Source organism: Diplotaxodon limnothrissa, linkage group LG1 (assembly GCF_057381915.1).
Source record: "Diplotaxodon limnothrissa isolate DT_005_m linkage group LG1, D_limnothrissa_male_GT1.1, whole genome shotgun sequence".
NCBI lineage: Eukaryota > Metazoa > Chordata > Actinopteri > Cichliformes > Cichlidae > Diplotaxodon > Diplotaxodon limnothrissa.
In genome coordinates, this window is record NC_140596.1 from 25,780,986 (window position 1) to 25,922,276 (window position 141,291).

The window sequence follows — 141,291 nt, forward strand, 5'->3', positions numbered from 1 at the left end:
ACTGTCACTCTCTGGATGTTTTCTGTTTTCGGCCCTTTCTCTGTAAACCCTCTTTAAATCATATAAGTCAGGGCCGATTGGCTCGTTACACATTTACATTAAAGGGCAGTTGAAAGGCTGTACCTAATGAAGTGGCCGGTGAGTGTAGTTGTTTTTCTTTCACATAAAACATAAAAGGCCTCAACAGTATCTGTGTGTGTGTGTTTGCTGAAAGACACGCGTGATCCCAGTCACATGTCATGCACTCCTAGAGCAGCGAGAGATAAGTAATGATAAGTTTTGTGCACCCTTCTCTGCTTGACCTTACAATGAGATTAAATTCAGTTTGCAGCAGCAGAGGACACCTTGACCTCTGCGTTTCCACATTAGGCAGAGCTGCCTTGCTAGTGTGTACAGTAAATATTCTTTCTCTCACTCTGATTTTCCAAGCTTCAGAGTGAGCAACATTGATAACTAAAACACTTATTGATGTACCCATAAAGGTGTGTTAATAAACTCCTTCCTTCACAGTGTACATTAGTCTGTACTATGTGGCCTTCTACGTCATCATGACGGGGCTCTTTTCTTTGGCGATCTGGGTCCTCATGTACACCATCAGTCCCTACAAACCTGACTACCAAGATCGACTAACATCACCAGGTTACATAAATCATGAATACATAAATACATAAATAATCACAAAAGATATCTCAGTGCCTCATAAGCATCTGCTTTCCCACTCAGGGGTGATGGTGTGGCCGGACACATACGGAGAGGAAGACGTTGAAATCTCCTACAACACGTCAGAGAAGGCCAGCTGTATGGAAATGGCCAACATCCTTCACGACTTCCTGAAGCGTTAGTGTTCCCATACACGATTTATTCTGCATTATGTAACTTTTAATGTGCACATATGTCAAAGAAAATTAAAAAAAGACACCTGGCTCTGTTTTCACCTCTCTCTTTTAGCCTACAATGACACCAAGCAGCTGGAGTGCAACAACTACAACTGCACCAAGGGGAAGTACTTCATCCAGAAGACCTTCTCTGCCCCCCACCACACCAAGTGGGCTTGCCCCTTCACGCAGAGCATGCTGGGACCCTGCTCTGGAATTGAGGATCCGACTTTTGGCTACAACAGCACCATGCCTTGTGTCGTCATCAAGATGAACAGGGTGCGTTTGGTTTCACTCTGTCAGGATATTTAAGCTAGAAAAGCAATGACATCATATAATAACCAGAACTAAAAGCAAATGTTGTGTTTTGTCTGCAGATTATTGACTTTTTGCCTTCTAATAACACCGCTCGGCCCCCATATGTGAACTGCACCATACTGGTGAGCTGCATGCAGTTACTTTAAAGTAGTAAAGTAGTAGTATAATATCTGAAAAAAGTAGTGGGTATAGGGTGACTCTATACTGTGGAAAAACACTGGATTCAACACATTTTCCACCTTTCACAGCTCTTTCCATCACACGCTTCCTGTCTGTTAATCTCCTGCCTTTTAAACTCATCAGCCACAGTTTAACAAAGATTCACAAAATGAATCAAGATCTTCTTTCAATAAAATAAAACTCTGTTTCTGTTTGGATGTAGGATGGAGAGGACAGTGTGGCAAAAATAGAGTATTTCCCAGACGGTGGAATCATGGATCCCTCCTACTTCCCATACTATGGAAATCTAGCACAGGTAAGACAGCAGATAATGATCTAATATTCAGGAGGCTTCTTCCATGTACAGTAACCTTCATTTGCTTTTAGCACAAATACATAAAAAGGGTGAAACACCAGCCTGATACACAGAAATAATGAAACTGGTCACTCTGTGCTTTCTTAACCTCATTACTTACTTAATTTGATAACATGAGTTGAACTGAAGAACAAAGATGAAACATATTAGTGGAGCATACAGGATGCAGAGCATGGCTATGTGCTGAAAGGCTGCAGAGACCTGGGTTTAATTCAGCCTGGACCAAATTTCCTGCCCATTCTCAACCATTTTGTCCAATAAAGGCTAAATATATGAAAACACTAGAGGCGTTTTATTTTGCTATGGAGATCACACCCTGGGATTTTCATCTATAATGGCCTGGATGAGCCAAATACAAACAAAACTACAGTTATGGTATTTGGCCCTAAAACACAGCCAGACATTTACTCTGGGTGGAACTACTTTGATCTTCAGTGCTTTGACCAGAACTCGCTCTTTAAACGAATGTTTGTGTCTCCCTTTGTTCACATGCACAGAAGTGCTAAAATTAGAAACATCGTGTCTCATTTGCTTTGATCTCTGGATGTCAGATATGGACACCGAATTCACAATCCTCTTTGTTGAGTGCTTGTTCACTGATGATTGTTGGATTGTTGGAGTTTTTTATTTATACTGTTGCAGGTTCTCTACCATTATTTTATCATAAGAGTCTTGAGATGATTCGGTGCCACATCATAAGCACTTTTTTTTCTGTTCAGGTACCCTCGTTCTTATGTTGCACTTGGGTAAGGAACCAACACTCTGCCTCTTCTTCTTTCTTTCTTTCTTTTACAGCCTACTTATGTCAACCCACTGGTGGCCGTTCGGTTCAGCCTGGTCGGAGAGAAGGAAGCCAAGATCCAGTGCAGAGTGGTGTCTGAAAAGATCAGCTACGAAAACATCCACGACCCCTATGAGGGGAAAGTCGTCTTTTACCTCAAAGCAGTGAAATGAACCATGTCAGATAGTCACACAGTACCACTACTCACCTGCTAGTATCATGTATCTGGATCTGTAGGGATACTTATCAAACCGCCTTTAAGCCACTTGTATTCAACTTAAGCAGTCTATAGACCTAAGTTTCCAAGTAATTTATTAATGTTGTTGCAAAATAAATTGTAAGATCTAGAAATCTGAAGGAGCAAAATTCAAGCGTTGTGACCTCCAAATGTGTCCTTAGAAACAGTGGATAAATGTATTTAAGCAACATAATGAAGAGTCTGAATAATAACAAATAAAATGATATGAACAATTATATAGTTTTGACTATGAGAATGAGCAAAATCAGAACGGTCACTTCTGACTAATAAAAATCTGAGTATCAGCTGTAGAGTGTCTGTAACTGGCTGCCGTCTCCTCGAGATAATAGGATGATGACAGTGAGGAGGTTTCTCAGGGATGTGCTGACTGCAGACTTTGTAAGTTATCAGCTTACACGGTGCAAGCATGCTGGTGTGCACACATACAGAGACACAGATGGACACGTGTAGGTGTGTCTCACATTATTATTATTGAGGTTTCCTGAGGTCTCGTAAGCCTGCTGTCGTTTTCGTGGAAAGGATTACTGTGTTTGGTGACGAGTGAATGTTTTAATCACGTGGACAGACACACATGAACGCTTCTATAAACATTCATGTGGAACTAAATATTCCACAGTCATCTGTTAGTGGTATTATAACAAAGTGGAGGCAATAGGGAACAACAGCCACAACAAGGTAGGCCACGTAGAACCACAGCAGGTTCGATGTGGAAGAACTTGACTGGCCTGCACAGAGTCCTGAGCTCAACCCCACACCTGAGCCAGGCCTTCTCATCCAACATCAGTGTCTGACCTCACAAATGGATGAATGGACAAAAATTCCCACACGTTCCTCAATCCTGTGGAAAGCCTTCCCAGGAGAGATGAAGCTGTTAGAGATGTAAATGGTTGACCAACATCATATTAAACCCTACCAGTCTAGAAGGGGATGTCGCTCAAGTGTATATGCGTGTGAAGACATACGAGTGTATGTAATACACTTGTATGTCGTATGTCCTCCACACCATTACACCATCTGGTTTTGTTTTTTCAGATCATTCTCTGTAAACACTAGAGACGGCTGTGTGGGAAAATCCCGGCATCCTGATCTGATGATTGGTTTGAACTTCAGCAGGTGGTCTTAACCATGCGATTGGCTGATTAGAGATTTGCAACTGAACAGGCGTAGCTAACAAAGTTCCTGATTATTGTAGATTTTTTCAGAAATGAACCTCTTAAGCAACTTTTTGCGTCTCTACAACACAACTACAGTTAATTAATTGCCAAGTTTCCCAGTGCAATTACTGGATCAAAGGAGGAAAGCAAACACGAGACCAAATAAATTCTTCGTTGTCATCTTCTTTTTAATAAATAAAATGAATTTAGCAGTTTAGAAATACACAATCATGAATGAAAACAGCACTTCTTTATGACTTGTAGTGTCTGCCATGACCACCAACACACATGTATGTAAACAGAAAAGAAAGAAACAGTATCTGAGAATCATATTAAAATATTCAGTAACCTGGCTGTTGGACACATTTACATTGCACTTTATGGAATATAAGACACTAACAGCACAAGATGAGCAGGAATACACTCCTCAAAGTCTTGTTTTTAGTGCAGAGAAGTGTTGAGCAGGCACATAAGTTTGACATTCAGGGTTAACTAGTGCATTTTGTATTCAAACGTAACGTCAGCGAAGAGTTGTCATTAGTGTCTGATGCATTTCTGCTCCTAAAATCATGTATTTCATTATCTACCTTCTGAGTTTGTTAGTAGTGTGACCTACCACGGTGTTCTGACATTTGCCAAGAAAAAAAAGAGTAACAAACTACAGTCTTCAGAGAGTGCTATTATAGCAAAATTCACAGTAGCACGATGATCAGAATAACCCACTTCTGATTAAATACAGCACACAGAAGGTTTTTACGTCAGTCAGAAGCACAATCTGTCATCTACGATAACCAAGAGCCGAAGAAGACAAAGTGAACAGTAATATAGTCATCTAGAAGAACGACGGAGGTCGTTTTACATAATACAAAAAAAATACTTCCCAAATATTTCACCTATTCATAAGATCACAAAACAATATATGGAGATGTGTTGAACTGTCATGTGATTTCTACATGGAGGAGGCAAATCTAAGGTTCAAATTGCATAAGTGACGGAATGACTGATGAAACAAGTGTCTGAAAATAAGAAGAAAGGCATTTCTGACATCAAAAGCGTCACAGCGTAAAGGATCTCTTATCTGTTGTGCTTCTCCTCAAAACATGTGCTTTCTATCAAAGGTTTTTTGTAAGTAGCAGACACCACCGAGCCTTACAGATGTTTCCAGATTACATGTAAAACTATTTCAGCATGTGATATTAAAATACAGTATAGTTTATCTAGCACATACACTACATGTTACACCAATTTGGACCATACCTAGGATGGAGAAACTGTAATGAAGGCTTTTTTAACAGTCAGAAGCAGGCTTTGATTAAGGACCTCAAGTCACTCTCCTCTAAAGCAGCAGATTGAGTCAGTACAAGAAGAAGAAGAAGAAGAAGAAGAAAAAGAGGGAGATTTGGTCCTGCATAAATAAAACTTCTTGTTATGCCACTGTTATTTCTGCAAAACTCAAACGAGAACCCTTTGGTGCTGAAGTCAGTGTGGTCATGTGACTGGTCTGCGTTCGGTGCGGGGAACCCATCTGTGTGTGGTAACCTTCCAGAGCAGCGGAGCCAGCAGCAGACTGAGAGTGGTGACGCTGAGGACCAGCAGGTACACCTGCACAGAGCCAGAGAGGCAAACCAAATAAAGATCCAATAATCAGATGGCGAAATGTCATTAACACAGACTTTGAATAATGCTAATTTAACACTCTTTTGATTTATTCCACAATGATACCCCAGGGAGAGAGATGGATGTTCTTAAATGCCAAGATATCAGTGACATAGACGGTCGTCCTAGTCACGATTCTTTACGATGCAAAGATTACTGCGTCATTATAGGATTAGCTTAGATCAGAGATAATAGGTCTTTTGGCTAAAAACTAACCAATGCAGTTGGTTCTTCTTTGTAAATAGACAATGGATGATTGACACTACACATGAAGATCTGCCCAGCTACTGTTCAAACCTGTTTTTGGGAGGGGCAGCCAATCAGAAGAAAACTGGCTGAAAGGGAGGGGCGAGTCAGCTACAGCTCAGAATAACATAAAAGTATTGACCTGGAACAGGGTATTATAGGTCTCGTCTAATTCTGCTTTAAACAATCATTAATAAATGATTATTTAAGGCAGAAGACGAAGCAAACAAAAGTCAAATTGAGCACCTACTATATTCTCCTCTGTCTGAATAGTAAAAAAGATGCCAACACTAACATAAGAGGTAATCACTGACCTCTCTGGAGATGATGCCAGCTCGACGCGCACGACTGCCCAGGACAAAGGAGAATTCGCTGACCTGAGCGAGGCCAGCAGAGACGATCCACTGTATGTGCCGAGACCCTGGAGGCAAGATTGCTGACAGCACGAGTACAGCCATCATAAACTGGAAGGAAATAAGGAGTCAAATGAAACAGAAACTGGAGCTAGACAAAGAAAAGCAAAAAACAAAGACAAAACACAGGAGTAGTCTGTACCTTCATAATGACGAGTGTGAGAGTTAGCGCCAGCAGGATGGTGAGTTCATACAGCACAAATGTCGGGAACACGTGGAAACCTGCAGCATCACACAGACACACACTTACCATTCAGTAAAGTCACGGTAAACAACACAAAACTAACGCAACACCAAGGTCAGATCAGTCACATGATCGCGTTCAGGCTAACCGATAGAAGCAAAGAAGATGATGGCAAGGAAGTCTCTGATCGGCTCGATGCATCCCATGACCTCTGCTGTGACCATGTGACCCTGTGAGGACAGCAAAGCTCCAGCCAGGAAACAACCGAGCTCCATGGAAACATCCAGCACCTCAGTTACCTGCAGCATGAGTCAGCAAGAAAAGAACCAGCACAGACACACGACGGGTTAGACAAGAACATGAAATACATAATAAGTGAATAAAGTGAGATCTTTATCTAAAAGAAAAGGTTAAAAACAGACAGCATACTGTCAGCATGAAAAAGACAAAAGCTGCCATCCCCAGCACCAGGATCTCCCTGTTGCCTTTGCTCTCAGTGTGAAGCTTCTTGTAAAAGGGGCCAATCAGGAATGATCTGAAGAGCAAGCAGAGCAGAAGCACAGCAGCCAGCGACACCAGGACCTGGGCCAGGAGATAGAGCACGTGGAGGCTGCCATACAGGAAGCTGCGGTGCACAGAGGGAAGAGTTTACAATGCTGTGTGCGTGTTTACACAGAGCACACATGCAATAACAACAGAAAGACCAACACACCCGTCCAACTCTCCACTTTGTGCCTGGATCAGAGTCGGCATGACAGCGATGAAGAGGCCGAGCTGAACATCTTGCATCACCAACATCCCAAGGAGAACGCTGCTGTAGTCCAGCTCAGCTGCCACACACACACAAACACGTTAATGATCACTGGCTAAGGAAAACACTCCTAGTAATCAATATTGTATAAGCGGATGTAGTGTGATATTAAATTTGCCTACATTAAAATGTGTAAATTACCTAGAGTAATGGCATGGGAAAAGGCCTGTGGATAGGCAAGCTGCTCTTAAATGTAAAATAAATGTGATTTTTCTTCACTGTGAGCAAAAATCATTTACCGCTGCTGTGCTAGCAGAAGTCAACACAGGCATGCAGGTCACAAAATCCTACTCAGCTATATACTATCAGAGGTAAGGGAGGATCTGCTGAATGCTGCTATAACTGGTATCTGAGGTATGCTTAACTTTCTGGAATGTGGCCAGAGGGATAAATATAGATTTTCTCTGTTTTTTATCTTTGAAATGGAAGTAGTGAAGAGGAAAAACCAGCTAGTCACATCTCATAGCAATTAAATGCAACCTGTTCTCTTCACGTAACAGACACACACGGTCTGTTTCCCTCAAACGCTTTAAACAATCTAATGAGAAGACTTTCAAAACACTTGTGTGAAAGTGCATACTTCTAAGGTTTTATTATAGAACATAACCCCTTAGCAGGTCATAAACTAGGTTAGTACAACCGCAAGCAACATCAGCCTCAGGTAAACAACAATACAAAATATTATACCATATCATTATTTATTGAACAAAACTACAGGAAAATGCAGAAGCAGTGTGTGGAAAAACTAAGCACACTTTCCTGCTTTCATAGGAATTAGGAGGTAAGTAGCATTCAGGTACTGCTAATCAGATACATTTAACTGATCATCAGCAAGTGTGATCACCTCTATGAAAGCAGAATTTTTGTCAGTTTGTTGGTCTTGAGCGTTTCTCCTGCTAAAGGTGGTTCTAAAACCTAGAAGTTGTATGAGGTGGATCACCTCATACAGCTTCTGCATTTTGGCTTCATTCTTACAAAATACACAAGGACACTGTGTAATGTATCATGTGTTATTGTTCATCTGATACTGTATTTACCTAATTTTAGGACCTGGTAATAACCAGATGATTGCTTTATTATGTCCTGACACATAAAACACAAACCTTCCTTATCTCCTCTGCTTCCTCCTGCCAGGAAGCGGGACACCAGTGGAGTGCTGGACAAGGACAAACAAGTAGAGATGAAGACAGTCTGGGTGGGTCGAATATGCAGGACTTGTCCCCACAGCAAACCGGCTCCTACCATCAGCAGACTCAAAGAGCAGGAACCCTGAACTGAAATCTTCCATACCTATGCACACATAGACAGGTTGATGACTGGATGATGACTGTCCATAAAGTAAGTAACAGAGGCTTTAAAAACAAATGGTATTAAAACAACTAGACTATGAGCAATAGTGGATTTTACAGAAACATTCTAATACTGATGTGGAATTAAATCTAGATGTATCAGCCAATATTCTTCAGCATGTCCGCTGCTACTTAAACTTTTTCTAAATTATCCCAAGCATAAAAAAAGCTTCTATATTAGCACAAACTGGACAGTAATTACACATTACATTGGCAAACATCAGCTGCTAACATCCAATATATGTCTGCGTAGTTTCTCGGTCATCCAGGTCACTGCTGTTTAAGGAGGTTAGAAAGAAAGCGACCAGACTTCTTTAAGTTTTCTTTTAAAATCATTTCTCTTCTCATCCAAGAGGCTTCTTCACTTCTAAAACCAAAAGGTTGAGAGTCCCAGGTATTTAAACCCTTGTGCGGTCTTCAAAAAACGTAAAGTCCAGTCGCCTTCTTTTCAGCTCTAATAATATACCAATCAGGCTCTAAACCAGGGGTCTCCAACTCCAGTCCTCAAGGGCCGCTGCCCTGAAACTTTTCCATGCGTCCCTGCTGCAACACACCTGAATACGACTAGTAGGTCATTAGAAGGACTCTATAGAACCTGACTGCATGCTGAGGTGGCAACTCAGCCATTTGATTCATGTTCCAGTAGCTCATGAGTGAATGAACATGGTGCAATAAAAGTACATTATTCCTAACACTTACATTTACTTAAACTGACATGAGTAGGGTTAGGGGTTGCCACCTCAGCATGCAGTCAGGTTCTATAGTCTTGCTAATGACCTACTAATCGTATTCAGGTGTGTTGCAGCAGGGTCGCATGGAAAGGTTTCAGGACAGCGGCCCTCGAGGACTGGAGTTGGAGACCCCTGCTCTAAACCAAACATTGAAGGACATAAAAGTATTGTTTTAAAAGTTGCTTTCATACTGATGTTGGTTAATTCGTGTCATGCTGCACCACCGCAATACAACACACAGAACAGTTTGACCATGTCATTGGCATCAGTGCCAGACTTGCCTTTGCATTATTCCAAAAGCAAAATCTTCTTCATTTACCTTTCTGAGGCGCTCAGGTGAGAATTCCAGTCCGACCACAAAGAGAGTGAAAAACACACCCAACTCCCCGAGAGTCTCCACCTGAACCATAGACTGCAACAAGCAAAGCCGAGCACAGATATAAACAACAAGCACAGAAAGTAGAAAAAAAGACTGATTTAAAAAAAATTAATTACAGTCTCGCTCTCACACACCTTGATGCTGTTGAGCCCAGAAGGACCAAGCAGGACCCCGCAGATGATATATCCAAACATGGGAGGAAGACCCGCCAGAGTGCAAATCCAGCCACAGGGCAGAGACAACATCACCACTGAAACCAAGTCCTGCACATACATGTTTAAAAAAAACCGTCAATAGTGACTAAAAACGACTCAAAACAAATTAATACAGAGTATCTGCTTCTTATACACGCGAGGAATGACTGACTTTGATAAAGTGGTGGTCGGCTCTCGGCATTGTTGAGTCTCGCGGTTTAGTCAGAACATACTGGTTGTTCTGCGAGTCAATGAGCATGCTCAGTCCCAGGTCATCCTCCACTTCCTTTTGCCTGGACTTGTTCTTCCTCTTGCTTCCATTCTCTTCGTCGTCTTCCACTCTCAGCACGGCCTCTACATTCACTCCTTTCATCTACACAGCACACAGCACGGAAGGAGCTACAATCACTATCATCTTCAGTTTTTGAGTAACCAAAATATGTGACAGTGACTGTCTGCAGACCTGCTTGTTGTTGTCAAAGGCGTGCTCTTCGATCTCCTCCTCAAGTCGGTCGGCTGCCTTCCTGACATCCTCCAGGATCTCATCCAGGATGGACAGAGTCTTGTTCTGGGCCAAAGCGCTTTTAACAGCTTCCTGCTGATGCTTCTCAGCCGCCACCAGCTCCACGTACTCCTGTTCTTCCTGAAGTGAGATAAGAGGGGCCATGCATATGTTAGGAGAGATGAATGTAGGAAATGTGTATTAAAGATTCAGTCTTAAATTTTGAGGTCTGTAGGATGATCATATCAACAGTCTCCTATATTCACACAGGACTTATTTGATAATAAATTTACATTTTGGATAGTCTTTTTGGGAGTTTCCATTTCTGCTACAGGTCTCTTCCTGTTAAAAGACAGTTTTTTCTTTCCACTGTCACCAAAGAGCTTACTCATAGTGGGTCATCTGATTGTTGGGCTTCTGATATTTCCCTGTCTTTTGAAAAACTGAGATACAAATAATGAAACACAGCTGACTTCACCTTTATGGCTGCCTCCCTGAGGGCCTCCAGCCTTTGTCTGCTGCTCTCCTTCATGTTGACCACATCCTTGTAGTCTCCCTGTAGCGCTCTCTGCAGGCTGTGCAACGCCTGGAACACGAGGTGCTCGCTCTCATTCAGCTCCTTCTGCAAAACCTCCAGAGTGTGAACCTTAATGCAGACAAACAGAAACTTGTCAATCGGTAAAATGTCTCTGGTCATCTTTCACTGAAGCCACCGTGTGCAGTGCAGTTTACAATTCTTCATCGGAGACTGGACATGACAAACAGGACAAAACAGATTGTGATGAAGCAGGTTACAATAGGATGAAGGTGCATTTTATGTGACTCTCGGCACACATCAGAAGAGGCACTTAAACACAATAAAACAACTGAATGCACACTATCCGTATATGCAGAATAAATATGTGCAGAAAGTCACATGTTGAATTTAGATGGATGTCACAGCTCTGGGGAAGAAACTGCCTCTCAGTCTGGTGTTGTGTTTTAGTGAGTTAACCAGAAGGCATTTCATTCAGATCGTTTCAGAGGTAAACTCGAAAAAAAAACTTTGAAGATTTGAAGAAACCACATTAAATTTAAATGTGTTTTCAGCTTGGTCTGGTATAAAAGTCTAAAAGTGGTGCTTAGCTATTTCTCCTGTTAGTTGTTTTAATCAAACCAGTCATCTTATCGCTACATGCACATATCATAGGAAACATGAATTATAAGCATGCACAGTCATTCTGTGCAACAGTCAGAGAGGCAAACAGTTTAGAGACCTAAAGAAGAATTACAGGTTATGCAAAAGTTAAATGTCTCTAACTCTTCAGTGGATAACAATTTGAAAGGAGCTCTTGGCTCCATCAGATTGCTTTTTCTCAGTCTGGTACCTGGAAGTGTTTCTCAGTCTCTGAAAGGCTCCGGTCTTTCCCAACAGCATCGGCAGCAGCCTCCAGCTTCTTGAAAACCACATTTTTCTGACGTAGGAGGCCCACCAGCCGCTTGCAGTTACCAGCCACCCAGCTCTGCCCGTGTGCAGCCCTTTTACTTCGATAGAGCTTGACGGCATGCTGGGCCACCTGGTCTTTGTGGACCACGGCAGATGCCCCTGCCAGGCTGAGGCACAGCAGCCAACATACAGCCTGCATCCAAAGTCCTACTCGCGTCTTCACCAGGGTGTGAGGGGGACTGAAGACGGGTGTGAGGCCTGGATATGGAAAAGGTTTTTTTTAAAAAGTAAAAAAAAAACAAAATAGTATGACAGATTAAGATGGGTTGAGTGTCAATGCAAATATATCTATATATCAGCCAGTCATATGGCAAAAATTCAATGCATTTGTTGACATGGTTGAGACAACCTTCTGGAACTGAAGCTGAGCATCAAAATGGGAAAGAAATGTGATTTAAGTAATCCCCTTAAAACCAAACTACCATCTACCCATCTCCCAATGGCTCCTTCCTGTAGGATAACACACCATCTCACAAAGCGCAAATAATCTCAAACTGGTTTCTTGAACATGACAATGAGTTCACTGCACTCAGATGGCCTCCACAGTCACCAGATCTCAATCCGTAGAGCACCTTTGGGATGTGGTGGAACATATGACTCAGATCATGGAGCCATGTGTGATGCTGTCATGTCAATTTGGACCAAAATCCCTCTCCCATGTTTCCAGCACTTTTTTTTTAATATAAGCCATGAAGAATTAAGGCAGCTCTGAAAGCAAAGTGAGTGTTGTTATGTGAGATACAGTGTGTACTTATGCAACCTGTATATTTACTATTGTTATACCAACAGCCTGTTCAGTCTTTAAGCAGGCTGTGGTGGCAGCTGAACATGAGTTCCGTCTTGCTAGCAGTTCTTATTATTAAGCTTCACCTTAATGTGACTGAATGCTTAACCTGTAAAAAATTCCAGAGCTGCTTCCTCTGCTGCCTTCATCAAATACGCTGCAGTGTATATAGTGAGGGAAAGGATTGTATTTAAAAAAGAAACAACCAAAAAAACAAAACATCCAGGTTGCTTTACATTTAATCTTTATCCACACCAACACTGAATACATTCAACTCACAGCCAAGGCAGTCTGCACTGTTGTGAGCATGAGTCAAGCTGAGAGATGTTTACTTTCCAAACTCCTCCTATGTCCTTCTTCCTTTGGGCTAGGCTGCAGACGCTCTGCCACTGCAGCTAGAAATCAGTAATACCACTGTTCCGTCTTGAGCTGCTGAAATGGACAAGCACACATACGCGCACACACAGGTTCTCAGATTTAAGGCATTACAAACTTGAAAAAAGCCATGTCACCCTCAGAGAATTTAATGTAAACAAAACCAGAAGTGCAGTTTAAACATTTCCCCTACATTTCCTTTCACTTTACAAACGCTTGATCTATGAAAAAAGACCGCGTATACACCATGAAAAACTAACAATGTTAAATGACTATATAACAGGTTATGTATGTTAAAAATAAAACACCAATGCCATTATAAACAGCCTCCATTCTATTATTATTACTGACACAGTAACATTAAAGGTTAATGTTTTATTTGGTTTCGATAGAGTAGATTTTTAAAAATATAATACATTGCTTTGTATGACAAAGTCTTTGTTGTTGTAGTGATGTAAAAAGAAATACTCAAGTAAAATGAAAATGTTCCTTCCCACAGGTGATCTGCACTAAACTTTGGACTCGTACCTAAAACTTGAAGTTTTACCTTGTCAGGATGTGCATAAAAAACACATAAAAAATGGAGCACAGACGTGTCAATGTAAAATAAAACGGGGAGGACATTTAGCTATCTTAATAACACACACCGCCAGGTATGAATGACATACCGAGGAAACAGCACGGACAGCCAGTGAAATCACCCATTTTCTTCACTGTCCCAAACACAGATTACTCGACTTCTATGAGTGGGTATATCAGCAGAAACAGATGAGTAAAGAAATCACTACCTGCGAAATGTGTGTACTGTCCTGGCTCTCAACTCCACGACTGAAGGAGCAGCAGAAGAAGAAGGAAACAATCGTGCTGTTGTGCCGCACTACCACCACCCCTCCTCTCCTGCCACATAGCTGGAGACAGCGTCGGTGCAGGCGTTCACCGGTTTTTACTTGGCCACCAACTTCATGTTTACTCCGACCTCCGGGCCGTCGGTAGCAGTGTCGGTGCAGGCAGACAGGAAGGGGTAACAATACTTTTTTCCCCAGGTAGGTACAAACGCCCAGTCCCTAAAACAGCTGAGTTAGTTCTAGTGTGGCTAAAGTTGAATAAGCTGTTAGGTAAAGCTAAGTTAGCTTCCAAATTGCCCGGAGCTGTCAGACCAGCTCCAGCCAGCTGAGTCCACACACACACTTGTGACACAGCCGTTAACGCTATCTCAACTTTGCTAACATTAGCAAAGAAATGACAGTCGTGTGTGTCGACAGCGGATCCCCTCCCCATTTACACCAGGCGCAACTAAAACTAAACAACCCCTCCTCTGCTTTCAGAACATATTCCTGTCGATAAAAATTAAAGATCCATCTTCAGATTACTTCCGAAACATCTTTATCAGATTTGATATGGGAGTTGTAGTTCTCAGGTGTTTTGCGTTTTCGACTCGACTCTTGCGTCAAGTGCTTTTACGTTATGGTAGCGCTTCTCCGTTTTTTCTTTTATTTTTCGGTTATGACACATTTTCACTGTTGTGTAAAGTCGTATTATTTCGGTGAAGCGAGAAAAAATACCGTTAAATTATCTCCACGCCTAGTTCTATGACCCGTCCCCCTCAACAAGGGTTATACTCACGGTGTAGTATCGCAGTAATAGACGCGGAGTAATAATGAGACTTTTTAGGCGGTGTCAGAGACGTTGCACAATATTTAAGAATAAAACAAGTATTTTACCGAAGCGGGGATTGTATCTTGAATTTCAGCGGTGCTGAACTACATTACCCACGACTCCAATTGCCGTACAGTAGCCCAGTTCTTTTGCGCATGCGTGCCTGGGGGAAAATTGGATCTCAAGTTGGCCAAAACAGCGGGTGATAAAAATGGTAGGTGAGATTAAAAATGAGAAACCGTTAGAGTTGTTTATCCCCGTTTATGAGCTCCTCAGACAGTAACAGCTGTCTCTGACGCTCAGGGGTCACCGCAGTGTGCGGGGTCGGGGTGTCCGCGGCCAAGTGTCGCATCGTCAGAGATGTGTGTGAGGAATGTGAGGGGAGACGGGAGGTCAGTTGTTGATGTTTTTGAGACGGGATGCATGCACTTGCGCCACGTACCTTTGCCTTTATGGGGTAGCTCGTCTGCGATGCTGACCCAGGTGAGGATACCCCGTGAAGGATCCCTCCCCCGTGCCTAGAAGGACCAGGTCGACGAGCTGTGGCCTGCCATAGTGCGTTTGCTGTTTGATCATCGCGTGGGTCAGGTCTGCAAAGACGGGCCACATGATCAAACAGCATATTCGTGGACTAACCGAACCTCGTGGCCGTGCATTTGCAAGTGCTAACATCAGCGCTGTGGCACACCTGGTTTCCAGCCTTTTACTTTTTAATTACATGCAAAGCTTAAAGTAGTGAGAGACAGCACAGCAAGTTTTCTGTGGAGTTTCTAGTGAAAGCCTCAACTTGAAGGGAAGTCTTTGCACTCTAGCGTACTCTAATAGCACTTATCCTGTATGTTTGAATGTTGGTGTGCAGTCTGATGATGCATGGCAGGATTACCAAAGCTGGCGAAGTGGGGGACCTGTCCTCCATTACCCCAGGACTTAGAGGGGTCCAGAATTTGTAATGTTGGTTTGATGAGCATTATTTGAATTTATATGCAGCTTGAAATATTTTAATTACTTGAAAGAAGGGCCTGTGTCTAGGGATGGGTATTGATAAGATTTTCACGATTCTGATTTCATTTTCGATTCTGTTTAACGATTCGATTCTTTATCGATTCTCTTATCGATTCTTATTTTTAAAAAAGGAGAACACTAAGGTCGATTAGCTTAGAACTTTGTTTTATATCTTGTCTTTGAACAAGATAGAAATTTAGGAGTAACATGGCCTTACAAACCCAACAGTGAGATCTTAAGAGGTCCAGCCTACGGCTCTTCAATGGGGTGTCACAGGGTTCCCAGGAAAAAAAAATTGTAAATGTAAAATAATAAAATAAATATTCTCCCATAGCAATAACAAAGTGTAACATAAATTATTCAGTAGCAATTACACAAGAATATCCAGTAATGTCCCTGCCTACAATTAAACACATTCACTTACCAAAGTGAAATCGGGGGCATCTGCTGTGGCAAATAGGTTCAAGCCTTTGACCACAAACTTAGTCACTGCTCGGTGACATTCGTCTATCCTGGCCTGAAAGGAGACGCTATCGGTAGACTGCAGCGAGAACTGCCAGCATCTGAGCCAGCCAGACTCTGTCTCATCATGGTCACCTAAATGCACAGTAATAGCAGGTTTTGTAATAAGGCAGATCGCGCTAACATAATATGCACTGTTAGTTTACCTGCCGCATTAACGGGAGAGGACGTGCAAACGTTACCGCTGCTGCTGGGTTGAGATTCACGAGTCCGGAGCGGAATTAAAAACACAACATTCATTTAAGGTTATCGCGTGTTTTGTGAGCAAATGCTTTTGCATGTTCGCAGTGTTTCCTCCCTTAAATGAAATCTCTACTTTGCAAGTATTGCAAGTTGTCCTGTTGTCATCCGTTCTCATAAAGTATAACCAAACTTTTGAGCATTTGAGCCGCTTAGGCACCGTGTTTCCTGCCAGGTAAGCAACGCTCTGCAACGTGGTGACGTCATTCGGGGCGACTGGAATCGATAAGGGAATTGTTTGCAAAAATTGCAAACAATTCCAAGGAATTGAAACAGTGGGAACCGGTTCTCAACAAGAACCGGGTTTCGATACCCATCCCTACCCGTGTCTATCTTACCTTATCACATTTGATACTCTTTCCTATTTCATTTATATTTTGGCCCCTGCATTCACCTGCATCCCTCCTTACTTTCCAGCACAAGCTGAAGTCATCACAGAAGGACAAAGTTCGGCAGTTTATGTCCTTCACGCAGGCAGGCGAAAGGACAGCTGTGTACTGCCTGGCACAGAATGACTGGAAACTAGAAGTCGCCACAGACAACTACTTCCAGAACCCAGACCTCTACTACAAAGAATCCATGAAAACCTCAGTGGACCGCAAGAAGCTGGAGCAGCTCTACAACAGATACAAAGGCAGGTGTCAGGGATTGAAATCGGAGCGATCCGCTCATCCCGTCGCGCTCATTATTTTCGGCTTTTGTTGTAGATCCCCAGGATGAGAACAAGATAGGCATCGACGGGATCCAGCAATTCTGCGATGACCTGATTCTAGATCCGGCGAGCATGAGTATACTGGTGGTGGCGTGGAAGTTCAGAGCAGCCACGCAGTGCGAGTTCAGCAGGAAGGAGTTCCTGGATGGCATGGCTGAGCTAGGGTGAGCAGTAACTGGCTTTGAAATCTATTTTGTGATTAACTGTACTGCATTTCTGACATATGAGTGTATGTACTGTGCCGTTTGTCTCTGTAAGACGAGTCATACGAGTATTTAAGGTTTCATATTTCAGACTTTACATCATCATCATGTCCTACAGGTGCGACAGCCCTGAAAAGCTTAAGGCCATTCTTCCCAGACTAGAGCAGGAGCTGAAAGACTCAGGAAAGTTCAAAGACTTCTACCAGTTTACCTTCAGTTTTGCCAAGAACCCAGGCCAGAAGGGGTTAGGTAAGAATGACAGTGTGTAGGGAAAACACTGTTTTTAATCAAAAACATGAAGCATCCACCCTTAAACAGATTTTCTGCTTTCTAGACCTGGAGATGGCCGTGGCTTACTGGAATCTAGTTCTCACAGGTCGGTTCAAGTTCCTGGATCTGTGGAACCGCTTCCTGCTGGTGAGTGTGGGATGTTCTGTTGTCTCCCCGTTCTTTTCATTTTTGGATCAGTGGGACATTTGGGTATCTGACATGCATGAATCGATTTCCCTGGCATTTCAAGCATGCTTTGTCCATCTTGTTGACCTATATAAAAGAAATAATCCAATCCCCCACATTGATTTTTGACAGTTTAGAGTTATGTCACCTTTAATTGAGGCTGTTTGTTTGTTGCCTTTGTAATTTAAAAAAAAAAGGTGGGTTTTTTTTAGTTTTTTTTTATGATCACAATGAAACTCCAAACGTTTCCTGTTGCTGTGCTGCATTCAGGAGCATCACAAACGATCGATTCCCAGGGACACATGGAACCTCCTCCTGGACTTTGGCAATATGATTGCAGACGACATGTCAAACTATGATGAGGAAGGTGAGCTAACGAGTCTGGATGAAGATGATCGGTGAACACATTGAAAGCTCATCAGTTGTAACATTAAATACGAATAATTCAGGGTGTTGTCTCTTTGTCTGCCCCTACGCCAGCGCACAAGTGACTTGAAGTACTGTGCAAATGCTTTGAGCCACCAATAATTGCTTTCTTTTGCTTTAAATGAGCCAGATTTTCTAGTAGTTCACATTTCTTAAGCTAAATCTATGATAAAGGCCAACAATAAGTCAGTTTGACAGGTATAAAATTGTATTTTTTCAGCAGCTAAACAGCTCTTAGCAAGAACTGGGTATATCTCAATAGCGTGTGTTGTGAATCTAAAAAAAAAATGAAGGAAAGTTGACAAGTAGCGGGCAAAAGAATTGGCAGGCCGTTAAAAACCATCTACAGCAGAGTCACTTCCTTTAAGGCCACCCTTTTATCTAACTTTCTTATCTCTGATGTCTTGAATCGTGATTTCACTACTTAAATCTTGTTTATTTATATTCCCTCTAACGTATTCCTCTTCTGCTCGCTCTCCTCAGGGGCCTGGCCCGTCCTGATCGACGACTTTGTGGAATTTGCTCGGCCGATTGTGATGGGGACCAAACGCAACGTGACATAATGTTTGTCCCGGCTTCATGCAGCGGATTGAGTTTCGCATTTCTTCCTGTTTTCTTTTCCTGAATGAGGTTTTTGATACAAACGAGCCAAAAATGAGACTACTTCTAATTAAGCCTGACTGCAGCTTTTTCCATTAGGATTGTTCTTCCAACTGCATACGATGCCTCTGAAAGGGAGAGACCCGAACTTTTAAAATGGAAAGCAGGACGGGAATCAGCCAGAAAGAGAACTTTTTTTCTTTTTTTAGTTGTTGTTTGCTGACACAAACAGCAATGTGAAGAGGATGTAAATGCTCAAACTTCTCACCGACAGGTGTAAAACCACACCTGTGGACTCACTAACCAGCAGCCTCGGTACAGTGACAGCCAGAGAGTCGGTTGGAAGTTAAACTCTGCATGTTTTGTGAGCTAGTGTGGAGTGGTGCCATGATGTGTGTGTGTGTGAGTGGGGGTGGTGCTATTAAGGTTATTTTCACGGATGTTGCGAATGTGTTGCTCTCCAAGTTACAGTGAGAGCAGACAGAGGAAGTGAGCTTGAGTGTGTTTGTGTGTGTGTCTGTGCATATTGCCTTATTTACAATACCATCCCACATATCTTTGGTTTTGTTGATATGTAAAAAGCTGGAATAATTCACCTTAAACTCCACATCTTGTGTTCAGAGATCTAGGTAGAGAAGCACGTTTGTTGAGCACCAGCAGAATCACAAAGGCTTTATCGATCTGTTACAGTGGTGTCACTTTCATTTCATCACACAAACCCCACTGAACGTCTGTCTCTGTCACTAACTGCAGGCTTTCTGTGCTGCTCCTGATAGCTCTACCTCCTGCAGAGGCTCAGAGAGGGACGTCTGTGTTCTGAATTAGGAATTACCAAAAAAAAAAAGCATCGTAAAAGGAAATGAAGTTGATGAGATAAACATGTTACTGCTGTTTGGGGCATTCTCAAGTGAGCTGAGGAGCTCGCAGGTGATTGCAGAGAGAAGTGCAGCAGTCAGTTAATGTGCTCGTATTCAGACTGACGCCGGTAGATTTTTGTTGTGACTTCTGTGGCTCGCTCAGGCCTGAAGCTCTTCTAAAGGAGCTTTAGAAGAGCAAAAACAGGTCGTGGCACTTTTTTTTGTTGTTGGTGCAAAAGCAGCATTTGGGATGCTGCAGCATTACACTTGTTGGTTTTATGTCTTGACTTTAGCAGCGATTAAAAGTACGAACACAGAGAGAAGCTGAGGGGCGCCCTGACTCTTTCCTGTCATCCCGGTGAGGATGACTTGTCACCTCTACAAACTGCACTGAAGTACACTTTTTCTGTTGTAGGATTATACGTTTTTATTTAATCAGACGGCACTGTGTGGAGCATCGGAGTTATTCGCGTTTCGTGGCAGTAGGTTTCTCTCACGTGCTAACGTTTTTATAATGAAGTTGTGCATCGCAGCAAGGAGTATTTTAACTGATTGTTTACACGGCTGAAGATTGCTTTTTATAGATTTGGTTGAATTTATTACATAGGACAACATGAACACTGCTCAGGCTGCCATCTAGTGGTGGCAGTGGGCTATAGCATTTCTCACTTTTCTGTAGTTTAATGAAGACTTGAGCCTTTTAACACTTAAGAGATCAGTGCAGCAATGCTTATTATTATTATTATTATCATTATTAATAGGATTAACTGTTTCTCTTTAAGTGTACCTAAAACACTCTACATCCCAGAGTATGGCAGAAGTAGGGGTGCAACAATACACAAAATTCACGGTTCGGTTCGGTTCGATACTTTGGTGTCACGGTTCGATATTTTTTCGATACAAAAAAATGTTCATGCATTTTTAATTTGTCATTTATTAAAATTATAAATATATATTTTAACTCAAAAGTACAGTTTTTAAATTTAACCCTAACCCTTGTGCGTGTTTTTTATTTTGACAGCGAATGCGCACCTGCGGACCACTTATGTGCAGCCCTGGTTATTTAGCTCGTCATATTGCAGCCACAGAAATTCTTTTGTCCATGAAACCATAAAGCTGCACTTTCTTTTTGCCTTATAGTCTGATTTGTCATAACTTCTCCGTTTTGTGGTAAGCTTTTCTTTGGCTGTCACTTCTTCACCCTGACCTGTCTTATTTGGCTCAGCAGAACTAAAATATATATCTGTCTGTGAAGGTTCTCAGTCATCCAGGTCATCGTAGTCAAATATAAATCCTGCTGCTTTTACACACGCACTCACATAAGCTCAGCGATTCTCTGCGCGATCAACCTCTCACATGTTTAAGCTGCGGGAGATTTCACTTGTCATGTTTGCATAGTAAGCTAACGATTAATAAGACGATGTCAGAGGAATTGGTGCACAAATTATCATCACTCACAGATCAGTGCTGTCGCTCTCTATACACAGTTCCCGCGATTGCAAAGTGAAAGCAAAAAAACAAGCGCAAATTCAAACGCGATTTCAATATGTCACATATTGACAGTGGCTCACCGATGCCAATGACATAATTACCCAGCTACATTTCCGAAAGAATGCAAAAGCATTGACATATATTTTTCCTTCCTACAATAGCCTGACGGGCAGGGAAGAGATAGATTTTGGTAGCCCGACTGAAAAAATCGCTAGCGATATTGCGACCCCTGTATCTGATTGAGGAATCACTCATCTTTGGAAAAGAGAGTTTATTACAGAGAAATGTCTCTTTCCAAAATAAAAGCTATACTATCCGCTTCTTCTGGGCTATATTCTCAGCAGCATATTAAACAGCTGTCTAAATGACTCGGCTAAAGTTAGTAGCATGCTTGCTTGTTTTTTTTCTGCTTCCACTTGTCTTTGCACTAGGATGATGTCGGCGTAAATGTGCAGTCATATTCGTTGTGTTCCCACTAGTGCTTTCAGGTTAATCTCGTTGAAATGACGTTAACGCCACAACACGGCAAATCTCCGTTAACGAGCTACCGCCAATCGCCCCGTGCATGGGGCTAGACGGCCAACACGTTAACGAGTGAATCTGCGTTTGACTACTCCGCCTAGGCTGCACTGTCGACCCTAGGCGGAGTAGTCGAACGCAGATTCACTGAGCGCTCAACACAGACAGCATCGTCAGAAGGAAAGTTGATAAAATAAATTACAAATTTTGTATTGTTCGATACATATGCGTACCGAACCGAAAGCACTGTATCGAACGGTTCAATATCGATACGAATATCGTTGCACCCCTAGGCAGAAGGTACCAGAGCTCAGGTCCCCGTCACCCTCTCCTCAGTCAGGGTGAGCTGTGCGGCTTCCTGTATTTGTCAGTTCTGGTTCTGTCATGTGTTGTCACTTCAGTTAAACCATGTGCTGAAATAAAGATAGTAATTCTCTTGCATCTGCAGCTACCTACAGGGGGAAATAACTTGACAACCTGGTTGGAAATGCTCATATTTATGTAAACACAGTCACTCATAAACTGTGGTGGTATGTGTGTGAATGTATCATTTTCTTTCTTTCTTTTTTTTTAAGTTCAAGGTAAATCGGGACTGGATTGTGGGTTCACTTCCAGACTGATTATTGCGTCACAGTGTTTGCCGTTGTAATTAAGTTAGACATCTTGCTTTAATAACAAAGTTTCCGTCCTGTCAGCATCGCCACCGTCAGCCAGGGTGGCTGTTATCTAACACCTGTGGTTCAGGAGTGACAAAACAACTTCCAGTATTTAGTGTTCTGTTACATTCAGTGCATTTTTAGTTGTCGAATGTGCGATCGGCTGTTTCTAGTCGCACGTGGTCATGGTCTTTAAGACAGTGTTATTTTTGCTGGCAAGAAAACAGGTATTTACAGAGTAATGTTTCTGCTGCAAAAGCATACCGAACATTGTTTTCTTGATAAATGTTGTCAATAAAGCATGTTGTTTTTAACAATCTTGTAAAAGGTGGGTTTTTTCACAACTATTTGTAGTTTTTGATTTTAGTTTAGTTTTAATTAACTACAGTTGCCTTGATCCAGTGACCTTTGTATATTTACCCCTCAGAGTTTTCAAACAGCTAGATGGTGATGGGCAAAATGCTTGAGAACTATGAACATTGAAGTTTTATTGAAAAAGGGAAAATGATGTCATTGGTAATGTGCTGGAGAGGAGTCGGAGTGCCCTCTGCTGGACAAACTATCCGATGACCCCACTGTGAAATGATCCCATGCCTCTTTGGTTTACTTTTTTTTTAAAAAGTTCTTTCAGCTCATATTGAACAACACATACCAATTTATAATAATAATAATAATAATAATAATAACCATTTGTGTTATATAAAAGTTGTTTATGTCCAGTTGCACTTAACACAAACCCAGCACAGTGATTTCAGAGATGTTTTTAAAAAAATCAGCAGGAAATGGGAGGGGAGAAAACATCCTCCTGCTGAGGACGAGTTGCCCATCATGTTTGAGTGTATGTAAAATGGCTACTTGTTAACAGTTGCCTCTTATCAACTTGCATTCCTGCTGTATATCATCATGATCATTGTTCTTCTGGTAATGCTTTGTCTAGTGTTACTCTGAGTATAATAATAAGGGCAGCTGATGAATGTAAATAAGGGTTGGGTGTGGCACATTTGTGTAATTTGCAGTCAACCAAGTAGGGATTAAAGAAACTGAGAACAGGTCTCTACCAGTGCACATAACTGAAGCATAGATCAGCTGCTGATGTCAGAGGAGGTGATGAATAAAGATGCTTAAAACACTGAAGGAGGGATTAAAGTGTTGAGCTCTTGAGCTTATATGGTATCAGGGGGTCACTGATGCTCCCCTCTTACTCCTCTCTCATGGGACAGGAGGATTCTCAACAAGGTCCAGCACCAGCTGACAAGCTTGCACTCGAGCCCACAGCACATTAGCATCTTCTCCAGTGTGTCCGGCCCCTGTTACCATTGCACACCAAGCCACCCAGCTTTTCGGCTTTGGTACCGGGGGGATTGCCTTTTTAGGAGACACCTGATCACTCACCACCGCCCAGCTCAATGAAGCTGAGGCTGATAACACGATGCTTTCGTGTTTGCCCGCCCTTAAGAGTTTGTCTGCTAGAAACTAATGAGAAACTACAAGAGAGCTGCGAGGATGGGGAAGGCAGTAGAGCTCTGATGTGTCACGAACAAAGGAAAATGGGAGTTTTGACAAAAACCTCGAGAGCTGGAGAAGCTTTTTGAACTTCTTTAGGATGTTTTGGGGGAAGAAAGTTTGATCTGTTTCTTGTTTTTTGAGGTAGTAAAGTACACCTAAAAGGACCCAGATCAAAAAGCAGCATGGAGAAATTCAAGGCAGCCATGGTTTTAAGTGCTGCAGGAGATGCCTTGGGCTACAGAAAGGGCCGTTGGGAAAGGTGCACCTCGGGAAAGATAATCCAAGAGGAACTGGCCTCTCTGGGGGGACTGGCGGCCCTAAAACTGGATCCTGATAACTGGCCCCTAAGTGATGCTGCGCTGATGCACATGACCACAGCAGAAGCACTTGTAACAGGTACGTTTGGGATTAATGACAATTAGGATTTATGATTGTGATTCTGATCAAGATAAAAACACATATTTTACACCCAACTTCACAGAAAACCAATAATGGTCCGTCTTTTTGTGTTCACGGACGCAACCCTGATTTGATGCAAAAATAGACACGTAGCATCTGGCCTGTTCAGACTGGCTCTAATCTCTCTGTGCTCAGAGGGACCAGAATAGCTGCTTCTATACGGGCAAAGGAAGCTGCTAATCACGTTTTGGCAAATCAAAACTGAGTGACAAAACCTCACATACCCTGATCCATCTCTGCCACAAGTTTCCAGGACAGAAGAGTCCAAAATAGACTACTTTGGAAAAGCCTGTCCTCTGCTCCGCTGTCGGGAACAATAGCAGGCCTGACTCCTCTGTAATCTGCTGGTATCATGTGTGCCTGCAGATGTGGCTCAAAGCCAGTGACAGTGGTCCTGAGAAAGAATGGTGATGACATATTTTGAGATTAGCAAGCTCTATTTAGCAACAATCCAACATGCCTGCACATATGCACTTATGCACACATACACACAGCAGCCAGATAACAGCACATGGAGTGTAATGTATGCTGCGCTTCTCAATGTTTGCCCTGTCACTGGACTTACAGGGACAAAGTAAAAGCAAATGTTACAGCAATTATTACTCATTAAAGTAATTACATTACACAGTCTTCTTTAAAGCAGTGAGTAAAAATTAAATCTGAAAGAAAATAGTTCATATTTTCCCAGCACCTTCTTTCCACACATGCATTGGAGTGGACAGACTTCTTTATGAGTGAAGGTCTGAGTCCTTCATCACAAGTTATGAATCACTGACTAAAAGGTGGTTCTTCTCTGTCCACACGGACACTCTCTAATCCACACACACACATGTACAGTCCACAGATTCTAGCACACTGTCTGCGGGCTCTGCTTGTGGCTCCCAGTTGACCTCATAGTGTGTGGAAGTGACTCCATGCACGCCGCTGCTAATCAGCAGTGTGGCAGGCTGAGGCTAAATTTAGCTCATCAAAGCACCACTCAGCTCATCTTCCACGCCAGGCATGAATGACTTTGACTCGGGGGTTTGTGTGTGTGTGTGTGTGTGTGTTTCCAGATTACTGGTGTCTGGAGGACCTGTACAGAGAGCTGGTGCGTCTCTACGTTGAAGCCGTGGTGTCTCTCCAGGGCCGAGTCCCTGATCCCGCCACAGTGGAGAACTGTGCTCATCTCAAACCTTACAACTTTCTGCTTGCCTGGCACACACCTTTCAATGAAAAAGGTCACTGGAGATTTTAAATATATATATATGTAAATTGTATTTTAGAGTTCATGATCACATACGGTTCACATGCAGTCATCATGGATTTGTAATAATTTCTTGTTCTAATGTTCCAGGTTGGAATGATTGTAAGTTTGAATTTATTTTCTGTAATTCACACAGGGTCAAAAGTATACATACAGGCTCACTTATGTCTTTAAACTTGACAAGGTCTATTAACTTCTTGCTAGTGATCATGGTTGACTGTAACAGGTAGTTTCTCTTTGTGAGAATAAAAAGGATTTATTTGACAGGACTCACTGGATTGACCAATACTCAAAACAATGGGGAACTCCAAGGAACTCAGTGAAGATATTAAAGGGGGGAACTGAAGATTTATACAAGCTGAAAAGGTCTCTTGGAGATATTTCTAAAACAAACTGCAGAATCCAGGATCATCAGTTCAAGCAACTGTATGTAAATACAAGGAACCACCAAGGCTCGAGCCTAGCAGATACAGAAAACTGCTGGAACACCAGCTTCGTCATCCACAGCGAAGCCAGTTTTACATCGCCTGTGATCGAAAGGGTGCAGACCAAGAAAGAAGTGCCTTCTCCAAAACCAACACCTTTAAGCTGGACTAAAATATGCAGCTGTCCACATAGACAAGCTAAATCTCTTCTGGAGAAAAATTTTATTTGACCACAATGACAAGGACAAATGTAAGAACACTGTACCAACTGTCAGGCATGGTGGTGGTAGCATCATGCTCTGGAGCTGTTCCTCCCAGGAATAATAGTACATTGCACAAAGTGGATGAACGAAGGAGAACTACCTCCAAATTCTTCAACTTCACCTAAAATCAACATCTTGCACAGTTAAATGAATTCTGCCAATAAGAGTGGTCAAATATTCAGACACAAATATGCCAGAAGTTTGTTGACGGCTGCCAAAAACTTGTTGAGATGCAACTCGCTAAGGGACACTTAACAAAATATTAGTGGGGGTGTATTTATATATATTTGACCCTGTGTAGATTGAATTTATTTTGGTTTTTGTCCAAACTTGTGCACCCAGTTTTTTTTTTAAAGTTAGTAAACATGCTGTACAATCATTTGACCTTGGACAAAGAACAGTTCAAAGAAATTAAAAGCCTCAAAGTACCATGACATTCATACCCATGATGAGCTTATGTACGTAAACTTCTGACCACAGTGGTTGATACAGTACAGAAACGTGTATCTGGATACATGTCTCCATGTTCAGGGTCTGGGTTCGGTGCAGCTTCCAAGGCCATGTGTGTGGGCATGAGATACTGGCAACCAGAGAGATTAGATAGCTTGGTGGAGGTCAGCATTGAAGCTGGAAGAATGACTCACAACCACCCTACAGGTGACGATGTTAACAGCTTCTAATCCTAAGAAATCTGTCACAGGCAGATAATTAAGCTGCTGTTTGACTGCGTAGTATTTCTATTTTAGCAGCAAGAACACAAATTTATTATGGATGTAACTGGTGAGCCTGAGCTATCAGCAGACTGATCAGGCGAAGTGTCTTGTGATCTCATTTGTGGCTTCAGGCTTTCTAGGTTCCCTGACAACGGCACTATTTGCATCCTACGCCATCCAGGGAAAACCTCTTGTGACATGGGGTCGTGAGCTCTTGAAGGTCATCACACGAGCTGCGGAGTACTGCAGGAAAACCATACGGCACATGGCAGGTTAGGCCGGGCCTGTCTGTGGTATGAAAGAAAAAGCATTTAATATGTGCACAAATGTCTGTGAAAGTTGATGTGTGAATGTGTATTCTAATGCAGAGTATCAGGAAAACTGGTTCTACTTTGAGGCCAAGTGGCAGTTTTACCTTGAAGAGCGAGAGATTGATAAGGAGGGACACAACAAAGCTTTGTTCCCTGATCGCTATGATGCTGAGGAAACAGACAAAGTAAGGCTTTTCTTTCAGAATTTCATGCCAATAGATGATAGTTCCTAACAGGCATGTTGCATGCCCGTTAACTCTGTTTTTCTGTCAGTACAGATGTACAAGCGTTGGAGTTCAGAGGGCCGCGCAGGCCGGAGAGGCCACGATGCCCCCATGATTGCCTATGACGCTCTTCTGGCCGCAGGAAGTGACTGGGCTGAGCTGTGCAAACGAGCCATGTTCCACGGAGGTGTGAGCTACAGCTCTGAGGTCCTTCACAGAGCTATGAAAGTGATATTTAGTGTAACTCATACTCTTTGTAACTTAATTATAGGTGAGAGTGAAGCCACGGGCCTGATTGCGGGATGTCTTTATGGCCTCCTGCACGGCCTGAGCCAGGTTCCCCCAGGTCTGCACCAGGATGTGGACAAAAGAGAACGCCTGGAGGAGCTGGGAGAGGCGCTGTTCAAGGCATCATCTGCAGAGAAATGCATAGACAAGTAATCCTGATATTCACTGGCCTGAACTCTGCTGGCTAGCAGCGACTCTGCACATCACTCTAGTAGTTTTAAGTTGTAGCCTGCTTCCTCCTTACTACTTTTGTCGTGCTATCCTTGGTTTTCCTTGGATCAGTATGTACAGATCTAGTTGCAGATCTGTCATGAATAACCTTTTATTATGGGTCACACTATCCAGCGTACAAAGCTGAGAGGAATGCTTTGTGTGGGATTGTCTGTTATCTGTCAGTCTAATATTCAGTTGATGGTAATGCAACACCTTAAGTGCCATGGAAAAGTATTTGACGCTTCCCCTGTGTGAAAAAGTATTTGGGCCCCTTGTTGAATCATAATTAACCACAGGCATGATTACTGGCAGACCTGTTAAAAAATGACTTAAATAGAACCTGTCCGAGAAAGTGAAGTAGGCTAAAAGATCTCAGAAAGCAACACTAAAGAAACAGCTGAGAGACTTCTATCAGTCTGGAAAGGGTTACAAAGCTTAAAGCTTTAGGATCCCAACGAAACAAGCTTTGAGCCATTATCCGCAAATGGAAAAAACTTGGAACAGTGGCGAACCTTCCCAGAAATGGCCGGCCTACCAAAATTACTCCAAGAGCGCATCAACGAGTCATCCAGGAGGTCACAAGGGAGCAAATATTCTTTTCACAGCACTCTAGTACCTCACATACTAACGACTAATGACATGCCTCAATTATACTGAAATGACAGAGCAGTGGGGGAAAAAAGGTTATTTTATAACCTGCTTTAACATGAACTATGTACTTTTTAGTCCAGATTAAATGTATTTTTAGCGCATGTGAGATGTGGTTGGGATGATTTTAACGTTTTTAAGTCATAGAATATTAATTTTGTGTTCTAATACCGTGATTATTATTGATGCTCTTGTCAGCAGCACATTGTCAAAGCACCTCTACACAGTTAATATTAAAATGACGTGACAATTAAAGTGTAGTTATATCACACGTAAAGTGCCCAGCTCTCTTTGTCGCCTTAATTTGATGCACAGCTTCATAATTCTATCAGACTTCCTTCTTGTTACACAAATCGCCCTCACAGTTTCCTGAACTAATTATCTAATTCATGCTGCTTTGCTACCAGTCTGGACATTTTGCTACGGGGTTAAAATGACTGCTGGAACTCCCATTTACAGCAAAAGTATTGTTTTTTTGTTGTTGGTTTCTTTTGCTTGCTGGTGAAATAAAACATGAAATCAAAGACATGCAGTTCTAAAGCACTTATTCTGGCGATTACTCCCTTAAAGCTAACTCTAATGTCCCCCCTTCTCTGCTGTAACGACTGCGCTTAAACAATAGTGGTGGTTTTACATGTCCTCTATTCTCTGTAGACAAAACTCTCAGAAAACTGCTAACATCCCGGATGCCAGTATGTTGAAGAAGTTGATTAGAGATCCAAAATGCCGTCCGGTGCTCCGTGGGATTCTCGAGAGTCTCCTGCAATACCTGACACAGGATCTGCCCAAGTGGATCACCAGAAATAGAAACTCGGAAAAGCCAGATGTAGATAATATATCACAAAGAAACGCAAGAAACAAACATCGTTCTGAACCAAGAAATGAGTCTTCAGTGAAAATGGCTCAAATTCAGAGAAACTGTGAAATTGTTCACCTGCCTGAACCGGAAAAAATAACCAGAGGGAAAACTGCTGAGACAAGTTCAAACCTCTCGGAAAAGCGCTGGGTGGAGACGCAAAGAAACAAAGGAAATCATACAGCAGGAGACTTAATACCCCGACGCCTTACCACATTCCAGCTGCTCCAGTCCAAATTCATAAGATCCACACCCAAACCTCCCATCACCCATCAGAGGGAGGTGGGAACTCTCCCCTGCAGTAGAGGATTGCTGGGTAACATGAACCGAGACAGCGAGGATGGCACGCAGAAGAGGGAACGAGCCAAAAGACAACGGAAGAAAGAAGGCGGCGTGAAGGATATGGTGGCCAAGTTTGCCATGGCTGAGCAAAAAGAGCAGAAAGTGCTGAATAAACAGCCGGTCAAACCAAGACTCATTGGAAGAGGGATCCTCTTATCTTCCATTATGGAGAAGTTCGAGACCATGGCCACTGTGTGTCAGGGAAGTGATTTAAAGATTTCTCATGAAAGGAGTTCTCAAGGAGTCAAAGTGGCAGTTAATGTAAAAGACAAGGTAGCTTCTCTTGAAAGAGAACAGGAGGGCGTCCAAAGTGTCCACAAACCAAACACAGAGAATCAAATTCTTCTCGGGCCGGAGCCGAAAGAAGATGAAATTAGAAATGTGCAGGATGACAGGAAAGATCGGGCACACTCACACTCGGGTGACAGAAAAGATTTGACGGCAGAGCAAATGGGAGAGAAGAGCTTAGATGATGAGGTTTGCTGCTCATTAAAACATGTGAAGGCTCAAGCTTATGATTTCAGCGTCCAACGGGAAGAATGTGATGATGAAGAACATTGTAGCAACAACAGACTAAAATATGCACATGTAGAGCTGCTCTGTTCAGCTTCTGTGACAGAGTGGTCGTTCCCAGAACCTTACAGGCTCTTGCCTCAGGTAGAGTTTCCACTCAAGTGGCATGTGGTGACAATCAGGACCTGCTCTCCTGTGTGGTCCATGTGTGTAGATTCCTCTTTCGAGCAGTTAGAGCAGGAAATCAGTCCAAATAGTTCAGAATGCCCAAAACAGGACAAGACAGCGAGGATAACAACAGCTAGTCCTGGTGGAGATGTGCAACAGTCTCTCAGTGAATCAGCTGCAGGTGAATCCTCCATTGCTATAACCAAAGGCAATGCAAAACCCAGTATGAAGGAATTTTCTACACACGCACACATCGACACCAATCACAACATAGAAGCAAATCCCCGAAGACCTATGGCAGTTCAAAGCAGGTTGCCCAGGTATGTCATCCCACGTGTTTACAGTTTTGGTTATCAACAAGGTCCCGATCAGAATAATCCCTCCTCTCAATTAGCTCTGCCCCCACAAATCATAAATCCTATCGATCCACTTCCACCAACGCAATCTGATACGTCTTTGGCTGCTCTTAGCACTGCACTAAAGACGCTGGAGAACTTTCAAGACACTAACCCAAGCCTGCGTAATGGCATCAGCCTCCCTACACACAGAAGAGGAACAGCAGCAGAGGGTGAATCACAAGAAAGAGACGGGGAGGTCGAAGAGGAAACAAAAGCAGCAAAACCAGTGGACAGTAAAGGCACAAGTACGATGCAGAGCGTTCGACTTTTAGAAGATGCTGCCAGTAAGGAAACGTTTGAAGACAGTCAGGTCTCTGCTGTAACTTTACCTCAACACAAGAGAGAGGATGCAAAGCAGAGACCGAAGTACACGACAATCAACTACGGGGATCCATCAGTCAAGCAAACATATAAACCCAAAGTTATACGATTTACTGACACCTTCACGTTCTAGACTGATAAATTCATGTTTTCAGTTTGCCCTGACAATACTGACTTACAAATGAACCACCAGGTAACTAGTATTATTCAATTAATATTATAAACAGCAAATTAGCTGCAATCCACAGGCTCATACAAACTAGGAAAAAGTCAAAGTCTAGTGCCGTTGGGTATCTTCTGTCATATTTATGGTATATTACAACATACAATATCCCTCCCAAGAATACTAACATTTTTACTGATAGACCAAATGTGTGTCATGGTTGAGTTGTTGCCATTTAAATCTGTGCGCAGACAAACAACACTGATGTTACACTCATTTGTCTTTAAACTGCTTTTCTTTCTGAAGCTGTGGTCTGACTGAATTTACTGTAAATGTGCTCAATGAAATGTTCAGGAACTGTACAGTACACACTGCTGTTTAAGTTTAACTGTATTCTGTCTACATATTTTACATGCAATACCCCTTTAATGCAATATCCCTTCTATTTGTCCATGAATAAAATGAAACAACACAGTATTATATGTTAGTGAATCTAGGTTGTTCATTTCTTTTTTTCTAAATAAATGCAAAACAGGACAGGAGCAGAACTCTAAAAATCTAAATTTTCCATTTTCATATGTGTGTCATTCAGGTCACCGACAGCAAAATACAGCTGACTGGGTTAATGAAGTTCTTAGAACCTTAATAGTGCATCTTAATAATATTCATTCATTTGTATAGATTGTTGAGTATAACTGAGACAGAGGGAGGCAAAAGTGCTGTCCAAATCTGTTAGCCAGGTAGGTGACATGTTTGTAAAGTTTTGTATTTATATTATTTTAGAAAAATGGGCAAAGTGTTCTTTAACCTCCTAAGACCCAAACTCTTTTATGGCATGCATTTTTAATTTCTCATTGCTATTTGGGCTGATTGGGACCTAAAGAATGTAAAAACAAAGAATTACCAGAATTTGTTTTTGAGAAAAATGAGATCCACATATGAGGAGATTCGTTTCAGATGTTGATAGAACAGTGGCATAATGTCCTCCTAAGTGCATATCAGGCCCTTGTAGAGAGTATTTTGGTCTAGACGTCCCAAAATGTGATGTCCACATATGTGCCAGGTCCTAGGAGGTTAAATACAATTTCAAAATGATTAAAAACTGAAATGTTAAAAATGTCAAAAAGTACTTTCTTTCGTGCATTTTAGCTAAGCAGTAAAAATCATGTGCTCCATCACTGAAGGACATGTGCAAACTCAAATTGTTCTTTATTGTTATTTTTAAGCTGTGTGGTTGTCAAAGGCCCTTTGACATAGACTAACATGGTTTACCTATTTAACTTACCAAGGGCACAAACACATGCCCTCATATGAACGTTTCAGGGTCATCAGAGTCTGTTCTGAAAATGTGGTGGTTTAATCTTGTTCAGTTCATTCTTCCTGTTCCCATGTGAAGACGCTGTTACAAGAACTGAACTGCTGCAAATGCACACTCTATATGGCTAACCATAGAGTAGCCTGTATTTTTATTTAGGTCTACCTTTAAAAAGTATTTGCTTTTGGTTGTTCAGACAAGAAAGAAAAAAGTGTGGTAACTTTGAAGCACTAAGAGTAAGTAGTATATACAGAGATGTGAACAGTCAAACAGGGCCTGGTAGGTCCGGATAGCTTTTTTCACCTTAATAAATGAAATCATCATTTAAAAGCTACATTTTATATTTACTCGGGTTATCTTTTTCTGATATTACAAATGTGCTTGATTGGAAACATTTAAATTTGACAAATACACAAATAATAAAATAATAATAAAAATAATGGGGGCAAATACTTTATCACAGCACTAGACAGGTTGTTGTAGAAAAGATAGAGGCTAACCTGTTCCATTTCCTGTACACCTCAAGGCTTACCCTCAGAGTTACTGGTGATAAAGAGCGTAGCTTCATTGTTACTGTGTTGAGAATAGTTAAAACTACAAATTTGGTGTGTCTTTAATGTAGATCCATTAAATGTCTAATATTAAGACTCAGTCATGCAACACAAACACATACTGATACTTCTGGCTGCTGTTTTGGTTAGGAATTTCTGTCATCATCAGCCTGGGTCAAATTATTATGACTGCTGCTTGTTTGTCGTTGCGTTTGCTGTCCACAGATTCAAAAATAGTCATGACTCAGCGCCTGTTCCTATGACATGACATATTAAAAATAGGTCCAGGTAGAAGAGCTGCATTAAACAGTCACAACAATATTATTGTTGTTTTGAAAGGCCTTCCTGGAAATCAGTTTTTTTTTTTATCAAGGTTACCACAGCCATAAGAAGGAAGAGTGGTTTGATGACATCACAGAGACATAATATGACACTAGCTTGATGTTTATGCTGTTTTTATTTTTCAAGAGATTTCAAACTAGCCTTAAAAAGAGTGAATGTTATTTTAACCACTCATGGTACTTTTTGAACATGAATCTATGCTGAAGGAAGGACGACAAAAACTCAGGTAAACCGATTAATTTGATATACTTTGACACGTATTTACTTTGAGCTTGGCCTTTAATGTTTATTTATAGTTATTTTTGTAGTCCCGAGTCACCAAAACAGCATATATTAATTTAATTTCAGGCATATTTTGTACGACAGAGCGGCCCAACACGTGGCTACGTTCACCTGTGTGACGTGGCCTTGCAGGGAGAGCTGCTTACAATTTATGATGCTTTTACTTGCAGTAGGACACATTGGTACTTTTAAGACACCCTCGTTCCAGTGCACGAGTTCAAACAGTGTTTGGCTTATTATTATTATTTTTTATAAGTAAGTTTTAATTTGCTTATAAGTTTTTTATAAGCAAAAATATAGTGCGTATAGTGGAAAAATAGTAGCATTTTTAACTTTCCAGAAGAAAGGGTGTTTTACTTTTAAAGCAGTTATTATTGTGCGTTTCTATACCTGATGAGCAAAGCCTAACCTGATTTATTTCAAACCTTAGAACAATGCTTACATCTTCTCCTTTTCTTTTTCTACTTCTCTACAGCTCTGCATCGTATTCCCCCAAAGCCTCCTGAATGCAACATAGCTGATAGTTTGTCCCGTGAGAGCTTTGAAACGGGATGTTACGGAATCCCTCGAAAGCAGCATTACGGATTGATTGAAGCGCGTGTCCCGGGACATACGTCACATGTACGAGATCCTCCATGACAACGGGAGTGGAAGTTACCGAGCACCCGAGTGGCTTTTAGAGCGGGGATAGAAAAAAGGGAAACCGCAGTGTTTGCTTGTTAGCTGCACTCTATCGCGCCTGGGACCCGCAGCAACAGGTGCATGTAGATGGCGATAAAACTCGAGAAAAACTCTACTTTTTCACCAAACACGGTCTGACGGATGGGACGACACTAAACAACTTGTTAGTTCGCGCGAAAGACAAGAATGAGTCTCTCCCCAATTCCGGGGAAAAGCAGCTGTGTCTCAGCAGGTTTCCCACCGCTCGCACACATGGGGGAAAAAAGTCAGGCTTGGGGCTAACTTACCCTAACTTTGATTTTCTTGTTAACTGTGAGCTTTTTTTTTCTTTGGAGCAAACAACACGGCGGATACATACAAGGGATATCACCGGAGCAGGACTAGAGGCGGTAATGGAGAAGAGCAAACCGAGCAACGGGAGCCGCTCCCCCGCCGACCGTGGAGCTAAAGACAGGGTGGACAGGTAACGTTGAAAAATGGTTAATAATCACAGAAAGCTTAAAACAAACAAACAAATAAATACGACTTGTTATTATTTTTCTGCTCTCAAAGTTAGTTGAGTTTCGTAAATCACGAAGCAGATATCACTTTGTTTATTTGAGCTGTTAGGTACTTCTGACGGTTACTGTAATAGTAGCTTAAACCTGACTAAAGCTAACATATATAAACAGGAGTCAGGTTATTAGTCAGTGTTAGCATCACAAAGATTTTGTTTTCAGGCCGCCAAAACTGATGTTGACTGTATTTAGTATTTTTATTTAGTATTTTTCCCCACCATGTTCACATATATCAAAAAGTGTCTACTGTGAGTACTGAAGTATTACAGAGTATTGTACGTGTGTAAAAAGCTTAGGATTAAATTACAATTACTTGAAGTTTACTCCACTGAATAACTGCCACGTTACTGAATTCACCCAAACTAATGCAGACCCATAATAAATCCCACCTTCATGAGAATTATAATGTTAATGCTTTGTTAACACTCTTCTACAGGGCTTTGTTAACTTTGACTTCATTGTAGTGGTCATTTGGAGGCTGTACTTTTGGATTTTACTTCGTCCTGTAAACATTATTACTCAAAAGCTACATATTGTACTGATTAATGGCTCCACGTTTTTATATTTGGATTCTACAAGAGTAGTTCTGAATAATTTACCGTAAAAAATAACCCTTACTTATCTTTTGCGCTGCCCTGGTGTCTGATTGGCTGCTCCTTACAAACAGATGGTTTGAATAGCGGTTGAGTGGGGTTTCTTTGCTCATAACCAGAGCAAGGTGCCTGTCATCATAAAGACCCAAGAGTAGAAAAAAAATGTCTGAAACTGAGGCTCTGAGCTTTCACAGACTCACTCCATGTTTACTATAAGCATGCACCACTGTAAGCATATATGTTTATGACAAAATAAGAAGCTGTATAAAGAGTTTACTCTCTAATGGAGAGTAAATTTAGAGCCATCACACTGATAATGAATCAACACCTTTTTACAAAATGTTGCTAACTCCCTATGAGAGGGATTTTTGTCAGCTGTGGTTTACAGTGAATAAGCTTCGTTTCGATGTACAGGTGGTGGTACTGATTGGAAACGCTCTTGAATTTACTAACGTTTATATATATATATATATATACTCCATACTGCACATACAGTTGTTTACTGTATGTGAAGTGGAACTGTGAACACAAACCAGCACGACAAATCAGATGACACATTGGTAACATCAACACTGATACATCCAATGTCTGTGCTTACTGTTGCTTTGGCAATAAGGACACTCTCAGAGGAGAAACTTAACCTTTGCATGAAGATAATTTTAAAGTTTGTGTGTTTATTTTTCACTGTAAAGTAGTTTCTGCAAATCCAGACTCTTGTGTGACGGTGGAGTAGGAGCATTTCTTCTTCAAGGGACGACTTTGCTCTTGGGTTAATCAGATTATTGTGTTACCTAATTCGTAAGGTTGAGCCACCTACAGCCACAACTTCTTCACGTACTGTAGGACCAGATTACAGATGGAGCTATTGGTATTTATAAAACACAACATTAATAAAACAAAGCAATTTTTTGATATCTACTCAGCTTGTCTTGGCTCACGCTCAAAGAATCACAACACAAAGGTACACTTCCTGTTTAAATAAATGTTTTCCAGTTTGTTTGTTTTTTAAGCTTTGATGATGACGAGCCTGAAAACTATTTCGATAACTTGCTTCTTTGAAGTAGTTTGTAACTTTGTCCACTTTTCTCAGAGTGGATCCGTATGGCTTCAAGCGGTCAGAGGACTTTGATTATGAGTCATATGAGGAGCTCATGTCTGAGTATCTAGTTGTGCTCACCCGACGAGCCATCAAGTGGTCCAAACTACTGAAGGGCAAAAGCAAGGTGCAGAAGAATATGAAATGTGAGTATGAAAACAAAACACACTCACACAGTTCATAGTCCATAAATGTGAACTCAACATAAATACTCCCCTCTGTTCCAGTAAAGCGTTACGTACGCAAAGGAATTCCCAATGAGCACCGGGCTCTGATCTGGATGGCAGCCAGTGGGGCTCAAGATCAATTGGAGAGGAACCCAGGGCACTACCAGTCCCTGCTGGGAGCTGAGCACGACCCCAAACTTGTGGAGACCATCAAGACAGGTCAGCCTGTTCAGTTTCTCACTCAGAATATTTCACGTCTTCAGCAATAAGCTAAGGGTACAGCTTATTGCTGAAGATGTGAAATATTCTCCACCATTTAAATTATGATTGGCCAAAATTAATATTAGATTAACTTTTTGACACACAAACTTTAAGTATTTGCAATTAAAAGCTCTGTAAAATTTAGCTTTGTTGTGTCTTTGTCTTCATTTTAATATCTTTATTTATTTGTGAAATAAAAAATGAAATAAACCTCTACAGGCTTTGCGCACCTGGATTTCAGTGTTTTGGTTCTTTATTCCTTCAGGTTCTCCTAAACTCACAAAGCAACTCCTTAACCCTCTATTTCACTAGTACCTACTCAGCTCGACTCTATTCTGTTTCAGTGGTTTTTCATTACAATTGAGTACCACCACCTCAAAGTGCCTGGGGTTGTTAAAGCAACGCATGTGAAAGTCACTCAAATAATTTGCATGCAACACAGACGCAACACAATGGACCACATTGAGCGACTGTGGCTCTGGTGGTAGAGTGAATCGTCTACCAGTCGGTGAATCAATCCCCGACTTTGAGTTCTCAGTTGAGAGGCGCTATAAGAGTGCCGGTCCATTTACTATAATAATACCACCTCCGTGTTTCACCTTAGGGGTGTTTGTAGCCAAGTGGTGAGCAGTGCCTGGAAGAAATGCTTGGATTTCTGGTCATCAGAATGGAAACATTTTTCCATGTTTTCCGAGCCCGTTTCAGAATAAAAGACACAAAGTCCAAATATTCAAGTTAATGTTTAGACTGACACGGTCTCACATTTAAAAGCAGGGTTTCAGTTTCCTGCTCCTTATCTGTTACAGCGTGTATACAAACACTCCACACACAGTGTGATCGGTGTCCTTGTGGTCTCTCGTTTTCAGACTTGAACAGAACATTCCCGGAAAACATCCACTTCCACAAGACGTCAAACCCATGTATGCAGAAAGCTCTGTACAATGTGCTGCTGGCCTATGGACACCACAATCCAGCTGTGGGCTACTGTCAGGTACGGCTCAGCGCCACAGATTCTACCCTGATGTGGATTTTGAATAATATTTAAGGAATGATAATGTAATGAGGTAAAGCAAAAAATCTAGTATTATTATTCTGTGATATTAGTTTGGATTTCAGCAAAGCCACCTTGCGTTGGTCCATCATTTAAGAGTTGTGCTGCGGGGTTAAAATGTACAGTAATGTAAACTGTAAATAAAAACAGCAGTTTTTATCCTTAATGAAGTTACTTTATCATCAACACTTACCAATAATTTGCCTCTGTGTCCAGAAAGAGGCTTTATGTGTCTATGCCAACTGACTGTGGTTATTATTAGCATATGAAAGCCAAATTCCATTCACCAGATCATATGCAACTTGGTTTGCAATTTAAACAAGGGTGTGTTGATGTTACATTTGTTGCCAGGCATAAATAGAATCCATTTATCTTTAATTATACTCAGTGGTTGTTGTTTTTTTTTTCTTAATTCCCATTCAGTCAGTGTACACTTACTGCTCTGTGCCCTAGATGCTTTATTAAAGAGCTCTTCTGTCTGATACAGTGTGCTCAGGCAGGATTACAGGACTCATGTGAAACCTAACTGTGTGTCTTTGGCTTCAGGGGATGAACTTCATCGCTGGGTATCTACTCATCGTCACAAAAGATGAAGAGAAATCCTTCTGGCTGATGGAGGCACTGCTCGGCAGAATTTTACCAGGTGAGTGTTTCTGTGCATTCACTTACTGCCACTCTGAGCCCTGTGCTATGAAGCACGTTCAATATAACCAGTGTGTCTCAATTTAGTATCTAGTACTACATGTGTGCCCTTTAAGAGCTTTAGTCAGTAAGACTGTAAAATATGTGCTGTAAAAACGTTTTGCCCATTTTAAGCCTGTAAAGAAAGCTGAAGCAATAAAATTGCACCTGTGAAACTATATTTACTGATGCTCATCAGGGAAACAGTAGAAGTTACCTTGGCAATATAACGTAGTATAAAGTGAACCAGCTTCAAATTACAGAAACCCCAGGGTTAACCCGGAAGTTATGCGGATAAGTTGAAATCCTGCTTTGTAGTACAGACCCGATCTTGTGACAGGTGTGTATGCGTCCAGGCCCTTTGGGTACCAGTGCTGTAGGCTAAGAATAATCCTATCACGTGGCCTCTGTGTGTGGCTTCAGAGCTGCACTCTTTTCATTTGGATCTTGTAGTCAAACAAGAAATGTTTATTAAATTTACATTTAAGCTCTTCATTCAGGTGTTGTATTGCATATATTGCTTTGTTCTTATCAACGATGTGTGTCTGCGTTGTGGTTACAGACTACTACAGTCCAGCCATGCTGGGTCTGAAGACAGATCAGGAGGTGTTAGGGGAGCTGGTGAAGGTAAAAATCCCGCCAGTATGGCAGATCATGGTGGACCATAACGTCATGTGGACCCTGGTGGTCTCCCGGTGGTTCATCTGTCTCTACATAGACATCTTGCCTGTAGAGGTGAGTGTGTCTGTGATCAGCGTTTCATACTCATGATCCAACTCCTATCAGTACTGCCACAAAACTTTTTTTTTTTTTTTTATTGACATGTAGTTGTAATATCTGAAAAATAGTCAGATTATTTACTAAATACTCGTGCTTCATCACAGCCCTTTTTTTTTTTTTTTTTTTTTTTTTTTTTTTTAGTGGGTTTCGATAAAAATGACAACTTTTGTTTTATTCCTTGTGTTTAATTAATCCAGTGCAGCTAACCCACTTTATACAGCAGTCTTTATTGTTTCTGTCTCCCTCTGTTGACCTTCAGGAGGGTGTGAGCTGCTATGTTTGTTCCCCAGATACAACTGCTGTAGGAGGGTGTAACACTTGCAGAGAAAGTGGAAAATAACAAGTTGGATGTGAAAAATGAAAGGAAAAGAAAATTCTCCCCACTATTTTGCACCTCTCTACATTAAAAAAAGACACTAGAAATACAGAAAATAGTCAAATTTGTATTTGCATTTTTAGCAGCAGTGCTGAGGAAACTACAAAATTATTACAAGTAACTGCTTGTTTTTGTAAATGCATAAATATGTAAAAGCACCACAATTTATGGCAAAGTTACTGTGAGCTTTGTCCAGGTGGGTCAAATCTGCATGCACCAACTTCTCTGAACAAACAGCAGTGGTGAGATGGCCGCTGTGTGAGCACTGCCGCTGTACACGTGCTCTATGCACATGTGTGTGGAGGTGACCTCACATTACATTACACAGCAGGGAAGAAATGGTAAAGGTAAAATAGTTTATAAAATAAATGACTTTTTTAAGCCAATGCTGTTTGTAGTTTCTGTAGTTAATTATACACAAATGGCAAAAGAAGTAATTAAACGGCTTTTGAACCACTATGCAAGTCTGAATGTAGCTGAACTGCCAGCAGAGTCAAACACCTCCTTTTCTCTAGTGTCAGAAATGATACCTGAACAGGAAGAGTTTGGGGGTGATGTGAAGTTTTCCTTCATCCACTGTTACAAACATCTACCATGAAAAATGCTTAAAAATAAAAGTTAAGAGCTTAAAAACACTGGAAAATTTTTTAAGGTAAATTGAAAAGGAGGTGAAAATTGTACTTGCCTTCATTACATCTACTAAAGTTAATAAAGACAGCTGATTCTAATTGAGCAGGAGGCCTGTTTGACCCTGCAAACTACTGCAAAAATGCTGTTAACCTGCATTAATACTTCCCAAGCTCTGTTCAGTAGAACCTTTTACATATGGTTTACTCTTCATGTTGTGCACTACTTTGTTGTTGGGATTCAGTGCTTTGCTGCTGCTTTTCCCAGACTGTTCTGCGGATCTGGGATTGTTTGTTCTACGAGGGCTCGAAAATCCTGTTCCGCGTAGCTCTGACTCTGATCCATCACAACCAGGATCTGATTCAGCAGTCCCAGTCACTGCCAGATGTCTGCCAGAGCTTCAAGCAGATCACACACGGACCATTTGTAGAGGAGTGCCACACATTCATGCAGGTAAAGACCCCTACAACTCTTAAAAATCATCATGAGTCATTTTACGGGATGAAAGATTAGAGATATTACTTTTCCTTTTTAGTAATCCTTTAATCCCCGTTTCTCTTGCCTTTCCTAGAAAATCTTCACTGAACCAGGAAGTCTCTCCATGGCAACCTTGACTAAGCTCCGGGCGACCTGTCGCTCTCGTATCACTGCTGAAGAATCCTGACCTCTCCCTGTTACTTAAATTCAGCACTCATTCCAGCAGATGTTTGCACTTTTTTTATTTTTTATTTAAACTGAGTCACTGTGACTGCTGTACATACTGTGTGTGAAACAAACACGCAGCAGTGTAAATATGTGATTAATATTCTTAGGTCTGTGCTGTATGAAATGGTTGTGTAGTTTGGTAAACATTTCCTTTTGTTTAAACATGAAATTCTGCACTTTAGTCTAGAAAATGAGTCACGGTGAAGAAAATGCTTAGCAGTAAATGTTCAGGTGTGATGAGTTGTACACTATACATAGCTGGAAGAACCTGTCTACTGTATTTCACATTAAAATCCATCAAGAGTATATACAGTGATTGTTCAATTAAATAGAAAGTTGACATTCAATACTGGTACAATGTTGTAATATAGTATGAATAAGTGATTAATCTAAGATGTTGCAGTACAGTAAGTTAAAGGGGTGGATTTCCCCCCCCCCCTCACAATTGTGTTCAGGGGTCTCTTTAACAGTTAAACAGTTTAAGTTCTAGTTTGATTAGAGTTGGTTCAATATGTTCTTGAGTAAAATTGTGGATAATGAAAAGTATCATCATAACGAACCAGTCTGTAATACAACAAAAATCTCTCAGCTGAATATTTAACATACACCTGAGTAACCAGCTTTGAGTTAAAAATAATAATTAAAGCTGCAAGCAGCGTTATGAGGGCCCTCGCACCCCGGCGTGTCGAGCCATGCCCAACTTCGAAAACCAGCACGTCCGATCTCATGTCACATTGATGGAATTCATGCATTCAACCACCAGCTAACATTTAATCTCATTCTACCACGATTATAGTCGTCCCACTAGGTGGCGCTCTAACCATTACTGACAAATGGCATACCAAACATTTCCGACCTCAAGTCTCATCAAATCTGCGACCTTTGGGAGAGATTGGACATTGTGTTTTTGAGTGACAGCAGATTACTGCTCTTTGGCGAGTGATTGAAACTCCACGTGTCGCCATGACCACCCCGTTTCCCGGAACGTAAAAAGCTTCGCAATTTAACATCACAGAGGTCTTTAGATTCGACACACAAGAGATAGCTTCAATCTGACGAAATCCCTTGGAGGAGTTCGTTAAAGTACGGTGCCTGAAAAGAGGGGAAAATGGCACCAAAATTACACATTAATTTTAAAATGGCTGACTTCTTGTTGGATTTGGGATATTGCTCCAAGAGACTTTTTGTACATCTTGATATCTTCCATAAGCTTACAAGGTCTCAGACTCATAGATAAAACACAGAGCAGGGGCTGTGGTTTTGAAATTTTGTAGGGGGCGCTGTGTAGCCATTTTGCGCTATTCAATGAAAATGATCACATAAAAACAAAGCTTTCATCACATTGGAGGTGTGGGCCAAATTTCAAGCCTCTAAACTTTCCAAGCCCCACAAAAGCCACTTCATCTTTCACGGTGAACTGCGCAGCCACCAGGGTGCGCAGTTCACCGTGGTGGCTGCGCCGTTCAGTTTAAAATCTGAACGGCGCAGCCACCAGGGTGCGCCGTTCAGTTTAAAATCTGGTACTAATCCGACTGGATTTCATGGAGTTATACTAATTTGTTTCTTCATGGCGAGACATCAAAGTTCGCCATGCTGCTGAGGTCACACCCTTTTGTGAAAAGTCAGTTTTCACTGTACCCCAAGAACTGCTTATGGCTTTCCTGGCGAAATTTGAGGCTGCAGATGTCACCCATCATTATACTGTACCCCAAAGTGTAAAACATGACATTTCCTGTTCCCACTAGGTGGCACTCTCCCTGATGTCAAATATGGCAGTTGAAATATGTTCAGGGGTGAAGCCTTATATGTGTGGTCTTTGGTCCAGATCGGACAATGACAGAATGAGAGGCAATAAGATTTTCATGGCGAGTCATCAAAATTCGCCGTGGCGCCACGGCCTCGCTGTATCGCGAAAACTCAAAAGCTCCGCAATTTAACATGGCCCAAGTGTGTAGTTGACACTGACCAAAGATGAAGCTTATACGACCAAATCCCAAGGAGGAGTTCGAAAAAGTTCGAGGCATGGAAACGGCGAAATTAGAGCCAAAATGTCACCTTCACGTCTAAATGGCGGACTTCCTGTTGGGATTGCGTCAATGGGCCCACTGACTTTTTGTTCGTCTTGGCATGGTACAGATGTGTGCCATATTTCATACATGTAGCTCAAACGATGTGGTCGTAGGGCTGCATTTAACAAGGCATAGGTGGCGCTCTAGAGCCATTTCCCAGTGCTCATATGTAAAACCATTAAAATACAAAAAAAAAAAATTTTCAGACCTGGCATGTGTGCAAAATTTCATGAGTTTGACCATGTTTAGGCCCTCAAAAGGCCCTTGTTTTGCCTGAATAATAATAAGAAACTGAGCAGATACAATAGGGCCTTCGCACTCTCGGTGCTCGGGCCCTAATAATAATAATAATAATAATAAGCAGCACATCACTCTACAGTAGGAATAGAATTTATTATACAATACAAAAGATCAAACTCAGTACTCCATTAAAAAGAAATTAATTTTTTACATTTTTTTGGGGAGGGGGTGAAAAGCAAGACTGGAAGTCAGCCATGCAGCTGTTAACACGTCTATTGAATACATTCTGATTTTGTTGACCAAGTCTATGTACAGCTTCAGGGGGCACATCATTTACATTAAAGTAGGAATCCACACTTTATTGGCACAACTATCAGACTGCATTTGATTAGCTGCATTAACTGCAGTGCACTGATGGGATAGGCTTTGTTTCATCTGAGGAGGAATATTACTATAGGTGGCAGGGGAGAGGAGAAAAAAAAAAAAACAAAAAAAAAAAAAAAGGAAAAAAAAAAACCCCACACCCACACACACCAAACAAAAAACACTGCAAGCACACAGAGCCTTCTCCTAAGAGTTGCCAGGATTATCTTATGCTCAGGAAGGAGAAAATACACCTGTGAGCATGTTTAGGTAGTTGATGGGATTCCCTCTGCCTCTTCAACTGGAAGATTCTTTATAAATAATTACACAGCTAAAAAGACAAACAGCAGTTCAAGAAAATACAATCAAGCTCCTAGAACACGAAACAAGAGCAGACCATTAATGGTTAACATGCTGCAGCAAATTCAAACTCTCTCAAACTTTGAGTCACCTCACGTTTTGTCAAGATGCATCTAAAGTTAGCAGTTTAATCATAATCTACAGAAAAAGTGAAAAATATTCCGCAGATATGCACACTTCCATTCACTCAGGTTCATGCCCATAGAGTCATCCATCACCGAGTAACACCCTTTGGTTCATCCCTTCACCAATCAGCCTGTATGGTTCAAGTCTAATGAAGGGTTGCTCAGATGGCCTGGTAACCAGCATGGCTCCTCCTCTTGCCTATTAGATAGGCAACAAGGGTGATCAGCACCAGACCAGCCAGAGCTGCTCCAACAATGATGGGGATAATCATCTGGTTCTGGTCCATCTGACACTCCTCAGCTATAGACAAACAGGTAGAGCAGAAGGTTACGCTGTGCAAACAAAATGACAGTTTTTCCTTTAACACCACTGCTATATGGATTTAGCACGTGAATGTTCCAGCTGGTCTGGTAAACTGCATTTCAGACTTATCATTTTAGTACAGGGTAAGGCTTCATTTCATCTCCATCTCTGATTATTCATTCTGAAACAAGTTATGGATGTGTTCAACTGTCACCAGCAGCATCAGATTTCTCTTTTTGAATGCAAACCAATTCAAAAACTTTTTGCATGTAAAGAATATGGCAAAGTTCACCTTTTTGAATCAAGTTACAAAAACAAACTTGTCTCAAAGTTTTTTTAAATTTTGTTGTTTGTTTTTATTTTTTATTTGCAGGGTTGTTCATGGTCATAATAAACAGTTGCTGACCACTATCAGGCTACACAAATGCTCCAGCTGCTAGAAACAAAGGCTTCAGATATCCAATCTCAAAATGTTTGATCCAACTATTAAGTGTGCATCTGCCCTCCACACATCTTCAGCCAGTGTGGAGAATCTCGTTCAGCACAATTTTCACAATGAAAATAGGTAAAAACTGAGGAATGACGTGTAATGTCAGACGAACAACATGCTTAATTCATTCATACCTGTAGCAAACCGGCCACTCTTGACACCGAAGGGCTGGACTTGGAGATCGAATGTGTTGAGAGAAAAGCTCGGTGTCACAAACAGAGTCTGCTCTGCACTGCACATGTAGGAGTAGCCCAGCGTACTGCGCAGGTAGTTCAGACTGTTGTTACTCATGGAAAAGTTAGCTGAGTAGAGAAAGTTAATTTTATTCAGCTTCAAAAAGTCAAGGGGGAAAATAAAAAAAAAAAAAAACTAAATGCATGTTGTTCATAAGAGGTACTTACCACTGTCTGACCAATTTGCAAGCAGTGTTACCCCACTCAGATGGTACTTGTTGGTTGTGGAGTTCTGTGGACCAAAGGAAGAGCTGAGCAGTTTTGTAAAAATAACTAATGTAACATTAACAAAAAAAAAAAAAGGGTTAAAGTTACCAGAGTGAAGTTGAAGGTGAGAATAGTAGATTGCATCTGTGTCAAAACCAGTGTAGCACTGCTGGCTCCACATAATCCCGTTGAGTTTGTCACATTAGGATTGAGGTTTAATACATCCTGGATAGTCTGGCCAAAGAGAAAAACAAAACACAAAACCCAAGATACACTTTGTTTCAAGTTTGTTTTATTTCTATTGACAACTGGTTAAACATTTGCTGTTTTTGGGGAGAATGGCTACGCTTGAAGCTGTAGTTTACCTTATTCTGAGATGTGTAGGAAACATTGAGCTGCAGCCCCATTTTAGCCAGGAGACATATGGTGTCATTGGTGTCCTTCACAGTGTAATTGCCCTGCTGAGGTGTTCCTGGAGGGGTCTGAGTTGGAACTGCTGTTGTACTGACAGTGGTAGGTGAAGGTGTTGTGCTGGTTTGATCTGCAAAACATACGGTCTCTGCGAACAGAGAAATAATACTGTGAACATGAAACCGTTCAAACTTAAAACCACTCAAAAGTAAAAATCTTTAACATCCACCTACCATTTCGACTCAGCTCATTCCCTGGCATGTATGCCTCCAGCCTCATGTCAGTGAAATTAACATTTGCGGTGGCAACTGTAATAACTGTAGGGCTCGCACATTTGTAGGTGGTGTTGACTTTTGCTTCAATCCCAACAGAGGCAGACACCAGAGTGACCACACCTACAACAGAGTAGGTAGAAATCACCACAACAGTACCTTGAATACCATTCTGTTGTTTATACTGACATTTCAGTCCAAGTCCTCCTTCAGTTTTCCCAAACAATCTTGAGGCACTGCTAAAAGTTACAAAGCACTCAAATTTAAAATAATCAGTGTGGCCATCCTCACAACTGTTATAAAAAAAAAAAAAAGCTCATCCAGGCATTCATAAGAGAAGAGCTACAAGTTAGCTAGCTGACATCTGAAGACGATCCCTCTAAACCCCGACTTTGAGGTAAAGGTCACACATTCAAACACGTTTTTTAGTAGATGCACTTAGTGTCATTTTGAAGCACCTATGTCACTTCATTCTCACATTCAAACTTTGGGGTCCAAGTTGCCCACCCACCTGGGGTCACGCATCAGCCTTTTATTGCCGATTAGGAATAACAATTAGATACCTCAGACCTGCACTATGAAGAAGGACCTAACCAAGTGTCAGTCATCCAGGACATTGTCATTTTAAGAACTTGAAAATAAGCATAATTTTTAACATTTCCCACCTTGCAAACTTCTTGAAATGTCTCCCCCCCAAAATAAGAAACCCTCCAGATTTTTTGTTCAACATCAACAACCAAATAAATTCCTAAATGAAATTTATGTGCAACACTGAAATGTCTAGTTATACATGTAGCATCCCATCTTTATGCTACACTATTAAGAACAGAATTCTGACATTTTTTAAAAACCACAAAATATGGTAAATGGCCTGTATTTGTATAGTGCTTTACTAGTCCCCAAGGACCCCAAAGCGCTTTACACAGTCTGTCATCCACCCATTCACACACAGGTAATATATTCAGATCTATCACATTATTCAGGACAATGCATGGTCTCACCGGAGGTGGTCGCATTGGGGAAGACTGAAGTGTCGCTTAGGTTGTACTGCAGAGTCAGGCTAGAAACCTGATACAGGGTTCCATTGGTTGAGAAGTTCAGCCCAAGAGTGTAGCCAGATCCAAATACTGCCACCAGCCTGGCGGAGCTGCCATCTTTGCCACATGTGCTGTTTGCTATATCCACTGTGGTAGAGTTGGGCAGAAAGACCTGCACTGTTCTCTGAGGACACAACAAGTGATACAACAAATAAATAACCAGACACACAGAAATGAAGCGGTAGTAGGTGAGCAAACATCTGTACATACGTTGGCATGGGTAGTGTTGTATATAATGGAGAATGACGCAGACAGATCAGCTTTAATGCAGGTGGTGTTGCTCTCCTTCACCTCAAGAGTAACTGCATCGATACAACCTGGATATGATAGACAATAAGAAAAAGTAATAAACTGTTTAAATCAAAATCATTCAACCATTTAAAACTGCATCTTTAGGCAGAAAAAGGAAGAAAGAAAAAAAGTGGCAACAAGTCTCATCGAGTGATAAATCCAAGTCTGAAATGTTTTGGTTTCACAGACTTTCAGGGGTGTTACAGTCAGTGTCTACATGTTTGCAGGCTTCAATAAGATCCCAGAACCCCATTTTAAAGAAAGGCATAGCTTTAGATATTTACATAGTAATTAGATTACATGCTGAATTGTGCATTGTCATTTACAACACAGAAAACCCACAGTCAAACTGTAAGCACTGATATACTCATTAGCTCAGAATATGATCCAGATGATCCAGTTTAGAGTCTGACCCCTAGGTTTGCTATGATACCAAAATAAACGGATTTATTTAAAACCCACACTTACACCATGTGCATATTCTTTCTCAGTCTTTAACTTGACCTTGTTAGATAAAGGGTAATTAACAGTGATAATCGTACAGCGCAGCCTCTGTTACAAGACGGCATGGCCTACATTTACCTTGTTAAACAAAAGAAAAAAAAACCAAAAAAAAAACAAGTTAACAGAAACCACCACTAGAGGTCTGCAGACTGCTAAAGCCAAGCACGCATGACCACAAACCCAGAAGCATTTCAAAAGACAGCACTCAGTGAATACTGTGCAGAAGGCTTTTTGTGACCGAGGTCCACTTAACAATAATCCTAAAGGCCGATAAACTGATTTTATGACAGCCGTATAATGATCAGAGTCCACCTATGGGATTAACAGCCTGTTGAAAATTCAAAACATCTGTGGGTCATGATATAAAAAGGGAAGACGCACAACATTTATATGACCTGTGTCACTTATCAGCCATGTTGACCTTAGTGACCGTTGCTATGAACTGTTGAGCCAAATTATCTCCTTTGCCTTCATAACAGATGGTCCCATGTATCCTTTGCTAAAGTAATGAAGCAAGCACTATCTGTAGGTTCTCAGTAATCCAGGTCATTTTCTGTGTTTGTGTTGAAGGCAAGCAGACTCCTTTCAGTTGCTTTAAGACCTCTACAGGGTAAACACCGAGAACGCATCAGCTTTTATAATTGATGCTTTCAGCTGAGGTGAAATCTCTTCAGAACCTTTAAAAAAAGAAAAAAAAAAAAAAGTCTGCAGCTACCTTCAACATTAACATTAAGAGAATTCAAACAACTTATGCCTGTCAGACACACCCAGGTCACTTAGCAACCTTCCCAAACAAAATCTGACTCATGCACTTGTTAACTACTGAAATTAAAACTTCAACTAAATGCCCAAATAGCTGCCAAAAGATGTTTGAGGTGGCTACAGAGACCTGAATTTTTTTTTTTTTTTTTAAATAACATTAACTTAGACAAAACCCATCTGACCTAATGTTGCCAATCCAGTTATACAGAAAACTCAGCCTACTTTCACACTGGCAAAACACACGTGGGCTACTAATACCTTCATCCTCTGGAACCTTCTACCCACTGCTACATGTTTCACTGTGTGTCAGATGGTGGCTATAAATTTCAAACACATTGTTATCTACAGTAAACACTTGTATCCAATCCAACAAATCAAATCCTTTAAATATAATGCAATACTAGGGTTCTCCCACTTGCGTCACACTTCCCATAAAGTCAATAGAGAAGCTGATGTGCTCTGGGTTGAGTTTGACTGCTTTATTTAAATTCAGAGAGGGACAGTTTGACTTTATCAAGTTCTGTCTGGCGTTCTCAGAATATGCGGGAACAATAAAATGAGAAATGCCATCAACAGAACAAACATGCTGGTGAGTTAGCAGAAAAAAAAAAAAAAAAGAAGAGGATGATGCCACACTGAAAAAGTTCTGTGCATTTCAGGAATTTATTTGCTAGGGGGCAGATTTAACCAGCCTTTGGCCTCATCCCACTGCAAATTTCATCATTCATTTAATAGTGCACTGACTGCTCTTCCTTCCTCCATTTGATCTGAACATAAAGACCACTGTGCTTCAGCCCTGTTGGTGGTCTTCGTCAATCACACCCACTCCTTTCTTGCTGAAACTTAACCCCATGTCCCCCCTTTGTTGACCCTGCAAACATACTGCAGACTGTTTAGACACTGCAATCCAGTGAGCTGCAGACACTGTGTGCACAGACAGGATGAAGCATATAAAAAAAAAAAAAAAAGTATAAAACACTGACCCTGTTTTGTAATACAGATTCAAAACTGAACCCCCCAGTTAGGTTTTATTTTAAAGCAATGTCAGTAATGTAGTTTTATATTACAGAGTGAGGATGGCAACAACTCGAGCTAAAACTGTGCTGGCCTGTTTCCCTGTGTCAGCAGCAGCCAGGTGCCTGTGTTTGCAACACAAAGCAAGCATGGCAGTCATGTGAAGCTCTCAAATGAAACAATGAGGCTGAGCTGCAGCTCACCAACATTTAAAAAAAAAAAAAAAAAAAAGGAAAGAAAAAGATTACTAAATCTTCAGACTTTTCGGGCAACTGTGGTTTGGTTTCACAAATGACTCAGTGTGAAACTGGAACTTAAATAAAATGCTTTTGGGTACCTACTAACCCAATTTTACACTATAAAAAGAATTAATCAGGAAGCTGTAATCGCACTGAATCAGAGACATTCTACCTTTATGTTACAAAAGACTTCAGGCAGTTATTGGAAACGAAGGCCATTTTGTACTGAAAACTCAAAGTTTGATTTCTTGGTTCCAGTCTTTCGGAAGGGGGGGGGGGGGGGGAAACAAACACCACGACTGATCTGCGTGCATCAAGACTTGACAAACAGACAATAGGAAAATCCATAAGTCTTTGTTAATTGGAAAATATCTAATATTTTTTTGCCACATTAAGCATAAAAACTGTGCTCCGTTTGCAGTCACACCCATAAAAGCCAGGAAAAACCCTGGTATGCACTATTCCATTTACATTATGTAAATGTAGCCTTGATAAAAGAGAAGTAGAAGGCTCTGCTGCACAACTGAGCAAGAGGACAAGTCTCTAGTTTGATAAGCTGCAAATAACACCCATAAAACACCATCCTCAGCCACCCAGCTAAAGGTGTGGTGACTAAAATTTACTCGTTTTGTTTAAATGTTTGACAGTCTTAAAGTTTTGTTTTTCCCCTTTTAAAACCAGCTGAGGTCAAAGAAACAAGTAAAGGCTGATGTTCTAGAAACTCAGTAATCCATACTTTCAGCTTCTTTAATCACTATAGTAGCCAACAGCTGTCCCATCACCCACAGGAGGCTGTTTTTTATCATTTTTAGCCTTTAACAAAGAAAGTGTGCACACAGGAACATCATGCCATGAGGAAAAACTGTTTAAAAAAAATAGTCTTATGTAAATTATCCTCCCGAGTTGTTGATGTTTTAATTACGTTATGAGTTTGACATTTATGGATATTAAATACAATGCAATTTGTAGTCCATGCGAAGGCACCGGCAAGCACTAACAACCTGAACGGCGGGGGGGGGGGGGACCTTAAACCTTTTTGGCTAGAACGGTTAAACGGCCCGGGCCGGTAACGCACCGACAGTTTTTGCACCTGACAACTAAACCTACCGCAGGTTGCTCGCGCTTACACAGTTTGGTCCAACAGTAGCTTCTCAAGAGGGGGAAAAAAAACGAACTCACCTAGGACCACAAACCAGACGACGAGTCCGGCCGTAGCGTGGGACACTTTCATTTTCAAGCAGAGCAAGAAGCACTTTTTCACCCTTGCGGAAAGCACGAACAAGCCCGGAGAGATAAGTGGTGCTGAGCCGCGGCGGCGGCGGCTGCTGCTGCTGTTGCTGTTAACACAGGTGGGTCTACACGGCCACACTTGACTCCGCAGTTGCTCCCGTTCACGTGTGTCTGCTGTGTGAAGGAGGGTAGTCGAGGCTTTTTATTGTCCCTAAACTGCGTCCAGCTGGGGCTAAAGGACCAATTAAACAGAGTCGAGCGTCGGTCACAGGCGTACAGTCTGATTGCGCCTCATCTCATCATGTGAACTGTTAGCCTTTAGAACCCCAGTCACGTGAGACCGCCCCTCCCGCTTCCTCTGTGAACTCGGCTCGGCCATCTCCGCCAAACAACGAAGGCTGCACATTTGCGCTGCTATCCAAGTGGCAACAGCATTTCATTCTGTATACCTGCATGGCAAAATATGATTGTTCTAGCCCCACATTTACTGCCGGGTAGGATTTGTCAGCAGGATGTTAATAGACGCCTAATGAGAAAACTAGGGCGCAATAAAAATGACTTCTCACAGCACTGTCATACGCAGGGCTCATTAATTAAAATGCTACTGGCTGGAGAAATAAAATGATGGGATATTTTGACTTCCGGGTTCTCCTTTTCTGTTCCCAATTCATTAAAGAACATTTTAAACCACTTATGGAATTTTAGATTTTCGTTATACCATCTGTGCGAACTACAGCACAGTGAACTGTATATTTTTTTATATGAGGGTGTAGCACGTGAAAGGCGCCTCCACTCTATGCCGTGCACTCTGCTAAGTGCGTGTTGTGGGCAGTCAGCTGACACCTTCAATTCACGAGGGCATGCAAAACCCTAGAAGGAACTCAGAGGGCCCTGCTACATTTTAGTGTACAGTTCAGCCATCCTTCTTTAACAAGGGACCCACCTTTTTTTCTTTCTTTTTTTTGCCTTAAATGAGACTATAGTATCAGTCAGCCAGCCATTAACCCCTATATTTCTATGAAAAAAGCAATATCAAGGGAATGGTGAAAGGACAGTGCTATTAGTACAGCCTACAAATCCTGAACCAGAATGTATATTTGGCTCTCTTTAAAGCACTTTAGGTCAAATTCTGTTGTTTAAATGTGCTATATAAATTAAATAGACATGACTTTCCCCACAATATGTGCTACCTGTTTATTCTTTGCCTCTCTGAAAGAACTGTGACAGTGGGCTCTCTCTCTGCTGAGGGTTTATGTCATCCAATGTCAATGTCATCCATTGCTAATCTACTCCCTGTTCTCCAAACTGGATCCTTAGGTCCACAGACAGAGGTCTTCTGGTGATTCCACATACCCATCTGAAAACTAAGGAAGGCTGTGCATTCTAAACCTTAGTGCCAAAACTGTGGAACCGCTTATCTCTCTCTCTTTCCACCCATGACTCTACAGCATCCTTAAAGTAAAAAAAAGAAAGAACAAAAAAGCTGAAAACCCATCTATTCTGACAGGGATGTCAGTAATGGTTTTGTGTTGTTTCACTTGATTTAGCTGTGTTCACTTTGTCCTTGTTTTTAATGCCTCTCTGAAGCATTTTGTGGCTGTTTTTTTGCCTTAAAAAGCGCTGTGTAAATAATCTTTACTTACTAGGTCTCAAACGATGCGGAAATCTGAAGTGTACAGTAAAAGGAGTTTCCAGTTTCGCTGAAGTTAGGACGTAGAATTCCCACAGAAGTCTAAACCAAGCTTCAACAGGAGTATTAATCCTATCTTGCTAGTGTCAGTTCAATACCAACACCAGCGTTGGTATCTTTACTATCGATATTTGGATCCGCCCACCCCTACACATCACCACGTGCACACATCACCAACTGAATCATTAAATACCCATTTATTCAGCTTCACTTTCCGCACTCCTACACAGAACACAATCTGGTCTACGAAAACATCAGCACATGACAGTGAACATTTGGACATTTTGGTCAAAACAAATAACAAAGATGCCAAACGTAATACCCGAGCAGCTTGCCTGCATATGTTTTAGCATCTGTGCTCTTTACTCGTCTCATCCTCAACAGCTGTGTCAAGTAACCAGCCAGTCAGGCTTATACTCAGCAGTTTATGCAGCCGTTCATAAGAAAAACATCTAAAACAACAACCAAAAAAAACCAAACAGAACTCATAAAACTCAAGACAAACAACCTATAATAGAAAATAAGTGATATTAGAATGACATGGAGAAAAATAATCCAATCTGAGGGGAAAACAAAACTAAACAAAAACAGAGGAAAGTGCTAGTTATTTTCTGTTGTGTGTTGCATTAGCAGATTTGCAAGTCACATGAATCAACCATCAACAACCTGGGCCACTCCTCCAGCCCAATCTTAGAGTCCCACTAAGGATATTGCAGAATGGGAGCAGCACAGCCAAGTGTCTCTCGTCTCTCTGGAGCTCTGTGTCATCTGGACCTTGTGTCCAGGAGAGTGGACGGAGGGAAAGATGGGCACCAGAGGAGAGTCGGGTGGCTGAGGGGCTGTAGTCCTGTGCTACGGGGCCAGCTGCACGCTTGCTGTGAAAAAAGCATGACGGTGACAGCGGTACCCCTTCAGGCAACATAGTGGTACTGGTTAGGAGTCTCCTTGTCACGTTCCATGTAGTCTCTATCTATGAGCGACTCGATCCGCTTCTTCAGATCACCCGGCTGTGGAGAGTAAGGAGAGTCAGGTGAGCTTTAGGTGCATGGGGAAATAAAATTAATTAGTTAATTTAAAAAAGCCCCAAAACAGGCTTAATCTTGATCACCTTGACAGGGAACTTCAGCTGGTTGTAGAGCTCCGATACCAGCAAGTTGTGACTGAGGGTCTTCCTCATCTTCATGATGCGCACCACTGCTGCATCGATCTGATACTGTCTGTCCTGAAACACACGCTCTGTGGTGCTCACCTGCTCCTCTACCTGTAGGGAAAACAAATAAATAAGTGTGATGAGTAAAAAAAGAACAAAAAACCCCCAACTAGTGAACGAAAAAACCAACCAAAGACCAAGACGTTATTTTTACCGTTTCCTTCATTTGGATCTGGTTGATCTTGATGCGGAACAGTTTATGTTTAAAATCATTGTTGAAGTTGAAACGGTCTCCGTCCTCCACGTCTTTCCCTCGAGGGTTCTTGTTGAGGACGCGTGCCTTTCCGCAGGCCAGAGACTGCAGCGTGCGCTTGAGCTCTCCCTCTTCTGTGAGGGATAAGAGAGCAGCCATGTGATACAGCAGGTACCCCTCCCCAAACAGAACGGTTAAACTGTATAAAGACACGCGTTACCTATGCCAGTGGCAGCCCGAATCTCCTCCATGCTGAACTCTTCTCCCTCATTAAACATGAGCAGTACCAGCGTCTGGAACAAGGAGACCTGCAGTTCCTTCTTACCCTGCAGTACAAAGTAGTCATTTTAAATCCAGGTGCAGTCCAGATGTTTTCTCAGCCCAGTGTATCCACCTTCTCCACGCTCCATTATCTCTTACAAGGCTCTTACCTCTTTAAACTCTGCCTTCAGTACAGCATGGCCCAGTGTGGGCTGCCACTGCAGCTTCCTCCCACTGTGCTTACCCAGATAGAACAGCTTGAACACCTCCTGGAGTTTTACCATCTACCAGAACATAAAAATATTATTTGTATCAACACTGTCTTGGATCGAATCAGCTGATTTGTTTTGTTTCATGCAGTGGTCAAGTGTATTTGTGTGCCAGACCTAAATGCAGAGCTGCTTACCTCTGTGGGCAGGTGCACCTCCATGGGTGTGTATGAAGGCCAGTAGCCCATAGTGAGGATGTTCACAGTAAGTTCTATGTTGCTTGGCTCACTCTGGTTCTGCATATACTGAGTTAAAAAAGAACAATTGTTTTACAATGATGCACTAAAAAAAAAAAAAAAAAAAAAGCATTTTGAGACACAAATAAAGTGGAGTGTGTCTACAAAGCTCAACAATATCTTATTTTTCAGGAGCTTGGGGGAAAACAAGTGACTGGACTTCTCATACGAGAAGCTTCTTCATTTATCTAGTTTTGTTTATGTGCATGAAGACTTCAGGTACCTGTTTGAACTGGATCATGATGTCTTTGGACAGCTCCATGTCTTTAAACATCCCCTCGAGTTTACTGGTAAACGCCGCCCCACATTCTGCAGGAAGTCAAGACCATGAATATTACAGCTGGCTGCTTCTCACACTACCACATTACCACAGACACCCATGAGAGTCTATATTAGCATTAATAACTTCATATTAGAACTTCATTTAGAGCTGCTGCTGCTATATTACTGCAACATAAAGATCCTCTCTGCGGTTAAAGCGGCATCAATCAAATTTCAGAATATACTGCATGCACAGGATAAGGTCAACCAAAAGGCCAGTTTCCTCATCTAACTGCTCTAAAACATCAAGCATATATCTATAAGTGAGGCATGCATGTTGATTAACAGCAACGTGCTGACTGTGAGGTGTGAAACATTTCCCATCTGCCTTAAAAAACAGCTACTCTGCTGACTCAGCATATAAGAGCAACAGACAATTGTTCAGGGTTTCCAGTATAAACAGGATATCTGGATGACGGATTACGGAAATCCAGTTCAAGATTTTTCTGTAGGACTGTCATTGTTTTTAAAATCTAATGAAAATTTAAACTGTCATCAGACAGCTGATGTTGTCACTTTTATTTTTTTTTTAACTGAGTCTGACTGGTCAACAGAACTTGGACTACAAGCGGACTCTCATCTGTTTATAGACTATATAAGATATCGGACTAGAGACTTACCGTGTTTGAGCTTGGACAGCATGGACTTCTCAGCATCAACAGAGGCACTCTTGCCAACCAGCAGGCGTTTGGCCAAGTCCTTCTTATAAAAAGCTTCAAACACATCTTTTCCTGGATGTACAAAACAGATCAAGAGGCGTCAGACGGAAACAAACTTCCTATTCACTAGTAAGACTAACTGGGTGAAAAGCAAACAGTGACATATTCATTAAATATAACTAACCGTGTATGAAGCGGAAGATTATCATTATCTTATCCAGTATTCTCTCCAGCTCCTCCTCCGTAGCCTCCTTGTTCCCAGCTCTTAACTTAGAATCCACATATTTAGCTGCATGGAAAGCACAAAAGCGGTTATCACATGCTGGAACTAATGAAAACCGCATTAAAATGAGCTGTGTAAATTCATTTAAGCGCACAAAGGTAGTGTTTTATACTTCCAAAACTCTTAAAAATCTAAATTACTGAAACAAATTCATCATTAAATGACCTGGCCTACCGATAAGCTCTGCAGGCTTGTTGGGCCTCTTGTTGATGAAAGTTTCAAAAGCCTCCTTCATGGCATTGATGAAGCTCTCATTGCGTGCAAAGCAGCTCTGTGCCACGTTGTCCATCTTGTCTTTGAAGTCCAGCAGGTCTTGTACCATGTCTTTGTCTTTCTCTGGAGTGCATACAATCTCTCCTCCAAAGGACTGAAACCAAATACAGTGTACATACACACGTCTTAGACACAAAAAGACCAGGACACATTTATTTTGACAGTAATGATTTGTGTTGATGTTTACAAATGTGTTGGGTCTTGTGTGTACCTTGATGTAATCCCTCCAGAACTGCAGCAGTGTGGGAAGTCCTCCCTTCACTTTGCTGAAGAGCTGGTAGAGGAGGGTGAGTTCAGTCACACGATTCTCATCCAGCAGAGTGCTCAGACCTGTCACAAACATGCTACACGTGAGTGCTTTTTACATACTGAAAATGTTTAATTACGTACATAAAAACAGGATACAGCTCTACAGGCAGGACAGCTCAACTAAAAAAGTTGCTAAAGGAAAAAAAGAAAGAAAAGAATACTCATGTGTACCAGTTTAACAGAAACCCAGCACTACGTCAGTTTGTGGCTGTTTGCAAAACCTTTCACACTGACATACCCTTTTGCAGTATTGCAGTCATATGTTCTTCTAACAGCTGTTTCTCAACACAGCTAATGAGACGTTTCCTGTTAAACAAAGAAAACAATATAAGACAAACCAATCGTAAACAAAGTTCTCTGCTTGCAAAGCAAAGCTGCTGTTCTTCAGAATATCTGTTACCACACCTATAAAAAGAAAAAACTATATAATAAATAAATATTTTGCCAATTATTCCTTCAGGATCGTCTCCTTGTGAATCCATTCACCACTTCCAGCATGACTGCTGTTTTTTAAAAAAGGCTCTGTGGGAATCCAGTTCGGTCCATATGCAGATGCACTTTTGTGATGCACACTGGATTCCCTCCCCCATCAGCTTAAATTGCAATTTGAAGAGGAGGATGAAGTCAAAAGGAAACAAATTTAGCTGGTGCTCAGTTGTGGTGTTTGTGGGGCTAAAAAAATTCAAGTTATGTGCACCAAATATAATCAGTAAGTCCTGCACAACCCCGTGGACAATGGAAAAATAAGGAGCAAGCACCTCATACGGGCTTGCAGACTGTGGACTGTTTTACTGAAACATGCTGTTTGATGTCTGAGCTGTGGTCAGAGTTCTCATCCACAGTGATGATCCTTTACATAAATGCTTACATCAATTTGCATTTGGTGCAAGTTAGAGCTGCACAGTTAAACTGCAAATGCATAGCTGCACGTGGTCAGAAGGGAACTTCCAGGGTGCGATTGAGACGATCATAAATGAGTAAACCAACCAAAACATGTAGATTTTTTTTATTTAAATAGAATCAAAAGATAGTGTAGTAGTGTCAAAGTTTGTGATGGCAACAGTGCTTGTTGACACTTTAAGGCACCACTGGCCTTCTGACTCAAAACTAAACCTCATTTAGCAGTTTCTATATCACTATATGGTAATGAATGGTTTTTAAATGTTCTTTCTGAACGTTGCATGAGAGCTGTTTTAAATGGCGAGTAGGCAATTTTACCTTCCTTAAGCTCCCGCAACCCTTGAAAAGGATAAGCAGGTATAGCTGATGGTTGGATGTCTCAGCGATATGCATGAATATAATAAAAATCCAAATAAATAAATAAATAAGTAAATAAATAAACATTACTGAGTGCTCTGATCGAGGTAGCTCACGATTCGATCATTTTCCTCCTCCAACCGACGAGCCACGTGGTGCAGGTACTCGGGTACCTGAACACACACAAACACACACTCAGCACTGCTGATGACAATCACATGACACACACACCCACTGGTGGTCTCACTCACGTCTCTCTCCTGCATCAGATGCTGTCCCTCTGCTGCATACAGACGATTGGTCTCAGTCAAAAATCTCTCCTCAAAGGAGTCTTTGTAAACCTAACAAGAGTTGAGAGTCATGATGGAGAAATACTGGCATGCACTCTAAGCGCCCACGTGACGAAGAGGCGATTGTGTACCTGCAGGTCTGACAGCATGCCAAGAAGACTCCTAAGCAGACTCCGGTCCACGGTCTCTCCATTCCGCTCCAGTTCAATCTGCTCCAAAATGCCTTCCACTGTTCGCTTTTGAACAGCACTGTCGCTCACGATGTGGGTGCGAAACAGCTCCAAACCGGTGTCCCTGCAGCGAATACATAACATCAGCTTTCTGAGAACATCTTTACAGACACAGTGACTGGAATTAACTATAATTTTACCAGATAGAAGGGAGTAGAGAGTTCTGCAGCACATAGGTACGATCCAGGAAGAGAAAGATGCTCCGGATCATTATCTACAAAGAATTATTAGATTAACATTCCTACAGTCCACTAAGGTTTGAGCAGAGCAGATTTAAATGGATATCTATCAAACATCACACTCACAGTTTGCCTACAGTGGTCCTGCCAGCAGCGATTCATTCGCTTCAGGAAGGAAAGGTTGTCCAAAGACTCTGTGAGGTCCAAGTTAAAGAAAATCTTTTACTGAGGCATCAAACCCCAGCTCTGAATTATATTACAGTACCTCTAATGAGATATAATGACAAAGCATGTTTATCTAACTTCCTCTTAATACTTAAAAGAACAAACTTCAAAAAGCTGCCCAACCAGTGTTAATAACCAAACTACACATTTAGCATCGCTTGACGTCTGCCAGCAGACCCCAGATATCATTGAAAGAGTAAAGCTACCAATAAGCTCCAAGCAAAATCCACCTTGAGGTCCCAACTGCAGATTTATAAAGAAGGTGGAGCACTGCTTTATCTTATCTGTGTGCAGCCGATCTCAAACAAATTGCTACTCACTATATAAGCAATACCCAACTCTTGTCTGCACACAGATGAACAACATCTGGAAACTAGTGTCCGGTTACAGATTTTCCCCTCATCAAACTTAAGTAATTTAGATATTTATCTCTTATAGTGAGAAACTTGTTATTATCAAGTCAGTGGATATAACATATACTGACAGGATTTCACTCCACAGTTAGCGGAGAATCATTTTGGTTTCTAGTAAAGAAGATATCAGGCAGATCCTACTTGCTTCAACATTTCAGCACATAGCTTGCCTGACATGCCTGTGCACATAAAAAAGGATATTCTCTAAACTGGTGGATCTGGGCCTGCACGTGATCTTCACAGACTTGCCGAAGCTGCTTGTACAGAGTCGGTGAGACTTTATACGAGCACAGGTTCTCCACCGCCTTCAAGTGCAGCACAAACAAAGAGAAAACAGGAGACAATTGTTTTTATATGACAGGACAGACAGGTGATTTGGAGAATAATAACACTTACTTTAACACTATTAGTAAAACATCATGGATTTATGTGAAAATGTGGTGAAAGGCTTTGAGATGCATAACAGTTTAAAAGCAAACAAACACATCAGCAGACGTCCTGTACGTGATGCAACATGCTCAAAACAAATGGCAAGTCTTCACAAGTTTAATTTAATCCTCGGCTGTTCTTCAACTTCAGACTCATTTAATATTCGTGGCTTTATGGTGTTAGAAATGTCGAGACTGCAAAGCATTTGAGCTTGACATGCCCCGTTGTTCCGTACCAACATGTTTTTAAGGCCCAGCAGTGCAACACATTACTCAGGGTGTGAAGAAAATAAGTCTAACTCTAGTTTGGTAATTAAAAAGACAAACAGCAAACCTGATAGAGCTCCTCCAGGTTATACTTGATGGAGGTGCTGTTCTGGATTGCACCCACCGCATCTCGCAGCTTCAGCCACGTGTCCTCGGTGTAGTTCTCTGCTAGTTTTGGCCTATCTGTTTACAAAAACACAACAAGACTCACTTATAGGACTAAAATATGACCATATTAGGATGTGGGCAGCACATCCTAGTATCATTTCCACTTGCAGAGCATTTGTTTATTACAAATGCTCTACAAGTGGAAATGATAAAACCTGAAGAATAAATGTTCAATGACATTTTCAAAGTTTTCTGTCATATGTTGAAGGTAAGGAAAGCAAGTTTTGATACAATAGCTTTACTGTACTTATGAAGCCATCAACACTGGGATGACTGACAATAACCTACAGAGGGAGTACCTCCACACACTTTGGACTCTCAGCTATGTTGGCAAATAAACATTTATCCTGCTGGAAATTGAACAAAGCAAATTTACTGGTCTCTCTGACTCAATCATTTATTGACATTTATTTATTTGCCAATCTTTTTCCACACACGAAATTTCTTTCATTTCTAAAATGTCCAAAGTAAATGGTTAATTGTAAAGTGAAGTGCTGTAACTTCTCAATATTAACATCAACCTTGATTTAAAACAACCTCTTATTTAACCCTGGAGAACCCATGGGATCAAATTTGACCCCATGGGTTCCCTAGAAAAACAATAGGGTCAGCTCTGACCCCATGGGTTCTCCAGGGTTAAGTTTTTTCCCCATTTGTGGTGTGAATTAATAGACTGACAGAACAGCGGTATCTTTCAGACGATCAATTCATTCAATGATTAGTTATGTCAGATATAAAACCTCGTGCTTTTACTTTATACAACAGGTGCTGGGATTTAGGAGTGGCCCAAAACTCCATGGCTGGTGGATTTGGCACAAACAGCTATGCAGCATAATGGAAAATGCATATCAGTCTATCAGGAGCAAGCCCTGGGTAAAGGTGACATGTGAGTGCTTGAGCACGGCAGTAAGGGCAGCAACTTTTTTTTGTTTTGTTTTGTTTGTTTATCTTTTTACAGGCATTATCTGAAAGTAACATCCTCTTACGTGCTATGGTATCTCTGTGTAACTGCTGCTGTTAGGTAACGCATTAGAAGAGGCTCAGTGACAGTACCTTTGAAATTTTTGATCACTAGTTTCTTTGACGTGCCGGTTTTGCCTGAGGCCACAGCGGAGGTCCTGGCCATCCCGTTGGCACTGTGTTCCGTTATAGAGAAGCTGGCCCTCTTGTCCTGTCGGGTGTCCTCTGCCATTATCAGATTAGCGCTTTGGCTTATCGCTGTATGGTTCAAGTGTTTTGCTAACTTACTGACGGGCTGTTTACTCGCCGTCAGCGGGGCAGCCTCTATATTAAGTTACTTGTCTTTGGTTGACAGCACAGGCACTCGCAGCCTATTTAAAATACATTCACGGGGAAAAAAATGACTTAATACGAGGTTAACTAATCCGAAAACATAACTACCTCCTGCTAAGTAAACACACTGCTAGCTAACAGTATGTTATCTGAACCTGCAGCACACTTTAGCAAACACTTCTCGTCTTCTCATCAGCTCTATGGCTTCACAAGCTAGTCCATATCCCCATCGGCTACTTACAGGCCTCCACGAGTTTAACTGTTGTATTTTGCGACAGTACACTAACACATAAACGCGACATCGTTAGCGCTGACATAAAAATCCCAAATTACTGCTGGCTTTCTCTAACATGAAGCTAGCTAGCACAACAAAATGGCTTTTCTCAGACGGTTCAGTTGGACAGGTGCATCTTGGGTGAAAACCGGCCGGGTTGCGTTCAGGAACATATGGTGCATTTTAGTGTCAGAACAAATTGGTCAAATATTTTTGGTTTGAGATACTGTGTAGTTAACTTAAATATCAGTAACAATAAATCAGTTTGCCATCAAAAGGACAACAACTTTTTTTTTTGCATTAGTCATTAAATTAAGAAGCTCTAGTCATAATAAGAACTCTAAGGAGGTAAAATTGAGGCGTTCTCTGGAGAGAAGGGGAATGAAAGTCAGTGGAAGCATGACAGAATGAATGAGAAGGAGATAGGTGTAACAGTGAGGAGCAGACGTAGTGAATCTGGATGAGTTTAAATGCAACAGCACCCCTTACTAATGCTAGTGAGTACACGTTTACTGTTATGGCACGCATTTTCTTGCACACATGCTACTAGGACCAGTTTAGAAACACTTAATCACCTCTGATATTTGTTTGGCTCTTGTCATTGTAACGCACTTGTCAGCTATGAGCATCACCAGAGATAAAGATCTATATTACTTGTTAATGAATGAAATATACTGAAATATTTGTGTTTAGTCTTAATGTCTGTGAAGGCTCTCAGTCACCCATGTCATCGTAGTCTGAGGAGCTTGGAAGTCCAGATGCTTTTCTTTCCAAGCTCCTTAGACTGTTTAGTTTAAATATTTTATATGTGAAGAGGTAAACAAGGAATAGTACTGATGCACCTGCCTCACAATAACACTGCTCCAGGTGGTTTCTTAGCAGTGGCTACTGTTGAAAAACTCGTAACAACGGTGAACGCACCACTATATCACCTGCAGCCAGCAGGGGTTCAATGCAAATGGGCGGCGTTTCATATTGGACAAGCAGGAACTCTCTGGCTGCCATTCAGCTTGTATTATCCGGCTGTCGGTGCGGCAACGACCCCCAGCAGCATGGCAGTGTTGACGTTTAGGTGTGAGTTCATGTCCTGGTTTTCGGAGTACTGAGGCTTTTCTGCGTGTAGTGACTCCGGCCTGCCGTCCCGAGCGCCGCCTGCATTGATAGGTAGGTCTGCTGTCTACGCCAACTGCTCCGGGAGGAACTGGGCAGGGTGTGGACGCACAGAGCATCATGTCAGTGAAGGGGAGATTGACTGGAAAATAGGTTGATTTTCCTTGTGCGGGCACTCCGTGAGGGTTGTAGCCTTGCAGCTTTAACCACACTGGAAATGTAGCCTAGCTTTAAATTAGCTTGCTAGCGTTAGCATAGCAAGAGAACAGTGTTTAGAAGCTAACTTTAGCCGAAAGAGCTCAGCTACGTGGTACTGAAACAACCTATCAGATTTAAAACTGGCCACGGCTTCCTGACATGACTCATATCCTAATGATGACTCTCTCACCTTCACACAGTCACTGTCAACAGTGATTTTCTTTTTCGCTGCTGCCTCTGTGTTTGGGGAGCTAGCTAGTGCTAACACCATTAGCTCGTACTGTTTGAGCATGAGGGTGTGAGGAGATCGATCTCTAATGGGTCAAATATAAATGAGTAAACTATACGATAAAGTGTTACTATAGTAGTGTAACAGGAAACTCAATACAATTGTGCTGTTGATATAAAACCGCATATCTGCTTTGTTAATCTTTTTGTGTCAGAACACATAACCTTTCACGCAACCCAGATCCGAAATCTCATGCCTTTAAATGTAAACACCAGCAATCCTCAGCTGTACTGTCAAGGAGAGACTTTAAAGAAATGTCAATCTCCTTATCTTAAAGAGAAAACGTCTTAAACAGTATCTTCTGCTCTTTATCAGGCTCTCGGTTGTAGGAACAACAGGTAGGCATAGAAGCCCAAACCTTCCTTTTCTTTACCTCCTTCAGCTCATCTGGCAGGGAGGCATTAAAGTGTTGAGATGTAAACCCTCCAGTGTATCCTGGTTCTGCCCTGGGGTCTCCTTCTTGTAGGACATGCCTACAAAACCTCATCTAGAAGATTTTTAGGAGGCATCCTAATTAGATGTCCAGCACCTTAACTGGCTTCTTTTTATACGGAGGAGTGGCTCTACTTCCAGCATTCCTCCTAAACGACCAAGCTCCTCACCCTCTAAGGGAAAGTGCAACCACCCATCAAAGGAAGCTTGTTTCTACCACTTGTATCCGATATCGTTCTTTTAATCACTACCCAGGGCTTATGGATGTGGGAGGGCGTGGGAATCGACCTTTCAAATCGACAGCTTTAAAGCACCTTACATTCACAGACTCACACATCACACATGTAAAAATTCACATACATGTATAGTTTTATGAATAAATTATATGCTGAGTATATCCAGAGACTTAATGATTCCTCACAGGGAAATGTTGTACAGTCCGCTTTCCACATTGATTATTTGAATTTGTCTGCAGCTTTGCTGACGCAAACTTATTTTGTACCTCCTGTAGATGCCTTGGCCAAGATGAGCGTGAAGGCTTTTGAGCTAGTCCCCGCTGTGGAGCGAGATCTCCTAATGGGCGACAAAGCTCGCATCAACATTGAGTGCATTGAATGCTGTGGAAAGCACTTGTACGTGGGCACCAATGACTGCTTCATCCACCACTTTCTGCTGGCTGAGGTCGCCTCCTCTAAAGGGAAGCCGGGTTACTTGGCTCAGAAGTTGCTGCACAAATACCTTGGCCTCAAGAAACCTGTTGCTGAGCTGCGGGCTGCTTCTGCTCTGGAGCGTCTCATAGTGCTCTGTGAAGGGTTAGTGTTCCTCGTTGACATGGTGACGCTGGAAACGGTGCCCTCGGCAGGTGGAGGTGGAGCCAAGATCAGGGGCGTGGCATCATTTTGTGTTAACGAGAACCCGGTGAACGCCGATCCGTTCTGTGTCGAAATGGGCGTGCTATCCTCCAAACGGCGGACAGTCCAGATTTACATGGTGTACGAGGACAGAGTGCAGCTGGTGAAAGAGTTGACAACGCCCGAGCAGCCCTGTGCTGTCAGTCTTGACGGTTACTTCTTGTGCCTGGCTCTTACCACACAGTATATGATCCTGAACTACAACACGGGAGCCTCCCAAGACCTCTTCCCTTACAACAGCGAGGAGAGGACACCCATTGTAAAGAGAATTGGCAGGGAGGAGTTTCTCTTAGCAGCACCTGGTGGTCTGGGTAAGTCAGAACAAAAACAGTCCCTGCAGTGAATACTTGGAGTTTTAAGATGATATCTCAATGGGTGACAAATTAAAAGAAATTCCAACACAAGGGGCCTTAGTAAGAACAGATCAGCTGCGCGAGTGTGTTTTTCTGAGAAGAAATACATTGTGCAGGATGTATTATATTAAATGTTTAGTCTGTTTGAAGCTGCAAAAGTTGTGACTCTGTAGTTTAACAGACTTATTTCAAATCCAGATACAAACTTAGTCTTCATGCAAATTTGATATGAGGTCAAAAAGCACAAATTGCTGTGTTTTGGATTAATGATTGTAAAACAGAATTTTTCTGAATCAAGATTACGGATCCTTTTTTGGATGAAAGAAAGACTAAAGCTTAAAAAAACCCCACTAGTAATATTTGTGATCCTCCTATCATTGTGATTGTTCAGTACACAGTGATTTCACACCTACTGATGTCTTATCTTGAACATAATCTACTCTAGAGCAGGTTTGTCCTGCAGCACAAGTTTCCATAGTAATCTGTTTCTTTTAATTGAACCTTCTTGAATTAAAGGTGAATCTACCAGGATAAATCCAAATCCTGCTTTGTAGTACAGAGGATTGTACATTAAACATTCTCATCTTCATGAAATAGTTTGATAAGGACAACCAGAGGCATTGTCATGTTTGAAGGGTCCACTCCCATTGGCATAGAAATGTTTCATCACAGGATGAAGTTCATCAGCTTTGTGTTGCTTTTAATTTCTCTCTCTAAACCATGTAAAGCACTTTGCTCCCCACAGCATTACACAGTCACCAGCTCCATTCACTGCAGCGCTCCGGGTTCAGCCTTTCTTTTATGTGTCACACATCTGTGTGAAAATACATTTCAGGCATTTTGTGTAGGCTAACATCTCAAAATAAAGAGCGTATTGTTTTGCTCACTATCTCTTAAATGTTGTGATTCTCCAAACTTATTTTTGGGGCTGTTTAAGGGAACATGTGCATTAGGGCTGGGCCATATTATACCGTTCACGGTAATACCGGTATAATGTTAGGCAACGATAGGAAAATGAAATATCGCGATAGAATGGGAGTAAAACGCGCATGCACAGTGCCTTTGTTTTCATACGCGGCCGATTGTTGAGTGAAACAGATGATCCAGAATTGGTTTGTAAAAATGGTGCAACTTCCGTGATGTGGAACTGGTTTGGTGTTTGTCCGTCAGATACACAACAAAGCACATTTTTTTGCAGAACATGCAAGCGGCCGTTGTTATTGTCGTATTTGTCGGACTAAGATGCTCTTAAATCTGGGAGTAATCTGGGTCCTAAACTCCGTATACTTCAGGTCAAACAACACTGCAGCATCACTTAGAGTTAAAAACTGTCTAAATTCTTTCATCTTTAATAAAACGATCAGCATTGCTGCTTTACGAGGTGTAACTATAAAGTTTAACTTCCAGGCATCCATGAAAACAAAAGTTATTACATTTAACGGAGTTAGAAGTTAGCAGGAAGCTAGCGGAAGTTAGCTCGCTAGTTTCGCTAGTTACCTAAGCATGATATTGCATGTTCTGACTGAGAGATTTCTGAAAAAAATCAAACGTACAGCTCTGCTATCACTTGCAACATAAATGAAGACAGGAAACTAAACAGCAGTGACGTTTGTAGGGTTACTGAAGTTGGGCTAGCTGGTATATAATGATGTGCTACGTGATCGCTAGCGACACAGCTATGTTAGCATAACATAAACAGTGAAGCTGGAGGACGAACACTAACACTTTTCCACTTATAAAAGTTAACGTGAAGGTTCTTCATGGTTAGAGACAAATGCAATCGCATGGCAGGATGCTGTAAACGGACCAAACTTCAGTCAGGAGAACAACTGAGATAATCCATCCACAATACGAGGTTAGTCATTAATATACTGCAACAACATGGGAATAGAGCAGCTGCCAGAGAATTCAACATTAAGGAATCAAAGGTACAGAAGTGGAGGAAGCAAGAAGAATGAGTTTAATAAAGTTTGATTTATCTGACTGCTTTGTTTCGCTTAATGTGCCTTATAATCCTGTGCACCTTATGGTCCGAAAAATGCGTACTGCACACTGCAGTTTAATGTTGCAAAGCACCTCTTTTTAACTTCAGTGGATATTATACATGGTTATGCTCAGGACATGTCAGCCCATTTCTAGTGGAAATGCCTTTTGGTTAAACTTTCAGCAAGCAATTTGCATTTGTACTGTTACATTTTTATAAAGCTTTAATGTACATAAAAACCAGCTTCTTGTTTAAGTGAATATAAATGGAAGGTTGTCTTTTTGCGCTAGTAATGTTGTGGAGTTGTATTTTGTCTCGCATCAATTATATCGTCGGTTATATCGTTATCGCAAATTTTCAAATATATATCGTGATAAATATTTTTGGCCATATCGCCCTGCTCTAATGTGCATTTCCTTTTTAAAATTAAAGTACTGTGTGTAATTGGTGGTGTCTGAAGGATCAAATTGTGTTCTGTAACTTTGACAGCATGTGTGCATCTGCTTGTTTATTAATAAGAATCACCTTGGGGTTTTTTATTATTGGTCAGCTGTAAAAAGCTGAGGGGGAATGGTTGTCACTCTGCTGGGAAGGCAGGCAGAGTATTGATCCAATACCGATACCAATGCTCGTATCGATACCTGAATCGGTCCGCCCACCTATACTTAACATGTCCATGTTGATCATTAAAACTGCTTTTCCACATGCCATCTCCAGGAATGTTTGCCAATGCAGAGGGTGTATCTCAGCGAGCTCCGGTCAGGTGGTCAGAGAGCGTGATTGGTGCCGCTGTGTGTTTTCCATACGTGGTGGCGTTGGACGAGAGCTTCATCACCATCCACAGCATGTTGGACCAACAACTTAAACAGACCCTTTCATTCAGGGATGGCCATATTTTGCAAAACTTTGAAGGTATGTTTGCATATTGCTTGTTTCTAATGTCTACCAAAAGGTATCACAAATGGGAATTACTATTTAAGTAAATAGCATTTTAATTTCCTCAAGGATTAGGTTTAACTAACAGGTACTTTTTTGATGCAAAGAGCTCCTGAAAAGTGCGTTTGAAAAACAGGAAAGGATTAATAAGTGATATGGGGATGGAAATAGTTATTGCTTTGGCTGACTGGACTGTGTAACCAAAACTGTTCATCAGAAAGCGTCTGGATGGCGCTGTGCACTCAGGTCTCAACTCTTAATGGGATCTGAAGCACTATCGACCATTTCTTGCTACAGAGGATTTCAGTTCTGTGTTAAAATGAAACTTTTATTCTGCTTGGCTTTAGAATAAAAGCATTGAAGTAATATGAAGTCATCTTTGAGCTTCAAGTGCAAAACGACACTCATATGTGCTTGAAAGTGAACTTGAAGCTCTGAGCTAAAGCTCTCTGAAGCTTTCCGTGCGCTATATATTATCCCTGGTTTGGCTGCAATCATCAGGTGCATGCAAAGCTTTCAATTTATGGAGCTGTTGTGAGGAAAAATCAGTCTGACCCCTCAGTGCTCTGTGTTTGTGTTTTTTGTAGGGAAGGTCATTCTGGCTTCTACTAAGGCCGTGTACGTCTTAGTACCTCTGCCGCTAGAAAGACAGATTCAAGACTTGCTGGCCAATCACAGAGTGGAGGAGGCGCTCATTCTCACAGAGGGAGCGCAGAGAAATATCCCCAAAGACAAGTTCCAGGTAACAACATGTTTAAGAAGATGATATGTTGGCCACACAGTGCACCTGTTGTCACTATTAGAAAATCTTAATATGTTAATTCTGCTTCCTAAACTAATCTTGCTGAGTTTCATTAAAGAGAATATTTTTCACAACTACAAACTCGATTCACTTCTAAATTGTCACTTTCTACTTCTGCAGAATTTGCACAAACGAATCCTCCAGCAGGCCGGATTCATACAGTTTGGCCAGCTTCAGTTTCTGGAAGCGAAAGAACACTTCCGGTAAGTCTGGGTCAGTGCTGGTCAACCCTCAAGTCATCAGACAGTTTTATTGACATTTATGAGAATGCCTGGAATATATTTTATAAAAGAATCATTCTTAATGGCTCCAGTTTTTTCTTTTTTAAATGCGATCAGGTCCATAAGATGGATATATTCTTTTGGAGGGGACACTTGCTTTCTACTTTTGTCTCTGAATACATCTGCAGTGGATTTTAGAGCATGGAATGGAGGTGTGATTTTAAGTGTAGAATTTCAGCTTTAATTGAAAGACTTTAATATTGTAATATCACTTACGAACATACAGCCGGGTTACTCTGTTCCTTGAATGTTAAAGAGCTGTGATTAGTTTAGCAAGAAGTACATGACTCACCCTAAAGTTTATCTCTAATCCTCAAAATCTGCCACATTTTGTACATTTTATCAGACTCTTGTGTTGTCTGTGTCTGCAGTGAGCTCATCTTTTCACTCCACTTTGAAAGTTCTGACAAATGCCAGTTAGAGATGTTGAGTTTTTTATGACCTTACTCTTATTTATTTGATCCTTCAGGAAGGGTCAGCTGGATGTGCGGGAGCTGATATCTCTCTGCCCGTTACTGCTACCAGCTTCCTCTTCATTCACGCGGTGCCACCCTCCTCTCCACGAGTTTGCAGATCTCAATCATCTGGCACAGGGTGACCAGGAGAAAGTGTTGCGATGCAAGAAGTTCCTCATAAGTTATTTAGGAGAGGTAACTGGATTCAGACCTGCACACAGTTTTGTCACTTGTCTTGTGTTAATGGTTTTCATTATCTGTACGCGCAGGTACGAAGCACAGAGGTGGTGAACGGCTGTAGAGAGGATGTGGACACTGCACTGTTAAAGCTGTATGCCGAACAGGACCACGACAGCCTTTTAGACCTCCTGGCTTCAGACAATGCCTGCGTGCTAGCAGACAGTGTCCCATGGCTGGAGAAATATCACAAGTTTGTATACTCTTACGATCTAATCTTTTATGTTAACATGATTAAAAACTCAGAAACTGGTCCAACACAGAGAGACTTTATGATCTCCAAAATGTTGTTAATTATAGCTTCATTGATAAACATGCACAATGACCTAAAAGCTTTGGTTTCTAGTGTGTGTGTGTGTGTGTGTGCGTGCTCGTGTGAGCGCATGGTTTGACTGTTGTATAAATGGTGATTAAAGTAAATTAGTCCGACTTCTTTCATATGAAATCAGGCTTAAAATTCAGTAATTGGCAGCAACAATAACACTTGGGAATGACTGGGAAACAGAACTTTAATTATTACAGCTACAAAATTCACTAGAGGGATGGACTGAGATGGGTCTTCATTGGGTAAATGCTCTTCCTTCCTCCCACACTGTTAATTAACACCCTGGTAAAGCTTTAATACTATGTCCAGTTTAGGAAGGCAATTTAATTGCTTTATACAGAAAATGTAATCCTCCAGGGCGGCTTTGGCTTCATTCAGCTCTTTTCTGTCTTTAAGATATTTTGCGCTGGGGCTGCTCTATCATTATAATGGTCAGGATTCAGCAGCACTTCAGGTATGTTTGCAAATTTATTTTTTTTCTCAGTGATTTATGACTGAAGAATCTGCACTAATACGATGTTTATGAATTGAACCCTTTATGTTTCTGATAGTTGTGGATTCGTGTGGCAGATGGGGAGCTGCAAGACCCTACTAGATCTGATCTTTTTGAGTACATTGTGGACTTTCTCTGCACCTCCTCTAATGTGGACCTTGTATGGAAGTATGCAGACTGGGCCCTACGGAAGGATCCCATCGTAGGTTACCAAAAATGTAACGCTGCTGCAGAATTATTAATACTGGTCTCACTTGGAAGTTTTTGAGTCTTGCTGTCTGTCACTAGCCAATGCTTGCACAATATTTCCTAGTTCTAGTGTTTGAGTGTACTTATTCTGTTGCAGTACATTGTCTTAAAGAGCTTAGAGCTTTGCTCTGCAGACAGTTTGCGTCACTTCCAGTCATTTTGCAAAAGCTAAAGTAGTAACCTAATCTCTTTTCTTGCCCATAGATAGGTGTCCACATCTTCACTAAGAGGCATACCAGTAAAGACCAGCCGGAATTGAACCCTGATGATGTCATCACTTACCTGGGAAAGCACAACCAGGCGCTTCTGCTCTACTTGGAGAACCTGGTGCTGGAGAAAAGGGTGCAGGTACAAAAACACAAGCTGTGATGGCTGATAGACAGTGTTCAGGTCTCAGGCTGCACTCCCACAGAATGTTTAAGTATGAGGAGACGTGAAGGCGTGATATTCAGCTGTAGGTTGTTCATATTTTGGCAGCACAAATGCACAGCCTCTGCAGTTAAGTGAGCAGGGGATTCAGAAAAATTGGAAGTGTAAACATTGCTTTCTGTCACATTTAAGGTTAAATAAAACCAAACCTTTCCTGCAAGGTGGCAAAGGCATCACCAGAAATTGTGCGTCCAGTATAAATGTTCCCTAATTCCGACATGAAAATGCATTTGAACACTTGACTAAATGTGAAAGCATTTTAGTGAAGCAGCTCACGTGAGACATGGTAGCTTCGGTGGTTAGCTCTGTCTCCCCGACTTCCCCTTCTAGTCTTGAGCTGTCAGAATTAAGTTACTTCTAAAGGGTGTGCACATCCTTAATTTGGAGCTTAAGTACAAGTACTTTTATAAATGGTTGGATGAATATTTTCATGAGTTCTTGAAGCCTGAAGTCTATAAATGTTTTCACATCAGCGAACTGCTGCACATGCACACAACTGAACACTTGCTGCTGCTCAGTGAAACCACAGTCTGACCTGTGGGCTGCAGACATGCTTCACTCTTGTAGTTTGGGAATAAGATCCTTAAAGTGATCCTGAAAGTAGGCCCCACGATGCCCCTTTTTCATTTTTCTAGCTAACATTAGATTCTAGAAACTTGCTTACCTATAGTATTGAATCATTGTAAATGGTTATTTTGGACAACTCTCATCGTGGATTTATTTTTAGGTTTCCATCTACAGATGTGCATCTTTAAAAGCTTATTTAATTTGAACTGTTTTCATGTTTGTGGATGCAGAAGGAGAAGTTCCACACACATCTAGCTGTGTTGTACTTGGAGAGGGTGTTATCTTTGATGTCACAGTCTCCAAAAGATGAGGAACAGCTGACCAAAGCTAGGGAAAGGCTTCAAGCCCTGCTCAGGGAGTCCGACCTATACCGTGTACAGTTTCTTTTAGGTGAGAAAAATATCTGTTTGTTTGTCTCTAACAGGAGTTTCTTTTTTCTTGTGGAATTACTTTGTAACGTCTCTTTAAAGATTATGAACAAGATTTAATTGATGCGCTCTAACGAGGTCTTGCTTTTCATTTAATTGTGCGTCTGGTGATCATTTTGGAGATTTTCATGATGTTTGGTGTTCTTGTGCTCTGTTCAGCTAAAATGGAGAACTGTGAAGAACTGCTGCTAGAGCGTGCAACACTACATGGAAAACTAGAGGAGCATGACAAAGCGCTGCACATTCTGGTGCACCAGCTCAGAGACTTCCCGTCCGCCGAGGCCTTCTGCATATGGGCCTCTTCTAGTAGAGATTCGGCGTACCGACAGCAGCTCTTTCACCTGCTGCTGGGGGTGTATTTGGATGGGAGCCCTCCTGGGCAATCGGGAGACAGCGGAGAGCTGGAGATGGCGGCAGTGGATCTCCTAAATCGGCACGGGGAGGTGTTTGACGCGGTCCGTGTCCTGCGAATGCTGCCAGAAGGCTGGTCACTTCAGCTGCTGCGTCCCTTTCTGGGTCGAGCCATCAGGGCCAGCATGCACGCCTGCCGCACGTCCAGGATCGCTTTAGGGCTCGCACACTCTGAAAACCTTCAACTGCTGCATGATAGGGTAAGAAACGCATTATAGTATTAAGCTAGATAAGTATATAAATAACTGCTCTACTCTTACGCTTAACGAAACACTTTCATTTTTAATTTTCTGGTTTCACGATCAAATAAACGGGTAAACAACCATGAAAAGTTTTTAACAAAACACCTTAAAACTCCTTTCCCTGTTATTTTTTTTTTTTTCTCGTCCAGTTGAAAGAGTGTAAGAGACCCGTCTTTGTGTCTGAAAAGAAGGGATGCCACCTGTGCCACAACACCTTCAGCGAGCCCAGCGTGGTGTGTCTGCCCGGTGGAGTGCCTGTCCACACCCACTGTGTTGCCCAGAGAGTAAGAGACTCTCCCACAAAGAGACAGTTGACTAATAGCAGTAAACACACGTGAGACCTAACCCTTTTTAAGAAACCTCATGGCTTGGGATGAGAGGCACCAAACTACAGCAGGATGCGCTGAGATTTTCAATGGCTGAGGACTGTGGGGATGACAAAAGCACAGAGCCCCAGTTCCCCTAGTGGGCTCTGCAGCTGTGGAGTTAACAAGACACACAAAGAAGGCTGGGCGACTGTGTGGGGGACTCGAGCGCCGCAGTTGTACTGCACTTTCAGACTTACAGTTTGATTTCTGTTCCATTCTGTGGCCGTCCTGTCTTTGTTTTTTCTTCTTTTTTTTTTTTTAATCCTAAATTCAAGAAACTGCTTGAACTACAGAACATAATATTTGAATCTCATTGCATATATTTCTGAAGCATGAACAGTCTTACACTTTTGGGTCTAATCGGCTCCATATGGGTATTGTATTAATACTGTTCTAACCTGTCTTAACTCGCACATTACAGAGTTGGGTTGTAATGTGAATACTACAAAGGCTCATCAGTACTGATGGAAAAAGTCTGTTGTTCTTTTTTTGTATGTCTTTGACTCTTTGTTCTGGTCTCAAAGCTGCTTTCCCTCCACCCACAATGATGTTGTATTAGTTGGTAACTGACAAGCAGCAATTTGATCCAAACCCACTAAATGATTGTCATAGCAAGGTTTAAACAAATAAACACCAACCTTTTGTGGAGCAGCAACAACATAAAATGTGAAAATAACAGTGCTTCACTTATGAATAAGTGTAATTGGACATTTATTAGACTATACACATCACATTGACCTTCTACAAGTTGCACAAATGAGATGAATCCTTAATGATGTGACAGTTAATCTTACAGCGTAACTGAAATGAACCTGCATACATTTTGTCTGGTTTCAAGCAACAAATAAATAAAATTTCCATTGCCCCAAGCATGCATGCATGCATACATTTTGTTTGTTTGAACAGGCCACTCATACTGTTAGATATCCTAATGTATGCATGTACGCAATACTGAGCAAAACATTTAAGTTGAAGTATAGGCTATTTGTTTAAAATTTGTGTACAAGATCAATCATGTAGAACAACAGGCCACGAACTACAACTCTCTCCATTGAAAGTGCAAAGTGCACCCGTCTCATTTCTGTGATTCAAAGAGCCTGTAAAATTCTCAGCTTTCTCAGTTTTGGATTTGCATTTAATGCAACAAGTGTTAAAACTGCCCGCAGTGAACGTGATAACAAAGATTGTGAGACTTCATAAAAATGGCAGTGTGTCCAAGAGCAGCAGTAGTATGCAATGACATTTAAGGTGAAACACTTGAGGAAAAAATGAACCGTGCACAAAATAAACTGATGGGTAAGTGGGTGAAAGATCCTGCATGAAGTCAATTAACAGTGTCTGTTCTTCACACACCTGTGACATCGTAACAGGAAAAGTAGTCAAGTTAGTTATGGCATCATAGTCTTTGGTCTATGAGAATGAGGTGGACATGCAAAGACAGGCTCCAAACATAAGTGTAATATTCTTTTGTTATGAAAATATAACAAAGGAATATTACACTTATGTTTGTCTTTGCAAGTTGCCTAAACTGTTTAAATGTTTTAAAGATCACAAACGTCCCACTAATACGTTCTTTTTAAAAAGATCATTATTTCACTGAGGTTTTGTGTATTCATTTGAATCCTTTCAGCAAAACACGCTTCAGAGGAAAATGTGTGTGTGCGGGATGTGTATAAAGATGTTTTCATCGGAAATTAAATTAGGTTTGACTCTCCAGAAATTAATTGTTCCAAACAGATAAAAATAAATAAAACATTTCAATTTCAGAAAGAATCTGGCAAGAATGCAGTGTGATAACTGTAATTTGTCTCTATTAATATGCAGGGGTAAATTACTTTTGGCAGCCTTTTCATATTTCAACACAAGAACTTCATCTCCCTGTGACTGTTTCTAAAGACACCAGAAGATGGCAGTAATGTGTCTGAAACCAGAACGCCAGCTGATACCACAATCTCTACAGTTCAATGTTCTTGGCACATGCTCCAGTTTTGAGTTTCAATAAATTCAGCCTGGTTGTTTTTGCATAAACGGGTTCACAGGCAAACAAATAAAGAGCATCACTCATGTCTTTATGTTGGAAAATTAAAAGAACCACACATTCGTGGAAATCACTTTAAGGTCCTTTACCACGGCTCCACTTACTAATGGGTATGCTTTAAATAACAGGTGGGGTGGCTCTGGAATAAAGTGTGTTTTAAACGTGTTTAATCTCACTTTCAAATTATACAACCTCAGTCTGACAGTCACTATAACTGCATGATTCAAAGATTTTTGGGAAAACAAAAACTTACAGCTGTATCAGACTCGCTGCCACAGTGTGCAGGCTGAGTGAGGAACAATGATTTTTTTTCCTGCATTCATAATGAAACGACCAACTAACTAATGCATGATGCTGCACTGCGCTTGTTCCCCTAAAACATCTTTCTCCTCTAAACGTTTCACAAGTGTGACAAAAAGTGTTTAATCATCGGGCGCTGTCACACCTCAGATCACATGCTGTTGCTTAACAAGTCTTCATAACTCATAGCAGGTGGATGTCATGTTTGTGAAGAGAAGATTTGGGCATGTTCCTAAATATCTTTAGAAGGTGAGGCTTTGAGAAAACAGAGGAATGAAGGAAACCCCAAAGTAAACATGACTGTGTCCGTGTGCTGCCCAGAGAATATACTCAATTTAAATCATTGTTGATCTCCATGTTTTTTAGGGGAAAACTTTCATGAATTCAAAGTTGTCCAATCTACTAAAACCCGTGTCTCTGAATGCTGTGGTGGTGTTGATGTTAGCTACCTGCTGCCTATTTCTACATGTAAAGAACTTTGTGCATTCATGGGCTATATTTCTAACTCGGAAGGCTGAGCTTTGTGGATGCATTGGGTTTCACTCCACAGCTGCTTCTGTCTGACGAATTTAGTCATAGCTCGCTTAAAACTCCTCGCCATGACTTCAAAGAATGATGATAAAAGTATTCAGGAGAGCTGTGTGAAAGCATCCTGTCGTATTTTACATAAATATATATCTATACCTCTGTATATACTGCATTTGTATCCCTTTGCTGCTTCCTCCATCAATGCCCGTGTGGATGGAAAAAGGACCAACCTGGTTTAATAAACATGAAACTGCATCAGCTCACAAGTAATTCCAACGTGCATTTTAGCATGATAAGCAGGATTACTGTTTGTTTCTGTTTTTTTCCTCACTTCTTGGGAATTAAAGTTTTTCTGTGGATTAAAGAGTAATAAAAAGGATTTTTTTTAAAAGCAGCTGTTTTGTTGGATGTCAGTTAACCTCTTGAGTGTGAAGTTAAAGCATACATTTTAGCAGCAAAAACTCATTGCCTTACACTAACTGCTAGCTGTGGTGGCAGTTAGAGTGTAAGGCAATGAGTGGGGTTGGGTATTTGTGTCTATGCGGCTGCAGTTTTGATGATCCTGATCACTGACTGTTTTCAGACGAGACATTCACTGTGCAGAGCAACACGAACCAATTGGAACTGGAAAACAACCAACCAAAGGAAAACTGTGTTTCCATCTTGTTCTCCAGCAAACCCGTCCTACCTCTGGAGATCCTGACGCACTGATCCCGACTTGCTCGTGCTGCCTTACTTAGGGAATTACAGGTCATCCATGCTTTTGTCTTTAAGGCATGGCTGTAATTTAATTAATTTATTTGATTAAGCTGGCTTCATGGATAAATAAAGCTTGGTATCATCTGCATAGCATTGTAAGTTTATGCAGTATCTGTATTAATATGATCTTATCACTCACCAGTCTTCACTGTGCAGGGCATGGTGAAGGAGAGTACACACTTACGAGCCAGAGGCAACACAGTCACCATTGGACTGTTGAGCTGAATAATGCCAATGCCAGTGACATGCCAGGACAGGACTGTGTTCCCAGTTTGAAGCAGAGGATTAGTTAAATTCCTGTGGTAAGACTGTTTGAACATGACACTACCTGTGCACAACCAATATGTTATCCTGACTGAGAGACAGTAACAGTCTATATTTACTTCCTAGCACGGTGGGCTTCTCTCTTAAATATAGTGGCAATTGTTCTCCTCCTGTATAACATCAACCCTCTGCATGTCCACCACTACACCATCACTACACCCATGAATTTTCTTTCTGGTCTTGCTCTTTTCCTCCTGCTTGGTAGTCTTATCTTCAACAAGCTTTGTCCCATATATCCACTAACCCTGCTCTGCACATGTCCAAACAACCTGAGCTGTCTGTCTGATATTCTCATTTCTTATCCATCCTGGTCACTCCCAACAAAAAGCATCTTCAACTCTGCCACCTCCAGCTCAGACTTCTTTTTGCTTGTACTACTCTCTCCGAACCACATGTCATAGCAATTAATCCTTTGCTTTCACTCTTACTCCTTTCTTTCTGTCACAAATCACCCGTTACGCTTGTCTCCACCCCCTCCACCCTGTCCCCACCTCTCTTGTGCTCTATCTGCACTTTGGATGGTTGACCGCAGGTATTTAAACTTCACTCCTTGCAGCTTCCCTATTACACCTGCCTCTCTCATTCACACACATACATTCTGCCTTGATTTTACTGAGTTTCATTGCTCTTGTCTCCAACACCTCAATTTTTCAGGTGGTATATAAATGAGGTTTATTACTATTATTAGTATCATTATTATTGGAAAGTAAAATGTTTTAATTTTTAATGAGGATATTTAAATGACATAGCATAAATGTCACTCTTTGGATTCAATTTCATATTATTGTTTAAAAATGTAATTTCTTCTTCTTCTCATTTGAATACCCCCATATCTCTGTATGAAAACATCTTAGGGTGAAACTGCTCCCCCTGCTGACCGTTCACGGTAACCGTGGAACGACTGTAGCCCACTGGCTGCTCCGCACAACAACACAAACGCCATCTTTAGCTGACAAGCAAAGTAGCGAAGCTGAGAGTTGAGAAGCGAAACTAGGTCAGGCGCTCGGAAAGCCAGCACACTTTTGAAAACCTCATTTCACCAGCTTCCCGGCAGTTTTCGCTAACCTCCCGACACACCGTGCTGTCGTATGGTCCAATGTGTTTGATCGGTCGGCCAGCTCGGACGCAGTTTTCTTGTGTCGGTCCCGGTTGACGTTGAGTGACCGTCTCTAAATAAACAGCCCCACGGAGGAGGTGATAACCAGGTGAGGAGGGTGAAGATAAATAACTACCGTAGACCTGTAAGTGTCTGATCGAGCTGTTTTTAGTCACCGTTTTATGTTAAGTGGGTAGACTTTGCTAAGTAGTTGCCAAGATGTATAGTTGGGCTGAGCTAAGCTAACTCCTGACGGGTGTGTTGTTGCTGTAAATTGCGGTGGCATTAAACGGCGTCCACAGCTTGGCATTTATGCGTGGGAAAAGGCGCTTTTATTAAAAGACAGTATCAGCGAGGAGAAGCTAACTTTGAGGCAGCTTGACCACACGGTGTTGGTGGTTGAAGCAGAGGGAGGCGTGTCCTCTATCTGTACTGTTTTCATTTTCAGGTGGGCAGAAGAAACGCTGAAGGAAACACGTAGGCTGTTCTTGCAGTTAATCATCAGCGTGTGTGAGGCAAAACACGCGGAATGGTCCAGTGCACACAGTAGTCAGGACAGACTTCCAGGAAATAAACACGTTGCTTTCTAACTTGGTGCTCGCGTACCTGTGAGAATCGACCGATACTGGGGGAACGGGAAAGCCGATAGAGGCAGTAAGCTGTTTTAAATTGTTAATGATTAAAGAAACTCGTCACGAGTGTTTTTGTTTAGAAAACCAGTCAACTAGTTAACCAGTATCCATGCAGCCACAGGTTAAAACTAAAGATGTATCTCATTAGAAAACAGAGTACACACACACACACTTTAGTGGACAGCAGAGTAAATATGCTTTTGTGATGTTCTTTGAAGTTTAAAAAAAAAAAATCTTTTCGATTTAGTTTTGGTTTGCTTTTTTTCGTGTCCCTTTTATTCATTAAACATGTTCAGCATTAGTTTTCATTAATTTAGCTGTTAGTTTTATTTTTTCTGGAATTAAGATAACTCTTTATTGTCATTGCGCAGTCATACATAGTAAAATAGTACTATGAAATTGGAAAACCGTTATGTTTTGACTAGAGATGGACCGATCCGATATTACGTATCGGTATCGGTCCGATACTGACCTAAATTACTGGATCGGATATCGGAGAAAAATAAAAAATGTAATCCGATCCATTAAATATCACGAAAGCACCTCACAAAACTTGCAACACGCCGTAACTCACCTCAGAACGTTAGCACGTCGGAGCAGTATGCATCACGTGATAGAGCGGCTGTGGCATGCAGGACCGGTTGGTGGTCTGGATAGCATTTGGAGCTTCGCTAGCAACCCGGCATTTCATCTCCGACAAAGTTATCCCGAGAGAAGTAAAGCAAGTGTGTAAGTCCATCTCTGAATGTTTGTAAAGCATTCCTGCATTAAGCTTAACAAGCGACTGCCTCTTCTTGCTGCTACTTCAATCATGAAACTGCTTAACGATCAGCTGATCGGCTTTTCTGTCGCGAGTCCGTGTCTCTAGTTTGCTTTTGGCCCACTTTGCACCAGAAAGAGGAAACCAGCGGATAAACAACAGCAGCACGTTTAAGCTTGATAAGCTGTTGTTAGAATTTATTTAATATTACTTTCTACTCCAGGATCTTTTTCTATGTAGCTGACGCTGGTAACTGTGCAGGGGCGGATCTAGCAAAGTTTAGCCAGGGGGGCCGATAGGGCATTAACAGGGAAAAGGGGGCACAAAGACATACTTTTCTTTCTTATTCTCATTTAAAATGTCTAGCTTTTAATAAATAATTATCTGACACCCAAAGTTTTAATTTGATGCAAAATGAATAGAAGTCCATTACTGTATATAGTGACTATTAAGTCTAATATATATATATACTGTATATACCCTAGTAAGCTATAGTACTTTTTCCTTTGGGAAGGTACCATCTGTGCAGTCTGCAATTTTGTTGAAGAAAGCTGTTGAATCTATTTAATATTTCTTGAAAAATAATTGATTTCTGTGCATTTTTTTTCACACTGCATCAAATTAAGGTTGATTACGTCGATTAAGCATCATGAGGTGGAGCGTGAGGGGTGGTTCCCTATTTTTTATTTATTTATTTTTGTTGTTGCTGGGAGTTGGAACCCTATTAGTTAGGTTGCTTAATATTTATGCTAAGTACTCTTTAAAATACCAGAATAGGGAGGATGGTGTAGGTTTAAGTTTATTAGATTGATCAGTATTGCTGAACTATGAAATATTTTTTTTTGCATACAGGTATAACAGAATAGCTTTAGTGTAGTTGTTGTTTTAAACTTGAGTATGAACTTATACAAAATGCAGCAAGATATTTAAAAAACAGTTTTGTTGATTAAAAAACACTATATCGGATTCATATCGGTATCGGCAGATATCCAAATTTATGATATCGGTATCGGACATAAAAAAGTGGTATCGTGCCATCTCTAGTTTTGACAAGAATGACAGCTAAATATACTTCCTTTATATATTCCGTGATATAAAAATGCAATATTATTTCTGTTTTCATGCTTTTTTTTTCTAAAGGCCAGTTTTTTATTTTTTGCATCTGCAGCAGTATGCAAACGTTTTGATTATTTAGATTTTATATGTATTTATATATAACTTTGCATTTGTATGTAAACATGTGCAAACATACAGGGAAATACAGTGTAAAACGCAAAATAGTTTGTACAGTTCTAACAAGCTTAAAAATCGATATTTAGTATGACCACCTTTGTTATTCAACACAGCCTGAACAGCTTTCGTGTAATATCTGGATATATTCACGTATATCCACAGACCAGTTCTTGTATCATTTGGGACACTTCAGTCTTTTCTCCACATTTCCCTTCCTTAACAATGGCTTCTTCTCAGCCACCCTTCCTATGAGACCATTGCTGAGCTTCAGTGAACGTTAGAGAAATTTTTTTTTGTCCAGTTTTCTCAAACCTTTTGAGGACACTCTGCACACCATACTGAGATATTAGAAGTTGTTGTCTAATAGTACTTTGGAAGTCACCTTGGTGCAAAAATAAATTTTTTATGGTTAGCAGATGATGCTATCTTAAGCATTTTTCACATATTGAGCTAAATACAGTACATTGGAAACAAATTGTGTCTTTCTTACAGGCTACTAGAAATGAAGTGCCCAAGATACAATGTAAAACTGGTTCTTTGCTAAGTTGTCTGTTATGTGTTGACACAACACTGTTAATTTAGGTGCCTTTTTATGCTTGAATGGTCAGTGTTAGGTCTAAACAAACAAACAAGCAAAAACATTCCTCTTAAAATGGTCAGCTAGAAGGAATAGAACAGAATAGCTCTTTATTATCACTGTGCATGTGCAGCAAGATTATGGGTGCTCCCCACCAACTGTGCAGGAATAAAATATAAATGGTAAACGGCATGAATAAATGGCAAACAAGAGAAATGTTTTCAAAAATAAGAGAAAGGCACATTAAAGTACAATGGACTGAAAATGAATGAATGAAAAAGCAACCAATGTCCAGAAAAGAACTGCAAAAGGCCTTCTTAAAGCCTGGATAACTATTATTCAAACGCACTTAAGAAAATACAAGGAAGTTGAGCTCATTTTAAGCAAAATATAAAGAAACAAGGGGTAACTCAAGAGTTTTGCACAAATAATTATTGAAGAATAATAATAATAATAATAATATATATAGCACTTTTCAAGGCACCCAAAGCGCTTTACAATTCCACTATTCATTCACTCTCGCATTCACACTGGTGGAGGCAAGCTACGGTTGTAGCCACAGCTGCCCTGGGGCAGACTGACAGAAGCGAGGCTGCCATATCGTGCCATCGGCCCCTCTGTAGAACTGTACTGTAGAAACCTTTGTGCTCATATGTTCTAGATAGTCTTGTTTAATCAACTGCTGATTTTTAACTAGCTGAATTCAGTCAAATACACCAAGTTATTGACCTAACCATGGGGGATTGTGATCCTGCTTGGAGTCTAAATTTAGAAAGGAGAAGCACTCCTCCTGGTTTTCATTGATAATCTATAGGCACTGGTAGTTTTGTCATCTGGTCAATTTTTAAATGGGTACATAAGATTCACATATTTATCACAACAGCTATATATGTTGCTGTGAAATGATTTTTGTTTTTGTTTTTACTAGTTCATGACCCAAAATAAGCAAATCTATATATAATTAACCAGATTACCCAATAAAAATATTTGTGGCTTTAGGGTCATGTGTCAGGCTTCCATATATGGGCTGCAAAAATAAAAACAACTGGGATAACATGCACAACGGCGAGCAGAAAAACTCAGCTCATCTGTCTGGATTTTAAACCCTCATCTTTTCACCCAGGATGAAACGAGGTCTCCAAGGGAACGAGCAGGAGGATGGAGGTGGAACCAGCGGTGGGTGTCAGAAGACTCTTAAACGGTCCCGCAAGCAGAGGAGGGAGAAAGATTTGGAGGATGAGGAAGTCCGCTGGGAGTGTCTGCCACAGGAGATCCTGCTCCACGTCTTCCAGTACCTGCCTCTACTGGATAGGGCTTTTGCCTCCCAGGTACCTGTATAATAATAATAAAGCAGCATTTATAGCTGCTCTTAGTTTACAATATGTAGCAGGGGGCAGTATTTATTAGTTGTAAGAACTAGAACAGCACAGTCACATTTTTTCCCCCTCTCATACTCATGTGTAAGCCTCGTTTGTATTGCTTTACTTACACGCTACATTGGCATTATTATACCTAATGGTTGCTGAGTTTATCTGATGGAGGATTATGAGCCTTAAAGGCCATAAGTGGGTGCTTCAGCTTGACTTTGATTGTGATACATGCTGTATTTGTTCATATAATGAGAGAGGTCTTCATTTGGCTAAACTAAGAAGGTAAAGCAGGGTTCTGTTAGTTTGTGGTTATGGGGTCATGTTTCAAAGCACTGCCTCAATTCGAACTGCTGCCAGTTTATCTCTTTTTTAAAGTTGCAGCATTTTGCTGTTAACACGTTAATGGAAGGTTACTCATTCATGAGGGAGATCAACAAAATGTTTTCAGTTTTTCTGCACAAATAAAATGCAGCATGAGCATCTAAGTGGTAAACATAATGGAAAATGCAAAAGCATATAATATTTGAATGTTTGACAGCTTTGCTGTTGCAGACAAAGAACTTCCCCAATCCACTTGTTTGTTAAGCTACAGTACGGCTGTTTCAGTGGACTGAGACCAGATGCATTGGAGTATTATAAAGTCATACTGTTCATGAGCACAATTTAATTTATGTACAAAATTTTAAAAAAGCAATATAAAGTAATCAACTGTCTCACCAGTAGATCTCACCTCAGGGTAGTCTGACTTCATCGTGCTGCAGTTCAGTTCAATTTTTATATCAAATCACAAGAACAGGTCTTTAAAATTATTCAAGACCTCGTATGTAAGGAAAAGGATTTTAAATTTGATTGTGAATTTAACAGGGAGCCAATGAAGAGAAGCCAGTCAGTTTTCTGGTGCTTCGAGGTCTGATTAGAGTCATTTTCCAGCTCAAACCATTTTAATAGAGCAGAACAAGGAACCAGCTGCACACGTTTGAGTTGGATCCTGCAACTTCGAGGTGGGAGATTCTCTCTAAGGCTAAGGCTTTGCAGTTAAAAAAGAAAAGTAGTTAGACACCAAAATTGAGTGATCTCTTTTGGCCACACTTCACCTCTCCACTGTCTCGTGACTTTAAGCCGGGTAGTCTCTCTTCCCCCCCCCCCCCAAAAAGAAAAGAAAAACTAATTAGTCACAATCCTGCAGAGGGCACCCAGCAGCAGAAACGCATAAGAAATATTTTATTTATGTGTTATGTATATATTTACACCCATGAAACAGGCAGTGAGGATTTTGACACTTCTTAATTTCCTTTCACACCCAGTTGGCTAAGGAAGTTGATGCAATGCAGCATGTTTGAAGGTTCTTACGGCTTCACACATGCTTTATTTATACTGTTGGCTCGGAGTCAAGTATTTTTAAAAAAATCATTATTAATATTAAATACTTATTTACCAGTTTACTGTGCCATGTCAAACATATGCTACCTACTGCTACAAAATATTAGTGGTATTTATTTTCCTATTTTTCCAAATAACTTCTGAGCATTATGATTACGTAACTCAGCAGGAGTTTAAACAGTAAGCAAGCAGATGTATAGTGTTGCTGTTTTCCTGTTTCAACAAGTCATATCCTCGACATTTGTGCCAGGGTGACACCTCTAAGATTAATTATTGGTTTCTCTTCTCTGAGTCACATTTTGTCCTCTTGCCTGAGGATGAAAAAAAAGAAGTATTTTTGTCTTCAGCATGAAAAATTGAAAAGTTTGTGTTGTTGCTGCAGGTATGCCGAGGCTGGAACGAGGCCTTTCACATGCCAGAACTGTGGCGATGCTTTGAGTTTGAGTTGAACCAGCCAGCCAGCTCCTACCTGAAGGCCACACACCCAGACCTCATCAAACAGATCATCAAGAGGCATTCGGACCACCTGCAGTATGTCAGCTTCAAGGTACGAAAGAGAGGGGGGCAGTTTGAGGTTACAGCAGTTCAGTGATGAAGCGAAGTGGATTTTTATGTGCTGCCCAACTCACAGTGCCATTTTCTCTGTGTGCTGCCAGGTGGACAGCAGCAGAGAGTCTGCAGAAGCAGCGTGCGACATCCTCTCTCAGCTGGTGAATTGTTCTTTGAAAACTCTGGGGCTCATCTCCACAGCCAGGCCCAGCTTCATGGAGATGCCTAAGGTCAGCCTCAGCAACAGGGTTACATCGTGTGCATTTTCAAGTAAAAGAAAACAGACGTGACACCACAAGGTGGACTTTTGCAGAGCCTTAGAAATGAGGCATGACTGAGAAGATTTGAGAACCACTGAAGCACTCAGACATGAGCGTCTCTGAATTGTAACGCACCGCAGAGATCTGAAAATCCACCGCTTTAGAGCTCCTTTGATTAATGCCTGAAAGGAAGCTGGTCTGATTAAAGTCAAGTGCCTGTGGGAAGGTCTACAAGTTGATATCTCCAAAATCTTGTACTCAGCCCCTGTTTTCTTTGACACTTTATCTCAGAAGACAGATCCCACAGATGCATACAATGTAAAAGAAACTCTGTGGAATTATGGTAATTTGCTGTGCGGCGGTCTTGTTTTGTTTGCAGCTTTTATTTTACAACTACCTGCACAAATGTGCATCGGCTCCTAGACAAAGCTGAAAGTTTCAGTGTGTATGTGTAGTTGAATTAGATGCTTGTTACTAGATCTGTCTGCAGATTTCTTAAATAAAATGTTTGCTTATTGTTTCTCTCTCTTCTCTGTTCAACAGTCCCACTTCATCTCAGCACTGACTGTGGTTTTCGTCAACTCTAAATCCCTGTCCTCCCTGAAGATTGATGACACGCCTGTGGATGACCCGTCTCTTAAAGTCCTGGTGGCCAATAACAGCGACACGCTCAAACTGCTCAAAATGAGCAGCTGCCCTCACGTTTCACCTGCAGGTACTGACAAATGGAACAAATGAGAGAAATTAGGGGCCTTAATGATTAGTAATGACTAATTAGTCATTGTGTAGAATTTGATTGATTGATTGAGAACTGTTATCGCTGAAATTGTAAGGTTTCTCCCTTGTTTCTCAGGGGCTTGGGTGCGATTTATAGACGTGCTGTACAGGTTGCCAGTAAACACTGCATTTATTTTTTGGGCGTGTATTTCCAGGCATCCTGTGTGTGGCTGATCAGTGCCATGGCCTGAGAGAACTGGCTCTCAACTACCATTTGCTGAGCGATGAACTTCTCATCGCCCTCTCCTCGGAGAAGCACGTGCATCTCGAGCACCTCCGCATTGACGTGGTCAGTGAAAATCCCGGCCAACAGTTTCACACCATCAAAAAGAGCAGCTGGGACGCCATGAAGCGTCACTCGCCTAAATTTAATCTGGTCATGTACTTCTACCTCTACGAGGATGAGTTTGGCCCTTTCTTCCGCGACGAAATCCCCGTCACGCATCTGTACTTCGGCCGCTCCGTCAGCAAAGACGTGCTGGGGCGCGTCGGCCTCAACTGCCCGCGTCTGGTCGAGCTGGTGGTGTGCGCCAACGGGCTGCGACCGCTGGACGAGGAGCTGATCCGCATCGCCCAGCGCTGCACGCAGCTGTCTGCCATTGGCTTGGGAGAGTGCGAAGTGTCCTGCAGCGCCTTCGTGGAGTTTGTCAAGATGTGTGGAGACAGACTGACGCAGCTATCCATCATGGAGGAAGTACTGGTTCCAGATCATCGCTATGGGTTGGATGATATCCACTGGGAGGTATCAAAGCATTTGGGTCGCGTCTGGTTCCCAGACATGATGCCTACGTGGTAGAGCTCTGGTAGAAGGCTCATCTTTCAAACATGAAGAAAACTGATTTTATTTTATTAACATGTATTGATTTCAGCTACAAAGTTCTGTATATAACTTTTGTATTTAGGAGTATATTTATAGATTATAATTTACGTAATTTGTAACATTTAGTATGTTGTTTTCTTCAGCCCTTTAATACTGGATAAATATAGTGTTTGAGGAGGGTTTGGGAGTGTCACTTTTCCAGGGGGATTAACAAATATGTCTGGTAACTAATGGCCCGTTTATGCTCGCCGTTTTTGCCCTCACGAACGGTGATGTACGACGAAAGTGACATCACATCCACCGGGCAATCCGCGCCTTTTATTCATCATTCTGGTCAATCCACAAACTTTTGTAGCTTCACACAGGTGTCCGTGCCATTGCTGCAGCAGCTGGTTTGGGAGTGCACTCGTGTCAGAAGTAAACCTCTTGTTTAATTCTATCATTGCAATTGTTTTGCTTCTGGTTTTGACTTTTTCTCCTGTGCCACAGTGAATGTGGATGTTTTACGTCAGTGGTGACACCTATCATTCAGGAAAATCCTGCAGCAAATCCTGCTTTAAATGATGCGCTATTGCGACGTCACAGTTGGCGTGCAGAACCACCGGTCCGGCGAGCATAAATGCACCTAATTAGTTTCATACACACAAGATGCATGTAACAAAGATTCCTTTTTGCCTTGTAAATATAATCCTTTTAATATAAATCAGAAACTTTAAAGCACTGAGCTTAATTTCACTTAAGCGAGTTAACATGCAGATTTTAAAAAGAGATTATCATCACCACACTGAACCCAGTGTCTTTGAAGCCAGGCAGTTTAGTCTTAGAAGGGGATGATCACCATTATAAGCTAATGTATTTTAGTACTCATTCAAAGCCACCCAAATTAATGTTATAGAAGCTTTTCTGATATATTTTTGTTTGTTTCTTTACAGCTGCAGTAATAAGTTGTGACTGTACAAGAATGAGTGATTTTTTAATTCACAGTGAGGCGACAGCTTGTTATAGATTGTGGTTGCTGATCATGTGATACTACAAGGAGGGAGGCAGCGGCACAGACAGTACTTCCTTGTTTTGTCTGCTCCATCCATCACTGTGTCACGACTTCAGTTTTATTTGAATGTGCTTTTGAACCTCATGTTTCTGCCCTGTGTTTGATTTTGGACAGCAAATTGTGGAGGCAGTTTTCTTTGGTCGCTTTGGCCATGATCGCGTTTGTCTTCATATACTGTATAAATATGTGTATATATAAACATATATGTGCGTGCATGCGTAATGTACGATAATTTATTTTCTGCATTGCCTGCACCCACGTTCCTGTAATTGTAAATATAAAATCTGTTATATTTAAAAACAAATGTAAGAGAGAAATTCTAATCATATATCTGTACATTTAATGATTCCTTTCGATGCACTTTTACCCTAATGAAGGTCCCGAGAGTAGCATTAGGGAAGGAAATGGAACAGTTTTGGAGCTAAATGGTCACAGGATTTAGCAGCGGTTCTCCAGTCTAATAACTCTGAGCCACCTTTTGTAGTTAACTTGATTTTACAAGGTTCGTTTCTTACAAACATTGAGATTATAAGATCCTAAAGTGGATTTTTTTTTTTTTTTTTTTTTGTTAACTGACACACAGAAATCATCCTGGGAAACCAAAACCCTCGATACAGCACAGTCACTGATTATGCTTCTATTTCTAACTTGAAGAAATATTAGAGTGATTCAGGAAAATTGTAACTAATTGGGAATCAAATTCAGAATTTCAAAGGTTATTTGATTGATGTGCGCACCGTTGTAACGTTAGGGCTGTGTTGTTCAGCCTGTCGCAGACACAGTGGACTTTCAGAAATGAAGCGGGTGGTTGTAGATGATATTTGAAATCGTGCAGCCCTGCAGACGGGACAGTATGGCAGCTGAATGTTGATGTAGCCGAGTGTTTTCATGAATGTGTAAGCTTGAAATATTTATCTTTCTCTATTGTTTTTCTTGCAGTGGGCTGAAAGCTGATTTAAGTTGGACACCTTTTAGTCTGTCAGTCATTATGTTCCGAGTTTATGAGGTTCATATTTCACCTTATCTGTTTTTTTTTTTGTTTTTTTACTTTTTATTTTTTGGGCAAATGTTAATAGAAGAGCCACTCCTTTATATTGATATTCTACCCTGTAACAGGCCCTGTAACATCTTACTTGCAAGTTTTCTGTTTCTGCGAAGCTGCCACGCCTGGCAGTGGACTTTATCCTTTACTAGCGCACAGTACAGTTTATGGTGTATCTATACAAATGTAAATATGCCGTCTGTTGGTTAATATTAACCACATTTGTGTTGTGCTTGCACATGATTATCGTAGCATCAGAAAATTGGCCGAGTAAGGGCTGCAGTTGTATAGAGAACAACATGTTGTTTATATTTAATCTAAATAAAGCTGCATTGTATTGAGAAGATTTTTGGAGAGTAATGTCTCGTTCTTTTCCCAAAGAGATGAAGCATTCCAGTAAAAATCTTTAAAAAAAAAAAAAAATTGTACTATAAAGACAATGATGTGCTTCGGTTCACATGGATTTAAGTTCTTTGAACTGTTTCAAGATCATATTCAGAGTTCAGTGAGGTATTTGGATAGATATAGACTTTATTAATCCCCATACTGGAGAAATTCACAAGTTACAGCAGCACAAAGCTCAGTAAGAAAAAAAAAAAAAAAAAAAAGGCATTAGAGATATATGAGAACATCCATCCATTCGCTTCCACTTATCCTTATTCAGAGTCGCGGGGGGGCGCTGGAGCCGATCTCAGCTGTCGTAGGGCGAGAGGCAGGCAGACAACCATTCACACCTAGTGGCAATTTGGATTATCCAATTTACCCATCCCCACAAGCTGCATGTCTTTGGTGGGTGGGAGGAAGCCGGAGTACCCGGAGGGAACCCACGCAAACACGGGGAGAACATGCAAACTCCACACAGAAAGACCCCGGCCTGAAGGTGGAATTGAACTCAGGACCTTCTTGCTGTGTGGCAACAGTGCTAACCACTGTGCCATTGTGCTGCCCATATGAGACCAAATGAGGAAGAAAAAGACAGTGTATAAATAAAACAAGCAAAAATAATATGAAAAAGTCCATTTTTATGATGTGCAAATGGTTGCTATGTACAGTAAAATATACTAGAAGACATTTCACTAAGCTGTTGGTTTATGTGTATATTAAATGCATTAGGAGAGATAATACAAGCACACATATCCGAGCAGGTATCTATTCTATACGCCTATTTTAAAGTTAGAAAAAATGTTGCTGTTGTGCTACAAAATCAGAGAGAAATGTGAGTATAGATTTCATAAGATGCTATCATAACTCTCTGAGAGCAATGAAATGCAGTGTTGTTAAGGATACCCTGAGTGTAATGTATTAATTAGGAGCAGACTGTTACTGGATTCTCTTTAATCCATATTTAGCCCTCTTTAAGTCTTTTCTCTCTATCCTTTGTCCTCTATTTGACAGTCTGTGCAAAATATCTTATTTAGAAAGGCTAAAGGTTTATTAAGAAGAGCAGGTTAATCACTCATATCACTAGCTTTAAAAATAAGCTACCACCACAAATAGGCCCACGCTAATGCATATGCTGCAAGTCACCTCGTTTTCATTTTGCTATGCAAGATGCTGAAAAGGTTAAATTACACTTCAAACATCCCTGCGAGGAAACTGGAGAAAAAAGGAATAAAGTGTATTACCAAGCGAGCAAAACTTTATTTATGCAGCAATTACCTCCAAGCCAAGTGCTTTTCAAGCAGCTTTATAAACAGCAGTAAACATGAAGACATAAAAATAGACACGAGCAAGAGAGGACACAATCTAGTAAGAGTTCCATTAAGTGAAATCAGATAAAAGACGTAACCTACGGTGCTGTCTCGTGTTTCAGCCACAGCTAATTAAATTTTTAGGTCTCAGGATTTAAAAGGACAATAAGTGATATTTCTTAAACAGGAAATGCTCTGAGCTCCTGAGCTGTGGACTAAGAGCCGATGAAGTCAGATTATTGGTTCAAGATCCACAGTTTGGGAAGATTAAACTTTCTTTAAAGTTCTTTAAATTACTCACTTCATGTGCAAATATGTGCTTAAGTACATTTCTGAGCATTAACACATGTATAATTATAAACTTTACCCATGTAATTGGTGTTTTTATCTATTTAAATAGTGCCAGTTCACAATATCAGGTGCCCCTGGCGCCTCCAGCATTTTTTCATAGGGATGGCCATATGAGGGCCACTAAAAACATTGGGGCACACTACTGGGGCGGCAAATTTTGGGGGTGCCCCCCTGGTGGCGCCCCTGCCAGTTGCCTCAAACACTTCATATTGTAAAGTAAAGACTCAATATTAAAGATAACCTATAACGAATGGGAGAAAACAAAAATACAATCTTAATTCTAAATTGGAATTGCGATTTTGGCAGCTGTGACAATGACAATGAATGAACTCATGTGTACACTGTGGTCATGAATTGATGGGCATGGCCAGCAATAATCCAACTAAAGAGTTTAAAGTACACCAGGAAAATATCCTCGACACCAACACCAAAATAAGCCAGAACCATTGATCCAAAGTGCGATGGATCTATGCTTTTTTTCTTTTTTACACAATTTTGACCCTACCAACTGAATTTTGCAGCAGAAACTGAGATAAATCAGACCAGGGAATCTGCTATAGAATCTTTTGATGAGCCCATGCGAACTGTAGCTTCAGTGTCCTGTTCTTTTGTGAATTCATTTTGCAAGTGAAATTCATTTTACTAAATTGTCAAAGGAGCTTGCAAAGAAAAGCGTCTGGACTTCTTTAAGTTGCTGAACCTTCACAGACATTTTACTAAATTCGTTTCTTGTATTAATTATTAAACCACACACTTCACGAAAGTAATTTAACAACACCCTCTGTATTTTTAATCCTAAATGAACATTTATTTTCTAAATATGGTTTTATGTACCCATATATGAGAAGCATGCACGGAGCTCTGCAGTAACTTAATACGTCGTGTCTCTATAAACTCAGTCGAGGTTAGGCGGATGCTGCTCTCCGGTCACTCCCACCGTGGGAGGACGGAGTCACTGCCGCCGGATAGTCCCCCTCAGCTGGGAGGGGCAGCAGAGCTCTCTGAAGTTGCTTTACTTGGGGAAACGATCGAGCACGTTAGCTTTATAACAGTTTTCTTTCAAGGTGCTCTACTCTCAAGGATGTTGGGTGTGGCTGGAATGCCTGGCAGGTACGTTTTTGTGTGTGTAGCGTAAACATAAACTCGCGTAGAGGTTAAATAGCCCGTTAGCTTTGGAAGCCAGCAGGCTAACACTAACAGCTTGCCAGCGTAGCCAACCTCTGGGGAGAAGTTAGCTCATCGCTTCTCTATAGTAGATAGGACGCTTTTCAAAACAGTATAATTATCGCAACACAAGTATAATTATCACCACACCCCACATTTTGGTACAAGGCAAACAAAGTGTAGAGATTACTCTGCGGAGTTTGCGGATTTCATTACACATACTTAGCTTAGTTTTTTCTATGCTACACGGTGCCAACGGCTAGCATGCTAAGTTAGTTGTATTCGCTATTTGTATAGCTCCTTTTTCAAAACTCACATAATTTTTTTATCATTCAATCATTCACAGCGCTTTATTGGTATTTACAAAATAAATAAATGTATCTCATGTGCCCTGGATTAATGTCAGAAAGTTGTAATACTGTAATAATTAGGAAAATTGTTAAGCTTATTTATTTGAAATTGTAGAACTATTGACCAAAAGGCTAAAAATAGCTTTTTCCTAAAACAGTAAAACAAACAAACAACAACTATAAAATAGAAATGTATAAACAACAGGAGGGTATACAAACAACCATATATATCTAGACATGTCTTTGATTGATATGGCAGCAGATATAGTGCGTAGATAAGTGACTCGTTTTAGTTATTTACATGTAAATAGTACTGTAAAGGATAATGTTAGAAATTGTGAGATAATTTAGTTGTCACATGTATCAGTAATTATATATACATATCTATGTAGAGTGGTTGTGTGTTTGGGAAGTTGCAGCCAGAGAAACCCCTGACTGTTCTGTGCTGTTACCAAATTAGGTGATGACTTTGCAGTGAGTAATAGTGTTAGTGGGTTCAAATATTATTTCCATTCTCCATGGTGACAGCTGCATGAAGGAAGTTCAGGAGATGATATAGGAGTTATGTGAGAAATGATAAACACTAGTCTAAACTTTCACTGCAGTCATTTGTCAGCCCTGCATGTCAGAGGATGTTGCAGACCTAATGTATGTGTTATTGTTTCATGCAACAGCATTGCTAATGCCCTGGCCAGTGCAGCCTGCGAGCGATGCAAGAGCGGCTTCGCTCCGACTGAGAAGATTGTCAACAGTAATGGAGAGCTTTACCATGAGCAGTGCTTCGTGTGTGCCCAGTGTTTCCAGCAGTTTCCAGAGGGGCTGTTCTACGAGGTAGACATCCTCTAGTAGTCACTGCTCATTTTACACTACATCAGTACAAAGCTCAGTGTGTATAGCTCATAAACATGTGTGGAAATATTTGTCCCCTTTTCTTTTCTTTATATAACGACTTTTTTTTTCTTTAAATTATTATTTGTCTACAGTTTGAAGGGAGGAAATATTGTGAACATGACTTCCAGATGCTCTTTGCTCCCTGTTGTCACCAGTGTGGTGAGTGTTACATGGCTTCAAGTTGGTATTTTATTAGACTTGTGTTCTGTGGTGACAACTGGACTAAATCATGGTGAAAGTCAATCAATCAAACAAACAAACAAACAAAAAAAACCATTTGCACTCAGTGCAACAACAGTAGGAGTGGTTTGTTTTGGCTTTTTGGTACTCTGTGGGGATTTTAATTCATTGTTTCTGGCTTGGTGGCTAACACTAATACTGTGTGGCACAAACTGCTACTTCATTTACTGCTGATGGGAGAAGAGCGAGGGACCATGGGGAAGTAACATAGGCTCAACCAGCGGGAGAGCACCATATAACTGTTAACCTTTTTCACACATAGGAATGAATGATTCAGCCCACCGTAGTTAATGCAAACAAGCGGATTAATGTCAGCTGGACTCCTGAAGCTCAAACGTTATTGCGTTATAACATTTGCATGGCTCATTTTTATTTCCTGATAGTTGTAGGGTTTCCACCAGTGTGTTACAAGCCTGTTGCCTTGCCAGGCCTATGTTGAGCCATCCCTCCAGGGTATGTGAGAATAGCTTCAGCTGTTAAGTTCGCTTAAGGGTGTTACTGGAATGCAGTCCGCATTATCTGTTGTCACACAAAAGAAAAAAAAAACTATAAGAAAACTGTTCTGTCTTTTCAACTGATATCCTTGCACAGAAGTGTATTAATCAATTCAGGCTAAATCATTCATCTCTATGTAAACCGTGCCCTCCTGCAGGAGTATATACATATTCATCTTCATGTTGGAAGTGGGGAATAAATAAAATCCCCCGTGTCTTGACGTGTTTCTTAGGCTCGCAGTGCACTGGTGGAAACCATACTGTTGTATAAACTGTCTGTGTGGTTAATTAAGCATTCATTCATTTATTGCTGTCACTGATGTGCTCATGCTGCACTTTTTTTTTTTTTTTTTTTTTTGGCACATAACGACCCCTGTGGATAATTTTCTGCTCAGATTTCATGCAACAGACCTTTCACATGATGTGTAGCGTCTCCTAAAGCGTTCACTGTTTACTGTGCCTCACTTTCTGTATTGGTCCTTGTTTAGATCAGATCCCAGTGTGTCCACATTGGGCTTTAGGGCTATTTATACTTTTATTTAGAGCTTCCCGCTTGTATTTAGGTCATCCAAGATGCCTTTTAGTGCATCTTGGATCTATCCCATAAGCTTAACTCAAGTGCTTCTCATCCATGTCAAGGGAAACACAGTCTTTGTTAATTTAATTATGCAGAAAATTAAAAGGCATTTAACAGTAGTCTTATTTTAAGTGTCACTAAGAGAACAATATAGAAAATATTGTAGTGTGTTGTTGCAAAACTGTATAATTGTGTTCCTGTACACCAACCAAAAACAACATCATGTAAAATAACATCTAGGCCCAACAAATATTGAAAGTCAATCTTAGGATTGATTCAGGCTGATCTCTCACATATGGTTTCCCTCAGGAGAGTTCATCATTGGTCGTGTCATCAAGGCCATGAACTATAGTTGGCACCCCGACTGCTTCTGCTGTGACATTTGCCAGGCTGTGCTTGCAGATGTGGGCTTTGTCAAGAATGCTGGCAGGTAAGCGTCCCATCTGATTACAGTCATAAGACAGTGACAGCCTGTAAAACAGGTGGTTACACACGTCAAGCTGCTGACTCGATTGCTTTTGCATCCTAACAAAACAGCTATGATGGAGGGTGTCAAAACAGTTATTGAAGCTGCAGCGATCTCTCTTCACATCCCTTCCCCATTTACCTCAGGCACCTGTGCCGGCCGTGCCATAACCGTGAAAAAGCCAGAGGCCTGGGCAAGTACATCTGCCAGAAGTGCCATGCCATCATCGAAGAGCAGCCACTGATCTTTCAGAACGACCCCTATCACCCGGACCACTTCAACTGCACCAACTGCGGGTCAGTCTTCTCACTCCGCACCAGGGTTTTAGTGCAGAAAACCGCCCACACGCTTCAGAATACATTCAAGGTTCATAGAAAGACCGTCTTCATTAGTGTGTTCAGCCTGTGTTCGGCAGCTCATCATGCATTTCATTGTTTCCCTTTGCACAGGAGGGAGCTGACAGCAGATGCCAGGGAGCTGAAAGGAGAGCTCTACTGTTTGCCCTGCCACGATAAGATGGGTGTACCCATCTGCGGTGCCTGCAGGAGACCTATCGAGGGGCGTGTTGTCAATGCCATGGGCAAGCAGTGGCATGTGGAGGTTCGTGAACGAGAACGGGCCTGTTTATGTACACAAAGTTACAGTCATGCAAAAGAAATCAGGGGTAACATGGCTTTGATTAAGCAGCTTGCTCCTTCAAAGAAAAGCCAAAGATTTTAGGAGTTTGCTGCAGGAATCGTGTTGATGTGAGCCTGATTTGATATTTATTTAAAAGAAATGGTGATAGATGATTTTTTTTCCCTCCTTGCAGAGTAGGAGCTTTACAAAAGAGGCCATTAAACACAAAGTAATGACAAAACCATTCATCCATCCATCCATCTTCCTAACTGCTTATTATATGAAAAAAATCATATTAAAGTAATTCAGGCAGAACTTATGTGAGTGTCACAAGTGCTTCTATAAAATTAACATCACAAGTCAGAATACAGGAATGTCTCAAAGACTAATGATAAGTTCATAATAGTGTCTGACGTCATGCTGGCCGCCTTCTCTTTGCTCGCAATACACTGCTCAGCCACTGCATTAAAACCACTGACAGCTGTAGTGAATAACATCAATCATCTCATTACAAGCATTGTTGGAAAACCTTTGCTTCTGGCAAGATTTTCCAACACAACAGCATTGCTGAACAGCTGCATTCTGTCCAGCACGATGGTATCCTGTGCCATACATCACAAACGGATCAGGAACGAATAAAGTCTTCCCCTATTATCCAAACTCCTCACATCCCAGTCTAGTCAAGCGTAAGGGAGAAGCCCGATCCAGAGGTCAGGCGTCCATGACCAGAGTCATTCAAAGATTTTTTCGAGGTGTTTTTAATGCTGTAGCTGTTAAGTTTATGTGCAAAACAGTCTTTCCTCAAAAGCATAATAAAAATCTATAATGACTCTCATATCACGTCATCTTGGTGGCTGTTTATGTACCCCCCTCTGCTAACCCCACAGCTGCATGTGACACTATCCACTCTGCCATAGCTCGGCTACAGACTCAGCACCCGAGTGCCTTTATTGTGATCTCGGGTGACTTCAACCATGTATCACTGGACAATACACTACCAACATTCAAACAATATGTGGACTGTCCCACCAGGGGAGAGAAAACTTTAGACTTACTGTATGCTAACGTCAAGGATGCATACAGCTCCTCCTCCCTCCCCCCACTTGGTAGGTCAGATCATAACCTGATTCACCTCACCCCCCGCTATGTGCCAATTGTGAGGAGGGAACCTGTGACCACCAGGACTGTTAGGAGGTGGTCAGAGGAGGCAATAGCGGAACTACAGGGCTGTTTTGAGGTGACCGACTGGGAAACACTCTGTGAGCCTCACGCCGAGGACATCAATGGGCTTACTGAGTGTATCACAGGCTACATAACTTTCTGCACCGACTCCATTGTTCCAGCTCAGACTGTTCATTGTTACCCAAATAACAAGCCGTGGGTGACTAAGGACATCAAAGCCCTCCTCAACAACAAGAAGAGGGCTTTCAGAGGGGGCAACAAAGAGGAGGTGAGGAAGATCCAGGTGTTACTAAAGGACAAGATCAGAGAGGCTAAGGACAATTACAGGAGGAAGCTGGAGTGGAAACTCCAGCAGAACAGCATGAGAGAGGTGTGGAGGGGCATGAAGACCATCACTGGATTCAGGCCAACCAACAGCAGGGGAGCTGAGGGAGGTGAGAATAGAGCCGACGAGTTGAATCTGTTTTTCAATAGATTCGACACCACAGTGTCTGCTCCCACCCCCACAACCTCACCTGCAGTCAGCCTGGAATCCAGAGCCACACCACTGTGCCAGCCTCTCTCTTCACATGTTGCCTCCTGTGAGATTCCTGACACCCCTCCCCCACCCATCACCTTCACTCAATACCAGGTTGAGATGCAAATGAGGAGACTTCACTCAGGCAAGTCTGCTGGACCAGACGGAGTGAGTCCCCTTGTCCTCAAGACCTGTGCCCCCCAGCTGTGTGGAGTCTTTCATAAACTGTTTATGCTGAGTCTGAGTCTGCAGAGGGTCCCGGTGATGTGGAAGACATCATGCCTCGTCCCTGTACCAAAGACGCCTCGTCCCAGTGGCCCCCAGGATTACAGGCCCGTGGCACTGACCTCCCACATCATGAAGACCCTGGAAAGGCTCATCCTGGACCAGCTGCGACCCATAGTAAGACCACATCTGGATCCCCTTCAGTTCGCTTATCAGCCTCGTCTCGGAACAGAGGACGCCATCATCTACCTGCTCAATCGTGTCTACACCCATCTGGACCTGCCGGCGAGCACTGTGAGGGTCATGTTTTTTGACTTTTCCAGTGCTTTCAACACCATCAGGCCGACCCTCCTGGGTGATAAGTTAGCAGCGATGCAGGTGGATGCTTCTCTGGTGTCCTGGATTGTTGATTACCTGACAGGAAGACCACAATATGTACGTCTCCCACAGTGTGTGTCTGACAAGGTGATTAGCAACACAGGGGCACCACAGGGGACTGTCCTCTCCCCCTTCCTCTTCACCCTCTACACCACAGACTTCAGCCACTGCACAGAGACCTGCCATCTTCAGAAGTTTTCTGATGACTCTGCGGTGGTTGGATGCATCAGCAGGGATGATGAGACAGAGTACCGGGCTGTGGTCGACTCCTTTGTCACGTGGTGTGAGCAGAATCATCTGCAGCTCAACGTGGCAAAGACCAAGGAACTGATCGTGGACTTCAGGAAGACCAGGAAACACTTGACCCCTGTTTCAATCCAGGGGGTCAGTGTTGACATTGTGGAGGACTATAAATACCTTGGAGTACACATTGACAATAAACTGGACAATAAACACCACAGCACTTTACAGGAAGGGCCAGAGTCGTCTCTATTTTTTGAGGCGACTGAGGTCCTTCAACATCTGCCAGAAAATGCTGAGGATTTTCTATGAGTCTGTTGTGGCCAGTGCGATCCTCTATGCTGTTGCATGCTGGGGGAGCAGGCTGAGGGTCGCAGACGCCAACAGACTTAATAAACTGATCCGTAAGGCCAGCAATGTTGTGGGGATGGAGCTGGACTCCCTCAAGGTGGTGTCGGAGAGGCGGATGCTGTCCAAGATAAAGACAATGTTGGATAACACCTCCCACCCACTCCATGACATGTTGGTCAGTCACAGGAGCTCGTTCAGTGAGAGACTGAGATTACCGAAAAGCACCACTGAACGACACAGGAAATCATTCCTGCCTGTGGCCATCTCCCTGTACAACGCATCCACTTAACACACTGTTTGCTGCTACAACTACACATGTTTCTTTTCCAAATATTTATTTATAAGTGACTTATGTATGTATGTATGTATGTGTATATATATGTATATATTGTACTATTCTTAGTTAGCGTATTGTCTGTCTTGTCTTAATGTTGGTTTAAAATGGAGCACTGTAACAAAAAATAATTTCCCCCAGGGATCAATAAAGTATTCTGATTCTGATATTTAGTTACTCTTACTTATGCATAAGAAAATTAAGTTAATTAAATATCCAATTTGGAACCAAAATGCTGTAAGTGAGCTAATTTGGGAGATGTGAGCGCTTTTAAAAAGCTTATTTCTCCGGAGGCAGAGCGCGGCAGATCGAATTGTGTGTTTATCTGTATGGAGACTGCTGAGCTTTGTACTGTTCAAAAAGCTATCAACGGCGTATAGCACTCAATTTAATGCTAAAGATGGTAATTAGCCAAAATTAATTTAGATTCTACCCACTTCAGGAGTTTAGCTGGCAAGTGCCAGGAAAGTAGAAGAATTTTAAAAACACTCCGTGCACACCACCGGCAGTTTCTCCACAACAGTGAGAGATAACCGCATCTTAAAAACAAACGGCGTAAAATAGCGGTAGCGCTCTTCCAGTAACCATTTCTTCTGTGGTCTCTGTATATGGTAGTAAACATACTCTGCTCATGTAATATTCATGTTTCTGACCGTTAGAGAAGTTGGCATGCTTTCTGGGTTTTTTATTTTTTAAGAGGTCTCCTTAACCCTCAGCAGTATTTGCTCTTTTTTGCAGCATTTTGTGTGTGCCAAGTGTGAAAAGCCTTTCCTCGGTCATCGCCATTATGAGAGAAAAGGGCTGGCATACTGTGAGACTCATTATAACCAGGTAAGAAAGAAAAACACAGTTCTGCAAGTACAATCTTGGCTTTGGAGAACACGACAGTGAAGTCTAAAAAAACCAAGAAAACCCCCCCAAACAGCAGCGCTAACCTCTTACTCCAGCAGCACATAAAAGAATTTGTGTTTGCTGGATAAACGCCTAATCTCCTTGTTTCTCTGTTATCAAGCTCTTCGGTGATGTGTGTTATCACTGCAACCGTGTGATTGAAGGCGATGGTGAGTATCAGGGTGATAAAGCTTGTAATCAGTGCAGTGTTTTTTATTTTTTAAGAAGTGCTGCTTGAAGATAGAGGAGCTCCATGTTTAAGATTTGTCCACATTTTTTATTATATTTTACATCTTTATCCCTCCAGTTGTGTCCGCTCTCAACAAGGCCTGGTGTGTCAGCTGTTTCTCATGCTCCACCTGCAACACCAAACTCACTCTCAAGTAAGTTGAAGTGCTCATTTACAGCCAGCTGATTGTCGCCGTCCTCAGTTTTCTCCAACACCTCTGCATCGAGTCCTAACACTTGTCCGCGCGTATTATTCACTTCTCCTCCGACAACTCTTCCCTCTTTTGGCTCTTTTCCTTCTCTTCCAATTTCTTCTCTTACATGCTTCACTTGCTGCGTCTGTGGTAACTCAGAGATAAGTTTGTTGAAATTGACCTGAGGCCAGTGTGCAAGCACTGCTATGACCGCATGCCCGAGGAGCTGAAACGCCGCCTGGCCCGACGTGAGCGCGATGCCAAAGAGCGCAAGAAAAAGTCTGCTGTCTGTCAGTAGAAATCTTATTCTTTACAACTCGCCACTCCATCGATTGGTTGGTGCAATCGCTTACTTACTACTTTTATTTGTGCTGTGCTCGTTGTTCCCCCCCCCGACAGTGTGGCATGTTATCATTTCTTATTTATTTTGCAAAGCCAGTTATTTTGTGTGAGTGGTGTTTGAGCAAAACCTCTAAAGCGTACATGTTTACGCATGAGTTTGGTTCAGCTGATGCTTTAGTAGGACTGCAGTACTTATTCTGTATTAACTGCTGCTTATTTTCACTACAGCCGATGGGTTTTTAAAAGGGGGGAAAAAAAGCAAGGTTCAGATGTTTTGTTGTATCTGGTCAGCAGTGATTTTATATATTTATTTATTTTTAATCCTTTCTCTTTGCAGGAACAAGTTTGTTGAGTTTGACATGAAGCCTGTTTGTAAAAAGTGCTATGAGAAGTTTCCTCTGGAGCTCAAGAAAAGGCTCAAGAAGCTGGCAGAGTCCAAATGAGCTGCTTCAGGCCAAACAACCTGGATGTTTTTGTCTGTGATGTATGTGGTGGTAAAATATCCAGGGGAACTACTGCTTAACAACAAGAGCCTGGCATTTAATCGGTACATAAATATTAGAAACTTAAACCATTGTGGTCGTTACATAAATGTGCTTCATTAATGTGCTTTTTAGCTTTTTCCCTTTTTTTTTTTTTTTTTTTTTTTTTAAATGCAACTGCTCTTTTTTTTTTTTTTTTTTTTTTAAATACATTCCTAAATTAGCCAAAGTGATCATTTTCTTGTAAGGTAGAAAAATACAAGGAACAAAATTTGATCTTTACACTTGTGCCTTTAATATTTGAACATGTAATATGACTATAATGTGGTGCTATGCTTTCCTATATTTGTTTTAACGAGTGTGAGTCATTAGAAGGGGACCATTGTGTTCCTCAGAGTATTGTAACAGTGCCTCTTTTTGGGGGGAAAACAAAATCTTAAATGAGCTGTTATTTTTGGGAGCTAGTAGCAATTTTCATCATTATGTGTTAATGAAACTGCATTGGGACAAACAGCTGCATAGTCTCTGGCACCACCTCTGTACCAGCCCGACAGGCTATTCAGAGAATTATTACATGACTAAAACTGGGCCTTTTGGAGAAATGGGAACAGCAGAGGGTGCTGCTACTACAGAATCCGAGCCTTGTCTTTTAAAGTGTTGTCAGCATGCTCTCTATGCCTTCATTGTGTGTGGCTGTGTAAGGTTGTTCGTACGGTAAATGTTCATCAGATATATTTTTTTCTATAGACAAATTAACATTTTGCGTCTTCCTGTGAAAAACTCTTCAATGGATTTCCAATGAAATGACCCTTCAGCTGAATATTTAACCTGCTTTGTTTAAAATATTTTGCCGTGTCAGCATTTTGCTGGCAACAGCAAATCTTTTTAGAAAAATTAAGTGCCACACAACAAACTGCATTTGTTCAAATGATGAAATACTTTGGGGGGGGAAAAAAAAAAAGTTTACAGTTTATGGCAGCATATATTCAGTGTTTACCATCAGGATGAATGATCAATAAAGTATTTCTGAATACATTATCGTGACTTTTATTTCAAAAACACTCACTGTCCACTTTTTAGGCACACTGGTTTAGCTGATAATTAACACAAATCTAATGGGCCAATCATATGATAACAAGTCAAAGCATTTAGGCATGTAGACATGATCAGAGGACCTGCTGGTTTTCAAACCGATCATCAGAATGGGGAAGAAAGGTGATTTATGTGACACTGAACATGGCATGGTTGTTGGTGCCAGATTGGTCTGGGTAGGGTTAGAAGTGGAAAAAAAAAATGAAAGAAAAGAAAGCATGGATCAAAATGCTCGTATCAAAGTTGCAGTCTGCTGGTGGTGGTGTCCTGTTGTGTAATATTCTGTTTGCACACTTTGGGCCCCTCAGTACCAACTTCACAGCCCTTAAATGCCACTGTCTACCTGAATACTGTTGCTAGCCATGTCGGTCCCTTTATGACCACAGTGCGCCCATCTGATGGCTGCTTCCAGCAGGACGACACACCCTGTCGCAAAGCTCAAATCACATCAGACTGGTGTCTTGAAAATGTTATATGTACTCTACAGTCACCAGATCTCATCAATAGAGCAGGTTTAGGATGTGGTGAAACAGGAGATTAACATCATGGATGTGCAGCCAAAAAAATCTGCATCCACTGCGTTATGCTATCATGTCAATATGGACAGGTGAGTGTATGTACGCCAAACATGTTCATGTTTTTTCAGACGGTGTAAAATTAAAATCCAACTGTCTAAATGTGTTTGGCACCACCATGCATTCAGTTCGCAATTCAAATTGCAAAGCTCCCGGACAGGATGTGACATAAATAAACTAACAAGCGCAAAACAGCATCAAACTTTGATTAGTAGATGAGCTGAGTATATGAGTAAATCACAAGTTACAATGAAAATGGGATGAAAACCAATGTTACTCCCATTCACAAATATTTTGTCACTGATAAAGTTATTAAATAATTAAATAATTAAATGTTCTTGTAATGATCGCAATACATGTAAAATTCACCGCGAGACCTCCGTGAGTGTTCATCCTGATGTTGACGTTAATATCACAAACCTTCAAATGATCCAATAACATTTGAGATGTTTCTTACACCACCAAAGTGAACCTGAATGTGACAATGAATGAAAAGCAATAGAATTACTAAAATCATTTGAATACATTGCCCTGGGACTAGAAATACTCTGAAGTCTGGTGGCAGTTCCTGTGGGACATGGAATATAATTTTAGATGTCAAAGCAAAAACCCTCTGGCGGTGCCAGAGTTGATGGGGTTCACCAACAGCAATAGGATTCATCCTTTGGTAAGAAAAAAAAGAAAAGAAAAGAAGTTCAAATGAGTCCTCTCTTAACATTTCTGATATTCAGTTTATAAAATAGCACAAGTTTCTAAAACTTGTGGCATAGGCACTTTAAACAGATCATTTTCAACATTCACAGATTTCCATGTATAGAATAAATGTTATAATACACAATAAAAAGGGCAATCCAACAAGACAGTAACAATACAAATATGTAAAGGTTTAACTTACATTACAATAAGGTATATAATAGGGGTGCAACGATACACAAAATTCACGGTTCGGTTCGGTTCGATACTTTGGTGTCACGGTTCGATATTTTTTCGATACAAAAAAATGTTCATGCCTTTTTAATTTGTCATTTATTAAAATTATAAATATATATTTTAACTCAAAAGTACAGTTTTTAAATTTAACCCTAACCCTTGTGCGTGTTTTTTATTTTGACAGCGAATGCGCACCTGCGGACCACTTATGTGCAGCCCTGGTTATTTAGCTCGTCATATTGCAGCCACAGAAATTATTTTGTCCATGAAACCATAAAGCTGCACTTTCTTTTTGCCTTATAGTCTGATTTGTCATAACTTCGCCTGCTGCTTTTACACACGCACTCACATAAGCTCAGCGATTCTCTGCGCGATCAACCTCTCACATGTTTAAGCTTGCTGCAGGAGATTTCACTTGTCATGTTTGCATAGTAAGCTAACGATTAATAAGACGATGTCAGAGGAATTGGTGCACAAATTATCATCACTCACAGATCAGTGCTGTCGCTCTCTATACACAGTTTGCACGATTGCAAAGTGAAAGCAAAAAAACAAGCGCAAATTCAAACGCGACTTCAATATGTCACATATTGACAGTGGCTCACCGATGCCAATGACATAATTACCCAGCTACATTTCTGAAAGAATGCAAAAGCATTGACATATATTTTTCCTACAATAGCCCGACGGGCAGGGAAGAGATAGATTTTGGTAGCCCGACTGAAAAAATCGCTAGCTCCGGGACGTCGGGCTAGCGATATTGCAAGCCCTGTATCTGATTGAGGAATCACTCATCTTTGGAAAAGAGAGTTTATTACAGAGAAATGGCTCTTTCCAAAATAAAAGCTATACTATCCGCTTCTTCTGGGCTATATTCTCAGCAGCATAAGGAGAATCATGTGCTAACAGCTGTCTAAATGACTCGGCTAAAGTTAGTAGCATGCTTGTTGTTTTTGTCTTTGCACTAGGATGATGTCGGCGTAAATGTGCAGTCATATTCGTTGTGTTCCCACTAGTGCTTTCAGGTTAATCTCGTTGAAATGACCTTAACGCCACAACACGGCAAATCTCCGTTAACGAGCTACCGCCGATCGCCCCGTGCATGGGGCTAGACGGCCAACACGTTAACGAGCTAACTGCGCTAACACACTAGTTCACACCAATGTAATTGAGCATTGCATGGCACATCCAACATACTGTTTTACTTTAGTCCATGACTCGCTTACCTTCAGGGTCATACGTCACATGAAAACCAAAATAATTCCAAACGCCAGATCTGAATGAGAGTGGGGGAGGTCCATGTTGCTGAGAGCTTAACTTCTGTCTCGCTAGCTTGCCCTGTGCTCTTCCTCCTGACTATGCTGTCTGTGTGGAGCGCTCAGTGGATCTGCGCTCGACAGTGCAGCCTAGGCGGAGTAGTCGAACACAGATTCACTGAGCGCTCAACACAGACAGCATCGTCAGAAGGAAAATTGATAAAATAAATTACAAATGTTGTATTGTTTGATACATATGCGTACCGAACCGAAAGCACTGTATCGAACGGTTCAATATCGATACGAATATCGTTGCACCCCTAGTATATAAATACATTATAATGATTAGTAAAATCTCTTCACAGCTTTCATTATTAGGGCCCGAGCACTGAGAGTGCGAAGGCCCTATTGTATCTGCTCCGTTTCTTATTATTATTATTAGGGCCCGAGCACTGATAGTGCGAAGGCCCTATTGTAATTGCTCTGTTTATTATTATTATTATTATTATTATTATTATTATTATTAGGGCCCGAGCACCGAGAGTGCGAAGGCCCTATTGTATCTGCTCCGTTTCTTATTATTATTATTCACCCCAAACAAGGGCCTTTTTGAGGGCCTAAACATGCTCAAAAACTCATGAAATTTTGCACACATGCCAGGTTTGGTGAAAAATTTTGTATTTTAATGGTTTTACATATGAGCACTGGGAAATGGCTCTAGAGCGCCACCTATGCCTTGTTAAATGCAGCCCTACGACCACACGGTTTGAGCTACATGTATGAAATTTGGCACACATGTGTATCATGTCAAGACGAACAAAAAAGTCTGTGGGCCCATTGACGCAAACCCAACAGGAAGTCCGCCATTTTGGATTGAAGGTGACATTTTGGCTCTGATTTTACCGTTTCCATGCCTTGTACTTTAACGAACTCCTCCTTGGGATTTGGTCCTATAAACTTCAAATTTGGACAGTGTCAACTACACCCTTGTGCCATGTTAAATTGCGGAGCTTTTGAGTTTTCACAATACTATGACGCCGTGGCGCCATGGCGAATTTCGATGACTCGCCATGAAAATCTTATTGCCTCTCATTTTGTCATACATTTTCTGACCTTGACCAAAGTGAACACATATGATAAGGCTCCACCCCTGAACATATTACAACTGCCATATTTGACATCAAGGACAGCGCCACCTAGTGGGAACAGGAAATGTCATGTTTTACACTTTGGGGTACAGTATAGTGATGGGTGACATCTGCAGCCTCAAATTTCTCCAGGAAAGCCTTAAGGAGTTGGTCTTGGGTTACAGTGAAAACTGTGAGTTTTCGCGAAAGGGTGTGACCCCAGCAGCATGGCGAACTTTGATGTCACGCCATGAAGAAACAAATTAGTATAACTCAATGAAATCCAGTCTGATCAGTACCAGACTTTACAGGCATGATGTCAGACCCGCCCTGAACAGATTGATGTGCCCATTGTCGGAAATACGGACAGCGCCACCTAGTGGCAACAGGAAATGTCATGGCTTTAACTTTGTTGTACTGATTTTCACAGGTTGATCGTGGCCACCTCAAAAGCGGTGAATATCACCATCAGTCCCTCGTGATGCTTCAGTGCAAAAATTGTGACTTTAAACTGAACGGCGCACCCTGGTGGCAACGCTGTTCAACATGAAAGATGAAGTGGCTTTTGAGGGTCTTGGCAAGTTTATAGAGGCTTGAAATTTGGCACACACCTCCAAATGGATGAAGGCTTTGTTGGCATGTGATCATTTTCATTGAATAGCGCGAAATTGCTCCACAGCGCCCCTACAAAATTTCAAAACCACAGCCCCTGCTCTGTGTTCTATGTATGATTCTGAAACCTGGTAAGCTTATAGGAGATATCAAGATGTACAAAAAAGTCTCTTGGTGCAATATCCCAAATCCAACAGGAAGTCAGCCATTTTAATATTAATGTGTAATTTTGGCAACATTTTCCCCTCTTTCCAGGCACCGTTCTTTGACGAACTCCTCCAAGGGATTTCATCATATTGAACCAATCTCCAGTGTGTGGAATCTAAAGACCTTTGTGATGTTAAATTGCGAAGCTTTTTACGTTCAAGGAAACGGGGTGGTCATGGCGGCACGTGGAGTTTCAATCACTGGCCAAAAAGCAGTAATATGCTGTCACTCAAAGACACAAAGTCCAATCTCTCCCAAAGGTCGCAGGCGTGATGAGACTCGAGCTCGGAAATGTTTGTTATGCCCTTTGTCTATAATGGTTAGAGCGCCACCTAGTGGGACGACTATACTCATGGTTGAACCAAATGAAATGTTAACTGGTGGTTAAATGCATGAATTCCATCAATGTGACATCAGATCGGACGTGCTGGTTTCAGGTGTTGGGCATGGCTCGACACGCCGGGGGTGCGAGGGCCCTCATAACGCTGCTTGCAGCTTTAATTATTATTATTATTCACCCCAAACAAGGGCCTTTTTGAGGGCCTAAACATGCTCAAAAACTCATGAAATTTTGCACACATGCCAGGTTTGGTGAAAAATTTTGTATTTTAATGGTTTTACATATGAGCACTGGGAAATGGCTCTACAGCGCCACCTATGCCTTGTTAAATGCAGCCCTACGACCACATCGTTTGAGCTACATGTATGAAATTTGGCACACATGTGTATCATGCCAAGACGAACAAAAAAGTCAGTGGGCCCATTGACGCAAACCCAACAGGAAGTCCGCCATTTGGAAGAGAAGGTGACATTTTGGCTCTAATTTTGCCATTTCCATGCCTCGAACTTTAACGAACTCCTCCTTGGGATTTGGTCCTATAAGCTTCAAATTTGGACAGTGTCAACTACACCCTTGTGCCATGTTAAATTGCGGAGCTTTTGAGTTTTCACAATACTATGAGGCCGTGGCGCCATGGCGAATTTTGATGACTCGCCATGAAAATCTTATTGCCTCTCATTCTGTCATACATGTTCCGATCTGGACCAAAGAGCACACATATGATAAGGCTCCACCCCTGAACATATTTCAACTGCCATATTTGACATCAAGGACAGCGCCACCTAGTGGGAACAGGAAATGTCATGTTTTACACTTTGGGGTACAGTATTGTGATGGGTGACATCTGCAGCCTCAAATTTCTCCAGGAAAGCCTTAAGGAGTTGGTCTTGGGTTACAGTGAAAACTGTGACTTTTCACGAAAGGGTGTGACCCCAGCAGCATGGCGAACTTTGATGTCACGCCATGAAGAAACAAATTAGTATAACTCAATGAAATCCAGTCTGATCAGTACCAGACTTTACAGGCATGATGTCAGACCCGCCCTGAACAGATTGATATGCCCATTGTCGGAAATACGGACAGCGCCACCTAGTGGCAACAGGAAATGTCATGGCTTTAACTTTGTTGTACTGATTTTCACAGGTTGATCGTGGCCACCTCAAAAGCGGTGAATATCACCATCAGTCCCTCGTGATGCTTCAGTGCAAAAATTGTGACTTTAAACTGAACGGCGCACCCTGGTGGCAACGCGGTTCATCATGAAAGATGAAGTGGCTTTTGAGGGGCTTGGAAAGTTTATAGAGGCTTGAAATTTGGCACACACCTCCAAATGGATGAAGGCATTGTTGTTATGTAACCATTTTCCTTGAATAGCGCAAAATGGCTCCACAGCGCCCCCTACAATATTTCAAAACATCAGCCCCTGCTCTGTGTTTCATCTATGAGTCTGACACTTGGAAAGCTTGTGTAAGATATCAAGATGTACAAAAAAGTCTCTTGGAGCAATATCCCAAATCCAACAGGAAGTCAGCTATTTTAAAATTAATGTGTAATTTTGATGACATTTTCCCCCCTTTTCAGGCCTCATACTTTGACGAACTCCTCCAAGGGATTTCATCATATTGAAGCATTCTTCAGTGTGTAGAATCTAAAGACCTTTGTGATGTTAAATTGCGAAGCTTTTTACGTTCAGGGAAACGGGGTGGTCATGGCAGCACGTAGAGTTTCAATCACTCGCAAAAAGCAGTAATCTGCTGTCACTAAAAAACACAATGTCCAATCTCTCCCAAAGGTCGCAGGTGTGATGAGACTCGAGCTTGGAAATGTTTGTTATGCTATTTGTCAATAATGGTTAGAGCGCCACCTAGTGGCATGACTATAATCCTGGTTGAATAAGATGAAATGTTAGCTGGTGATTAAAAGCATGAAATCCATCAATGTGACATCACATCGGACGTGCCGGTTTGAGGTGTTGGCAGTGGCTCGACGTGCCGGGGGTGCGAGGGCCCTCATAACGCTGCTTGCAGCTTTAATGTTACTTTTACATTTGCCACCTGACACTGGAGCAGATGACATTGAAATGGTATCTAGGCAACACTACAGTTAGCTTTGCTCAAGTCATCTTCCTCAAATTGACATTACGAGCGTAATTATTCATTTCGGTTACACTAAATTAAATAGTTTAATTTCTAGGTAAGGTCTGACAAGGAATTTACTAAAAAGAGTTCATGTTTAACAGACTGCTCAATTACTATTTAACAAATGTGGTCCTTATTATGGAATAAGGCATGCCTGAATAACCGCAGTGTGGCTGCTTTAGACTGAAATGAAGTCTTTCATGAATGTTAACTCATACATTACTTAAAATTTTATAAGGTGTAAACAAGCTAGGATGATATATTCACTCCTGACTGTTGTATGATTGTTGTAATGCTACAGTCACACTTTAGCACGACTGGGATTATTGTGATGGTGTGCAATGACTTTCCGATCTTGTCTTTGAAATCATTGCTTTGACCACTTGCAGTCAGTCGCTGTCCTCAGAGTGACTTTGGTGCATCAAGTCAGTTTACTCTCAGTCTGCATCAGTTTGTGACTGATTGCTGTCAAGTTGGCAAATACATGCATACAATCTGTGATAAATGGGAGAAAATTGCAGTTCTGTTGCCATCTGCATACACAGAAAGGCACATTCACTTCTTCTATTCAGAGTCCAACCAGATCCTTGTAAATAGAAATATAATTTCATCCACCAACAGTGACGTAGTTGCTCATAGACAGCAATTTAACTGCAAAATGACAACCTATTTTTTTATACAGGGCCATAACTAGAATACAACCAGTTGGCAAGCAGCTGAGTTAAATCCCTTATTGCAAAAAGATCCAATGCAGATGACTTGTGCTTATCAGCTGATGATGAATGTGTTGGCAATCTCTCTGCATTTATATAACAATTATTTGTAAACTTCAACCAGTCTGTTTGAGAGTGATTGCATTCAATCTGAGTCAGTCATTGATTGGAGACAGGTTGCTTCCCATCAGGTGACTTGTGCAATCGCCTTGTGGACAAATGCAGTCCTCCACAGGTTGAGCATGTTGCAACACTGAGCCTCTGGTTGCAGCAGCTACTTGCTATTGGTCATCAAAAGCAAAAAAAGAAAAGAAAGAGCCCAATGACCCAAACCACTGACTTTTCCTTGTTGCTGTTTTTAATCTATTGTGTCTGAGCTACAAGTCAGCGGTTGGTTTCCATAAGCTACTTCGTCCTAAACCTAATGAACTGTATGTATTTAACAAAAAGTTTAGGATAAAGTGATACACTCAAACTATCCAGCTCAGATAGACTACTCATTACAAATAAAGCACAACCGAACGGAAGGCAATTCATTGTGATTAAAGATTAATGGCTCAGCCCGGCACCGAGCAGCAGGTGAAAGTACAGGGCGTGAAGAGTTAAAATCCCACGAGAGCACTGTGGAGAACAGGTCGAACATGTTTGAGGAGAGAGCAAATGAGATCTCGCAGGGAACTGAAGAGGAGTTTAGAAATCACAGCGTTGAGTGACACGGCCATTAACTCAGATTGAGATGTTAAACACAGTGGTACTGTTCAGCTTACTGTAATGGAAAAGCCACAAATAGCCTGCTCAAGAAGAGGTCTGTGGGGGACAGTTAACTGGTTTACAGATGATTTCCTGACAAACTGTAGTAAATAATCTAACCTCTAAACAAAGCAGAGTTCATCAATAAAATCAGAAGCAATCAGATAAGATAATGGGGACATAAAGGGCTTGTTTGTCATTTGGGGAAACACTTATCTTCTTTCTGGCCAGAATCTATAGCAAACCCATGTCTGGGTGCAAAGAATAAGGCGCTGGAGCCAGAAACGTGATTAAGCTGGCACAGGAAACAGACCAGGAGCAACTAAGGGAAAACAGCTAGCTCTGCTAAAAAAAAAATGTAAGGCTCTCAAAGTAACTAATAAACATGAGGCATACTGCTTGTTTGATCTATGCAAAATTGGGAATATGAAAAAGTCATTTGCGGGTTTTATTAGTTCTGTGACAAACAAGTGTTTAGCCTTTATGCTATAACCTGCTAATTACCTGCTAGCTAGCTTCACATAGCATATAGATTTGAAAGCCCTTTCTGGCTTTTTAATTAATTCAGCAGTATAAACATGTTAGAATTATATGTGCACAAAAAAATTCCTGGAGACAGATTGACTCCATGTTACATGTTAACCAGATTGGGATTAGACAGATAATGATGAGAAACCTGAGGGTGGAATTTCGATAACTGGTTTTTAGAGTGAGAAGGTATTGTTGCCATGTTTTTGTACTGTGGTCGCAGATGTGATGGAAACCCCAAGAAGTGCAGTCTGAATGTTGCCCATTCACCAAAAGTCATTTGTAGGAGGTCTTTAAGGTCTTCCACATCGCCGAAGACCAGCGCTGACCCATTGAGGTCATTGCTTTTCACAATGTCGATGTACTTACTGGGGTATCGCATCCTCTCCAGCTAGGAAAAAAAAGAAAATGTGAAACTGAGCAATATTATCCTTCCTGAAATAATTTAATTGATTTATAACACCACACTGCTTGTTTTCAGCAAAAGCCCTTCAGCGTAATTAGCCTACGTTTTAGCATTTCCCTCTATATAGCAATGTTAAATGTTTACAGTCAACCTAAGCAGGAAGGATAGTAAATGGTGCATGCAATTAAATACTCATTACAGTTGGTAATTTAATCACACCAGTGTCATTGCTGTTCATTCTCTCTACATCATATCTGTGCCTTATAAAGTTCTTTCTAATGAAAATACTGCGTGCTGCAGTCAGGATTTTCAGTGTATTTATCACAAAGTGGTAAAAGCAAGCCTTCATTAGAAACGCTTCTGCAAAATGTTTATTTACTGTGCTGCTTTTTTTTATACAGCATCTGAGTAATGGTACAATAAAGTGAGCTATTAGGGGAAGAGCTGCAGGCAGGCAACACAACTCTAATCTTTCAGGTAAAACTCCTTTTACCCTAGCCCAGTGTCGCACCATGTGAAAAACTGAGGTTATATATGACTTGATTAAAAAAAAAGAAAAGGGGTATTTATTGACTGATTCTTCATTATTATCAAACCACAAGTTTGACTGGACTATATAGGAACCAGAACACCGTCCCAGTCCCAGACCATCTAATACTGCCATTTTGGGGAAGTTGCTGGCATCTCATGGATTTGCACAAGATGTCCTTTGGCACGGAAAGATGGGTCTGTCACTCTAAACCCATCACAGATGGATGCTAGGATGCAGATAATCTAATAGAATGACTTCATGTGATGCCCTGAGATGATAAAGCATTGAACCAGTTGTCTGAACAGGTGTGTTTTCTTATGCATTACTGAAAATCAGCTGCTCAAGATGTCACGAGAGGTCAGCCAAGACTGAAATCTTACAGAACATAGCTTTTAAGGAATTTCTTACCTCTTTACATACATCCTCGGTGTTCATATTAATGATCTTTGTGATTGGCAGTGGAGCTAGGTTCCTCATCCAACCAGAATCTTTCAGCCTGGATGTCCCTCTGATGTGAGCCAGCTCATTCTTAATTGAATGATCTAGGTTCACTGTTGCTGCTTCAAATGTCTTCAAGTCTTTTACCTTGAACTGGAAATCTACTTTGAGAAGATTTTCGAACAGCTCAGCATCTCCATCCTGCTCCAGGAAGTCCTCAATCTGTCCACTCATTACATACAGCTCTGCTTGGGACACACTGAAGACTTGCCATAAGGTCTTTGAATCATAATCGCTGGGCCCAGCCTCACCATCAATATCTGCCCTTTGTTGAGCATCTTCCACACACTGGAGGATCCAGCTGAGTCGGCAGGGCCAGTGATTGGCTAGGATCACCCATGCTGCAATGTATTCTGGTTGAGGAAGCTCTAGGTTTAAGGCTTTCATGATTATCACAGTTACTCGAATAGAGTTGATCACTCTTCTCATTGACATGACATCATCTAGCATGTACTTGCTTAGATTCCTGTCATTACTGCTTAGGATGCTTCTGATTAAGTTATCTAGTTCATCTTTTATATCCAGCATTGCTGCTTTTGTATTGATCAGAGGGTACATCTCCTTTGCTTCAGATGTAACCTTCTCTAGAGACGAATTGGAGGAATCGTAGGAATAAGGAATTCCTCTGTGTTTGACTTCAACCGTGGGAGAATCCTCTTGAATTTTTGACTTGCTACTAAGTCTGTAAAGTAAACTGCGCTTTGAATCATTGGACAGTGGTGGGACTGTGAAGGGCAGAGTCACTATGCTGTTCAGCAATGCATATGCTTTGTCCTCTTTGCTCAAGCATCCATCTGCAAAGTTCACTTTCTCTACAAGGACTTCCGGATTTACAGCAAGAATGGAAATAAATGGGCTCTCTTCATCTGAAAGCAAAATGTTCATAGCATCCAGGACTGCAACAATTTTCTTAGGAGAGCAGCGGTCCAGATTAGTGATATTCAGCACGATTCGGATCCTTCTCCTCTCGAACACTTCCATAAACTGGATGAAGCGGGACAAACACCACATTTCCATCCTGACTTCGTTCATGAAGCCCAACTGACCACTGAGCCGCTCATTGTCCATCCCTCTCTTAATGTTCAGTGTCTGGCTGAAGATGAAGTTCTTCCCCATCAGAATGATAAACTTCAGTATGCTCACTGCAGGGACCCCTAATGTGGCAATTGCCAGGCCTTCCAGCACACCCACCTGGCCATTGCTGTCATCCACCTCCTCATCTGGTTTCAGTCCAAATTTGGGAAAGCCAACCGTTAACAGGATAATCAGGATGATAAGTGGTACCACCAGAAGGGAAAGGAGAAAAAGCCACAGTGGGCAGCAGCAAATCTTCTTGGAACTCCAGTGGTTAGGACCATCCTCCACAATCTGAGTTTTTTTTAAAACAAAAACAAAGCAAAATAGAGAAAAACATACATATATACATACATTATTATCATGCTTTTAAACATGGATTCAGAGTTGCCAAATGAGGTTCATGTTCTTACATTTTCTGTACCATGAGGTCTTATTTCTCATTTTGGTTCTGGGTAATATCTCCAGAACTACTGGCTAGATTGATGGAATTTGGTAAAGATATTTAAATGCCTCTATGGATCAGGTCAAAACATTTTTTGTGATTACTTTCATGAGACTCGACAGTTTACAGAACTAGTTACCTGGTCTCAAAAACCAACACACCTTCTGGTTAACATTTTTTCTTGGGAATTCTTTCTACCAGTGTTAAAAACAGACAGCATAGAAAAGTCTGGTTTATAGTTACAGGCTTAACTAAGATATGACTATGTTGAACATGATCTTTATAACATCAGAATAAAAAAGATTGTTGTTATAAACCTCTAGAATTATTGTCAAGCGGATTTTATTGGCACGTTTGTCATTATCGAGATTTATAATGGTTGAAAAAGCAAAATTAAAAAAAGTAAAAAGGATGCGCAAAGCACCCTCCACTAATGTTGTGAGTGTTGACATTGCATAGTTTGCCCAGTAGAGGGCACTCTGGAACTTGACAACACATTTTGGAATGCCACAGATACACTAAGCCAGTGTTTCCCAACCTTTTGGAGCCACGCCACATATTTCACATTAGAAAAATCACACGGCACGAATTGGCTTGGTTTTTCTGCCGTATACCATTTTTGCTTTCTACTGACCACCACTCATGCTAGGGCCTTAATTTGGGTCAGAATTTTCTCCTGGACCCAGGTCAGATTGTCTATTTTCTCTTTTCAAATACTTATCTATTGCTATTGCACACTGCATTGTCTCACTCACAGCATGACTATTATGTAATTTCATCTTCGTCTTCTTCTGTTTTACTGGCAGTTGACAACCCATTTAATTAGAGCAGGAAGTTGTACTGCCCTCTAGTAGAAGAGAATGTAATTGCTCTGCCCGTTACTCACGGAGTACACTTAGAGTACTAATCAGGTGGAACCAGATAAAGGCACACCTGATCATTTGTTGTGGCACATACAGTGGTTGGGAAACATTGTACTAAGCAGATAGTATGAGCAGAGTCGGGTGGAGTGTATGTAAAAAAATAGCTACACATTATGTTATTATATTAGCGAAATCTATATTTTGTGTTTCTGAATGAAAAAAAATATTGGCCAATATATAGGAATATCAGATTTTTAAATCACCAAATATTGGTATCTGTATCGGATCAAATTGTCAGTAGGACCATGTTAGCAGGTTGATGTTAGCATTTTGCAAATAATCTGCCGCTCTCAACAATTAGACAAAAATTTAGCTCTATTGAGACAAACCTTGTTCTTGACTTCCTCTTCTTCATCATGTTGAGCTACACGGTAGAGTAAAAGTTGTAATTTTCCAAAGTTCATTTGCATGGCCTCAATCAGCCGTATAGCTATACCGGCCCAAAGCAGGTCACTACCGGCAAAATGCCAAGCACTGAAATGCACATAAATGAATCTGACGTTTCGTTCCTGCTGGTTCTCCTTTGTCCAGATTGGCCTGTAGAAGAGCAGTCGTCCAATAAGTGCAAAAAAGCCGGTAAATGAAGGCTTAACCGAACGAGGCCTGGATCCTTTTGCATATTCCTGCTCAATCCTTGAAGCCTCTGAATTCATGTACACTGAAAATACACAAAACAAATAGAATACTGACACAGGTATCTGATGGTTGAGTTACATTTAAGAATAATATTAATAAAGGCAGAAATATGGTTATTTGGCACAGAGTTGTGGTCACAGAGTTGAATGTCATGGTAATTTAAGGCTTTTGATAGTTTCTCTGAACTGTTATTTTTCCAGGGTGGAACAAGCACAGCATTCATCTTTAATGATTTTAAAAACAAAAACTGGGTGCACAAGTTTGAATTTATTTAAGATTTTCTCTGATCCACACAAGTATGCATACAGGCTCTGTATATATACAGTCACTTAAATCTTTTAATAAGTGGTGCTCAAGGTTCAGCATTGTTTTAATTTGACAAGGACAAGTCCTATTAGGTTCACACTCGGCTGCAAACAATTCCAGAGCGATCTGGAGGCCATCACCTGATGAAGCCAACAGAACCACATCATCTGCAAAAAGCAGAGAGGAAATTCTGAGACCACCCAAGTGAAAGCCTCCCACCACTTGGCTATGCCTAAAAATTCTGTCCATAAAAATTACGAACAGAATCTGTGACAAAGGGCAGCCCTGGCAGAATCCACCACCCGCTGGGAACGAGTCCGACTTATTGCTGGCTATGCGGACCAAGCTCTTGCAATGGTTGTATATAGATCAAATGGCCTGTAGCAATGGGCCAGACACCCCATACTCCGGAAGCACCTCTCACAGGACACTCCGAGGGACACTGTCGAATGCCTACTCCACAAAATACATGTCTACTGGTCTACTGGTTATTACAAGAAAATATAATATACACAATAATCCATCATATACAGAGTTAATGAATAACACTGTATATCATCTGTCTGCAACATTTTGAAGCTTCATTATTCTACGAGTATTTTATGTTAGTATCAAATCCTTAAAACACCTACGTTTTAAAAAATGCTACTCTAATAAACCTGCTTCATTAAGTCTGCTCGTGTTATTTGTTTACATGTTGAAATGCCTGCATATACAAACTATACTCAACAGGATTATGTCCTCATTTGTGGAATGTTTGATGTCATGTTATCTCTTTTACAACAACAGCTTAAGTGTGGTAAAAAAGCTCAGTCAGTCTGTAAAGTGAGAAAAAGATTGCCTATAGTCAGTTCATATATGAGGAAGCAAGAGCTCTATTTTTTGACTCATTACAAAAACAAAACAGCACGTTTAGCAAATGTTATATTGTTATACACCACGGCGTTATTGCGAAAGCTGCAGTTTTTATAGTCACCATGCTATAGTTCTACACACTGCAATCATGTTCACAGCCATCTGTTGGCACTGCGATAAAGAAACAGATTCAAAACTGTATTTACATGCAAAACACGGAGAATTTAGTCGTGTTTGTCTTCAAAATAAGCATCCTGTCGTTAGCGCCTGGTAGGCTGGGCCAGACAAACCTACCTTGCATTTGTTTGAGGATCATGTTGATTCGATTCTCACATGAAGCGTAGAGTCCCACAGTTAAAGGTGATGAGACTTTTGTAAGTGTCTTGGACAGTGCGTATGCATATATGTCATCTAAAAAATTAAAAAGAAAGAGCATCATGGTTTTCTTATTTTACATCCTCATGCATTTTAAACGTAAAGTCTTATTCAGAGAGTCCCCACAATTCCTACCAAGTAATCCAAAGCTGCTAAACTGTTTGACATACTGCAGAACATCAGTGCAAAGTCAAACTGAAACCGGGGAAACAAGTTCTCCAGTCGGAAGTGAATTTCAGAAAATGGGAAGGAAAAATTGAGCAGCAGTGGACAGGCTGCTATCAACCACTGTAATTTTTAATATGACAAATCTAGGAACAAACCAACCATTTCAAGTTAATTTGACTGGATGAAGGCATGCACATAAAGTAACTGTACCTTTCTCTAATAGAAAATATATTTAATTACTAACTTAGTAAAACACAAGAATGGATTGTTGGTCAAGAAAAGATGCCAAGATAAGCTACAGATAGGAAAAGGGACTACTTAGGAGTCTGTGGTCTAGGTGAAAACAATAATGATGACATTATTAGCCAGTAAAACTGTGAGCTCCCAATGCAATGTAATTAAATTAATAATAAACTATTTGCAATTACAATGGAGAGAATTACCTATAAGGCAAAGTGCAGAAACACTGAAACAGTTGTTCATATCAAACAGATTCAATGCCATGTATGCACATTAAACCAAACACAAATACAAAACAACACCATCGACAACAACAAAAATAAATGGAAAAAATAAATTAAATATCCCATTAAAAAAAAAAAAGCCCAGAGGGCCTTTATATGAGCTGGGCAGAGGGAAAGAACTGAGGATGGAGGCACTTAGCCCGTGGTAAATCACTGCATTAATAAAAATGCACGAAGAGGATGTCTCATTTGTAAAGTGAAACTGAAAATGAACCCCTGCTGAGGGGGTGGAGCTTCAAATATGTTATTATTAAAGAATAAATCACCTTCTGTTGTGTTCTTCATGATGATTGTTTGGTGAGACCAGCTTTCACAGACTATTCGTTCAGCCTGTGAAGAAAAGAAACAGCAGAGATCTCAGTGCAGCGGGGTTTCTTTCTGCTGCCCCATGAACAATGTGGCCCTTATCCACTGTGGCATCTTTTTGGAGAGATGTATGGTCAGGTCCTTAAATATATTGGAAAACAGCTCATGTTTTGTCATTGTGCCTCAATACAAGTGAACAAAATGCGATGTAAAGTGTGAAAATTCAGCTTCAAGAAATTTGGGAGAAAAAAAAAATTAGAAACAAATCAAACAGAAAAACAATTAACCAATCAAAAACTGCATGACAACGAAATGCCCCAAAATAGACCCCTGCCCATCCTTCACTATGAGCACGGGCGTGTCCTCCTTTTTTTAAGATGTTATTTTTGGGACTTTAAGCCCTTATTGGATAGAGAGAGTGTAGATAGAAGCGGAGAGAGAGTGAAAGACATACAGCAAAGGTCTGCAGGTTGGAGTCAAACCCTGGCCTACTGCTTTGCGGCCATACAGCATATGGTTGCCTGCTCACCCACTGAGCCAAACCGGCGCCATGGGCACGTCCTTCTTTCAGGTTAAAAATTAGCCAGTGTTTACTTTACAAAGGCTGGAAACAGAGCCAAGAAAAAGTGCACTAGTCTAGTTCCCTCTCAGACCACTTGAATTACACCATGTGTTTGAGTCATCTCCAAATGCAGTAAAATGGCGTTGCCTACTGAGCTCATTAAAATGGCTGCAGTTTAAAAAAAATTCTGATGGCTGTCGGGATTCCCCCTCAGCATCCTATTACATGGATGTACGATATCAATTTAAAAATCCAAGGTGACATCATCCTCGATTTTGTTTGCAAGATTTTCAGAACACTTGACGTCTGATTTATACTATAGATGCACCTATGGTATCAATTTCAAAATCCTACGTTGCCTCCTTCTCGAGTTATCATATTCACAAACTTGGGTATCCATGCCGCCCTCCACCTGCCCGCCCGTCCAGTTCCATGGCAGGACGACATCAATACCCCATCAGTTTTTTACAGCTGAGGGGTCAAAAAAGTTAATTTTCTGGAATTAAAGCAGGAAGTGTGCGCTTGAATCACATCGTCATTGCTTCACTTCAGATCCTCTTCAGATCTTAAAAAAGAATTTATTTGCTATGACTGCACAGATTAGTTATAAATCATTATTAAGACACTGATAGAAAATCCTTGCGTTGCTTTTCTCTTTGATAATTTATGAGAAGGACTTGAAGTTGAAACGGTCTCCGTCCTCCACGTCTTTCCTCGAGGGTTCTTGTTGAAGAACATCTGCAACACTATTCACTAAAAGTTTCTGAAAATTGACCCCGCCCAACCATAAATATAAACTAATAAAAATAAACTCACAGTTCCCTTTGATACCACATAATCTTATATTTACTACATATAATCTTATAAGATGCACCTGCACTTCCTGGCCAGTTTGGTTCAACTGCTCTCAATGCAAATATCAGTCACACAATTCAATTTAATTCAATGAAAGGATCTGAGCTGCAATACAGCAATTCAGTGAATCTTTTCTTCTTTTCTAAGTGTTGGTCGAAAGGCATTTAAAGGATAATGACACTAATGTAACGCACTTACACGAGACCTCAGGCCATTGTCTTTTAGTCCACAGGAATGTCAGCAGCTTACCTGAGTCATTATTTAGCATTGCTATTATGTTGTTGCTTTCCCTGCCAACAACATATTTTCAGCTTGTGCTCTTGTCTGCACACGTCTAACAGAATCAGATCGACTGTGGAAAACAGAATGGCAGTACTGACTTTGTTTTGCGTTGAAGTAATGTTTAACTTTCATTGTACGATCAGAGTATGTAAACTGCAGCCCTAAAACTTCTAAAATTATGTCTGAAGCTTCCATAAAAGAATGAATGGTATATTATTCTTGGCTACAAGTGTGGTACTAAACAAACAAGCTTACCTGTTCTTTGTTTTAAGTGGTCTGGAGTAAAACAGAATAAGACTGCCAGCAACAGCTTAGTTGTGGTGAACTGTATGTCACTAAGACCTCTGTGCTGTAAAACTTTACAACCCTAATAAGATTAGAAAAAAAAGAACCTGGTAATGAGAGGCCGTCTCTGTAGGCTAGGCAGTTTCCAGGAAATGAGGTCACAAGCAAGATGAAATTATTTCTGAGAAATTAAGGTGTGCATTTCTTCCATTCTTCTTTACTTTGCACCTAACTCATGCTCCCAATCTCCTATCTATTCACAGAATGTGAGTGAAGTGGGTAGTTCCTGAAAGCATTACAAGGTAGAAAATATCCCTATTTTTGCAATTGCTCCTGGCATTAACTGTCCAACTTTTTCGTCTCGTGGAAAAAAATGGAAAAAATGAGTGATTTTATGCTGGAGCCTTGGGTGTGCATGATTCATGAGCTGAATTTCTTGGTATAGAGTCCCTCAGGTTGAGAATGACTGGATTGCTCTGCCCAGCCTGAACTGACATGCAAAGCAGTTGCGATGCCAAAGCAGCAACACCAAAGCTTTTTGCCTGGAGTAGGATTTGTTGTGACATAACTGGTTAGTCAAGCTTTGAAAAACAAGCTAGAAGCTTAATTTCCCTTGGCATATTTCTTTATTTTTTATTTCTTTATTTTATTTTAATTTTTTGCATTGGCCTCTTCATACCATCTGGTGTCGCAGTATACCTTGTGCTACAAGTCCTTCAACAAACTACAGCAAAAGAACTGGGCAGAAAGTCATGTCAAGGTGGCTGCTTTCAGAATTCATTTCTGATATTGCATTTAAAGCATATAAAAAGACAGAAGATTGGAATGAAAAGATTTATCTTTAACTCTCTTTATCTTCAGTAACATACAAATGGCTATAGAAGTTTGCAAGTCTATAGGCCTGTTATTCATTGGAGCGGAGAAGGAGATCAGAAAAGTCAATTTTACCTTCTGTTGCTCATTATATGAAGATTAATGGGCACTTGGGCAATGGACAGACTTTAAAATATAATGTTTGGCCCGTATATATATATATATATATATATATATATATATATATATATATATATATATATATATATATATATGTACATATATATATATATATATATATATATATATGTATATGTATATATATGTATATATATATATATATATATATATATATATATATATATATATATATATATATATATAATGAGTTTTGAAATAAATAAATAAATAAAATATAAAAAGGAAAACACACACACACAAATTACCACCTGTGGAGTTGTTTTGAAGGCGAGATCAAAACCTCTTTTTGTATCAGCAATAAACATGTTTATTTCTGCTATAAAGAGTGTATGTGAACTGACTCACATTGGGAGCCAATCCCAAGTGGTTATTAGAAGAATTGCAGTTTTTTTGCACTTAAGCTTTGGGCTTTATTTTTCATCTCCACAGGCTGCTGCCAGGGTTGGAAAAAGTCATCTTTGCAGAAGCTCTTTAAAGAGCGATACCCATTAGGATCTCAGCGGGCTCCAACACACTCTCATTCCAAAACTGTGAACTCCTCTCCCAGCCATCGTAGGGTGAGAGGTGGGGTATACACCCCCAGAAAGGTCAAGATCACAGATAGAAAGACAGCTACACACTCTCGCAGCCTACACCTATGGGCAATTCAGAATCACGAATTAACCTAACATGCAGTTCTTTGGACTGTAAGAGGAAGGCTGTCTCCAAGAGTTTTTAAGTGGAGCAGGGCGGTGTGCACGGAGGAAATTCAAATTTTGAATCCAAAAGAAATACAGTAAAGTAAAGTGGCGACATAAATATTTAGACCCTTTCCTGAAGTAAAAGTCATAATCCTGGTTAAGTAGCCCAACTTCACTAAAGGTAACTACAGCAAAGTACTCCTTAAGCCAAATGGTCTTTTTCTGAAAAAATATATTACTGGATCATAATCTTACTCATTCAGTGTGTACCACATTTTTTAGCATATACTTTCATACTTTTTTTCTCTCTCCTTTCTTTATTCAAATCAGGCAACAAAATATATATCTCATTTACATTGACATAGTTTTTTTTTCTTTTTTCCCCCCTTCCCTTCCCCTCCCCTCTTTTTCCCCTTCCCTTCCTTCCTCTCCCCATCCTTTTTACATAAAATATAATTATCATTATATAAACAATCATATCTATGTCTATACATACACATTTATTATCCTAAATAAGTATATTCAAAGGAGGGAGAGAGGGGAAAAAAAAACAAAAACAAAAAAACAACATCAACAAACGAACCCCCCCCCCCCAAAAAAAAAAAAAAAAACAAAACAGAAAAAACAAAAAAAAAAACAACACCTGCGTAGACCCACATATATATAATCTTGGGGCAGATATGAGAGGAGGCCAAACCTCTCAGTTTTACTTATTAAAGTAATCTATAAAGGGTTGCCAAATTAGGTAATACTGTTTAACATTATCTCTTAATGAAAATTTAATTTTCTCCAACTGTAAATGATACATTATGTCTCTTAATAAAGCAGAATGAGTTGGGGGGGCTTTATTTTTCCAATTTAGAAGTATAAGGCGTCTTGCAAGCAATGTTATAAAACTCAGAGCATGAATTTGTTTATTATTTAAGTTTTTAACTGTAGCTACACCGAATAGTGCCATTACTGGGTCTGGGGGGAGCTGTTTTTAAAAAATATCAGACAAAGTTTTAAATATTTTAGACCAGTAGGTAGCGATATTAGGACATGTCCAAAACATATGTGACAATGAGGCAGAATTCTGGCCACATCGGTCACATCTTGAATCGGCCCCTGGAAACATCCTTGAAACCTTCAATTTAGACAGATGGAGCCTATGCAAGACCTTAAATTGTAGCAGTCCATGCCTGCAGCAGACAGAAGTGGAGTGAACCAGTTCTTGTGCCTTAGTCCTTTCATACTTTAATGACTTATATAGAGAATCATAAATTAGTAGAAACTGATCTGCCTGTGTTAGGACACCTGTCAGTCAAAGTGGCCAATCCCCTGATCCCAAGTGTCTCTAGAGACCAAAACAATGCTGTAAATGCCTTTATTTAAAAGACAGGAAGTGGATAAAGAGAAAGAAAGAGGGAGAAGACACACAGCAAAGGACATCGGGTCTCAATTGGACCTCAACTGCCCAACCTGTGGGCTAAACCAGCACCCACAAACATGCTTTTTAATGATGCAAAGCTATTTTGGGTTTCCATGGAGACAGACTCCCTTTTGGAGCCAAATGCGGTTTTTGGTACTTCCCTCTGTCGGCTTCACTTTTTAGCCTGAAAGTTGCTACTCTTACCAGGACGGAAGCCAGAAGCTTCTTGCTGTGCGTCGACACTGCTAACCATGACTTCCTGAGCTTCCATCCATCTCCCCTTCAGGGCTGCAGTAGTGTCGCAGCCTATCACGGCTGTCATAGAGCGCAGGCGGGGCACGCTTTTGAAAGGTCACCAGTTGTACTGCTAACACAGAGAGATAGACAACCATTCACACCTACGGCCAACTTAGATGAACCAACTGACCTAACATGCATGCGTTTGGACTGCGGAGGATCTGAAGCAGGAACTTGTTGCTGTGACAATCGATACACCACTGTACCACCCAGTATAAAACTTACAAAACTCAGGTCCATAAAAAAACTGATGATGTCATGGTGAATATGTCCACTTTTAAAAAAACAAACAGTAGGGCCATATAACAGCATCACACACATGCATCTATCCAAGTTTGAGGCTATTTGCTGAAATGAGGTTTAATTAGCATATGTCTGATTAAGATTTAAAGTGCTTGGCTCAAGGGTGACTAATTCTGTCTTTACTCCAAGTACCTTTAATTAACTTGATTGTCATAGATCGTTAGGCTGTGTGTCCCTGTATGTATATGTATATATGTCTGTGTGTGTGTGACAGAGAGACAGTTCTCAGTTATTGCTCGGCTAGAAGTCTTTTGCAAATCAATACTGAATGAACTGGATATTACCTCCCCCGCCACACCCATGGCCTTTCACCACATAAACTTTGCAATTAAGGTTAATGAATTCACCTTCATGATTAATCAAAGATAGGCATCAGACACAGATCAATTATAGCTCAGGACTGCGAAGACTTGGAGTAATTTTCTGCTAAAGTCGAGGGTAAATTAAACTAATATTGTAATGGTTTGGGTTCAGGGGATGACAGTTGTTTTCTGACAGGAGCTTGTTGAAAATTTGCACACTGAAGATCATTTGCATAAGCTGGGATGCATAAACAGGTCGGGTGATGGGAGATTTTTCTTTCAATTTTTTCATTTTCCTCAAACCCTGTTGTGACCGAACATGCCGACAGAGGGTGCTAAAGTATTGTGCAAGAAAGCGGGACAATAATGTTTGATCAGTGGCCCTTCATCTCTCTGCTCTATTTGGTATGTAGGAGCAGACCTGACAGTAAAGAAGGCATTTACTGAGAACAGGGTGCGGTCGAGGGCTTAAAATGTGCTAGAACTTCTCTCTGCTCGGGTGATGATCATTTAATGTAAATCAGGAACTGCAGTGCACAGGACACACACTCTGTCTCTTACAAACACACACACACACACACACACACACACACACACACACACACACACACACACACACACACACACACACACACACGTGCAGAGTAATATGTGTCTGCCTTTATTCCTTATCCATTCTTCCTAAGGGCAGACAAGCTTCAGTATTGACACACAGCCTGACACCAGCTTGGCCCCAGCCCATCTTGCCCAGCCTAATTGGCCTCAAGACCTCTTGTTGGTGTGATCTATTGATCAGTCTCACTGCAGATGCTGCTAAGTCTCAGGGAGAGGACAGAGAAATAGGCAGATATACTGAAAGTAAGCGCTGCCAAATCTGGGCATGATGTCTTAAGCTTCGCCGTTCCCTCTGCAGAGCTGTGCAGCAAGCAAAGATGATAGGGTCTTCACCCTTAGATGCAGGGGTCCAGATTCTTGCCACAAGCTGATTCACACACATTGATTGTCCTTTATTTTTTACCAAGTGGATGATGGCACGAACAAATGGAGGTTTCTGAATGCTGTGACCCCCCCACCCCCAAAAGATCTATAGATACTGTCTGCTTTAACAATCCCACCAGAGACAGATGAAAACTCCTCCACACTCGCAAAATCCACTTTTTTCTTTGAAACCTCTGTGGCAAATATTAGGAGGAGAAGGGGAAAAAAGAGAGGCAGCAATGAGATTGCCACTGAAGAGCCCTTCTGGGGTAGGGGTGAGTGAAATGCCATGCATGCTGATCTTGTATCTATCAGCGCAAACGTCCTATACCTGATTATTTTTGTCTGCACCTTCAGCCTCATTTCTATTCACATTCAGATTCCCGATCACATCATCTCATTCCCATCTATTTCCATTCCCACTTCTCCTGCTCATCGTCTTCCTTCTCAAACAGTGGAGCCATTTCAATGTAAATAGTATCTGTGCTTATCCGCCTCTTAATCCGGCTCCGTCATTCTGTGCAGACTTCCTTCAAATCCCGGAAAAACTCATAAGAGAAACATGCATATGTTTATGAGGCCCTTCCACACAATATGTCCTTCACTACCTCATAAAAGGCAATGCATTCTTCTTCATGTGGAGCACAGATTTCCTATTCTCTGCCGTGTGCGCGCGAGCTACATTCCCATATGGTATTACATTTATGATGCATGACAAGGCTCGCAATTCTCTCCCTCGCCTCTGCAGCACAGTACGACTAACCAGAGCTGTCCAAAAGTCACGCCTGTGACAACGGGGATCATTATACATTTTTCTTTCAGTGCTGCTGCCTCTCTGTATTCTTCTCCATGCCTCCATGAAATCTGTCTTTATCCTGCCGAGTGAGAGTATAGCTACCAGGTGCACACTGAGCCCTTCTCTGAGTGGTGGTGCCTGGAATGAGTGTCCAATCTTTGGACCTTTTCACCATCACGCAAACTTACACGCATGTGTGCACACATTCACGCAACCTGCTGATCCTGCCTCCTGTTTTATTGTCAATATCAGTCGGCTCAGGGGTTGTATGGGTTGACGGCTGTTGACAGGGGCTGGATTGTGGAGGTAAGGATGATGGCAGCTCTTGCGGAGATAGAATAGCTGTATCTTGAGACCTCTTGGAGGGTGTTATTAGGCTGTTATGAAATCTGCTCCCTATCAGACCTTCGGTGAAGCAAGGGGGGGAGGGTATAGCCAGATGCAGAGCAAAATACAAGTGTTGAGTCTCTCTCACTTCCTCCTATAGCATCCTCTTATCTACCCCGCTACCTCCTTCTCTCATGCTGCCTTCTCTTTAGTATGGTGCCACCTGTGCCCTTGTTTTTCAGTCAACACAGCCTGCAGTCTCTCTGCACACTTTCCACAAAGGAATTGTTTCATCATAGAAGGAATGGTACTAATCTTGTTTGATATCTCATGAAAATATACATGTACACCTGAAGGCATGCAGCACGCACTGCATCATGATGCCAGGAACCTGCTGTCAGGTTGCACCAAAGCACCTGACGAGTTACTTGAGCACACAGATCATTCCAGGACATCAGCTGAAGAAATGCTGTATAAACATCAGAAAAACGTCAGTCATTAGTGCACATACACAAAAATGCTAATACGGGTACTGTACACAGCATGGCGGGGAACCTGCACGTGACACTAAACAGATACAATCGTTTGTGCATCAAATAGGAGTTAAAACAAAGCAATACTGGAAAAAAACATCTCTTTTGGGTGTATCCACAGCACTGAGGAGCAGAGGTGACATTTAGGTAATTACGCTTGCCTGTTTTTGTTGGTTCCTTAAATCACAACAATAGTTTTCATAGTAAAACCTTTTGGCTTCTCTCATTATCGTGCCACTGCTGTTGTTTCCTTGCGGTGCTAATTGTGAGGGAGTCTCATTTACGCTGTACAGAAAATGGCACAAAAAAGTGATGCTAACCCAGTAGTGCATTAAACCTCCATTTCGCTGTGATAAAACATTGGCTCCACGGTGGAGTGGTTAAGATAGCCGGTTTGAGATCTGTTTGGAACTCAGCCTCAGTGGGTTACAAGTCAGCGTACTCTCGGTGTTGGTCCCAGGCTTGGATTCATGTGAGGGTGGCATCTGGTGCAAAATCTGTGTGAATCCATCTGTTGTGACGACGCTTTGGGAAATAAAGGAGCAGACAAATGCATCTGGGGAGGCTGTGGCTCAGGAGGCAGAGCAGGTCGATTGCTATTTGGACGGTTGGTGGTTTTAAATGAAACAACTCAGATGCAGTTGAAGTGCAGACTTTCAGGTTTAATTCAGTGGGTTGGACAAAAAGACTGCATAAAAATGTGAGAAATTAAAGCATTTAAAAAATGCAATCCCTTCATTTCGGGTGTTTAAGAAGAAACTGAACAAATTAAATAACTGAAAAATAAGTGACATCGCCAGATGCTGGGTTTCCACCTTTGCTCTGCCAGGCCTTTTCTTGCTGTTTGTTTGTGGACCTTTTTGTCAATAAACATTAGTCACCCAGTACCACTGGCAGCCATGCATGCCCAAGTCATCACACTGCCTCCACCATGTTGTGTGCTTTGGATCACGAGCTGTTCCATGCCTTCTCATCATCTTGCTTTCATCTGTCCAAAGAATGTTTTTCCAGAACTGTGCTGGCTTTTTAAAAAATATTTTATTTAGCACAGTCCACTCTAGCCTTTCTATTCTTGAGGCTTATGAATAGCTTGCACCTTGCAGTGAACCCTCTGTATTTACTTTCATGTAGTCTTCTCTTCATGGTAGACTTGCATATTGATATGCCTACCTCCTGCAGAACGTTGTCCACATGGTTGGCTGCTGTGAACGAGTTTCTCTTCACTCTGGAAATGATTTTGCGATCATCCACCACTGTCCACCAGTCCTTTCAGAATGCACCAAACTGTCGATTTTGTCACTCCTACTATTACAGCAATTTCTCTGATGGGTGTTTTCTGTTTTCGCAGCTTAAGGATGGCTCGTTTCACCTGTATGGAGAGCTCCTTTGACCACATGTTGTCTGTTTACAGCAAAATCTTCCAAATCCAAGCACCACACCTCAGATCAACTCCAGGCCTTTTATCTGCTTAATTACTAATGACATAACAAAAGAATTGTTTACACCTGCTCTTGAAATAGTCTTTGAGTCCAATTATTATTGGTCCTTTTAAAAAGAGGGTGGCACAGGAGCTGAAACTCCTAAACCCTTCATCCAATTTAATTGTGGATACCCTGAAATGAAAGCTGAGCGTCTACACATTATGTCCATGTCTATTACATAACTATAACTGGAATGTGTTTCATTAAACATATATATATGGACCTAACTGTATTTATGAAGAAAGCAACTCTTCTAATCACCTCGTGTATCATCATCAGTTTCCTTTGTGGGTTTATCATCCGAGTCAGCTGTTTAATATAACCTGATTTTCATTTTGTAAACTGTGGTCCTGTTTTGAGAGTATACCTTAAGGTGTGGGACATGACTACCATATGTTTCCTTGGTTTCAGAGCGAGATCCACCACTTGTTTGTGGTGTGAGGCTTCACAAACCAACGGGTGCTGTCACTATGCATACTTCCATCTTTTATATACAGCCCATGATCAGCAACTTTTGCTCTCTTCTTCTTTTTTGCATAAAAGTGAAGTTAGAAAGAGAACGTTAACAGAAGAAACTACAGGAGGAGCACAAAAACAAGACAGTGCCCTTCATTTTCCTCACTGACAGAAAGAGCAAGGCTGTTATGAGAAATAGGTCTTTATTTCCACTCACCCCTCCTTTTTTGTTTTGCTATTGTCTTGATAAATCCAATATTTTCCTATTTTCTTCCTCCACTAATTTCATTAGAACAGCAAGAGTCACGTTAAGCGTTCCACTCTCTGAACACATCATTAAGCTCCTGTCAGTGTGATGGGAGATTGTCCATGTTGGTTTCATTTAACCATGACTGTTATTACACTTCAAAGACTGTGTGAACGAAATTCAGAGATTTGTTTCTGAAGACATTATGAATGGCAAAAAATAATGACTGAAAACATTAAAAACAACATGAACTGTGCGGTGATGAATTAAAGAGTTATGTTGTTAAAGTGTTTTTTTCTTTTTGTCAGTCTCGTGTTCAGGATTCAGCAGAACTCGTGCCACAGTGACGACTGCCGCCAGATTTAGCACGACCCCCGTTACCTAACTTAATATTGCTATAAAAGCTAGATAGCATTAGCATCACTTGTTCCTCTGGTGGTGCCCCCAGACTGTATGATCTGCCAATAGGTTCTGGGTCTAGTCAGGGGTCTTCTCCAGCACACACCTGGAAATCCTCCAAAGAAAGGCGCCCATGAGGCTTCCTAATTAAACGCTCGACCCACCTCAGCTGGCTCCTTTCAAGCTAAAGGAGCAGCAGCTCCACTCCGCGCTCCCTCCAGATGTCTGAGCTCTCTTAGGCTTAGCTCAGACATCCTGTGCTAGAAAACTCATTTCAGCTGCTTACATCCACAATTTCCTTCACTACCCTAAGTTCATGACCATTATTGAGGGTTGGAATGTAAATGGACTGCTAAATTGAAAGCACTCCTGTCTGGCTCTGGCTTTTTTTTTGCGTGAAATGTCTCTGGGAAGCCCTGTGATAGAGTAGCTGAAGGAAATTGCCTTCCCGGGTTTCCTCCGTGGCGTGAGCGATAAGCAGAGTTTGTCCTTTCCTTATAAGACTCCTAATTATTCAAAGTAACACTCAGGTATGCCGTTCAGCGGGGTTAGTTACGATATCGGGAGCAGCTTGGGAGAACAAGGAAACACAGACTGCTTCAGGTTGTCTTCCCAAATCGACTCAAAGGTTTATTTAGTACATAACAGCTTATATAGAGGAAAAAAAGGTTCGTGTGTCAGCTTTCCCAGTTCAAACCGGTACAGACCAAATAAGGAAACGTCTTCCTGCCTTGTGAGCAAAGAAGTATCCTGTGTGTAGTTTATCAGCTCAGCTACAATTTATGATCATCCCAGCAAAATACACTCCTAGACATAGAATACAGAGTTCTTTCATCAGTGAATTCTGAAACAAACCACCTAGCCTTTAACGAGCCTTTTTCTAAGAGATAAGGAAGGGAGGATGGGAGTAGGGAAGTGGTCTCATCTCTGTGGTGTTTTCGACCTTGAGGTACCAGCTTGTGAGTCCTACACATTAATTCTTGGGTCACAGAGAAAGAGAAAAACAACTAGTAGATGAGCCTTATTGAGTAACAGTTTTCCTGTATAAAACAATATCCTGTAAATGCTTACCGTGGTATCAAAATACCTAACAGTAGCCACCTGTCCAGGGTGTACCCTTCCTCTCGCCCTGTGACAACTGTGATAGCCTCCATCCCCCAACCCCCTGCTCCACCCTGAATTGAATAAGATGTTAATAAAGTGGATGGATGGATGCCTCAAGGAATGCTATGAAATTTGTTGCAGACATCCATGCCTACTAAATCTAAAGCCCCATCCCATTAGCTCATCACACACCACTTTGAAGTTGGACTTCAGTGAACAGGCTCCAGCTGTGTAGGTAATCCACTTGTGTATTTCCCCCTTCCATCGTGTGTCAGTCATCAGAACTTTGGTAGTGGCTTCAGCTGGTTGCTTCAAAGTTGAGATTCATTTAACTCGGTAACCCTGCTTTGCAATGGTAACGATTAGCCTGCCAATGCTACAGACTGCTGGAATTCAATGAAATTTAAGGTTTAATGGTCACCAAGTCACAGCTAGGTGAAAATATTTGTATTACCTGTACCTAATGTTTAGTTTTCATGATCAAAAAGTGACATCATTTCCATGTTTAGCGTACTTATGAGGCTAACTTTATGTTATACTAAGTATCAGCATGTTAGCAGTGCTTACTCAGGCAGAGCAACTAACTGTCAGAGTAAAGCCTCAGAGTGCAGCTAGCCTGGCCAGGTCTCAGTCTTGTTTAAATCTTTAATGAACTTCAGTATAAAATGCCAAAGTGTAAACACCTATGGTGTGCACATGGGATGTGTAAAGATCTACCTTCTCAAACCACCCCAAGAGGCAGTGAGAGATTCCTTGGAGAGGCAAAAGTGTAAATGCACAATCAATGTACACCCAAAAGCATCAACACAAGGCAAAAATAAATGCTCACACAGTAAAAAAAAAATTGTTGTGAGGCTGCTGATGACTTTTGATCTCTTCTATTGTGCTTCTCCCTCTGTGTTTGCCCAGACTGCAACATAACACAACAGCGTCCGTGTGCGATTAGTAACTTTATTGAAATTGGCCACCTGCGGCACGTTTCCTGACAAAGGCACGTTTTAAAAAAATAAAAGAAGCAGTGCTGGCATTGTTATGGATTCTGAAGAGCCCACGATGTTCGTAACAAAGAGAAATCATTTTGCATTTGCTGTGCAAAATGCTGCCAGTTCAAACCATCCTATTTCTGTAAAATGCAGCTCTAATGCGAGTTGTTAGGAAAATATGGATCATTGAAAGAATATTACCCAGGTGCTGCACGCAGAATAAGGTGGAAATGAGATGTGAAGTACATAAAGTGACGTGTGGAGGCAGGAGGTATGTCTGGTTTCTTTCTTCTGGGAACAAATAAGTTGGATGCACTCCTCTAACTCTAATTTGTCACAGCTCAGCACTCATGCACAGAGTGGGCAAACGCATAAACATGTATATGCTGGTTACTCGAGATGCTATAGTAATGTCTTCTTATTCAGTGCAAAGGTTCTGTCAGCATCTACTATAAAGAAAGTCAGATCTCCTTACATGGTGCACAGATACAGAAGCCATTCAAACATCCTGGCTGGAGAAAGGCAAAAGGTGGACACAGAAATATTAGCGTGAATGTGAATCTGATTTGTGAGACAAGAATCATTCAAAGTGACTCTCAGAGCTCACTCTAAACCCCTTCTGTCAGCTGTGAGAGAGGCCGCTCTAATCCATTGTCACTGGGTGGATTAATTTGCATAATTCCACTATTGTGATGTCCCAGATCTTTTTCTATCTCCTCCTTCACACAAAATGAAGAAAAGGAAGAAAAAGAAAGGAGGCGACTCTCCTCTCAAACCTCGGCAACTTGTTGCTTTGGCAACACGGGTGGAAAAGTGAGCAGAAGTAGAGCAGGGCAAGAACACGAGAACTGGCAGAACAGAAAGGACCCAGCGTTGCAAGGGTGTGGAGATAGAGATATGATGAACAGGGAGCAGAGAAAAGGCAGAAGGAAAAGGACAAGGTGGAGAAAGACTGAGAGGAAACACAGAGAGAGAGACGAGAGGAAACTACTGTTCAGTGAATGGAACACAGAGCAATTTTCTTTTGCTTAAAAAGTCATTTATCTATGTCGACAGTCTATTAGTCATGTATTCGAGTGTGAACCCCCCCCAACGCACACACACAGTGCGTCTATGCGTAAATATAACTGTGTGTTCAGGCTGCATTGTGGATGCAAGTTGGAGGGAAGAGAGGCAGTTCTAAATTGCACAGATAGGATCAATATGCAGTTAAGGGGTGGCGCTGCGCCTTACAGAGTGAACACTGTGTAATACTGCATTAGCCCCACGCGGTGTTAAATGCCTTATTAAAAAATGGGATGTGAATAAGTTACCTGTCAAGAAAAAATGCATCAGGGCAGTCATTTACATTTGAGTAATTTTCACTGTGTCAAGACCTGAGCTGAGGTGGAGGCAAGTTGAATGTTTAAATGTCATTATCATTAAACTTTGGTGCAATATTTTTACGATTTTGGGGTTTGTCAGATTTATCTCCATGAGGTCCATGCTGCTCCTAAAACCCAGCCCGTAAAGGAATGATAATTTTGGTTTCCACTGACCCTTGTTACTTTATTTTGTTTTAAGAAAATGACAGTGTATGTCAGCAAAACTTTAATATTTCATTCATTAAGATCTGATATGTAGTTTAACTGTCCCTTTAATTTTTTTGAGAATTAGTTTATTATTGTTTTACGAGTAAGCTTGCTGACATATAACCAGATACCTTTCAATCTACACACACCCATGTTACAATTCCTACAAACAGTACAACTGACTGCCCAGGTTAATGTGTCAAATGATGTTGTTGATGCCTTTTTTAAAGTGTCGTACAGTTGTGGTTACATAAACTCATAATCAGCATTATGTCATGGTAATTTGGGGCTTTGAATGATTTCTTTGAAATGCTCTTTGTTTAGTGTGAATTTTTTTAACAGCATACATCCCTATGGACTTTAACAAGAATCAGGCGCACAAGTTTGAATTTATTTTGGATTTTGTCTAATCCACATAATGTCAAAAGTCATTCTAGAACACGTCTCCACTTCTCTAGAGACCAGTGGCTGCGTACTTTACACCACTGGATCCGATATTTTGCATTCTGCTTGGTGATGTAAGGCTTGGATGCAGCTTCTGGATGATCTGATATTGTCTTGGTGTTGATCCTGGAACAACATAGTAAATGTTGTTCCAGGATCAACATTGCAAGTGACCAATCACATTGTTGTGACGTTATTCTTTGGCGTGCCAAGCCATTTGTGCATTTATGAAATTCCAATGTTGCAAGGACAATATCAATTCTGCTTAGCGTTTATTAAAAGGCTAGGGTTAGGGTTAGGGTCAGGGTCCGTTGATCGGCGGCCAGAGGCGGTTTCTCGCAGCTTAAGTACAGTTTTTTGTTGCGAAGTCGCAAAAAGTTGCAACATTCTGATTGGTCACTTGCAATGTTGATCCTGGAACAACATTTACTATGTTGATCTGGGAACAACACCAACATGACGATATCAGATCGTGCGCAGCTTCTTGGCCATGGAAACAAATTCCATGAAGTTCTCTTCACACTGTTCTTGAGCCAATCTGAAGGCCACATGTGGTTTGAAGGTCTGTAGTGACTGACTGTGCAGAAAGTTGGAGACCTCTGTGTACTATGCACCTCAACATCCACTCACTCTGCTCTGTGATTTTATGTGGCCTACAACTTCATGACTGCATTGCTGTCGTTCTCAATCGCTTTCACTTTAACTGGGGAATATTTAGTGCACAGGTGGCATCCTCTCACGATATAAAATATAAAAAATTATGTAAATGTTCATGTCTTTTTTTTTCAAATAGGCTGCCATACTAATTTGGCAGTTAAAAATATCTTTATAAACCAAATAAATATGAGTTATAAATTACATAATGGGATTTTTCTGTTGCCTGCTTACTAAGTGCTTTTTAGTATGCATGGGTGGGACCACACACATCTTTGATCTGTCCTTCATTTTGATGTCAACAACACATCTGTGAAGTTTTGTGACTGGATCCTGCACAGTTGACTAAATCAGTGCCGTTGCAAGCTGTCGCAGCTGTCTCAGTTGTGATGGCTGTCTCGACTAGTGCAAAGAAAACACGGGCTAAGCCTACACCTGACATATGTCAGCACAAGCTGCAAGAGTGTAGATTTAGGTGCAGCCCTGCCAGATGATATGAACCCAACATTTGCCCAAAACTCCAGTCGCTCACAAGCCGCAGCACTTATAACAGTCTGAAGGTCTGTGCCGTGGTCCACTGCACAGGTTAATAAAGTTGCCTTTGGCGACTTCCTGACTCCAGGGCACATTATGCATGAGTAGTTGTGGTCAGAAGTTTACTTTCACTCACCATGAGCATGGTTATTTTATGATTTCATTTCAGAATTTTAGCTTTCTTTACAAAGCTTAAAGCATTTCTGTTTGCACACAATAACAGAATTATTTCAGAAACACAAAAATTAGCAGGATCAATATTAGTAGGCGCTGAAAAACTGACATTTTTGTTGACCCATAGCAAAAACTACTGCTGCGCAATGATCTGCTTTAACTTTGTAATGCTCAAAGCTTCTAAAATCAAGTTAAATGTGAAGGTTGTGTTCAACGGGGGTTTGAACAGTCACTTGAGAAAGCATCATGCCAAAAACAAAAGAAATCAGTTTACTTGAGAAAAAGAATTGTTGCTGCTCACAAAGCAGAAGATGGATATACAAAGTTATCACAATGTTTTCAAGTTCAAGAACTAGAGTGATAAGCATCACGAAAAGAGAGCCACACAGTACAGAACAATGCTGGAAGAGGTAGGAAGTCACACATTTCAAAGACTCTGGAAAGAAAACTAGTGAGAGATGTGCCTAAAGACCCCGGAGCAACTGCCAGGACACGAGTGAACGACTTAGCCAAGCCAGGAATTATAGTCTCAAAGAAGATAATCACTAGAACCCTGCACAAGAATGGACTGCAAAGTATCAGACGAAGAAAAACAACTTCTGTACAAGACACACCTTCAAACCTTCAAGTGTGAGACTTGAAAACTACAGATAACTGCAGCAAAAGTGATACAGAATTAGTTATTAGCATCAGGTGGGCTAATGTTAAATTATTTATTTTCCTTATGTAAAGTAAAAATAGTGCAAACATTCAAAATAAATATAGGATGTTTGGAAAATCCGTGTTAAAAACTTCCTTACTCTTGCACTTAGGAAATGTTTAAAATTACTTCTTCATATGGCGTGTAATGATTCTGTCCTCATCTGCAAGATGTACAAGATGCAAAGTGCAAAAATTAGCAGCTGTCAAGCAAGATGGTGGTAGCATCCACATGATGAAGAAGGACATAATCAAGTCATCTTCATGAAGATGAAGAAGGACTACTTCCAAATTCTTCATCTTCATCTCATATCAACAGCTATGATCCTAATCACACATCAAACTGTTTGAAGTTGAAAAAGCAGGCTAGCATTAAGCTTCTGGACTGGTCTTACAAAGTCCTGACGTCAAGCCCACTGAAAGGAAGCTAACCAATTTAAATGAACTCTACTATTATGCTGTTTAGGAAGCAAAAGACTATTCCTCTGAACTCAGCATGATATAGTTAGATATCCTCCTACCAGCTCCCTGCCACAGAAAAACAGTACCCAAACCAAACAAACAAAGAAATTAATGAGACTGAATAAATAATATGAATGTAACTGCCTTAATGCTTCATGCTATAGATTCAACAAGGTGCTGGAAACATTTCTCAGAGATTTTAGCCCACATCAACATGATATCATCACACAGCTCGGCTGGACATCCACGAAAACCTAAAGGTGCTTTACTGGGTTGAGATCTGGTGACCGTGGAGGCCATATTTGAGTACAGTGAATGTATTGTCATTTTCAAGAAAATGTCACGGTTCTGGATCAGTTTGACCCAGCCCTTTCTGTTTCTTAGGTTTTGGTGTTTTTTCTGAATTATGATTTATGTTCTGATTATTTAGTGATACTGTTTTGATTATTGATATTATTGCAGATTTAGTTTAGTGTTAAGTCTGCGTCTTTGTGATCTGTTTTGTGTTTCCTGTTTTATTTTGATAGTCACAGTCTGTTGTCAGTGTGCTCAGTTTTACTGCTCCCCTGTCTCGTTAGTCTAATTTCTCCCAGCTGTGTCTCCCTCCCGTTTTCCATTCCCTGATTACGTCCCTGTGTATTTTAGCCCTGTGTTTGTCCTTCCTCATTGTTGCGTCGTACCCTCAGATTATACCTGTGTGTTTTTGGTCTCTGCATTCCGTGTTTAGTTCATGTTTTGTTTTCATGCCAGCAATAAAGCTGTGGTTTTGAGTTGCATTCTGTCTTCGAGTCCTGCATTTGGATCCTCATCTCCGTCTGCCCGCACACAGAGCCCTGACAGATCGACGCGACCAGTAATGGATCCAGCGGACTCATGTTTTGCCTCAGAGGAGGAGTATCTCGCACAGCTGAGGGATTATTGCCAGCGCATACTTCACTCTGTGGATCACTTCAAGAGGCAACTGGATGTAGTTTTTTGATCATTATTTGTTGTCCCCTACCTCCACTGTCAGCTTTATGGACATAAAAAGATTAAAACAAATAATAATTGATCTGAGAGCGAGGCTCAGCTTCAAACTGTTTAGCATGGGCAATCCGGGGAAGGACAGTTCAGCTGCCATCCTGGAAGCCATCGCCGCTTGGTATTCTCGGCACCAGCGGCCTTTCCCATCATTATTTATTGCCAAATCACTCGATCCACCCTTAAAGAAGAAGCTGCACCCTCGCCATCCTCACCCCATCACACCTCCACCTTCACCTGTGGTGTTAGTTGAGGCAGCAGTCATGGGGACTGCAGCGCAGTTAGAGGACCTGTCTGCCCAGTCAGGCTACACAGAGACGGAGATTCTCCCCAGGGCTTCCCCAGAGGCTGAATTTGTGTCTGTTGCCACCTCTGGTACGGTGTACATTTTAGGACATCGTCAGGTCTCAAGAAAATTTTTTTCAGGTATCAGACAAAAAAATGTCAGGTCTCAGTTCTCAAGAAAAAACATTGGACATTGGAATGCCCAGTGCAGTAGCAAATCGCTCGTGCTTCACTGTACAAGCTGGACCCACAGAGTCTGCTAAGGTTTGTCACTGCCATATTACATATGATATTTATATAAACCCATTTAGAGTGAGGTCCATGTAAATTTACCATTCTCTATTTGTTTATCTTCTGACAGCGAAAGATTACAAGTGTGCTCCAAAGCTTCCTTTGCCTGTTAGACTTGGGAATGCTGCAGACCATCAAGGAGTGTACGGTCCATCAAGCCCACAGAATAGAGCCGGACTGGAATTTGTCAGTTCATGAACTGATGGCATTCATTTCAATCCTGTTTGTAAGAGCAATCCTGTGTCCTGTTGGTGCCATTGTGGATTGCTGGTCAAAAAGATTTCTGGTGCCAGTAATCAAAGAGACAATGCCCCGAGATACTGTAGATTCATTTCAATTATGCAACACCTTCGATTTGATGACAAGGACACGCAGGCAGAACAGGTGAAAACAGATAAATTTGCGGTGATCTCCGACATCTGGACACGCTTCAACAAGAACTGTGCTAAGAGTTTCACTCCAGGAGAACACATGACCATAGATGAACAGCTGTTCCCTACCAAGGTTCATTGTCCATTCACACAGTATATCGCAACCAAGCCAGACAAATTTGGGATCAAGTTCTGGATGGCCACGGACTTGGACACCAAATATGTCTGCAGTGCATCTCCTTACTTGGGAAAAGACCCCAGTCGTCAGAAGGGAGAGAGGCTGGCAGAGAACGTGGTCATGAAACTGATGGAGCCGTTTTTGGATGATGGGAGAAACGTCACAACAGACAATTTCTTTACTTCACTGTCACTGTCGCACAGACTGCTGCAGCGCAAAACGCCGTTATGGGGCACGGTGAATAAAGTCTGGCGTGAACTTACTCAACTTGTGTGGATGTATTCCATAAGAGCAGCAACACGCAGGTGGTCAGTAGCGGTTTTCTACAATATCCTGGACCTGGTGGCGGTGAATGCCTACATTTTGTACAAGGCATGTACAGGGTGGACAGGCAAAAGAAGATTGTTTCTGAGTCTTCTAGCTCAGGAACTTCGTTGCCGATTCATGTAGCACAAGGAAATATTAGCACAGACGCAGGCTGTTGAAGCTGCTGCAGCTGCTGTGCCAGGGACTGTAAAGACAACGCAGTGCCAGGGGAATTTACGCAAATTTGCGCAGGGCTAGTAAATCTAGTAGTAGGGACTCACACCAGGGGAAAAAAGGCTCAGTAATTCTAGTGTTAAGGTGTGAAACAGCTGTGTACTGCCTTTTGTTCCTGGAGAAGGTATTTAACTGAGAGCCATGCTAGGCTCAGGGAGACCGTCTGTCCCGCAGTCATGCAGGGACTTCATCAAGCTTGGTTGTCTGTTCTTTGTGTGTTTTGATTAAAGAATGTTAGCTACCGCTCACCGCTCGTCTGCAGGCTTTATTTAAATGGAAAACGTCCACAACAGGCAAAAAAGAAGCATTTTGCTAAAAAAAAAGATTTAGAGCAGAAGTTTTTTGCACTGCATTTTAAAATGAAAACATATTGCATTTATTTACAATTAAAGACACACAGAGCAGGAAGTGTGTTACTGTTTTACATCCACAGACACACAAGAAAAGAAGCAGGCAACATGAGGTCAAGTTATGGAAATTTTATTTGTGTATTTCAGTACATGTATTTAGATTAGAGTTTTTAAAAAAACAAACAAACGTCCCAAGAAGAAGGATGGGGTGAAAGAAAGGTGGAGAGAGGGGGAAGGAGGAAGAAACTATTGATCTCCTCAAACTTGATGCTGCTGGGTCAGTTCTTTCTCAGCAGTCTGCTCCAGAATCCCCTCCTGTCCTTGGCTTTCTTTTCTTTTTCTTTTGCCTTCCGTTCTTCTAAGGTTTTGTTGAGCTGCTCCTCGGCATCTTTAAATTTTTCTTTTAGCTGCTGTTTTGCCAGTTTCACTTTCTGTTTGAGGAGCTCTTTAGCTTCCTTTTTGTCCTTTCGTATTTCTTTAAGTGCGTCTTTGCAGTCTTTCTTGGTCACCGTCATTTCTTCCTTGAATACCTTCACCTCAATTTTCTCTTCTGCAAGTTCTTCTTGCACTTTCATCAGTTCCTTCTTCATGTTTTGAGTGTAACTCTTTGTATCTTCCATTTCTTTCTTTGCTTCCTGTATTTTAATTTTCTCTTCCTCTAACACTTTTTGAGCTTCCAACAATTCTTTCTTCAAATTTTCAATCTCATTTTCTGCCTCATGTTTACGTTTTTTCTCCTCTTGAAGTTGTTGCTTTACGTGCAGTAATTCCTTCCTTAGTGTTTCAGCTTCAGCCGTTACATTTGCAGCTTCTTGTGTTTCCAACTGCATTTTCCTTTTCCCCTCTTCAAAAGCTTCCTGCACCTCCTGTAATTCCTGCATCACATTTTCTGCCTCCTTCTTTGCAGTTTGATATTTATTTTTGGCTTCTTGTGCTGTGCTTTTCTCTTCCTCCAATGCTTTTTGAGCTTCCAACAGTTCTTTCTTCATGTTTTCATTCTCGTTTTCTGCCTGTTGTTTTCCCATTTTCTCTCCTTTAAGTTTGAGACCCACATGCAGTAATTCCTGCAATACTACTTCAGTTTCAAACTTTGAATTTTTAGCTTCTCCTCTTGATTTTTCTGCCTCTTCTTTTAATTTGACATTTTCAGCCTGTATCATTTGAAATTTAAAATGAATCAGCTGTACTGACTTGTATGGTGAAGCACTCGCCGATTCTCTTCTCGTTCTCCCTCGATTCATTTTGGCCTTTTAAACAAAGGAACCAACGTATTGTAGAGGAGTGAAGTGAAGTTTTCGATGTTTTCTTCGTCAACTGTCGTTTGTCCTGCACAGAGATGCTGCTGTAGATGTGTCTCTAGCTGTGTCTGGATACAATGAAACATGCTGGAACTAAGTGCTTGTGTTGCACAGTTCTACTAAACATTCCATTTCATGCATGCTCCGCCCACATGGTCAGGAATGTCAGGTGCT

At 41.2% G+C, this 141,291-nt stretch overlaps 11 protein-coding genes across 13 annotated transcripts in view; 7 read left to right on the forward strand and 4 right to left on the reverse strand.

The window, feature by feature from the left end:
* Positions 1-2,682, forward strand: part of LOC146639866 (potassium-transporting ATPase subunit beta-like) — a 3,633-nt gene extending 951 nt beyond the window's left edge. The window contains exons 2-7 of the mRNA XM_085355988.1: positions 511-639; positions 724-837; positions 949-1,154; positions 1,253-1,315; positions 1,576-1,668; positions 2,524-2,682. Of these exons, the coding sequence (XP_085212114.1) occupies positions 511-639; positions 724-837; positions 949-1,154; positions 1,253-1,315; positions 1,576-1,668; positions 2,524-2,682 (764 nt within the window). The remainder of the gene's footprint in view (positions 1-510; positions 640-723; positions 838-948; positions 1,155-1,252; positions 1,316-1,575; positions 1,669-2,523) is intronic.
* Positions 2,683-5,410: 2,728 nt separating this feature from the next.
* On the reverse strand, positions 5,411-13,059 carry slc9d1 (solute carrier family 9 member D1). The gene is made up of 14 exons (XM_085356000.1): positions 12,990-13,059; positions 11,755-12,071; positions 10,866-11,033; positions 10,349-10,528; positions 10,058-10,258; positions 9,826-9,954; positions 9,632-9,724; positions 8,336-8,522; positions 7,134-7,251; positions 6,851-7,046; positions 6,570-6,720; positions 6,380-6,459; positions 6,139-6,288; positions 5,411-5,524 (listed from the first exon to the last, which is right to left on the reverse strand). Exons 2-14 carry the CDS (start codon positions 12,010-12,012, stop codon positions 5,411-5,413), a joined length of 2,025 nt encoding a protein of 674 aa, XP_085212126.1. The 5' UTR covers positions 12,013-12,071; positions 12,990-13,059.
* A 1,946-nt stretch (positions 13,060-15,005) lies between these two features.
* Positions 15,006-20,617, forward strand: dcun1d2b (DCN1, defective in cullin neddylation 1, domain containing 2b). Its single transcript, XM_085356011.1, has 7 exons — positions 15,006-15,171; positions 16,870-17,086; positions 17,160-17,328; positions 17,486-17,616; positions 17,702-17,784; positions 18,094-18,190; positions 18,733-20,617. The coding sequence occupies exons 1-7, from the start codon at positions 15,049-15,051 to the stop codon at positions 18,810-18,812; spliced, it is 900 nt and encodes a 299-aa protein (XP_085212137.1). The 5' UTR covers positions 15,006-15,048; the 3' UTR covers positions 18,813-20,617.
* Positions 20,618-24,060: 3,443 nt separating this feature from the next.
* On the forward strand, positions 24,061-31,399 carry adprhl1 (ADP-ribosylhydrolase like 1). Its single transcript, XM_085356023.1, has 8 exons — positions 24,061-24,274; positions 25,393-25,557; positions 26,803-26,928; positions 27,116-27,256; positions 27,353-27,480; positions 27,574-27,706; positions 27,791-27,956; positions 29,323-31,399. The coding sequence occupies exons 1-8, from the start codon at positions 24,061-24,063 to the stop codon at positions 31,397-31,399; spliced, it is 3,150 nt and encodes a 1,049-aa protein (XP_085212149.1).
* Positions 31,400-34,575: 3,176 nt separating this feature from the next.
* On the forward strand, positions 34,576-41,665 carry grtp1a (growth hormone regulated TBC protein 1a). Its single transcript, XM_085356034.1, has 8 exons — positions 34,576-35,063; positions 36,841-36,992; positions 37,074-37,232; positions 38,141-38,265; positions 38,872-38,968; positions 39,569-39,741; positions 41,057-41,242; positions 41,361-41,665. The coding sequence occupies exons 1-8, from the start codon at positions 34,993-34,995 to the stop codon at positions 41,451-41,453; spliced, it is 1,056 nt and encodes a 351-aa protein (XP_085212160.1). The 5' UTR covers positions 34,576-34,992; the 3' UTR covers positions 41,454-41,665.
* A 2,661-nt stretch (positions 41,666-44,326) lies between these two features.
* Positions 44,327-52,007, reverse strand: lamp1a (lysosome associated membrane protein 1a). The gene is made up of 9 exons (XM_085356045.1): positions 51,655-52,007; positions 47,876-47,982; positions 47,570-47,789; positions 46,530-46,691; positions 46,251-46,444; positions 45,994-46,119; positions 45,847-45,910; positions 45,580-45,747; positions 44,327-44,952 (listed from the first exon to the last, which is right to left on the reverse strand). Exons 1-9 carry the CDS (start codon positions 51,704-51,706, stop codon positions 44,813-44,815), a joined length of 1,233 nt encoding a protein of 410 aa, XP_085212171.1. The 5' UTR covers positions 51,707-52,007; the 3' UTR covers positions 44,327-44,812.
* A 1,586-nt stretch (positions 52,008-53,593) lies between these two features.
* On the reverse strand, positions 53,594-62,530 carry cul4a (cullin 4A). The gene is made up of 20 exons (XM_085347577.1): positions 61,920-62,530; positions 60,766-60,881; positions 60,204-60,308; positions 59,492-59,560; positions 59,327-59,400; positions 59,088-59,250; positions 58,918-59,007; positions 58,757-58,839; positions 57,648-57,715; positions 57,312-57,430; positions 57,002-57,194; positions 56,729-56,833; positions 56,506-56,616; positions 55,788-55,873; positions 55,466-55,573; positions 55,230-55,343; positions 55,019-55,124; positions 54,760-54,932; positions 54,504-54,656; positions 53,594-54,402 (listed from the first exon to the last, which is right to left on the reverse strand). The coding sequence occupies exons 1-20, from the start codon at positions 62,056-62,058 to the stop codon at positions 54,307-54,309; spliced, it is 2,271 nt and encodes a 756-aa protein (XP_085203703.1). The 5' UTR covers positions 62,059-62,530; the 3' UTR covers positions 53,594-54,306.
* An 849-nt stretch (positions 62,531-63,379) lies between these two features.
* Positions 63,380-74,162, forward strand: tgfbrap1 (transforming growth factor, beta receptor associated protein 1). The gene is made up of 13 exons (XM_085347452.1): positions 63,380-63,597; positions 64,974-65,684; positions 68,428-68,622; positions 69,234-69,388; positions 69,569-69,651; positions 70,199-70,379; positions 70,454-70,614; positions 71,143-71,200; positions 71,298-71,441; positions 71,693-71,836; positions 72,715-72,874; positions 73,072-73,523; positions 73,715-74,162. Exons 2-13 carry the CDS (start codon positions 64,988-64,990, stop codon positions 73,901-73,903), a joined length of 2,619 nt encoding a protein of 872 aa, XP_085203578.1. The 5' UTR covers positions 63,380-63,597; positions 64,974-64,987; the 3' UTR covers positions 73,904-74,162.
* A 4,648-nt stretch (positions 74,163-78,810) lies between these two features.
* LOC146639874 (F-box/LRR-repeat protein 3-like) lies at positions 78,811-89,768 on the forward strand. Of its 2 annotated transcripts, none has more exons than XM_085356057.1 (6): positions 78,811-79,087; positions 83,304-83,508; positions 85,313-85,477; positions 85,587-85,709; positions 86,283-86,454; positions 86,672-89,768. In XM_085356057.1, the coding sequence occupies exons 2-6, from the start codon at positions 83,305-83,307 to the stop codon at positions 87,310-87,312; spliced, it is 1,305 nt and encodes a 434-aa protein (XP_085212183.1). In that variant the 5' UTR covers positions 78,811-79,087; position 83,304; the 3' UTR covers positions 87,313-89,768. The 2 variants fall into 2 exon arrangements, with proteins under 2 accessions (XP_085212183.1, XP_085212189.1); XM_085356063.1 differs by lacking the exon at positions 78,811-79,087 and adding an exon at positions 79,912-80,339.
* A 2,677-nt stretch (positions 89,769-92,445) lies between these two features.
* LOC146639875 (LIM and senescent cell antigen-like-containing domain protein 1) lies at positions 92,446-101,728 on the forward strand. Of its 2 annotated transcripts, none has more exons than XM_085356073.1 (10): positions 92,446-92,581; positions 93,660-93,816; positions 93,969-94,035; positions 95,497-95,617; positions 95,800-95,949; positions 96,103-96,253; positions 100,237-100,329; positions 100,511-100,559; positions 100,697-100,772; positions 101,491-101,728. In XM_085356073.1, the coding sequence occupies exons 1-10, from the start codon at positions 92,553-92,555 to the stop codon at positions 101,594-101,596; spliced, it is 999 nt and encodes a 332-aa protein (XP_085212199.1). In that variant the 5' UTR covers positions 92,446-92,552; the 3' UTR covers positions 101,597-101,728. The 2 variants fall into 2 exon arrangements, with proteins under 2 accessions (XP_085212199.1, XP_085212208.1); XM_085356082.1 differs by lacking the exon at positions 101,491-101,728 and adding an exon at positions 100,971-101,127.
* A 10,278-nt stretch (positions 101,729-112,006) lies between these two features.
* nkpd1 (NTPase, KAP family P-loop domain containing 1) lies at positions 112,007-118,930 on the reverse strand. Its single transcript, XM_085356091.1, has 5 exons — positions 118,912-118,930; positions 117,873-117,989; positions 116,111-116,439; positions 113,250-114,707; positions 112,007-112,294 (listed from the first exon to the last, which is right to left on the reverse strand). The coding sequence occupies exons 1-5, from the start codon at positions 118,928-118,930 to the stop codon at positions 112,007-112,009; spliced, it is 2,211 nt and encodes a 736-aa protein (XP_085212217.1).
* Positions 118,931-141,291: the final 22,361 nt, after the last annotated feature.

Excerpts from the sequence above, each read along its gene's own strand:
- LOC146639874 (XM_085356063.1), top strand. The coding sequence starts at position 80,038 with ATGGACCGATCCGATATTACGTATCGGTATCGGTCCGATACTGACCTA. Across the intron at positions 83,509-85,312 it reads ATAGGGCTTTTGCCTCCCAG|GTATGCCGAGGCTGGAACGA; the intron begins GTACCTGTATAA and ends TTGTTGCTGCAG. Across the intron at positions 86,455-86,671 it reads CCCTCACGTTTCACCTGCAG|GCATCCTGTGTGTGGCTGAT; the intron begins GTACTGACAAAT and ends GTGTATTTCCAG.
- dcun1d2b (XM_085356011.1), top strand. The coding sequence starts at position 15,049 with ATGTGTGTGAGGAATGTGAGGGGAGACGGGAGGTCAGTTGTTGATGTT. Across the intron at positions 17,617-17,701 it reads CCCAGGCCAGAAGGGGTTAG|ACCTGGAGATGGCCGTGGCT; the intron begins GTAAGAATGACA and ends TCTGCTTTCTAG. Across the intron at positions 18,191-18,732 it reads GTCAAACTATGATGAGGAAG|GGGCCTGGCCCGTCCTGATC; the intron begins GTGAGCTAACGA and ends CGCTCTCCTCAG.
- nkpd1 (XM_085356091.1), bottom strand. Across the intron at positions 116,440-117,872 it reads GATCCTCAAACAAATGCAAG|TGTACATGAATTCAGAGGCT; the intron begins GTAGGTTTGTCT and ends GTGTATTTTCAG. Across the intron at positions 112,295-113,249 it reads CCGAGGATGTATGTAAAGAG|CTGGAGAGGATGCGATACCC; the intron begins GTAAGAAATTCC and ends TTTTTTTCCTAG.
- LOC146639875 (XM_085356082.1), top strand. The coding sequence starts at position 92,553 with ATGTTGGGTGTGGCTGGAATGCCTGGCAG. Across the intron at positions 96,254-100,236 it reads GCAAGCAGTGGCATGTGGAG|CATTTTGTGTGTGCCAAGTG; the intron begins GTTCGTGAACGA and ends TCTTTTTTGCAG. Across the intron at positions 100,330-100,510 it reads GTGAGACTCATTATAACCAG|CTCTTCGGTGATGTGTGTTA; the intron begins GTAAGAAAGAAA and ends TCTGTTATCAAG.
- grtp1a (XM_085356034.1), top strand. The coding sequence starts at position 34,993 with ATGGAGAAGAGCAAACCGAGCAACGGGAGCCGCTCCCCCGCCGACCGT. Across the intron at positions 36,993-37,073 it reads GGTGCAGAAGAATATGAAAT|TAAAGCGTTACGTACGCAAA; the intron begins GTGAGTATGAAA and ends CCTCTGTTCCAG. Across the intron at positions 41,243-41,360 it reads AGTGCCACACATTCATGCAG|AAAATCTTCACTGAACCAGG; the intron begins GTAAAGACCCCT and ends TGCCTTTCCTAG.
- slc9d1 (XM_085356000.1), bottom strand. The coding sequence starts at position 12,012 with ATGCAGGCTGTATGTTGGCTGCTGTGCCTCAGCCTGGCAGGGGCATCT. Across the intron at positions 9,725-9,825 it reads CTGGGCTCAACAGCATCAAG|TCTATGGTTCAGGTGGAGAC; the intron begins GTGTGTGAGAGC and ends TGCTTGTTGCAG. Across the intron at positions 8,523-9,631 it reads CACCTGAGCGCCTCAGAAAG|GTATGGAAGATTTCAGTTCA; the intron begins GTAAATGAAGAA and ends ATGTGTGCATAG.
- tgfbrap1 (XM_085347452.1), top strand. The coding sequence starts at position 64,988 with ATGAGCGTGAAGGCTTTTGAGCTAGTCCCCGCTGTGGAGCGAGATCTC. Across the intron at positions 69,652-70,198 it reads GAAGCGAAAGAACACTTCCG|GAAGGGTCAGCTGGATGTGC; the intron begins GTAAGTCTGGGT and ends TTGATCCTTCAG. Across the intron at positions 73,524-73,714 it reads TTCAACTGCTGCATGATAGG|TTGAAAGAGTGTAAGAGACC; the intron begins GTAAGAAACGCA and ends TTTCTCGTCCAG.
- adprhl1 (XM_085356023.1), top strand. The coding sequence starts at position 24,061 with ATGGAGAAATTCAAGGCAGCCATGGTTTTAAGTGCTGCAGGAGATGCC. Across the intron at positions 27,257-27,352 it reads AACCATACGGCACATGGCAG|AGTATCAGGAAAACTGGTTC; the intron begins GTTAGGCCGGGC and ends ATTCTAATGCAG. Across the intron at positions 27,481-27,573 it reads ATGCTGAGGAAACAGACAAA|ATGTACAAGCGTTGGAGTTC; the intron begins GTAAGGCTTTTC and ends CTGTCAGTACAG.
- lamp1a (XM_085356045.1), bottom strand. The coding sequence starts at position 51,706 with ATGAAAGTGTCCCACGCTACGGCCGGACTCGTCGTCTGGTTTGTGGTC. Across the intron at positions 47,983-51,654 it reads CGTCTGGTTTGTGGTCCTAG|GTTGTATCGATGCAGTTACT; the intron begins GTGAGTTCGTTT and ends TATCATATCCAG. Across the intron at positions 46,445-46,529 it reads GAATGAGCTGAGTCGAAATG|AGACCGTATGTTTTGCAGAT; the intron begins GTAGGTGGATGT and ends CTCTGTTCGCAG.
- cul4a (XM_085347577.1), bottom strand. The coding sequence starts at position 62,058 with ATGGCAGAGGACACCCGACAGGACAAGAGGGCCAGCTTCTCTATAACG. Across the intron at positions 60,882-61,919 it reads AGTGATCAAAAATTTCAAAG|ATAGGCCAAAACTAGCAGAG; the intron begins GTACTGTCACTG and ends TTTTGTAAACAG. Across the intron at positions 59,008-59,087 it reads GCATGCTGTCAGACCTGCAG|GTTTACAAAGACTCCTTTGA; the intron begins GTACACAATCGC and ends AACTCTTGTTAG.